Source organism: Athene noctua, chromosome 7 (assembly GCF_965140245.1).
Source record: "Athene noctua chromosome 7, bAthNoc1.hap1.1, whole genome shotgun sequence".
Taxonomy (NCBI): Eukaryota; Metazoa; Chordata; class Aves; order Strigiformes; family Strigidae; genus Athene; species Athene noctua.
The window spans coordinates 21,839,068-21,966,162 of record NC_134043.1 but is presented as its reverse complement, the minus strand read 5'-3'; the positions used below and the strand labels follow the sequence as shown (position 1 = coordinate 21,966,162).

At 38.3% G+C, this 127,095-nt stretch overlaps 1 protein-coding gene across 1 annotated transcript; it reads left to right on the top strand.

The window, feature by feature from the left end:
* Window positions 1–19,863: 19,863 nt before the first annotated feature.
* On the top strand, window positions 19,864–125,736 carry STK39 (serine/threonine kinase 39). Its single transcript, XM_074910490.1, has 17 exons — window positions 19,864–20,056; window positions 42,592–42,704; window positions 47,744–47,852; window positions 49,164–49,305; window positions 51,461–51,516; window positions 56,354–56,463; window positions 56,558–56,659; window positions 56,853–56,986; window positions 60,386–60,434; window positions 60,541–60,606; window positions 82,088–82,210; window positions 82,330–82,362; window positions 84,326–84,393; window positions 103,121–103,173; window positions 105,042–105,110; window positions 120,130–120,194; window positions 124,271–125,736. Exons 1-17 carry the CDS (start codon window positions 19,936–19,938, stop codon window positions 124,343–124,345), a joined length of 1,488 nt encoding a protein of 495 aa, XP_074766591.1. The 5' UTR covers window positions 19,864–19,935; the 3' UTR covers window positions 124,346–125,736.
* The last annotated feature ends 1,359 nt before the right edge of the window (window positions 125,737–127,095 follow it).

Sequence of the window (127,095 nt, the reverse complement as noted above, 5' to 3'; positions counted from 1 at the left end):
GAACCGACACAGGTTCTTTCATTTGCAACCAATTAGAGATGCTGGACTGCCATACTAGTCATACAGTTCATATATAAATATGTACCAAGGACACCTATGTTAATTCATGTGTGCGCTAAAAGCTGTATTTTTCTGATGACAGAAACATCTTGTCATCTTCAATAGATGCAAGATTGAGCCTTATTATCTATGCATTAAAAATCTAATGATTTTTGATTTTGGTGAATACGTATCTGAATAAGAGCTTGAACAATGCCATTTGGGTCAAATGAAAGAAAGCTCCCACCAACTTGAATATTCAAGGTTATTATGTCCTACAATGGCAAACTGCTATTTAAGGAAAATTACTCTTCTTTTTCCCAGCATAAAATAAGCTCATTGATCTCAATCTAGATATATAGCCTGAAAATATATTTGATTGGAAAATCACATAATATTGGGAAATCCTCTATATTCTCTCTTTTGTGGCATTGCAATATTTGATCTATATTCAATGTTTAATATTTTTAACTAGGATCTAAATTCAGCAGGATAAATCCTAATCCAGATACAAAATGGAGCATACTGCTGGGAACAGCTAGTAAAACCACAGAAATGAGAATGGTGCTGTCTAATAGCTGTGGGCGAGTTCTTCTTGTATCTATCCTGTTGAATTAGTTTTCACAATGAGTACCTTCTTCATGGTGCTGAGAAGCCCACATGCACATGGAAGGGGAACTTACACCTTGTTACAAGCAACTAGTTATCCTGAAGGAACAGCATCTTCCACTGTATTTAAGAAGGAGCTTACATTATATGTTTGACTTCACCCATTTATAAAAAATGTAGGGAGGAAATTTTCTATTCTTTTCAGATTCAAGCCTTTGAAATTACTACTTGCCAGGTCTGACCTATGGTCAGCGGCACTACTTGTATTTGGCCGTCCATCTGGAATATCTGTGTTTATCTCAGTCTTTTTCTAGCAAATAATTTTTTGAGCAGAGCAGATACCAAACTGTAGTCTCCCTCCCACCAAATATTGTTTTCATATAGGAGGACATGATGATTTACATCAGGAAGACTGAAGTACATGGGAAATTAAAGATGGATTCGCACAAAATCTTCCTGGGACCTGGCATTTTCTGGACACCTTAGGAACAGAGGGTGACGTATCAGCTAGTTTCCTTCTATTTTGTAGTGTAAGAGGACTGTGTAAGGGACCAAACCATTCTGTACCCCTCTGTTTCCTTTCATGGAAATCAAGACACAATAAACTACCGATTACTTTATGTAATAGACTCATTTTCTAATACAGAAATATTTTCTTGCCAAGACAGAATTTGATTTTTTCACAAATATTATTCTAATTTTATTGATACAAACTCCTACATAACATTAACTTTACACAGTAGGATCAACAGGACAGGGACAGACAGGAGGCTAATTTTGTTTCTTTAGCTGGCTGATGTGCTGCTGTTACTGCTTATCAAGAATTAGTTGGTTTTTTATTTCTTGGTACCATATTGTACAGCTTGGAAAGTCACCATTAGGAAGATTATATATCAAGACATATGGAATGCCTGAAAAATGTAGGGCAAGAAATCAGAAGATTTGAATTCTGTTGCTTAGAGCAGAGTTTTGAAAACAAGGTGGGCAACAGGTGAAAGGGCAGATGATCACAGGCTGGGCTGCTAAGAAGAACTAGTAGCAGAGGTGGCTAAATCATCTTTAGTGAAGTGTACTTTTACATCTCACTGGGAAGTTTCCTGGAGAACTGTACTTCACTAAATTAATAAAAAACCCCCCTATGCAACAAGTAAATAACAGTCCTACACCTTACATGCTTTGTCAGGTAGAGTTTTAGATCACATGGTCTAAAGGAGGAGTTCTTGTATATAATTCTTTACATAGTAATTAACTAGAACTTGGAAATCCACTGCGTAACACGGAATGCTGCTCTTTCTTACCTGAATCTACTCACTGTGAACTCTGTTTTCAGCTACAGTTTGGGCACAAGATGGAGCCTCCAATTCCTGAAAAAATAATTTAAAAATCCTTAAGAAATATGCAGTCAGATACACAGTCTCTTGGTTTTTTGGGGGTTCTTTCAGACAAACCTATTCCTCTATACAGATCAAGCATTGGTTCAAATTGTTGTCTCAAACATGGAGGACAGCATTTTTTGCAGTCTCTCTGTCTACATCGTTATTACTCAACATTTTCTGAACTAGGATGACCTTTTCTAACTGTATTGAGGCATATAAAGTGGATAATCATAGGAGAGGGAGACAGAAAAAATCCATTCTCCTTTAAGGACAGACTGCAGTCCCAGTGATGGATGTATCAGATTAAATTGTCACTACAATTTGATTTTGCCAGGCATCTGCAAAAATTATTTATTTACATAAGGGAGAGCTTCAAGTGTAGAAAGAGGAGGAACAGCTCTCAAAAAAAATCAGCTCTCTTACCATTTTTTTCCTTGTAGATGTTTTCATTCTTCCCTGAAACAGTTAAAATATTTTAATTATTAATGGAACTGCAGAGATTTTCTGTCTCTATAAAGCCACCATAATAAATGACAGTTAATCAGGGCATACATAATTAAGAATCCAGTAGCACCACTTAACTTTTCTAGGCTGGTTGATCACTTTTCACTATGAGGGAAGAGAAAAATTTTCACCTTTTACATTTGAATGATGTTTTCTAGGAAAAGCAAAAGCTCACTTAATCTGTGAATTCATTACCAGAGACATAAGGATTGATCAAAGCATAGAAAAGCAGGACATTTAAGACAGAGTGGAAAAGCATACCACTGTCTCCTTGGCATGTTAGCATGGATCAAATAGGACCAAATCAGTTAAAACTGTCAAAAGCTTGCACAAGCAATCACTTGGGTAATGTTAACTGCCAGGAAAAAAGTGATTTGCAGTATACGATGGCTGCATCCGTTGGCGAACTACCTGCTATAATGTAATGCAAGAAAAATTTATTGAATTTTCCCTCTGTGATTTCAAAGATCATGCATTAAAAAAATCGGCATGTTTTGCATGTAGGAACTCTTGGGGTAAAGTATCCTATTCACTGCACTATAAGAACTGATATTTTGTCAGTATCCAGATAAGACGTCTTACTGATTGTAGATTTGTCTCGAACAGTTTTGCACTGCTATTCCTTTGACATCACTGCTTTAACTGCATAGAGCTGTCATCTGAACATAGAGCTGACAATCACTCTTCAGCTCCAATCTCGGCATTAACTCTGTGAATTTTAGCACTTTCATAGACTGGTTTGGGTTGGAAGGGATCTTCAAGATCATCTAGTTCCAACCCCCTGCCATGGGCAGGGACACCTTCCACTAGCCCAGGTTGCTCACAGCCCCGTCCAACCTGGCCTTGAACACTGCCAGGGAGGGGGCAGCCACAGCTGCTCTGGGCAACCTCTGCCAGGGCCTCACCATCCTCACAGTAAAGAATTTCTTCCTTATATCTCATCTAAATCTCCCCTCTTTCAGTTTAAAACCATTACCCCTCATCCTATCCCTACACTCCCTGATGAAGAGTCCCTCCCCATCTTTTCTGTAGCCCCCTTTAAGTACTGGAAGGCTGCTATAAGGTCTCCCTGGAGCCTTCTCTTCTCCAGGCCGAACACCCCTAATTCTCTCAGCCTGTCCTCACAGGGGAGGTGCTCCAGCCCCTGATTATCTTCATAGCCTCCTCTGGACCTGCTTGTCATTCGTATGATGGGGTCCCACAGTTGGACACAGACCTCCAAGTGGGGTCTCATGAGAGTGAAGTAGAGGGGGTGAATCCCCTCCCTCTACCTGCTGGCCACACTTCTCTTGATGAAGCCCAGGATAAAGTTGGCTTTCTGGGCTGTGAGTGCACACTGATGGCTCACGGTCAGTTTTCCATCCATTACTACTCCCAAGTCCTTCTCCTTAGGGCTGCTCTCAATCCACTCATCACCCAGCCTGGAGAACTCACTGAAGAAAACAAATAATCCATAAAGGTTGTAATACAAGTATGATGGGACTTTTGAACTGCTGGAATAGGGTTAGTAGAATACAAGGAGTGTTAGTGGGTTTTGCAGAAAAAGACCAGGATCAAACACCAAAAAAAAAAAAAAAAGTTGATTCAAAAAGGGATTCTGAAATGCAATCTGAAAGTACTTTGATAGTCAAGAGACTGGGTAGATACTTCTCTTCCTTACATGCAGCTATAGAGGTTTCCTAAAAATGCAGTGCTTATGAAAAGACCTGTGGTATATCTGATCACCAAAGAGACTAAAATTGGATTATAAAATGCAATTTTATGGCAAAGTCGGGGGAGAAGTGGCTACCCTACTGCCTGTTTCTTTCTGTGACTTAGCCACTGTTTCATTGTGCCTCCCTTAATTCCCTCTGTAATTTCAACATCAAAATGTAAAGTTTATATGTAAAATTGCTTTACTGGATACTTTTACTCACAAAATAAAAATATTACATACTTGGAAATTTAATTTAATACGTCAAGTTCATAGAAGCAATTATCTCTCCAGTACCATAGGGAAAAGGTCAGAAAAAATGACAGGGATCAACCCTTACACATCTTGGTTGTCCAGAGGAGTGGAGAAGGAGGGAGGGAACTACCTGCTTGAGTTTCCTGGAGGTCCCTCTTCCATTGCTGTGGAGGTCAGGCAGGTGACAGCCATCTGACTGCCACCTTCAGCCCTCCTCTAAGGAAACAGTTGATTGACTCCCAATGGTTTGATTTTCATTTCAGAGGCAAAATGAGCATTGGTCCTAAAAGTAATCTGGGTCCTTGGATTAGTCTGGGAGAAGAATACCTGAAAAAAACTGTTGTGACATGATAGATTTCAGGTGAGAAGAGCATCTGAAGGCATTTGGATGCCATCTGAACCAAAGATGACTAGACTGAGGTTTGGAAGGGGTAAGAGGCTGGGAAAATACAAATACCTAAGTGGCAATGGGGGAAGGGGTGTTTAGGCAGCAGGAATCAGGTCTCAGGATTTTAATGGAAATTCAATAGCTGGAAGCTTGACTGTCACTGTACAAGATGTAGTGAGGTTAGAAAAGTAGAAGTAGAATGATTAATTGAGTTAGCATTATTCTGTTACCTGGGTGTCGAGTAGGGAAATTACATTACTGCTGAAGAAGGTGCATGTGCATCTTGTATAAGAACCTCACTCTGGTATCACACTTTGATCTGCTGTGATCCTATCTGCCTTCTAAAAATAACTGTATTATGCAGAGCAGTGTCCATCCCGAGGGTTACTTTCTGTTTGCCATCCCAAACAGGACCAGTGATGGTTAGGAACAAAAGAATTGGTTCAGGACATGACATAGAACCTGGGATTCCCTCCACAAATTTCTGGGACATCCCACCCCCAAAAATTGCATTCCAAAACCAAAACGCAGAAAAATGTCAAGAGGCAGGTTTTAGATAATGTTGGTGGAAGTTATAGTAATGATGATTAAAATAAATACATGCCTTCAACTCTACAATTTTGGAAAATCAAGTAATTTCCAAATTCTCTTCTTACCCTCACTCTTTCCGAGACTTGAGTCACAATAATGACGATTGGAACAGAAAGGGAATTCTTTCTTCTTTTGAAATTTTATGGCACTCAATTAAGTTGACATAATGACATTGCAGAGATTACCTGGTTGATTCTAAGATTTGTGGCAAACAATAACTATGTCAAAGCACTTCTTAAAATAAAAGCCATAAGCAAACTGAAAACATACACCATGATGAAAAACTGGGGACATAATTTTCAGAGTTGGTATTTCATTAAAAGTTGCTACTTCATTCTCAGCTCCTATTTCAATAGTTTATCACTTCAAGTGTTCCATGGTCCACACTTTCTGCCTTCTTATAGAGGATGTTATTAAGTCACTTAATAATGAAGTACAGGATATAAATTTCAGCTCCATCATCCCAATTTAATTAGTTGCTTTGCCAAGGGACTATTGGTACAATCAGAGAAAATCACAGCCCTGCTCTGTTCGATAGTGCCAGGCTGGAAGACTTTCCTGCTCGTGGCAGGGCCTGGTGCAGTGCTGACACCCCTGTCTCAAAGAGACTGAACAAGCTGCCTCTAGGCAAGGGTATCCAGTGGCAGCAAAATTCAGTCCCCCCATGTCCTGAGCAGTAGCTACCATGACCATTGGCATATCTCAGCAAACATACTATAGGACAGTGGTAATAGAAGGGCATATTTTTTTTGTGAATCTGTTTTATATTTGCCTCACTTCCCTGTGCCTCAGCTTGCACCTTCGCCACAATGGCAGGAGGAGTGGGGTCTTCTGGAAAGACCAGGTCTCTGTTCTCCAGCTCTCTGGGCTCTGGGGAGTGTTTGAAGACAGGGTAGGCTCTAGACTGGTGTATCTTTTTGAAGGGAAAATCAAAGCATTCAAAATGATTTAAACAAATCATTTTTCATGCCAAATACTGTATTTGAAGAAAAATAAACTGTGAAAGGATTTATCTTCTTGGTATGTCAGCATGATAGTGGTGTGGGTTTTTTTACACTTCCGAAGAGCTGTGCAAAATAACTATTTGATCCTCCAAAGTGAATGTTAGAAGCTGATAGGGTAATTCCAGCAACTTGAAACTTCTCTGAGTGCCTTCACATTAGCAATCCACCTGGTTTCGCCATTCTCTTACAAAGACCTTTGTTTACTGCAGTGTATACCAACCAAATTATGTTGCATGTTCATTACATGTGCACATATACACCAGGGAATAAAGCTGGTGTAAATGAATACACTGACAACTTCCTTGAACAAGTAAATCTTCAGTGATTCTCTCTCCCTCTGTTCTCCCTCCCTGTCCCTTTGAATTCAGACTTTTCTAAGACTTGTTTAAAAGACATGTAAATTTTAGAAGTCCTTTCTGATTAAAGGAAAATGTTTTAGATGGTAGTTCTCAGCACTCAGATTCTGCTGTTATTCTCCAGCTTTTTTTTTTTTTTTTTTTTTTTTTTTTTAAGACAAGGAAAAGACAAGGAAAGATAGCTTAAAAACCTGGTAACATGATGAGACTAGGATAAGGAGTATAAATAAACAAAACAGCAGTGGAGTGAGTACACACTGGGAGAAGCATTACATTGACACACAATTTCTGGCTGCCCTTCCCATCTCACCTGATCATGTTCCAGAGCTAGGAAGAGCCAGATACAGCTGTGAACTGTCTGGATCACCGTGTGTGATAAAAATTTTGAAAAAGTCATTATAATTACAGAAATGACCACTGAATTTTTCAGTTTGATCACCATTAAGCACAATGACATAGTACAAAATGTTAACCTGCATCAGATTCTCTTCAAATTTTACAGCATTTGCGAGGTCCTGCTCCTAAACTTTAGAGCTCTGTTAGATGTGATGGACCCATGTCAACCTTTGACTGTGAGTCCCACAGCGGCCCCTTTGCAAAGCTGAATGCCCAATGGACAAAACTGCGTCAAAACAAGGCCATAGGACTGTCAGGACCCTGAGTACATGAGCAGGCAATGTCCTCTTGCAGAGGTTTCACTGCCTGTGCTCAAGGCCTGCTCCAATACAGTGTGGCTTGGTGACCTGGACCAGCCTGCTGTAAAGAGCTGCGAGACACCTTTGCTGAGGCCTCTGGTCCTCATCTTGGAGACTGCACCTAACATCAAGCCCTTGCCTAAGATGCAGACTTCACCTGTAAAAAGCTTGTGCCTTCCCCATCCTGACACTGCCTTGTACAGGCCTGGGCTTCCTGACTCAACCTTTGACCTGCCCTGTCCCTACAGATATGCCTGGCAGTCATTGGGCTGTCGCTGACACTGGCTGTCATCCCTGGGCCTGTCTCCCTTGCCTGGATGAGGTCCTAACAGCCTACCCCCTGCTCAGAGCAGCCACTGGCCCTGCTGCCTCACTGGCACCTGTGGCTCCTGACTCACCTGCCCTCGTGGGGCAGCCCAGCCCTTGCTGCTCCCTGACAGACACAGCTCATACACAGTCACCTTCCAGAAAGCTCCAAGTCTGGGAATACAGCCAATGCTAAAACCAAACACAGGATGTATTCTCCCTTGCATGCACCTAACTGCATATGCGGTTGCCCCCCCAGTCTGTGATAAATTCCAGAAAGAACCCATAGGAAAAATAAGTGAAGTATATGGAAGAGTAAGGATTGGTATCATAAAGCTATGGTGGGATAGAGACCACATCTTCTATAGAGCACTGATACTGCTGGAGAGAATAAATGAGCACTGGAATACATGGACTTTCTTCAGTCCTGGAACAGAGTCACTAAACCTCAGGCAAAATACAGGTAGGGAGCAACTACTCAGAGTTTAAACCCTTTAAACAAGTTGAGGGAAAACTGTAATTGGGGCCTGTGAGGCACAGATGCCTGACGGCAAGAAGGGAGGCAGAGAAGCTATCAGGGCTGTAGGATGTAGAGAGAGAGCATCTCTGGAACAACAACAGGCACAGTATGGCAAAAATTATCTGTACTGAATTTATTAATTTTAATAGGTACTGAAATTATGTTTTGCTCTTCATAGACTCATCTCTGGAAAGCAGCCTGGGATGAGACTGAGAGGCCAGAGCTGCAGTGGCTGTTCCCTAAAAATGTTCTCCTAAAGGCTGTTTCTGTCCTTGCCAGCTGTCTCTGCTTCAGATCTGCACCCATCTCCAAGCTTGATGCTTCTGCTTCAGAACAGAAGATCTGGTCACCTAAAAACTTATTTTTCCTCTTCATCCCCCCAAAAGTATCAATTAGAATGATAAAAGATTACTTCCTCCCACAATCTTATTTCTGAGAGTATAAGGATATATATAAGCTATAGTCTAACAAAACGTCTCTGACTCTGAACAGACTTTAAGTAGCAGAAGGATGTACACATCTACCCACTAAAAATAATTCAAGCTTCTCCAAATTGCTTAGATAGCTGAACTTAAAAGCAAAGAGTAGGCAAGAGTGGGAATTAAAAATTAACCTACAAATCTAGAAAATGACAGTCCATTTGCCTGTGATTATACAGTGTACCTGGCCCTGTCACTTGGTTGAGTGAGTGGCAGCTGCTTTGAAATCATTTGTCTCCTCCTTGCACTTTGGGGCTGCTGCTAAATGATGTTTAGTGGCATTTTGTGCAGAGAGACTGAAGATTGATGGGGTGGTGGAGTAGGAGACCATGTTGACTCTGCAGTTGGAGGAAGACTGTCTGTCTGCCTGTGGTATTACTCTTCTTCCATTAAGCAAGTGGTTCTAGCCTCCAGGCTAGCCAGCCTGGCAACTTTCAGGGGCACAAGGTTAAAAATACATCAAAACTTGAGAAAACATAGGCTCTTTCTGTTATGAAATCTCTCATTTGAAAGTAACAGTTCTTCGAGTTTGTCTGGCTTGCCTCTGCAAATGATATGAACTTCTAATTCATCAAGAGAGTGGAAATGCCACCTGAACTTTGCTGAGGAATATGAGATCAGTGCTAATACAAATCAATACAGGTTACTTTCCTGATTCATAATGTGTGTGTCAGGTTGCAGTTCCCGTGGCTGAAGGCAGCCTGCATGATATATTTATCTAGTACTTGAATCAGTGCCCAGCTCTGCAGAATATAAGATTTCTGTTTAAAAGTATTAGTGGGTTTTGAACCCTGAGGCTTGTTTAGAGATCTCACATTGTCATTGGGGTGCATAGCTGTTTAAACATGGTTGGATATGTGGGGTCCATCACAGTCAGCAGGGGCAGCTTCTTGTAGGGTCTCATCATTCATACACTGACACTTCACTCGTACTGATGCCAGTGAGCCTTAGATGCTAGTGCTGAGTCTTGCTTCTCTTGTGAGTCACCTTTATGTTCTCTGCAAATATACCTGGCAAATGTTTTTGGTTTTGGGGTTTTTTAATCTGAAATTTTGGTCAGTTGGGGGTAAAAAACATTTAAACTGATTTAAATTCTTTCTGCTTTTGGACTAGTTCATATACCAGTGCCTCACAGAAATTACAGAGTTGGATAAATACTTTGCCAGAATTTCTAAGCATCTTTGAAAGAGGACTAGTACTATCTGCAGTGCAAATGCTAATTTAAGCAAATAAAACCAAAACTGTTTTATTCATATTGCGGGAAAATCTTGTGTAAGCTCAGAGTAGTTATTTACTTTCCAGACCAGAATATAAGGCACTAATTAAAAGTATAAGTCTTTATTATTTGATTCAAGAGATCTGGCAGCCAAGATCTGAATCTAAAAGATAAACATATTTTCTAATTTCTCTCTCTGTTTCTGTACGTATGCTGTTGTTTAATTGTTCAATACAGCATTCATATAGTGAACTCTATTAGAGAATATCAATAAATATGCACACAATTAATGTGAAAAGAAACCTGTTTGTTCATGAAAAATAGTAACATATTACTGCAGCAGAAGAAATGTCTTGCAAATACTATAAATCCTACATATTTTGAGTTTACATATTGCACTGTTTCAAACAGTGAAAAATAGTCTTATATAACTTTAGGAGTACAACAAAGAGACAACGTAACTTGTCCCTTTAAGGGAGAGATGAGGAAAAGCCCTTTACATATTGTCACTCTCTGGGAGTCTTGGGAGAATTAACAAAAAAGAACTCATACTTTATTCCTTGTCTGACAATGCAGCAGAGGAAATACTCATTTCCTTTCCCATTATTAAAGGCTACCATGTTTCTGCCTATTAAAGAAAAACTATCAGATGTAAAAGCAAGTACAAAACCTGTTCAATCTTCCTTAACCATGGTATTAATAGATTCTTGGAATACATTCAGATATCTGTTTGCTAAAAAGCTTGTAGCAGAAAAAGGAGTTCCTGCCCTTCAGTTGAGGTCATGTAAATGACCACAGGAAAGTCCTTAGCTGATTTTAGTGCTTCAACTTTCTTTATGGACAACATTTAAAAATATATGGGTATTTCTAAAATTACCAGGTGATAAATGGAGCCTACTTAGATGGCTTATGACTTTAAAATGTCAGTGATTCTCAGCTGAAATATTACTGCCATTGTTGATATAGAAAATGAATTTATTCTGCTTGTGTTATATTAGAGGCTTTGGTGGTCTTGCCTTAGTTCTGAAGCAAACCATCACTCTTACATCTCATTCTGTACATGTCTGGTATCCCTCCTTTCTGGAAGCTGGGTAAGGTGCCATAGTTTCCTCTCATTGTCTCTGACTGGAGATGACCTTATCTGTGATGACTTACTTCCATTTTTGTGTTTTTTTCAAAGAGGTATTAATTTTTAGGTACTCACCACCTTTGTCATTTGAGGTTTTTTTATTTCTTTATAGGTTTGCACATCCCATCTTTCCTTCTGCCTTCAGATTCTTCCATTATTAGTATTCTAGTTTGGAGGTTTCTATCAAAAACATTCACAGGTTACCAACAATGATTAATTTTTAGAATTGTTAAATTATACTTTGCACTATTAAATAACAGGATAAAGCATCAGTGAAATGGAATCTGACACTGTTTCACTACAAATCTTTTCAGTATGAATGGCATTACTTAAAAATGAATTAAGGGAAAAAGATGACCAACTTTACTGTGACCTGCTCAAACTTGTGCCATGTAAACTGCAACCTAGAATATTTATCTTGCTAAACAAGTCTGACTTTGTCAATAAGCTGCTTAGCTGAAATACTCCTTTCGCATATCTGTTTCAGCAAATTGAGAATATTAAATTATATATTTTTGTCATCAAACAAGTCTATGAAAGATTTTACCCATGCCCTTTTTTTTTTTTTATCAACAGGATGTACTCTTTTGTCTTCACTGAAGTTCTGTCCATGGCATATCACAAGTCTCCACAGTTAATCTATATCATAGAAGATACAATAAGGCCAATATAAAATTTTACTCTTTTGTTTGCTTTTTAAACCCACACATAGCCTATAATTTTTAAGATATTTTTCTCTAACATCTTAAAGATCAGTGCCCTGCTGTCTTTAAAAAAAAAGTTGACATAGGGGTGGGATCTCACTCCAGAATTGGTAAGTGGAGCTGGGCACCTCCTGTCCCAACCTGTGCTAATGGCTTTAACTTTGCAAGCTCTGCTCATTCAAGTCAATCATGTGTTTTTTTTGATCTAATCATTATTTATCTGCCTGCCTTTTGCTTTTGTTTGCTCACAGAAGCAAAGGCTTTAATGACATTTCTTTGGTTTCTGTGTATTAGGTATTTCCCTCATTTGTGCTGCTGTTGTTAGAACCACCTGCGGGTCTTCCTGGACTTCATGCTCTGCCACCTTTCTCTGCTCAGGGCTGTGCTGGTTCTCAGTCTCGTGGAACATCATGGTGTTTTCTACCTCTGCAGATTTCTTCCTGGAGTGGACAACTTCAGTTGTCTCAGCATGTTAGCAAGCTGGCCAAGATTTTTGACTACTGAAAGATTAGGAATTAAGGTTTTATTCATAGTTCCAGCCACAACCCAATCTGCTGTAGGAAACCAGAATAAGTTCATAAAGGTACACAGCTTAGACAAGTTGCGTATTCCTTTACAGTTCTACTTTGCTTTGGTTAAAAGACATCGCGCTCATATATTTCAAATATATGTATAGCGCATTGCTGAAGACTTTGTAATACAGCTTTGTATTAAACTTTTCTAAATAAAGTGTCTGATGTGCATGATGTGTTAAAGAGTTTTTAGATACTATAAGAAATGAGGCGATACTCCAAGAGGATTTTTTTTTTTTTAAACTGACACTGCAGATTCAGATGAAAGCTTTGTTTAAGTATCTTCCTTTTGTCTTTTGCCCTGTTAGATATTCAGTTGTCCCAGAGCTTCCAGCTGCCCCATTCTTCCCATCAAATACTCTTCATGCCTTTTGGTTGTTACCCAGCAATATTCCCCCTAGGACCTACACGTCCCAGAGCGAGCTGTGCCTGCTCCCCTTGCTTGTAGCATCCTCTTTCCATACAGCTCTCTCTGGTGCCACTCAAAGATCACATCCCAGAATTACACCACTTCAGCTGATGCTTTGTGTAACTAGTATGACCTTTATCAGTGAGTAATCACTGGTAAGACAAAGCTGTGCCTGCGCTAGGACTTGTTTACCAACAGAGATAAAACCATATTTTACTGACAGCATTTCCAAATATGTTCTCCTGTATATTGGCAAAATTAGGCTTTTGTATTAGTACAATAAGCACCCTTACATAAGGATAGCAAACAGAACTAGTCAAGGTGTGGTTTCTGCTGCTAGCTTTGTAGGTGCAATCATACTGGCCAGGGTATTGGGTCAGAGCTCTGACTTTGATCACTATTAGCAGAGGACGCATCACAGTTGTACAGCAAAACCTGTTTATACCAGGGTATCTGACTTTCATTGATTCTACTGTTGGTAATGACTGAAACAAAATTAGAAATACTTTCTTGACATGTTATACCTAGTGGTATATACTAAATGCAGGGCTTTTATGGGTACAGCATCTGTGAATAATGATGTCTGCTGGGGGCGTTCTGTTTGTTTTAATGATATGCCAGTAAAACATAAAAATAGGTTGTGCCTAAACTGCCTAATTTCTGTTTCTTGTCTATTAAAAGCAGAGTGTTGATGAGTTTAGGTTTCTGTCATTCGTGGATAAATTAGATTTTTATAGAAATAATAAAACCAGTAAGGGATGCGTTAGAAAATAATGTTGTTTATATTGCTACATTTAAGGGCTCCTTTTCTTCAATTATACAAATGGTGTGAGACCCAAAGCAATTGTTAAAGGCCTTTTAAAAAAGACTAAAATCTAAATATTTGAGTCAACAAATGGGATTTTTTAAATGCTGTGAACATTCAAGAAGATTATTACTGTACATTTTAGCTTTTCTTAGAGATAAGAGAGAAAGTAATTAGAATGTTTAGGAATTTTAAAGCACCTCATTGTTCTGAGGAGATTTTTCTTTAGATTTGAGTTCTATTTTTAATGCCTTAACTGGCACTTTAATCTTCCTAGAGTGGAGATCACTCATTTGCTACCACATTTTTGTTTCAGATATTATTCTATAGCTTGTCTTGGTACCAGGAAGCTTTGTGAGCTTTATTTGATAAATAGGAAGGGATAGCAACTTCTAACCTTTCCCCTTTAGGTAGATCACCATGTTTCAGCACTTTATTAGAGTAGAGGGAATTAGAGCAATAGGCAGTTTTCTGCATCCAAATCTGAAGCTATGCTGACAGTACTTTTGCTCTGCCCTGCGACTCTGGAAATTAATGGTGGGTATGGCAAGCACTCCCAACAAGAGAAACGCTAGAGACTTCTTGATGTGAAGCCCATGTTGCCAGGGCTCTGAGCACATCCACTGGATTTGAAACCTCTTTCCCTACTTCTAGGAGTTCCATTGTCTATACTCAAGAACAGCTCAGACATGGTACCACTCTAACCTTGGATCAGGGTGCTGTGAAAACAGACAAGGTGCAAGAAAGAGCTATGAGAAGCCTTGTCTGGGTCCTCTGCTGTGTTCAAGCTCAGGCCCTTGCCAGTGCTCCTTGCCTGAGCCTACTACGCTGCAGGTAGGAAGCTCAGTCAGCAAGGCAGGATCAGGATCAGCAGGGTGCAAGAGTGGGCACTGCTACAGCGTGCAGCCATGGCCCCTGCTGCCTCGCTGGAACCCGTGGCTCCCAGCTCACCTGCCTTCACAGCAGCCCAGCACCCCTTGCTGCTCCCTGACACGGCTTGCTCAAGCAGGAGCTCTTCATTAAACAGCTATCTTCTTCAAGGATGACCTAGGTTGAGGAGCTCTGCCAGTCCTGTGAAAGCAGAGCAAGCTGCCCTGAGAGATAGGAGCCTGAGTTTTTTATAATGCTCGAGTTGGACTGGGAATCTTGTTGAATTATTCCAGGGGAAATTGAGCCAGCAGCTTTGGACAGTTTGATTTCTCATTTGCAAATCATAATGCTGGAAAGAAAGCATAAAATATGAGCAAGGTTAATTTTGTTTTTAACTGCCATTTTGATTTCCCAGGAAGTGCTACTCATCAGATCCCAGGTTTTCCATCACAAAAAAAAAATTGGAAATTTTAAATGTAATTACAAATTGTTGTTTAATATTTGGGTTTCATATACAGACACACTTGCATTTAGGTTACAAAATTATTTCAGCTTACATCGCCAAAACTAAAAGGAAAACATTTTAAAGTGTTTCAATCTTAAGAATTCAAATACTTTATAAACATTGCTGAATTGAAGTTTGTAACTTTCCAGTAAAGTGTGAACCATTCCTTCCTTGATGCTATAAACAGAAAACAAGGAAGGGGTGATTTACTCAAATGAATAGCATTTTATAATTAAGGTATTTGTTTTGGACTTAGTGCCATTTCATGACCATGTAACAAAGCTAAAACTGTGCTCCTGCTTAAATGGTGGCATATCTCATTCCCCACTATCGGCCACATTTTTCTCATGTCTCTCCTGTTTATCCTATCTTGTTGCAAATACCAGAATGGCTACTGTGTAAATATTCTAAATGCATGCGCAGTTCTGAATTTTGAATGTTTGAAATGTATAATCATTGGTGTACTGTCATGATGTAGGTAATGAGCCACTGGTGCTTCTGGCGCTGGAATGAGCTAGTTGTTTTGAAGCTGGTGACTTTCAAGTTTTGGCTGGTTTGGTAGCAACAGCAAGTTAACTGCAAAATGTGTTCTCTGAAAAACTGGATGGGGTGAAGATTTAACTACCTTAACAGTGGTTCCTACCATGCAATGCTAGCTGTGATGTTGAGGAATTGAGTTCTATCGAGACTGAGGCTGCCTCCTCTCTCCAGCTCTGCAGAGAAGCTCACATAAGCTCCATTATTTTTTTAAGTGACATCTTCAATATGTCTGTCAAGGCCACTCACATTCAGAGTTGTTGAGACAAAGATGTGAGCATTTCCTATATCTGTGGCCTGAAAAATATGATGGTCAAACAAGAAAATACTTAAGAAAAAGGATTGGTGTTCACATGAAAGAGAACAGTACTTAATTCTGTTTCTAATAGAAACAGTCACTAATCACAGTGGCATGTATTGTGGCACTGACTGTACTTACCAGAAAGGCAATGGAAGTTTCTATTGCAAGGCCGGATAACAGCTTGGGGTATGACATATGAGGAAATAATTAAAAAGCTGATTTGATTATATAACAATAAACTCCAGCTTAATGGTTACTGGTTCAACAATCATTAATATCCAGAACACAAAATCTTCCTATCTGAGTTTAAGGAGTAAATTTGCTGAGAGGAACAGCTTGCAAAGGTTTACAAGGAGGGAGGGAAGAAAAGATACAAGGGCATCAAGGCCTTCAACCTAGGAGAAAAAGAAAAGTGGTTTATTTTGTAAGGTCACTATGCTCTGACAGCCATTAACTTCAGTGAGACTTAGTAACAACACAGCTGACAATGGCTTCTGAATTAAAGATTTTCCAGTGTATTAAGATGCTTTTTGTAATGTGAATTGTTAAGAAGATTCTCATGTCTTCTGTGTGAACAGAAACTAATCTAAGCTGCAAGCTTTGATGAAAGCAAGTATTCTAATGACAATAATGAGCATGTTACCTATTTAACTATGCATTCACTAGAGGAGAAAGGGAGGTTGAAAGCATTTAGTCTACTCCCATCAGCACCAGCTGCTGTTGTGTCAGCCTTCATATCTCATGATGTTGTTTAAAGCACAGCCGTCCCTCACCGCTACCAATTTAGAGGCTTTCAAACTTTATGTTCATGACTGCAGAGACCTGTGCTACACCATGTGATGGTCATAACTGCAATATTAGGCCATTTTTGGGAGAGAGGATGGTTTTACTACACTTGTTTCTCTGAGGTAGAAGTAATAGTAGAGAGAATAGTTCTTTCTCACTCTGGTTTAATCTATGCTAGGTTATATGGCTGTTTAGGTTGCATCTGCTGCCTTTATACTCAGAAAAAAAGGAGTGGGTGGATGTTATCCCTTGTGCATACTACTAGTGTATGTACCATTGTTTATGAACCCCCATCCTCATGCTTGTTGTTGACTTTATATAGGTATGTTTATGTTTAAAGCTAATTAATTGCTCTGAAATGCTATTGCAAGGACCAATGTTATTCTTGTCTAAATCCTTCAAACCTAGAAATGAAGTCTGAGTTACTTTGCTCTAAACTCTGCCCCCCTCCCCCCTATCTTCAGAGGGTACTGCTGGGGACTGTTGAAAGATCTGAGCATTGACTAACTCTTCTCCCATGGTGGCCTACAGGTTTTAAATATTGCCAGTTTTGATTGTAGCCTAGCTATGTACAGCCTTTTTTTTCCCTTTGGAATCAATCATTTGGTGACTGGACGCAGTGACCCAGACAGTTTCCTGGAGTCCTGTGTCTTCAAGCACTAGGAAAGGCCAAATCATGTTCGGACAGGAACGTTCTGAATGGTCTTCAATTTAGAGAATTGTGATTTTAAGTGAGCCCTAGCTCCTTCTCTGGAACCTCCAAAATCTGCAGATTGCTGTTCTCTTCAGTGTCTGAAAAGCCTTGTGGGCAAAGGGCTGCCTGGAACGCTCCGAACAGCAGAGCCTTCGGCACTGCAGGGCTCTTCTCCTACGTCCCCAGCAGGGGACCTGCTTTCCAAAGGCAGCTTGGCCTGCCGGCACCTGCCAACCGCTTCAAGGGCTCGCTGTTGCTTTCTTTTCTATTATCTTACCCGACTCTGAGGTTCTGATATGTTTCTTGAGTTGTACCCTGAATGTGCAGAACATTTTCTACAGCTCTCACTGTTTATAAAATTGCTATCCTGCAAAGTTCTTCTTGTAAACGCTGCTCATTTCAACAAAGTGCAGAGTACAGGTATACCCTAGAAATCCCCAAAGTTGCAGGATTAGTGGGACAAACTGGGACAATAACAGAGACAAAAATTACTATAATATAAACCAGCAGTTTAGATAGTGATATGGCAGGAGCATCACAGAAATTCATGGCTTAGGATCTAAACTCACCCACAAATGAGTACAGATGGAGAAGCTGGCTGGTTTCCATCAATAGTGAGTAACCCATTTTTCTGTGCTGATTGATCTGGCCTGTGCTGTTGCAGTCTTATTCATTTTTTTCATGCTATTGCTGGCAGAAAGGTCTTCTCTACTAACAAGTTTGTCTAGTCTTGGTGTTAAGCTTAATATTGAATGACAATTTAATACTTCCTCTTCCAACTCTTGCTGACCTTTAGTTTTGTGGCAGATAATTTCTAATGTGTGTATATGAAAATATTTTAATCACCTGGTTTTTATAAATGAGATTAGGAGGAATCATTAGTTTAACACAAAAATGTGTGGTATTTTTTTCTATTACCAGGAGCCTTTATACTGAGCTTAACTGTTGCATGTGAGAAAATGGAAGTCCAGTGCACAAATGATTCTTTATTTGCAAGTTGCTGATACACCTTCTGACGAAATGTTAAGCAGTAGCAAGGAGTTTATTCTTCCTTCAGCTTTCTCAGTGACATGGCAAAACAGAAGTAACTTGCTTTCCTTCTTGGAATAACTTCGTATTAACTGAAAGTCTTCAATGAATAAGCTACACAAAAAAGTTTAGCTAGTAGAAGAGTGTTATCCTGAACTGAACTAGGACTCAATATAGTACCTAACAGGTTTTGTTATGTGTATCTTCTTGACTTTAAATCACACTTCATCATACTTCCTAACAATTTATGAGATTCAGTTCTACTTTTAATCAGTGATAACTTTGAAAGCTTTCCTGCTGATATATTTTTGTTATGAGTTCTAGGTACCTTAAGTTCCTGCTGAAGTAGAAAGCAACATTTTAAAAACCTATGGAAATCTTTTCTTACCACTCTTCTAGATCTCCATAAATCTTAAAACACAAAGCATTCAAAGTAGGAGTGAGACTGTAGACTGCACAAATTATTTCATAGAAAGAAAAATCCTGCTGTTACACAGACACTGACACTACTAAGAGGGTGGAAAGAAAAAAAAAAATCTGTACTAATATTAACAACAGAGTTTCATCTAACAGATTTTTTTTTTTTTCTAACCTCATCTTGTATAATGGGAAGCAGTAGAGGGGTTGAATTATGATTCTTGTCTTGACTATTTGCTTAGATCACTTGCTTCTGGCTAGCCAAGGGGAACCTTTGTCACCTGTGCAGAGTCCTTTACGGTGGCATGAACCGAGGCAGCGTGCAGGCTGAGCTGCTGCCCCCTGGAAAGGGCCGCTCGCCTCAAGTGAGACTTAACTGCTTCGCAGCCCTCATCACTGATGAAAACAAATGGCTCTTTTCATGTGCTCGAATTTAAACACGTTTAATCGCGCAGTAGCGGCAGCGCTCTCGGCAGTACCGCTTGTACGCTGGAGAGCAGTGCTCCAGAGCCGCCCGTGTGCCGATGTCACCGGCTAACAGGTGGGTTCCAGCGTGCCCGCCATGCGACGCGCCTGCCTTCGGGCCCTCCCCTGGCCGCGCCGCTCAGCGCCGGCGGGGTCCGGCGGGGCGCCCGGGGGGCTGCCGGCAGGGCCGTGGCCCGCACACGCTCAGCCCGCCGCCCTTCACAGGGCCCCGCCGTGCTCCCGGCCGCGGAGCGCGGGAGGGGCGCGGCGGGAAGATGGCCGGAGACGCTGCCAGCCGGCGGGCAGCGAGGCGCTGGGGAAGGCGGCGACCCCCGGGGTTAGCGGGGCCGCCCCCGCCGGAGAGCCCGCGCTCCCCCCTCAGGCGGAGGTGTGCGAGGGGTGCGACCACCGCGCTCTGCCGGCGCCGCGCACCGACGCCGGCCGGGGGCCGCCGGCCCCGACCGCCGCTCTCCCTCTCCCCTTAGCGGTGCGGGGCGAGCGGTCGGGGCCGGCGGCGGCGCCCGCCTCTGCCTCCTCCCCCTCGGTGCCCTGCCTCCTCCCTCCGCCGGGCGGCCGGCTGCGCGGGGAGGGAGGGAGGGCGGGAGGGAGCGCGGCCGAAAGGTGTTGCTGGAAGGGAAGTTTGAAGAAGGTCGTCGGGTGCCTGGGCGCTCCGGCAGCATCATGGCGGAGCAGGGCGAGTCACCGGTCCACGTCCAGCAGCCCCAGCCGGCGCCCGCGCCCGCCGCCCCGGCTGTCGGCTGGCCCATCTGCAGGGACGCCTACGAGCTGCAGGAGGTTATCGGTCAGTGGAGCGGGAGAGCGGGCAGGGCGGCGGAGGGTGCTGTGGGGCGGAGGCAGGGGATGCCGCGGCGGCCGGCCGGCTCCGGGCCTACCGGCGTTCCGCCTCCCGCAGGCTGGGGCTCGCTCACTGCGGCGGATGCGCCCGGCACTGCAGTGGCGCCGCCGCCGGCTGCTGCAAACTTTATCCGCCCGGCGGCGGGCGGGCGGCGCGGCCCCGGGGGGCGGCGGCTCCTTCTAGAACCCGCCGCGCCCCGCCCGGTGCGGCCCGGCCGAGGGTGCTGCCGCCCCGCTTCTCTGCGGTACATCGGCACCCGCTGCGCCGGTGGCTGCCGCCGCCGCCCGAGCCCCGACCTGCTGGTTCACACCGGGACCTCGGCAACTCTGCGAATGCGCGCTCAGTGCTTTGTGTGTGTCTGTGGATGCACACATGTGCGTGCATCCGCTTAGATTACTCTGCATTTTTCCGGTGGTTTCATGGGGGAGGTAAATCTCACCCCTAGATCTGCTACTGTGGTGACTTCCCTTTAATTCTTTTTTTTTTTTCTTAAATATCTGTTTTTAAACCCCCTCCTCTTCTCCCTCACTGTTTAGTCTTGTCCCCATCTCCTTGTTCCCCTTGGCCGAGCAGCCCGTGCCAGTCGGTGGCACATAAGGCCAGCGGGGTATTACAGCTTCGTTTCACCTCAGCCAACCTGCTTTTGTCCCGGTTTGCCGTGCGGGGTTTAACGGGTCTGCCGTCCCCCTCCCCGCGTCCCTGTGGGTAGGGGACTTTCTGGTAGCGCTCTTCAGCGCTTCATTTGCGTGTCCAGCTAATGCAGATCAAAATGTGTTCAGCCTCCATCCCCTATGTTTCGATTGGATTATTGTGAATTTCGCTGTGTGAAAAGGTGACCGTTGACAGTATGGGTGATGGTGGGTCGTCTCCTGACCTAGATGTTGCTTGTTACTAATGAATTACTTTGGAAAAACTTGCTTTTATTTCTATGTAACATTTTAAACTTCCAGCAAATACTGCAGATGGCGAAGACCAGCTCTAAGACTTTGATTGCTATTTCTTATGAATGAGGCCACTTTAATGAAAAAAATCCAGGAGTCTTGCCTGCTCATGCTGTTGGTTATCTTTAGTATTACACACCAACTGCTAACTGGTGTCAGGCTGATGACAACGAGAAATTCATGTTATTGATCTGGGTTGCAAATAGTGTGTACTCAGCTTTGTCATTAAATTTTTTGTTTTCCACAGGCAGAAACAAAATAGTTGAGACAAGTACTTCTCCCTTAAAATGGAATTGCTTTCTGTTGACCCAGGTGGTGCCTTTGTGTTTCTGTTTGTACTTCCTGTGCTGTGGAAAGGGACTGAGGAGGGGATGTGGGTTCATGTGCTCAGGTCCCTGGAGGTGGCTGGCTTGGACCAGACTGGTGCTCAGCATCAAGCGAGTGCTGCCAGTGGGGGCCCTGCCAAGGGCGTGGGTTTACTGGCCAGAGGACTTTGTCTTATTTGGTCTGGGGAATGTATTTAAATTAGCCAAATGGAAGCAATTCTACTAGCATAAACTATATTTTGATGAGGAGTAAATCCCTCTTCTAGAGGTAAAAAGGCCTCAAAAGGCGTTGGATTAATCCTTGTCTAGGGTGTGACATGAGTCATATGAGTTATTTAAATAGTAGTTATTTTCTGTTTCAGTACCTGTAGAATGCCTAGGTGAGAATTTCATTTAGAAACTCCTTTCCACTTAAAAGCTTGTATCTTTTGATATGTAAAATGTCTTTATAAATATTTATATATAAGCATACATTCATTTTACAAGTGCATACTAAACTGGAGTAGCAGATACCTATCTGTAGAGAAACTTTATTACTAGTTACCTACTGGTGCTGTTAAATGTTGATACTATTTATTTAACTAAAGTAAATGCCTAGTGAGGAAATTGAGGTCAGGTTATACTGAATCAGATTCTTGGACACACTGAACTCGTCTGACTTCCAGCTGAGCTTAGGTTGCTTACGGTACTTTCAAACTCACTGAGATTTATTTTGTACCACTTAGGAATTTTGTGCTTAGTTAAATATGTCTTTTTTTTTATTAGCACCTTATATTTGTTGTCTTAATTTATAGAGACCGACTATGAGATTAAATTTAGTCTTGATACTATTAAAAATATCAAAACAAACAAACAAACACACCCTACCTCACTTCCTGAAAAAAAAAAATCCCACCTGTGTAAATTCTGTGCTTTTGACCAAATGTGGACATAATTTTGGAGATGTTGGATGAATGTTGTCGTTTTTAGTGAACCCAGTGAGGGACTCTTAAAGCATCTTTTTTATACCTGAGGGAGGGGAAAATGATACAGTCTGAGCTTGGTTCAGCAGCAATTTTCATCCCTTTGAATTGGCCATACCAGGGTTAATTGCATTGTGAACGTGAGTGGTTACCACTTGCTGAAACAGAGCCCTTCACCTCTGGAAAGCACTATATACCCCTCCCTGAGGAGCTGGATAGCATATTCAGGGAAGGGTTCAGTTTCAACAGCCCTTTACCAGTTAAATGAGAAAAATAACAACATATTGAAGCATCTTTGTGGGCTTTGTAGGAAGAAAGGTACAGAGGGTGAGGTATACCAGAATGGTTGATCACACCACTTTCCAACAGAATAGGCTTTATATTGTATGGTAACTAAAAGATATGGAATGACTGCAGTGGCCTGTTTAGGGGGCATTTGAAGTTTTGGTGGTGATTGTAAAATGAAAATCGTTTAATCATGTGGGCTGTCTTCATCCCATGGGTTTGGCCGGTTGGAGGAGTTCTGCTCTTTTCCTGTGTGAGAATGTGAACTTTCCTGATTGCTCATCTGTGTCTAGCCAAATGCTATGTTGAAAACCAGTCCACATGATACAGATTTCAGCTTTTTTCCCTTCTCTGTCAGTTGCTTCTTTTGTGCTGTTTGGGAGATTCAAGTGCCTGTTAAAATGCTGGCCTTAAGGAGTGCTTCTTTGAGATGTTATTCCATGTTTGCTTTATTTTTAAGGTGGCTAGCCGGTTCTTTGTAAATTCTTGGTGTGTGGTTTCATGATACATTTAATCTGCTCTAACAGGCAGCTGTTGAAAGGATCGCATTGATCTGACAGAGAACTAGTTCTTCTGCTGGGTTACTTTTCTCTTGGATCAGGTTCCTTGTTTGACTTGCTGCATGGCTGTGTGATTGATAGATCTGATGCAAGGGAAGAGGTTCTTCCTATTAGTGCTTATATACAAATCTTTTTGGGAGCAGGAAGAAACCGTTCTGATGGCTATTTGTAAATGTATAGGTTGGAGAGTTGAGAGGAAATTCTTACATCGTTAATTCAGATTGATACAGGCTGTCCATACACGTACCTATTTGGAAGTTAGAAGCGGATTCCTAACTTAGGACAGGAGGATCCAAAGCAACCTTCCGGTAGGAGTTACAGAGATAAGAACTGTAATTGCTAATAAGGGAAAGCCAGATTTAATTTAGTGAAGACCTGGGAGATCTCTGTCTATGATTTTAATGCATTAAGTTAGAATGTGCAGTGGATTTTAATGTATATGCTGGGGTTCTTTTGTAAGATGGCTATGACTTAGATTTTTTTTTTTTTAAAAGCTAATAAAAGCAATACTGTGAGAGATGTTCTTACTCAGTTTGAGTTTATAACCAAGTATTCTGAAATACATTTCTCTGATTTTATGTCACTTACATGTGTGAGGTTTTTTTCCTCCTCAGAAGCAATAGAAATCCTCACAGAACAAACGCTGAAATGGTACTCAACGTAAAAACCTGAAAATTGAGTAGTGTTAAAATTGTATTTGTACCTTTCAAATTGTAACGAGCCCCCTGCATCACATGGATGAGACAAAACAGCATTAGATCTAGGGTTTGTTTTTTATTTGTGGTTTGGTTTGTGTTTTGGGTTTTATTTTATTTTATTTTTTTTTTTTTTAAAAAAAGGTTTCTTAAATTGATATGAACAAGTGCCTTTGCCTTGTTTTTGGAAAACTACATTGGAGTTGATGCTCTTCTGCTAGATGTAACTTAATGTTTGTCAGACTGTGTTGATAATTGTGGAAGGAAGATTTTGTTACATAGAAGCAGGGGAGTAGGCTGGATGCTAACTTTCATTATAAAATTATATTTTCATGTCTCCTCCTGCAACTGACTGGGAAAATTAATTTGGCTAGAAAACAGCCAGAATTAATTGGAAAATAAAGGGTTACTGCTACATGATGGATTATCAATATTGGCTGCAACTCATTAAAAAAGTTACCTTAGTTGAACTGAGGCTTTCATCTAGTTTTGCCTTTCTAACTTTGAGCTCAAAAATATCTTGTGGCTTGTTGGCTCATAAGGCACAGTGTTGCTAAGTCAAATGTGTTTGGATTTTGGGTAGAACAGGTTATCATTCCAGACTGTTCTGCTGATTTTATAGCTCTTACTGTAAGCAGCCTGTGAGGCACTCTGGTGTTAATGGCTCTGGGGTCTTTGTTGGTGTTTCTGTGGAATGTTATTTACTCTCCCCACTCCCCCCCCCCCCCCCCCCCCTTTCCGCATGTGTATTGCTAATGGCTCTTTGTCTCGCAGAGAATGAGACTCTCCTACATTCGTTGCAATCAGAGATCTTTGACTCTGTAGGGAGGTCTCTGATTATGATGCTCATGAACTGATGTTCAAGTTTGTAAGCATGGTGTATGTTGATTTGAAAAGCCTCTCTGTAGTTAGAGGTAATATTACATTTCTGTGTTGTTCTGTTAAGCGGACGCTTGTGTCTCATTCACACTTTGCAAATTTTCTTACCCCTGTACTTAATAAGGAGTACTTCTTCTGAGTGGAAAAAACAGGCAAGGGCTTTCTTTTGCAGTAGTTTTTATATATATGCTGCAAATTAGATCAAACTGTGTGCTCAGTGAAATACCACACCATAGCAACTAAAGCTATGGTAAACTTTGATATTTGCTCTTGCAGAGATTTATTTCTAATAGCCCTGAAATTCTTACATAAGCTGCATAATTTGATAAGTAATATTTAACACTACTGAAGATCTTTATACTAAAACTTTGTGTAAAAGAAAAATGTGCCTGTCTTAATTATGCTCCAAAGCAAATTCTATTCCTTACCAATAAATCTTAAAAGTTACCACAGCAGCCTAAGCATATTGTAGATGCACATATTAAATATAGCCTTCATAGCATTAATCATAACTTAATACAACTGTAGCTTGACAGGAAGAGTTTATTAATTTGCAAATTAAAATTTTACATTTTGGGAAATAATTGGTCAAGATTTTCTGTCAGTTAATTTGAAGAAACTGTAGAAATGTTAAATCCCCATTTAGTATTTTAAAGAGTGGCTTTTAACTGAACTGTCAGAGTAAAGATTGTCATAGTGCAGTTTAGAACACTTTCAGTGCTGTGCTGTTAATGAGACTGTGCAGAGCTCATAGTTCTTAATTATTTGCCTTGTCTCCACATGATAGAAATAGTGTTGGGGAAGGGAGCTCTGTCGGCTTTTTTGAACGAAAATGAACTTTCTGCATTAGAAATACCCAGACTGGAGACAAGGCTGTAGTTTTCATTGCTTCAAAGAGGTTAGGCTTTGTTAGTGATTCAGTGATCAAATTTGTTATATAATTTAGTGACTTTTAAAAAGAATTTAACTTATGCAACTGAAATTCAGACTTGTCAGGAAGAAAATTATTTATTTTACAAGAACATAAATGGTGTGAAAATAGCAAAAAAAAAAAAAAAAGGCATAACTTGCTTTGGGTTTCCCACAATTGCAAGTAACCAGTAAATAAAACTTGTTTTAAAGTGAATTTGTTAAATGGAAGGGTAAAGGAGCACATAATCAATGCATCCGGCAGTTGGCTGGTGTTATGTAATGATAATTTACAGAAAATATGCTATGTTTTCTTGTTCTTGGAATCCACCTACCTCCTCTATGTTTGTCTGTCCTGTCTCTATGCTTTCTCTCTTCCCCCCCATCCAAGTTCTTCCTATAGATAAGGTCCAAAGCCTCTGAGACCTGGAAGGTCTTGGCTCCATAGGAGTTGCTTGAGTGATAGAAGAGAAGCAGTTCTACTGGTGAGCATGTGGAAAATTGAAGGGGTTGCATGATTTTGATTTTCACTTAGACTTAAAACAGCAAGGCTTTGCATCTTCAAAGGGGAGCCATTGCTTGTAACCAGCATTGAACTTTGATAGCAGGGGCCAAGTTCAGACCTGGAAGAGCAATTTTAGGTCAGGTCATGTCTTGCTTTGAAACAATATTAAAACTGTTGTTGGTTTTTTGTGTTTTTTTTGTTTTTTTTTTTTTCTTTCAGTGAAGAATCACTTTCTCTTAGGTCAGAGACTGTTTTTTTTTTTTTTTTTTTTTTTTTTTTTTTTTTTTTTTTTTTTTTTTCCCAGAATCTGCTTGTCAAATGGAACTTCTCTTAAATGGAAACAAAACCACATCTGTTCTGACCGGCTTAAGGGGAAAAAGCAGTGAGCTCTCCTTGCAAAGGAGATGTGGGTGGCTCATGTAGCGGCTACATGTGTAGGCCATACTTAATTTTTGTGTGACCCTTTTGATTCTCTCTTTCTTCCCTCTTCCCACCTTCCAAAATAATTCAAAACTGTAAGGCAGCAGTATATAGAATCTGGTTTTATCTCCAGTAATAATAGCAATTATTGGTGTTTAAAGAATGGACCTTAGAAATCAAATTAAGTTAGTTACTCTCATTAACTTCTGGGGTTTGCTGAAGTCACTGGGATACTGTTGAGCCGCAGCAGCAGAGGAGCAATCTGCTTGCAGAACTTGGAAGGTAAGTATGTCACTAGGAAATTTACTGGTGTCCAAAATTAAAGGCGAGACTTTTTCTGAATTTCCCTCCCCCCTCCTCCAAAGGAAATCGCACTCGACAGAAGTTGATACTGCTTACCCTGTGTAAATAAATAATTAGCTTTTTTTGAATGAGTGGATTTTTCCTTATTTCTGCCTTTTGCACCGCAGCCTTGCTGGTAGGATGAAATCCTGACAGCTCTGTTAGATTTCACTGTTTCTTGCTAAACTGGAAGGTCTCTGGGTGTGCATAAGGGTAGCAGCTTGTGGATGTGAGAACCTTACCATCCAGCAGTGGCAGAATGAAACAATGCTGGGGTGAAATCCTTGAGAGAAGAATTTGCTTTAACACTTTTCTTTTTCCTTCTTGTACCAGTCTCTATATGCACTGTACTAGGTTCTCTGTGGTTGTGTGATGAGTCCATCACTGAAGCAACCAGTACATGTTGAACGCTTATCTCCTGCCTTCTTTTGTGGGGTTTGGTTGCTGTCCTCCCTTGCCTACCCTCACGTGTGGTGGCGATGCAGCTCTTTCATCTCTTTGTCACTTGCTTCCTCCTACACTGTGCTTCTGGCTGGAGACCATGCTGTGGTATTTAACATGTGTCTGGGGGACGAAGAGTGCTAGACTAAGAAGATACGAAACCCCACCCCCTCCCTGGGATAGTAAACGTAGTAATGAGAAAAAACAGGGAGAGTATACTGGGAGAAACAAACAATCATGTGGTACCTGACAGTGCAGGAGGAACCTCATTTTTCCTGAAACTTGTAAAGTCAGTTACTTTATGGGAGTTGGTTGCCTTTCAGGAGAGGTGTATAGGTTGGGGGATGTCAGTAAAGGGGAAGCAGCTTAATCTTCATGGAGAAGAATGCATGCTTCCTGGCATTTAGGTAGACTTCAGTTGACTGGTGACTGTTTTGTGGAAAGTTTCCATGGCAGTGCTGAGATGCTGACAATGCTGATGAAGGTGGTGGGTTTTTTAGGAGTCCCTCTGAAAAATTCCCAGGTGCAATTTTCCAGGGCTGCTTGTGACAGTCCTGCAGTTTGCTCTTGAGAGAAGCTCAGTGAAAAGTTTGAACAGTGTTCTTCATTTGTTAGCTGAAGTATTAAGTGTGTGGCATTGGTGAAGTTAATAATTCCAGTCCTTTGCCCCCTCGGTGTTTGACTAGATATGTGACTTTACTCAACAGTTTGAGCCCCCAGTATGATAAATTAGGTGTCTCCATTAATCCTTTGTCTTTATGATTAACAATTTCTGAATCATTTTATTAGCTTTATTATTCCTGTGGATGTCTAACTGCCTCTGAGGTATTCTGATCAGAAGTAAAATACAGGTGAAATTTGAGGATGTCCTATAAGGCTGATGTAATGATTATGTTACATAGCTTTTAAGCTGAGCTATGCTAACACACTTAAAGATAAATGAGGATGAGAAGCAGATGGAAAATTGGCAGCTTTTCTGTGTTCCTAGTCATACTTTCAGAAGCAGTGTGAATTTACAGATCTTGAAGGTCAAGGTCAATGTTGAATGTCTGAGGGTTTGCTTAATAGGAACAAATAATTGTTATAGATGTAAGCAAACTATGTGCCATGTATATCTGCTTCAGGGTAGTGGCACAAAAATAGTTAATTTAACAGACTAGAAAAATATTGTGTATTTACCTGTTGATCATGGTTTCTGTCCTGTAGGGGTAATATGGACAAGGTCATAAGCTTGAGCTATTGCTTTAGACTTCCGAGAGGAAACATTCATGTTCAGAAGGATCACAGTTTCATTGTAAAGTTGCTTATTCCTTCTCACTTATTTGCTTTGAAGACATTTTATTACAGGGACTAAATTTTAACATAATTTATTCCTGTTAGTGTCTTATGCTTCCAGCTTCTGAGCCACTTCAGATTAATAATAGGAATGTCATTAAATTACATTAGAATCACCTGATGAACATTTAATGGTATGATAGCATTTGTATTGCTCCAACTCTTCCAACTGTTTCATGACAAACAGGATGAGAAATAGGTAAGTTGTTTTCATGTAGTGTCTGACCACGATGGACTCACATTCTAGCAGGCACATTCTGATGGGGTGAACTAGCTGAAGATGCTTTGTAGCTCAGCACTGTGGTATTAATTTGAGATCTTCATAACAGTTTAGTAGCAATACTGCCTTTATTTTGGTAGATTGCTGTTCTTCATTCTCGGAAGAGGATGATGCACTATGTGGTGAAATCTGGAAGACTTGGAAAATATTGCATTCATGGTATTAGAATTGTTCCAAGTGTTTACTTTCAAACTAAATGAGAAACAATAAAATATGCCAGCTAAATCAACACCAGCATTTGTTTATAGTGCTACTTCAAAAATGAACAGTAATTCTCTTTTGACAGTTTTTTTCTAGGCAGAAAATCTGGTTCAGCATAGTAAGTCTTCAATTTACCCTGCTTTTATAAGGCAGAGTTAAGAGTGGAGATCTGTGGAGTTCAGATGGCACTCTGGTGAGGTAACTTTTGGTCCCACAGTGAATACCAGATATCAAGTACTCATGTAGTTATGGAGAGCCATTTCCAGTGTGAGTTTTGCTTTCCAGATGTCAAGATTTGTAGGCATATTGAATAATGGTTTCTGTATTGATGATGAAGCAACAGGGAGAATGAAATGATCAAAATCCATGTTCCTTTTCTGAAAATATTTTAACTAAAAATTATATCTTGCAGTTTATCTTAGGGGGAAAAATGTTGGGCCATGTAACATAATAGAGTGTTTAAGATTGTAGTAGAACATATGATAGGAAAAGGGTTTTGGTTTTATTTTGCTTTTTATTAGGAAGAACTGGTTCTGTATTAGAAGAGTGGTAGAGAAATAAGTTTCCTTACATCTGTGAACTTTGAATGAAAAGCTTTGTTTCTGAGGCAGTGTGATGCACCTATATTTGGTATGGTAAGATGGCATTGCTATTGTACAATATGATTAAAATTAACTGCTTTTTTCTATATGAAAAATTAATTTATTTTTTATTTTTTTCCATATAGATCTTTGTAGTGTAGACAGCTGTATCTCAAAATAGCTGTTTCTTCCAGATAGGTTATTCAGAGTATGTTACTCTAGGGCTTTTCTTTATGGCGTTCTGAAAGCTCTCAGCTGAATGAGGTGTGGACAGACAGGTAAGAAGGAGATGAGAAACCGCAGAAATTTTAGCCCTGTTGGTCATGTCTCAGCTTGGACAAACTAAACCTGTTCAGGGAGTCTTTCTTAACAGAGATTTTCCTCAGCTTTGTACTTCAGGTGTGAGCCTGCAAAACTTCAGCATGTCCATGGCCACAGAGGTGATTAAGGGACTAGAGCAACTTTCTTTTGAGGCTGAGAGCTGGGACTATGCAGTATGGAGAAAAGAAGGCTCAGGGGGGGTCATATCAATATGTAGAAATAAACAATGGGAGGGGGTGAAGAAAAGGGAGACAGACTCTTCTCAGTAGTGCCCACAGACAAGATGAGGCAATAGACACAAATTAAAAACAATGAATCTCAGTCTCAACACAGGAAAACTTTCACTGTGAGGGTGATCAAACACTACAGCAGGCTGCCTGGGGAGATTGTAGAGGTCTCTATCTGTGGACATACTCAAAACCTGTTTAGGCAACCTGCTTAGCTGACCCTGTTGGAGCAGGGGGATTGGACTAGGTGATTGCTAGAAGACACTTTCAGCCTAGATGATTCTATGATTCCACGGTTTGAAACAAGTTTTGGTGGTATCTTTGTGTGAAACAGCAGAAAAATACCTGATTGGGGCTTTGCTCTTTTAAATAGCATCTTAAATTTAGGAAGCAACTCTGACAAAAGTGTCCCTGCTAACAGAAAGGTAGATTTGGAGAATATTTGTAGATTAAAAATTGGTTCCCCATTGGAATTTCATTAGTATCTTAGTTGTGTCTATGTCTGTAAGTTTCTGGTGAAACAGGAGCAGATAATGGGAGTGAATCAGTTAATGTTGAGACCTCTACAATGTATTTGGGTTTGGAGCTTTAGTTCGAACAAGTTACACACTAGTTACTTGGACCAAGCATCCTTGCTGTCCTTGTTTTTTGAAAATAGCCAAAGGCTGGCCTGAGCCATTACATCTTTCAAGGGTTAGAGCATGTTTCTGCTGGAGCAGAACTTCCAGTTCAAGTTTCTCCAAAAGGAGTTTATTTTGTACACACAAGAGCCACTCTGTAAAGCAAACTAAAGCTCTGTGAGGAGGATCAAGGAGAGGGTATTAACTTCAAAACAGCCCTGTTTGATCTAAACCAAAATGCAAATGTACAGGCAACCAGAATATTAAGTGAAGGTTGGTGGTCTTTTTTGAATTTCTCTCTAACTTAAATTAATTAATTCTCTGTCCGCTATTTCTCTTTTTTCTACTCTCTTAAAATTATCAATTTCTCTTGTGTCTAATGAGAGGCTTTGCCCATGAGTAAGAACTGCATCCTGGTACATGTATTTCTAAATTGCTTTGTTGGTCTTTTTAGTACTTGAAGTATTACTGTTAAGATTTTCCTGTGAAACTTGTGTTGACTCTGCACTCTAGAATAAAGCTAGACGTTTGAAACAACAAATTTGGTGCAACGTTTTTAAGGGAAGAATGATGTCAGCTTTCCCTTTCCCTTCTAGATAAGGTTCTTTGACTTAAACTGAGATTTATTGCCCGATGTTTTTTTGTTGTGCAGCTGAATGAATAAGGAAGTTTATTTTAGCAGCCTTTTAAATGAATGTAGAAAAAAAAAAGCTACTCTTTGTGGTGTATGTGTCTGAGTGAAGTGTTTATCCTTCTTTAGATCTGTGAAGAAAAAATGAAATGCCCCTGCTGGTATGCTGTCTGGAGGGCTAATTAGGTAGAGGAGCCTCTCTAATGTTTCTTGTAGAAACCCCCTCATTGACAATAAGCCCTGGAGATTTGAAGTCCATGATTAAAAAAAAAAAAAAAGTGTTTTTAAAAAGTATACTGTAAGCAGTGATATGAAAAATACACGTTTTGGATTTTTACACTTTTGGTAAGAACAAATTTATTCTCCCAAAATGTGAGCAAAATTTACTTAATTTTGTCAAACCCTGTAGAAACGGAAACTGTCAAGACCCCTTACACATACTTCAAGTTTGGTTTTATTTCTGTATAACACTGTAGGAATGACAAGAAAAAGTTTAAATTAAAAAAAAAAAGTGAGACCTCATCATTTGACCTAACCACAGCATATTAAACCAGCAAGAAACTATCTCTGTTTTACACAGATGTTCTTTTGTATGGCTTTTGGTTCCATGAATTTGATTGCAAGTTTTTGGTACAACTGTAACTAAAAAAAATCCAAATAAAGAGGTTTATGTTACTGCCTGAGAATCTGACCTACATTGTGAGGATGAATGGATAATAACACGACAGACAAAATCCATTTCAGTGTTTGTAATAAATTCTTAAACCAAGTTGTATCCTTCACTTCAACTCTTTTTCATGCCTTTTGTTGGAAAAGTGCAGAATGAATAGGGATTTGTTGGATTCATTCACGTCGAGTACAGTGCATCCACATTTCTCCTTATCAAACGACGGCCCCAGTGTGATTGTACAACAGGAGCTGACTCCTGCCTGCAGTGTGCCAGCCGGGTGGCTGTGCAGCACAGCTGTGCTGCCGACGATGCCGCAAGAGCAGCGGAAGCGTGGGTGAAAAAGCCTGCTGCAAGTTCTTTGCTGCTACTTTTTCTGTTTCTTCTTCCTTAACAAATTTGCAGTGTGAGTGAAGTTGGCTTCTTTTTCATTTAACAGGAAGCAAGGGCAGATCTGATTACAAAACTAATGTTAACTGGAGGACTCAGGCACCTCAAAGCTTTTCTTGCCCCTCTTCTGTCTTGTGAGTTAGTTTAACAGATAATACCTCTTACACATGTGCTGTTATTACCTGTGGCTCAGTTCTTTGTTTTGATCTTCTCAGGAGTCCTTTCAGAGAACCTTTATAGATGTTCCACAGTCTTGTCAGCATATTCTTTTACATAATCTAACCTAATGACAACCTAACAGTGTGGATCTTCCCTTTTTTCCCCTAGGTGCTGGACTCAAATGGATTTATTAAGTTAGTTATTTTTCATCATGCCCAAATAAAAGTATTGCTTTAAATCTTTTTAAGTAATGAACTGTTATGTGTAATGGTACTCATTGTTCAATAGCACACATATCTTCTAGACCATAAGTTTGGTGAGTTCCCAAGTTACGTTTATATACTGATACGAAATGGAGGCGTTTTATGTGTTTGTTAGGTGAGTATAGCTAAGCAACCTGTGTTCTCTGACCTGATACGTGCTATTTCTTGGTGCGTTGTATTCCCAATTTCTGTTCTGCAACTTTTGTAAATTATAGTATATTAATATTGAAACAGAATATAATAGTTTATTTTCCCCTTACGCGTAACACTTTTTTTTCACTTCGTTTCTTTTTAATAATGGCAGTTCATGTGGAAGGTAATGTGATTGAGAGGAGAGAACATTCTTATATGAATAGAACTTGAATTTTCACTGTGAAGTTCAGTTTCATACTCTTTAGTTTGTTAAGCTCTTACAGTATAGTATTTTATATTATTTCATAATCACAACCTTAAAAAAAAATGATAGTGAAGGGAGTATAAGTGGACTAGGTATATAAAATAATGATAAGATATGCCCCAAGCAGACCTGAAAGCAGTGGGACTTGTGAAGATGCAAGTTCTGTAAACCGAAACAGAGATACTTTGTTTGCATTTCACATTTGACGTATTGTAGGTTTTAAGTAGCATATTTTGCAAGAGTTTTGATGTGGTTTTGGGTCAGAACTGAATGGTTTTAGCTTGTTTACTTGTTTGTTTATTTTCATCTGTATTTACTGAGTCTGCGTGTTGGTTTTTCCTCTCCATACCCTTCTTTTTTAGACACATGAACAGGATGATTTTGCAGCGTGTGAGAAGTAAATTCTGCACCAGAGAATAACGTTTATTTAGTCAGAAAACTCTGTTAATCACGCTGCCAGTTGTCACCCAACACTAAGGGGACAGGCAGGATCTTTGCCAGAATGATGATGGCATTGAAACATAGTTACTATTAAAGCTTTATTTTCTTAACAAGATAATATGATTAGTATAGCACAGAACTTATTAGAATGGCACAGGATTTCTACAAGCAGAATCAGTATAGTACAATTTATAAGTAGTGTAGTACAGAATTTATAAGACTTAACTTAGGATCTAGGTGATTACAAATCATAACTTATGATTTCTAATCACCTGTGATACAGAATTTAAAATACAGCCTAACTTATTATTCTAATCACTTAGACCCTGTGCAGATTGGGTCAAATCTTAGTACATGGTTTGCTGTATCAGTATAACAATAATAATCTAGACTCAAAAATTATATGAAAGCATAGAAGTCACTCAATCCTCGGAGGAAGCAGATGGTGGTGGTGGTGGTATCCCTGGCCACTGGAGGTCATGGATATAGCTGTCCAGCATCAGCTCCCGTCCAGGTTCCCCACTCAGGACTTGTAACTGCTTGGCTTTATGGACAGTCCTGTGTGCTGTTATGCTTCTGCGTTCTGTGGTGGGGTTATCACCACCACGGGCTTGGCTGGGTGCCAGGGACCTTGAAGGCTGGTAAGGAAGGGAGTAATCAGCCTGGCACCCAGGAATGTTGAGGCCAGTAGGGAGGGGAAGAAGAAATCTGTGGGATTTGTCTACTTGGTTCACAGGATGTTCAGGGCCTGATAATAAGGGGAAAGGGAAAAAATATGTGACCTGCTCAGTTACAAAGAATGGCTGCTTGCCTTATAAAATAGTGTTATTTATGCTAACCCCATTATGAGGGGTTGGGAGCAGGGAATACTTGTTACACCAGTCTTACTCTGACACCTTCACAAGCCAAATATCAGTTCTGATGACTGCAAATTCTGAAGTAGTGGTGATTGTGGTTTTTTTTTTTTTATATAAACATTTTTCACTTATAAAACTTCTTATGATGTTATTTGAGATGTGGAGAAGAGCAAAAGGAATTTAATCTTGGGTAGTATTTATAATACAGGGTTTGCCTAGCCAGTCTAATTTGAGTTGCTATAGTTCCCTTTCAACTTCTTTATTTAGACAACTCATCTATTTTAAATGACAAGTCAGGGAGAAGATAACACCTGCTGAAAGTGGACTGCTTTTGTTGAGGTTTTCTTTACCTGCCGTGGTGCTGACATTTCCTTGGCATGGATTACTAATGAATGGGGAGATACTCTCATACCAGATCTGGAAATGTACCAGGCTCCCTGTGAGCTCTGTGACTAGCATCTGACAGAACTCAAGGCCATAGAGTATTTTGTTAAAAGATAATTTTGGTGATGACACAGATGGGCATTAAACTGCCTGGATGTTTGGCAGCACTCCACTTTCCTTTGCAACACTTTCTTTCAGTGTCAAGTACCAAGGTGTGTTTGGAGTGTGTGCAGCTTCCTATTTGAAGACAGGCAGAAGTGGAAGCATCGTGTTGGCTGTCTGTTTCTGCTGTACTTCTAAAAGTTGATCCTCAACTTCATTAGCACTTACTTTACCCAAAAGACTTGAATTCCTTTGCAGGTACCCTCTTAAAAGAGCAAGAATGGGTTTTGATGTGCCTTATCTTATTTTTGTGATTGATAGGGCTAAAAGTTTTCCAGTGTTGAAATGTGGGTCTGTCAGGTAGGTTGCTAACCATGTCTTCTCTTGTGTTGTTGTCACTTTAAACACAAATCATGATAGCAAAGGGGAGAAAAAACATGTTCTGCACCAAATACATTATATTGGATTGGAAAACTGTTAAGGGAGCTGGCATACTGACTGACTTACAGTAGCTTCAAAGACAAGACTCTGTGCAATATGTGATATACTGTATGGGGTAACAGGATGTATTTCTCTAGTAATGAGGCATGACTTTATTTCTACTGAGCTTCAACAGAATGTGTGATCTTGATCCACCTATAAGGCTTGGTGTGTTGTTTTTTTTTTTTTTCTCCCATGTGCCTAACAAATGCAGTGGCAATATTTTTGGTGGTTCATTTATTTTACCTGTTTCAATAGAGTTGCACTAAATAAAGCCTCTCTGCCAAAAAAAAAAATAAATCTCGAGGCAGTCCTGAGGTAGAAGAAGGTAATGTGCATAGTCTCTGGTTTTCTTTCTTCCGTTTTCAAACTGTACTTATTGCCAGGTTTACTTGAATGCCCCCAACATAGTTAATGGTCACCCTTGGACTTTCCTCTCTGATCTTAGTGTGTTGGTGGCATTGTACCAAGCTGACAAGTGCTGAGCTCTGTGTGGTCCTAGGCAAAAGTCTCTTTACCAAGAAAGTGTCTGAAAGCAAAAAGCTATCACTTAGGCTGATGCTTGATTTCAAAGCTGAACATAGTCACTATTAAATAAACCTATATCTAATCTACATATATCCTGTTTCACTTTCTAGCTGCAATTTTTTTAATGCCTTTGTCAGTCAGAGTAGAGCTCTTTCAAAATTATTTTAACCATGGCTGGTTATAGCTGATTATTCTTCAGATAAGACAGATATTTCAGAAGAGTTCCAGCAATATAGTGTGTCTGAGCTCATCAGTGGAGGGAAGACTTCCACATTTTCCAGATCATTTGTATAGGTTCTCCACTTTCTTGTGCAGTATTGATTTGTCTTATTTTCTGAATAATTAGTTTGTGATTGATAGTTATTTGCTGTATTCTGATGCTAGAAGCCTCTGTGTTCAAGAAAGCAGATTCCTGTTCTCATGTGCTTTTGTCAGAAGAATTTCTTTATTCTGTTCTGCAGCTTTGACAGGGTGTTGTATCATAGTACTGCATAGCAAACCTCAAAATATTTCCTGTAATTTATCTAGTTGAAACATCTTATATAATCAGTCCTTTTACTATTTTAGTGAGTGTGGTGAGAAATAGAATAGTTCAAGAAGCCTAGTCATGCCCTCCTTCCCCTGTGTGGAGTGGGTTGGTGTTTTTTTTTTTTTTGTTGTTTTTTTTTTGTTTTTTTTTTGGTTGGTTTTTTTGTTTGGTTTTTTTTTTTGTATGTGGGGTTTTATTGCTGATTGTGAATCCCCCTGCCTTTTTTTTTTTCTGAATGGAGAATATGATATCTGGTTAATGCTCAGGCTTGCTCTGTCTTAGCATTTGTGCAGGTTGGCTTAATGCTTGTGTAGAAATTCCCTTGTAGATTTTCTATAATGCATAATAATTTTGACATGAATTTGTGATGATCCCACTTTAGTGGGATCACAGAAGTCTTTGTAGACCTTTATCATCTTGGAAAGTTTTTTCAGGATTATTTATGCAACGTGGTTTTGAAAAGTAGTGTGGGATAAACTAGACCTTAGAGACTTTGTGGAACAGTAGCTTACACAAAAAGGTAAATACAACAATTGAATAACCTGGTGATTCTGTAGCCTTAATGGTGATGTTTTAAAAAGTCCAACTGCACAATCAATTAATTCTATGTAGTTCCATGAAGAATTCATGAGATGAGTTGTTGAATGTTGAAAATGTAGAAGTAGCAGTTCTATGTATGGGCACAGATTTCATAGAACACTTAGTGTATTTTAAGTGAATTATGTCATAAGTCTAATGGCTAGGATAAGCAAACTGGTATCCAAGTAAGTTAAAAGGGGAGAGATTTCATCCCAGCATGAATTAAGAACACAAAATGGGCAGGAATTGTTAGTAAATTGTGTTTATGTGATTATGGTGGAGTTCTTAAGAACAGAAGCATTTATGTCATGTGAAGATGTAGATAGAAATCACGAGTTCATCTTTGAAGAAGTTTCAGAAAGACTTAGTTTATTATGGTGGTCTACATGAGCTTTAATGAGCTGATTTTTAATCAATGGCAGTAATATGGAAGAAAATGAGTAATACTGAAAGATCTCTAGAATATAGTTGGGTAAAAGCTAGAAAACAAAAGTTGCAAGTTCTTTGTTCTGTTTCTTAACCAAAAGTATTGCTTTTCCACCAACAGAACTGATTCTTGCAAGACTGGAGCAACTAGTTCTGCATGGTGCTGCCATAGAATGTGTTGAAGTACTGATCAGTTCATAACACATGTAGTAATACTGGAAATATACTATACAATATTGCATGTAATATACAACACGGCTTTCAAAGCTTGTATATAAGCCCAGATGCTTTGTATGTTACATAAAACCACCCACATTTTTGAGTGGAAACCTAAGCTAGATTGCATTTGTCAGGCATGGTTTGCATGCACAAGTGCATTCTGGTCTATGCAGAAGGAATCCTGCAGTTACACTGCATATGAGCTGTATTTAAGAATTACTTAGGGGACTCTGTTCTTCAGAAATGGACTGTCTTGAGAGATTAAGTAAAAATACTTTTGTAACTGCTTCATCAATTTTCATAGATTTTATCCTATTTAGTACTGGTTTCTTTTATAGACAGAGTTTAGTCTTGGATTTGAGGCTGACTTCAAATTTTTCTGCACTAACCAGCTACATTGAATAGGAGGTTTCTGTATGTCAGGGAAGCAGAAGAGATGTGTAAAAATGGAGATGGTATAGGTTGTTATGTGAGAGTTTGTATAGATTCTGAGATAAGGTATTTAGTGTTCTCTAATTACAATTGCTGTCTAACCCTGTGGATACCTAGCCAACGAGAAAATTTGCCATTAATAGCAAATTACAGCCTTCTCTTCAGAGATTACATAGAACAACCATAGCACTGCCCAGGAAGGTGTCTCTGGGTAGTATCTGAAAGGAAATCTTTGAGAGGTTTGTGTTGGAATACTGTAGAGTAACACTGAGGTACTAAAAAAAGACTTGGTAAATCATCATTACAGGGTAATGAGGTTACTGACTTCTGTTTTTGAGAAGAAAATTGTAAGGAATAGTTCTAGATATATGTTGAATAGAGTTACTGTACAGTGATGAGTGGAAAGTGTCAGAACTTTATACCTAATGGGGAATAAATGAAGTATCATGTGCTTATTTGAGGAAGGACATGTGCATGTGCAATGTGCAAGTGATATGGTCCAGCCATCTCACCCCACTGTCTGTCTTTTTGAGACTTGACTAGTGGAGGGTAGATAAAACTAAAATGATAAGGTCAGTTGTTGATCACACTTGTTCAAAAATCCTTCTCTGCCAGCTGGAGACAAGTTCTGTGTGGATTAAATTCCTGTTTAAAAAAGAAAAAAAGAAAAAAGATAAAAAATACCTTTATGTTAGATTTAGAACAACTTGAATAAACTTAGTCAGATAATAATCTTGGATGAGTACTAGTGTTTGTGGGGCTTTCATATGCATTCTATGAAGCATGTATAAAGTGAAATGCAGAAAACCGCTTTTAGGTTATATCCTTTCAGAAGTAGTGAAGTGTGGCCATATGTAATAGATCTTGAAGATTTCTACTGCATGAATCCAGATAGTTAAAAGCAATTCTAATGGCTCTGCTACACTGAGTGCAGGACTGTAGGGAGTGCACGGTTCATAGCATGAAGGAACAGATTGGCTGTAAGGATATGCTTACACTAGATAGGATGGCAGCAAAAATGTGAGGACAAGATGAAACTCTCTGACTTTGTTGTTGCTTGTTGTGAAATGGGAGTAGAAGGCATCTTGATGTGGACTGAAATGGTATTATTTCACTGCTAACTTTTGAATTTGGTAAAGAGAACTTGGATGTAGCAGGAGAATGACTTTTCCAGAAGTGGAAAAACCCCATTGTTCTTAGAGTTGGGTTTTTTGAGTCTGACCTCTGGTAATCCTTTGTTTTGTTCTTCTGCAGGAGGTGCCTGGATGTAAAGTCTTCATGGTTTATCCAGCCTGAGTTTTCATGATACTAGATCAGTTTTCTAAATAGAGACTGGATGCTGAAACCAGTCTGTGCTTTGGCTGTGGTGTAGTTAGTATGTTTTCCACTGTGAGGGTTTTGGAAGACTTCTAAGGCTCATCATACATGAAGAACTCATGCTTTCTGACAAGGAGTGGTTGACTTTAATCTATTCTATGCAATCTTTTTCTGTGACCCTAATTTGTTACGGTAAATGGTTGTCTGATGATTTTGTTTAACTGTATGATAGTGTGTTACTCCTGTAGTCTGTTTTCTTGATCAAAATGCTTATTGGGTAGTCCTGTTTGTAACAGCTACTCCTCTGGAACATTTTGCATTTCTACTTGTTAGTAGACTGGAGAAGGACGTCTGTTTATTGACATAAAAGCAGTCTTCTGACCAGATGGAAATGCTGCAGATTTTCCTCATCTTTATCCTCAGTTGTTCACCTTGTGCCTTAAGGCAGAGGAGGAGAGGGGAATATCTTTTAAGAGGAAGGAGGCATATAGTCACTTAAGTGCCTGGCTTCTACTTCAGTACTTGAAGCTGCTTTTTCAAACTAGTTTTATAGGTCCCACTGAGAATATAGACTGCACAGGTAGAAAGCTTTTTGCATTGTCAGTGCGTGATATTCTTGTGGTGAAGAATATCCCATTGCAACTCATCTCTGTCTGAGGAGAAAACACGGAGAAATGCACCGAAAGGCTTTTCATATAAGTAAGCTTCAAACTCTAGTTTATGTCCTAAAACCTGTTACCTTATCCTTTCAGTAGGCAAGAGAGGAACAGATCTTCAACTTGTGGATAAGGATAGTTTAGGATTAATTTTGCAGTTAAGAATTTTTAAATAGTAGTAAGCACATAGTCTTTGGTTTGGCGTCTCACAGAACTTAATCATAATGGGCTGGGGTCAGGTATGTGACAGGTCCTTTTTTGTAATCTAATTTTTTCAAAATGTTTTGAAGTGTTACTTGCTGTCATTTTACTTTAACTTGAGGAAGCAGTCAGGATTTCATCCTGTCACTGGCTGAATAATTTTTCTACGTGTTTTTTCAGTTTGTCCTTTATATGGCCTTTGTATATATAAATCTAATTTGAAAGTGAAGATCTGGTTGTTTCCTACAAGTAGTTAAAACTACTGGCATAGATGAAAAAAAATATATCAAGGAAAATCTTGGTCTTTGTTCCTGTATCATTAATAGCTAAAAGTTTGGTTTCTTCCCCTTGCCTTGAACTACAGTTGTGTAGCCAGAGGATTTGTGTCTTGGATGTCTACTGAATGAGAACGTCATTAAAGTGATATAGAAGAGTCTTACTTGAGCTGAATTGTGCTGATGTGGTGGTTCCTTGGGGTGTCTTATTTAATTTTCAAAATCTCTCTTAATTCTTTTATTACTTACATTATTGGAATTTTTAAAGGCTTTGTTCTGTAAGCAGACAGAACAGGACACGTCAATATTTGTCTGTGACCGCATCCTGCAAAAACATGACTAGTTGGTCCTGTTCTGATTTTTTTTTTTTAAGATGAGCTCAGAATTTTGTAATGAGGTTCATACACTGAGTTAAAAAGCTTTGTGATTTGAGTGAAAACGTCATGTGAACAAACAATACATGAAAATAGCTAAGCAAATAGCAATTAAACATTGACAATAACTTTCAGTCATGAGGTATTGTCGGTGCTGTTTTCAGATGTGCAGAGGGAAAAAGCTCTCAATTGTTCTTAAGTCGGCTGGTAACTGAATCCACATTTGTAGAGCTTGACAACAAAAGGCTTTTTGTTCACAATTTGTATTCATGTAGGACATGCCAATTACTGGGCATAAATAGAACATAGTGTATGAACAGGCCTGTATAATATGTTGCTCAATTTGTGACTTACCAGAAATCCATAATTTATATTAAAATATTTAGAATTACAGGTGAAAGCTACTAGTTGGGGGATTTTAGATTTCTGCATGAATGACCATGATGTAATTACTTTGAGGAAGTACAGACTGCTGTATTTGATGTGGCAGCAAGATGTGCAACCTGGGGAAAACTATGAATATTACTTGCAATCATTTCATTTAGTAAGGCAGTACTGACTGGGACAAACCAAGTGGGTGCTTGATAAAAGAAGCAACGAGACATTTTACTCCTGCTGTTTGCAAATAAAGCATACTAAAGAAAATTATTCTAATGCTTTCCCTGAAATTTGTTCAATTCCACCAAGAACTGCATGTGCTCTGCTTGTCAAATAAGCATGACTGACTTTCTGTGCAGGGCCATTCAGCAACGTGCATCTTCTTACTGTTGGTGTGATACTTGTGCCTCCCATGCTCTTTACAAGAATGAGCATGCTTTTTGTAGGAATGTACCCTAATCACGATGAGTGAGCAGGAATGCAGGTGAAACTGTAGGAGATTTGGCATGTACAACTTCACTGCTATTTTTCTGTTCATTGCAATGTGGGAACAAAAACCTGGTTAAACAGGGACTGACCTGAAAGAACAGAAGGAAATAACAATAGATAAAGCACACACTCTCTGCCCTTCCACGTAATGTTTTAAATTGTGTTAACTGTGCAAGTCAAGTTCTTGATTAAAACAAATGTGTCCAAAGGCAAAAGTGTAATGGTTTCCAAACTAAGAAATGCAGTGAGGTGACGGGTGTGACTTGGTAAATGAGCACATCATTTTAAGCTGTCATCTTGGGAAATTTTTGTGGAGTATGCAACAAAAACTTGGAGGTTGTTCTCCATTTGAGAAAGCATTGAAAAAGGATGAAAACCCAGCAGATTTTAAGTTCTTTGTCAGTTTGGGATTCTTATGTTGGTCACTGGTTTAAATTACTATATTGAGACTATGTTCCTTTTCTGACCCTTTTTCAGGTAGCGGTGCTACAGCAGTTGTCCAGGCAGCGCTATGCAAACCCAGGCAAGAACGTGTAGCAATAAAGAGGATCAACTTAGAAAAATGCCAAACCAGTATGGATGAATTACTTGTAAGTAAATCATAGTGGAACATTTTACATGGAGACTATCTTGTCTTTTGATTTTGGTTTTTGCTTGGTCCAAGAGTAAGGGTAGAATTTTATGCAGGGTAAATAGCAAGAAAAGGATTTGAAAATAATCTGAAAGAAGTATGCCCTTCCCCTAAAAATATATTTTGCTAATGTATATTTTCTAATGCCACAAAATCAAGAAGTGCAATGTTAAATCTTGTTGAGAACTGTGGGAAGAACCTTACCCCTTGATTTCTGGATACTTGATTTGGAAGAGATTGCTGTCTGGTTGTCTGTCTTTTCCTAATGCCGAGGAAAGATACATTTTCCTTTGGTTAAACATCGATTAAAAATATAATGGTAAAATTTACTAGGTCTCCTTAAAACGTCTAAAGCACCAAAACATGGCAAAAACTAATCGTTGGATCACTTTGTAATAACTTTTGAGGGGAAAAGTAGGAATGGCTACACTGCCATCTACACAAGGAAGCTCTTGTTAAAGCTAATAACACTCGATTTATCTGATAGGCCATAACAAGCCATTTGAGGAATGCTGTTTGGGTCATTGATCAGAGGAGGAATGGACTTGTAAGAGGCCCTTTGCAAAAGGGACTTGAAGAGTTTTTCCTCTGCACTGGTTACGGCAATCCAGACAAAGTTGCAAAGAACTGTTAAAAAAACCCAACCAACCTGTTGCTTGCTAATGCTCCTAGTCAGGTGCTTATAAGACTAATGCATATTTATATATAGGCAGCGTAATAAGAGTTGAAGGACACAAAACCATTCTAAAAGTGAGAACACTCTCTTCTGTTCCACAGGTTATACTACTGCCTAGAGACTGTGGGCTTTTTCTAATGCAGAAATTCCTGCCTCTGAAGGAAATGGTCTCCTCAGCAGGGAATTGCCAGTGCAAAAGATATCTTGAATTTGATACAGAGGGTATGGTCCATCCAGTTTCTTCAGATAAAATGGCTTTTTTACAGTGGAGGACCCAAAATGCTCTTCCCCTGGTGATTGATAGCATTTGCCTTCAGTTTATATAACAGCTTGTATGGGACATGGTTGTGTTTTTTAAAAGAGGATTGTGGTAGTGGAAGCTACCTCTGAGGTAGTGAGACTTCTGTCAACTAAAAACTCTAAAGATAAATTCTGAAGTGTGTTTAGAAAGAGAACAGCCCAAGGTGAGATGCTGTGCATGATGTATTAACATCTACAGCCCATGAAGTATGTTTCTATAAAACTGAAAATACTAATAATTGTAATAGAAAATGGTCAAAATTTGATCTTTTATGATTAGAATTTGAACTAATAATGGGAAATAAGAATTTAAAAGTTACAACTAAAACCAGACAAAACTGCCCAAAATGTGCAAGAGATATTCAGGTGGTCTAAAGAAATGATTGCAGTTAGTTACCAGCTTGTGCAAGTGCTTGAGTATCTTTACTGCTGACATGTCTCTGTCTGCCAAATGAGGCAATAGGTCTTGAATTTTTGGCCCCATATTGCTTGCTTTCGTTATAAAGACAACTGTCCAGACCATCTTTTTTATTTTTTTAACATTAGTCAATTTCTGCTTTTCTGTGTTGAGATTTTGTGTTTCTTTTATTTGTTGATCTGTTTTGATCTGAACATAAATTCTGGCTTTCTGAGTTTCTCATTAGAAGGGTTAAAAAAAAATCGCCACGTATGATTCCTTTTATTTTTAAATGTGCATACACAAGTGCATACATACACATACATAATTAATGCTTTTTATTTTTCTTTGAGGGGAAGTATACTTACACTGAATCAGTTCTAATGGATTCTAAATTTTTTTTTAAAAAATAGAGATGTTATTCTGGAAAAGGGCATTGCTGACTTTCAAAACTTGTTACAACTGTACTAACATTTTTATTTCAGTTGATAATACTTAGAATGCTCTTGCATTTTGGGTTTTTTTACACTGTTTTTGAGTCTGCTCAGTTTTCAGTTACTTATTTTTCTGATCAAACAACTTCCATTGCCATAGCGATGTTCTAAAACTGCCCTCTGAACATGCTGTTTTGTAAAATCCTGCTGCTGAGTGCTTACGGGTGGTGTGCAAAGTCAGTCTTCACAAACTCTCAGCTGTGTGGCCTTCAGAGGAGTGGAAAATGCAGCAAGCCTAGTGCCTAGTGCCCACATAAGCAGATTTAGGATTTGGGCCAGTGTCAATTAAAATAGTGGCAGTGTGGGAGGGAGTTTAAATAATACTAAGGTTACACAAACTGCCAAACTCCTGAAATTCAATACTCTGTTTCCTGCAGTGTCCTGCGTTCTCACTATTGTAAGCTAAATGTAACTTAACCCCAGAGCCAAGGAAAAAGTTCCTGTCCTTAGCATTGTCCTGACTGGGTACCTTCCCCCCTCCCTTTACTTCCATTTTTTTAAAACAAGCAAAAACCTCAACACTACAAACTGAAGAATATAGATTTTCTAAACTGTTAGCATTTCTGCTCTGGGACAGCCTTTTGAGGCAGGCTTTCTGGAGCAGCCCGTCACGTGTTATGCCCAACCCCTCACACAGCTTTATCCTGGGTGTCCATGGAGGAGGCCCTGAGGAAGCACCCACAGAGCTGCGCACCTGCCTGGTCACTGGGAGCTGGACCCAGCCTTGTGGGTGCTGCAGCTGGGCACTGAAAGGAGCCATCTCACAGTTGCTTATTAACTGCGTCACTCACCTGCCCTTAGGCAGACACAACATTTTTGTGCAGCTGCTCAGTAAAACTGGATCAGCAATAACCTGGCCGAAAAGAAGTTAGCTTTTAACCTGGACATACTTCCTGATGCAGTGCACAAGCACTAACACAAGGGAGGGAGAAGCAGAGGCATGAGGCAGAGACTTTAAATTTAAAGTGCTGTTACAGCTTTGGTGCTGTTGAATGTCTGAAGTGATGTGAAACTGCAGAAGGTTCCAGGGCATTCTCCTGGATGCCCTGCTGCAAGCTTTTCCTCTGACAGTGTATTTTAAGTGAATGCTTTTCTCTCTCACCTGTGCATATCAATAGTCTCAGCCAAATAACTGAAGTTTGTGGAGACTTACCATTCTCTGTGTGATAGGGGCTCTCCAGAACTGCAAGTCTGAAATTAATACTTACCTCACTAAAATTAAAGTTCTTATCTCTCATGGGGTGCTTCCTGTTTGTTTATTTTTGGTTTACAAAGACTCTTTTTGGAAGAAGTCACCAAAGCTGGTGACACAAGGTGCCTTTGGCCATGGTTACTGCGATAGCTCAATTTTTGCCAACGTGTTGGTGCAGGCAGACAAAGCGTTCAAAGCACTTTTCAGTTAAAGATAGTGAAGCCTACTACAGTCAGTTACATTTCTGCACTATTAATGTGTGAGTACAATAGATGAGGTGTATTTTTGCCCAGTAGTGGCAGGTAGACTTTTTGAGCCATTGTTATGTTATCAGCATAGGAAAACAATAAAACAATATAAGAAATAGTAATCAGGAGTTGGGAGAATTACAGTAAAGATTTGGTATGGTTATCTGAATTAAGAACCTGAGGCAGTAATCTGACTTGCGTTTAAGATGACATGTCTTCTGGGAAAGTGAAATATGCCCCACATATCTTTCTTCTGTTTCCTACCTAATGTCTCCCGAGGAGGGGGAAAATCTATTTTCAAAATTGCTGAGTTATTCAGGCTCATTGCACAACTATTCAGGTGTTCATCCTTCTGTGGTTCAAGGCTCAGAAGTTGTCTAGGGAGGAGGGCTTTTGACAAGAGGACTAGCTGAAATATGTGTCAAACTACGTCTTGACTTAATAGTCACCAACAGGCATTATGACATTAAATCACAGTCTTTAATGCACATAATTAACTTTTTATTAGAAAGTGGCTGTGATCTCAAGTGCATTGCAAATAACAGCCTCAAAAAACCCTCCTCTTTCAGACACTTACTGAATTAAAGTTGAAAGATGAAAATGGCATCAGTGTCAGCTTTAATCAGTATAAGTGGGACTGCCATAGTGCCTGCCTTGTGCCAGTGCTGGTGAGTCAGCTTGTAACACAGATCCAACTGAAAGCAGTTGCTTTTCAGGGAGGGAGGGGAGGTGGAAGAGTTTGTTTTTTAGCTGTATTGTCTCCCTGACAGGCTCACCCTGCAGGAGCATGTCATCTAGCACCGGATGGATCAGGGCTGGAGGTGGAGAAGTAGGCTTGTGGGAGTTTAAGTTGGTGTGAGACCGAACCCTCTGGTGCAAAGGAAGCCTAAATGCTTCTATGTAAAGGATTGGCAGGATAGCTGCAAGCAGAGAGCTGAGAAAGGTGTTACACAACAGTTCTGTGAAAGAGTGAACAGAAAAAGGACTCTTCTTGGAATAACAGATACAAGGCAGTCATTCTTAATGTGTACAGCTGCGGCATGTCATAGATGGTGTTACTTGGTAGTGCCACATTGTGCATCTGTTGGTGACTGTGTGGTCCTCTAGTCAATTGTTTCCTCTGACCTTTGGTCTGTAACACTGCTTTTTCCTCTTCCACTTCTGTTTTATTGTGTGGCTCTGGTGTCTACCCGTCCATCCCACAGTAGCAGAGCCAGCGGTGCTGTGTCTTTTGTCCAACAGCTTCCTTCCTCCTTTCCCACCTTGCTCCTGCTCTAATTTTTTCATATCTCTTTTGAATAGGAAAGGCAGTAGGTTTTGATCTTTCCTTGTGGTTTTTTGTCCAGCCTCTACCTGTACCTTCAGCTCTTGGAGACTGGAGACTGCTCATTCTTTACTACTCACTCTGAATTTGGGAGTTTAACAGTAATTTCTTTGCTGCTGTCAGAAGAAAATTGATGTAGTTAAGCCAGTATCTCCTGGTCAAATATCCCTTGTGTTCTTAGCAATAATGTTTTGTCTTGCATGCAGATCTATAGGTAAATGGAAATGTTTTTGTGCTTTGATGCATATTCTGTGCATACTTCAGTTTTGTTGTGGTATTTCACTTTGCAAATCCAGCATTCTTTTTACTCTCTTTCAAGCAGAACTGATAGCTGGTTGTGTTATGCTGGGCTTTGTATTTCTTACAGAAAGAAATTCAAGCAATGAGTCAATGCAATCACCCCAATGTGGTGACCTATTACACATCTTTTGTGGTGAAGGATGAACTTTGGCTGGTTATGAAGCTGTTAAGTGGGGGTAAGTTACTGGTTTTACTTGTTTAGCTGCAAGGAAATCTTATGATATATTTCTAATGTACCTTCTTTGAGTAAATTGACCTAAACCAATTAAGATGGGGGGAGAGAGACACTACATAGGAGGAACCTTGAGACATAGGTGTGTTTATAGCAGGAATGTGCAAGCATAAAAAGTTTGTCTATGTATATTGATAGTACAAACTAGATATTACCAATATAAATTCTGTTTAACTATAATTTTTTATTCTGAATCAATATATTAAAATTCTTTATTAAGGCTGTGTAGGGAAGACTGATGAGAATTAAGTCCATTCTGTGTGGCCTTTTTTTGAGTTTCCGTAGTATCCACTCTCCTTTTTGTAAAAACACATACATTTCTGATTTCATAATGAGTGTTTCTCATTCCTTATTCAAGGAAGATTATTCCTAGGACAGGCATTATACATGGTGAATCCTTCTTATTGCCTAAACTGACTAAACACTCGCTATAGTTTTTATGGTGATGGTTAATGATATAAAAATCTTATTTGGTTCTGTGAGAGGAAAAGGGACTGACCTGAATGTGCTTGTAGCTTAGAAAATGAGGCTTCAAAATAAGACGTGGTGGTCCTGGTTGCTACATGATATTCTTCAAGGTTAGTCTTCATGGTAGCAGACTACTGCACCATCATGCTAGAAAGCAAGGACGGGAAATGCTCATAAAAACAGTTGTTATGTCACATTTGGTTGAATTGTTCAGTTCAATCAAAAGCAAGCATAGACCCTGAGAGAAACCGGTGATTCATGACAGGAATTTACTGTGAGCTGTTGAAAAATGGTTATATAAAAACAAAATGTTGGGATTACATTCCTCGGAATTTATAACAACTGTAGTTCAGTGTTAAACTGGGTGTCACTAGGAATGTTTTCATCACTTGCAGAGAATCTCTCAGTCTTGCAGCTGCATGTTTACTCTGTCATGAACACATGAACCATAATCTAAGCTAGATAACAAACCAAAACCTTTGCTGTACATATCTGTTTAAATGTGGGATACTCCTGGATTTTTAATAAATGGTAGTTTAGCAAGCTGTTAGCTTTCTAATGGATCCAGTGTTAACAGTATTCTTGACAAAAACCAGTGCTTTGTTTCTCATGTGAATGAGGTGGCAGTGTGCTTTATTTTGAGAGCTAGTTAGATGAGGTCTTTACACATACATGCAAAGATTTAAATTTCAGTAGCGTAGAAAGAATGAAGAAATAAAACTTTCTCAAGAATCTGGTACAGTAATGCTTTATATGTGCTTTTTTCTTTCCTGAATCTGCATTATAGGTTCAATGCTTGATATAATAAAGTATATTGTCAACAGAGGAGAGCACAAAAATGGTGTCCTTGAAGAACCCATAATAGCAACAATTCTTAAAGAAGTTTTGGAGGGTTTAGACTATCTACACAGGAATGGGCAAATTCACAGGTAGGAGCATAATACACTGTGAAGAGCATCTTCAAAGTTGTGTGTATAATTTGTTGGTACTGGTTGCTGCAGTTGCTTGGCTAAACAAATTTATATTGCCTCTTCCATGTACTGTAAATGCGATCAGTAATTATCAAATTATAATGCTCAGGCAGATGCTGTAACTTTGTCTGCAGTTTGTCACTAATACTTGATACTTGCCTGGTCTTTATTGTCTCTTTCATAATTAGGGTAAGTCTGTGCTGCACCAAGTATGCCAGAACTGTGGTCTATACTCCTGTGCCTGCTGGTCCTCCAAATATCGAATCTGAGTCTGGTCTATGACTTAGTTATTGTGTTGCACAGTAAACCTGTAATCTTGGGCACTCAGGCACTCCTGTATAAATGTGAAATTTAATTCTCCTTGGTAATCAGTAATGTCTATTACAACTCTACAGACCTTTCTTTATGACCACAAGGGAAGCTGGGATTGGTACTGTGGAACTGCGTCTTGGTGTATATGTATCTCGTGATTGTTGTCTTCCATATAATCTTTCTCCACTGACTTCCTCAGTGTAAACTGTGCAAACCCCCTGGGGTCTATACATACCTGCTGTAGCAACTCAAAGGTTGCTTGCACTGTTTGGATGTTGGAAGTGCTCTCTACTCAGGGCTCCCTAATTAATTTTACTGAGGTGAATTTGCCTTTTAAAGGAAGGTGCCTACAACAGGCTGTCTGTCTGTTTCGAGCATTAACCTTTTATAAGATAATTTTTTTAAACCAAACCCAGATTTGTGGCAGACAGAACTCTGAGAATGGGGGTAGTGCAGATGTAGCACAATAACTGTTCCTTATGTGTACTTCTTATGTGTCATCTTCTAAATGAGTTGCCTCTGATACAAATCAAGAACTATATCCTACTTTTGCAGAGAGGAAATTGAGATAAATGGAGAAATAAAGAACAATTATCTTGACTTTCTGGTCTGGAATGCCAAAGACTTACCTCAAACCTTAATTCATTTCTATTAAGCTGATATTGTTGTGGAAGGAACATTCATTAACTTTTAAGAATAACAGGACCCTTTGAGGATGGATTTGGCAATTCCCCTTGCCTATTCTTGAAGGACCTTAAAAAAGATAAAAAGAGATATCTCTGTTACATCTGAGATTTCTTCTTTTTCATAACATACAGTTTGTAAACTGTGCAGTACCACAGAAGACCTGTTCAAGACAATAGTGTGTTTCTTTTCCCATGTGTGTTGTAGGTGAAAGCTGTGCTAGCTCAGGGGATGCTGTGTCAGGTGGTATTTGCCAGTTAGAGAGGTTTCCACTTGTTCAGGGATTTTGTTCTGTTGTTTCAGTGCATTCTTGTTTATGTATAAGGAAACAGGTTATGTTAACTTTCAGTAGCAATGTGTTAGTTATTTTCTGTAAATCTTGGAAAGATTGTTTAGCTCAAATGCTTAAAGTTTGTGATATATTCTCTATGAAAGATTTATCCTATACATTAAGAGTGGGATGCACATTTCCATTAAAAAAAACCCCAAACCAAAACAGCCAGGAAGGTTTCTTCTTAACATTATGTGTGAATAGTGTGTTAAACGGATATAGTTGACTGTTAGGCATACGCTAAATTTTTGACAGATTCAGTGTCAAGTAACTTTTCATCGTGGTACCCTATAGCAAACCGTGATTGCTATTCCTAAGCTTTAATAGCTTCATTGGGTAGAAATCTACAGTATATTTACCTTTCTTGAAGATGGGTCTCTGCTCTGAGGAGATTAAAGAGAACTTTTTTTCAACTTCTTCATTAATGGTGCCGTTGGATGTGAGCATTAATTCCTGCTTTAAAGCTCTGAAAGCTCTCAGTTTGTGAGATAATATTTATAAAAGGTGGTAAAACAGACATTGGACCTAAATATTTCTGTTCTCAAAAATCTATCCCTGAATTCTGCACATTTTATGCCAAAGCTGAATTTGGGTCTTTTTATATGAGAGAGTTTGTGTTCTGCAAGTGTTTTATTGTAAATCAGTTACATTTTATACTTTAGTTCCTGTTTCTGTCTTTTAAACGTTAAAATGCTATCTTGTGAAACTAATTAGTATGCAATATTTATTTGTTTACATAAAATGTGCACATATGTACTTTCATACTAACCTCTTTGTGCATTCTAGAGATTTGAAGGCTGGCAACATTCTTCTGGGTGAAGATGGCTCTGTACAAATAGCAGGTAATGGCAGTCGTAGAGTAATGGCTAAATAAATGAAAAAAGTAATTGCATCTGCATTAGGAGCAACAGATACAAGTTTTTCTGTTGGCTTTTAACTGTTCCTTTTGGAATGCTGTAGCTGCAAGTTACCTAGTTTCAGATTTCAGGACTCTTGGTTAATGATCCACGAGTTAGAAATTATTCAGTATTTCTCTATGTCCCATCAAATATATAAGGAAACTTTTTAGTGTCCTCTCAGTGTTTCCTTTTCAATCACCCATGTACCTTAAACAGCTTGCAAATGGTAGCAACTCATATTTCTGTTCAAGATTATTTAATTTATTTCTGCAAGTAACTAATAGTTCTTGGTGATTCAAAAATCTGTATGTGCTGCCCTTCATGAGGACCTTGGGTATAACTTAACTAGTCACTGAGATGCATGAGATACATCTCACTGAGAATTATTTTTGGCATTTCTGCCATTTGTCTTGCAATGGTATTTGTTGGAAACAGTTTAACATCTTAAATACTCTCTGAATGTATCTATATGTTTCCTGAGTGGTAGTGTGTAAGAATCAAATTATTTGGTCTTTGTAAGAGCTTAAGTACTGAACAAGACATCATATACCATCTCTCAAGATAGTATCAAGTATCTGGAAAATAGAGTGAGCAGGTGGAGATACCTCCCCCCACCTCCCAGCATACTTCCAGGCCTTTCAGTTTATAGCTGGTGGTCAAGTGATGAAAGCTTTGTGTTTAGTAGCCCTCAGTAATAAAAATGGCTATAGCCAGAAGTTCTTTTTTATATAAACAATGCTTTCAGAGTACTGTTTAGATGTATATTTTGAAGGCTTTAATATGCCAGTGTCTGAAGTCTGTGAAACTGGATGGGAGTAGACTGGCTGGCAGGTGAACCATCTAGTAATTGGAGCAATTCTGTTTTGACTTCAAGACTTTTTAAATAGATAGTCAATTTTACAGACTTGAATTTTAATAAGATACTTAATATTTATTTATTCACTTGATTATACCCTACAGTTGTCTTCATTTTGTATAGGGCTTGAGGTACCTACTGAGATTCTAGGTCTGTGTTGTTCAAATATTTTTTAGATCTTTTTATATTGTAAAGGAGTAGATGTCTAGCCAACCAACTTAATTAAAAATACTAATAAATAAAAAGTTGAAAAATAAATCTCATGAACCATCTGAAATAAATCTGTTGACTTTAGATTATTACTTTCACACGTAATCAAATCTATTCTGCCAGTAATCAGGTAACATTCAAACAACACCCTTAATTATGTTTTTCTAGGTCAACTCCAGGGCTTGATTTCTTGACCTTTTCCTCCTTTTTGCTGTAGGCATCTTAGTGAGTAAGGCTTTGATTGTGCTGCTAGGTTATTCAGTGCATGTGGGACTGAGGAAGTTCAGTGGCTGAATAGATATGTGGAAAGTGTCTTTCCATGATACATTATTTCAATACCAGGTTATTTCTGATCTTCAGGTGAAAAGTACAGCAGTGTCAAACGTTGGTGTGTGTCTGTTCTGGTTGGACAGCTGAACATTGCATATTAACAAGAGTTTATTTTGAATGTCAGAGAGGCTGGAATTCATCCTTTTTACATCTTTTTGCCTTGACACAGTAAAATCTCCTTTCATCTTTGGAGAACAGATAACTGATCATTTTGCTTCTTTTCATTTGTTAGAAGAGATTCCTTTGACTCCTTGGTCTTCTGCACCCCAAGCTTCTATAATGAAAAGATGTATCCATAGCACACACTGCTAATATATATCAGGTGTAATATTTGAGGACACAATTGTCCATTAGCATTTCTGGGTTCTAAGGGGCTGTGGCTCACAAATGAGCCAGTGTTTCTCTGAGAAAAGATTTTGTGCAGATATAGAAGAGTGTAGTTTCTTCAAAGAATTAGGATAGCTCTACAAAGAGCTCTGATTATGGACCTTGGAGGTTCTGCACAGAGAATCTGCTCAGTCTTTGGTGGGAAAGAGGAAAATACATATCTCTTTTGTATTGGAAAGTGTAAGTGGAAACTTATTTTTAACAGAGCAGGAAACTTTGGACTTACAAATATGGTCTTAAATAGTCACTGCTGTTCCTCAGCTCCAAACATTCTTAAAACTATTAGGATTGTAACATCTGGGGCTTTGGACAAACATGATGATTGGTACTTCATCAGAGTTTCAGCCTTCTATGTCTGAATTGATTGGCGAAGGTCAAAATATCAAAGAAACCAGTAAAGGAACAGATATGTGAGATAAGGCAGGTAGCATATTGCAAAGAGCAGTCATACAGAAATTGGTGGAAGTGTTGAATGTTGGGCTGTATGATGCATTTAGTCCATACAAGAAATGACAGTTTAAATAAAAGTTTCAGGAAAAGAACATGCATTGAGGAGTCTAGGCAGAAGATCTGGCTCTTTGGTTTTGTGCATAGGTGGCTGTGTGAACTTACCTGTTGCACCAGTGGTTCTCGGCGTGTTCACTTCTGTGGTAATCCATACCCACAGAAATGTTTGGAGAAGATCTGGTTAAAAATGGGCAGAGCTTATGTCAAGCCACATGGAGGAGAAAGCTTTATCAGGGACAGTTGTTTGGCAGCCCAAGATTTCCTTGGCTAGCCCCATTCTCACAGGAGCTTGCTGCTTTATTTCTTTTTCAGTCTTAACTGTAGCCCTACACATGGCCTTGACCGAGCCTTAGGCTAAAGTCTACAGCCACTGTCAAGGTAAGAAAAGTAGGGAAGAAATGTTTTTGCAGCCTGTGCCTTTCCTTAGTTGGGGTCCTTGCAGCCCAGCTCCCTTGGAGGCCATAGACTTTGTCCCAGCCCTATGCCTGACACTAACTTGGGATGTTGGCCTTGGCTCAGTCTTGGCCAAGTGCCCAGCCTTGGATGAGGTAAAAAATATGTTAGGGAATAAGTGATTTGTAGGCTGTGTTTATTTGGGCAGCTATTTTTCCTTTAATTTCAGAATGCTTTATTAATACAGTTAAATCTGGGCTTTTGATTAAATAATTCTTTTCTTTGGTATTAGCTATGACTTTTAGTGCCTAACACTGTTGAATTGTTCAGCTTTTTCCTTGGAAAGCATTTCCCTTTCCTCTTTATCTAACTTGTTCTCAAGAATACTTGTCTCCTCTGTGATAGAAAGCTTGCCACTGTAGGTCGTGTCTTTTCTTAACTAGTATTTGTAAAACCTACATCTGGGATAGGAAATTAATGTCTTGTTTTTATTGAGTGGCTATCAAAGTGCTCTTTCTGTCTGTAAACATACAACAGTGTCTGACTAGTATTATAATGAAATGTTCATGTGCCTTAATTAAATACTTACCACATCTCTCTTAGTGAGGTGTTGCCATATTTCATTCTGAAGCTTTGGCAAGAAGAGATTTTACTTAGTTTTTTGATTTTTTTTTTTTTTTTTTTCATTGTCCTCCCTCACCCATTTATATTTGTTGCTTGTTGTCCTTTTAAAAATTAAATGTTATGCTAATAGGGAAAAATAGCAGTAGGGGAGCAAAGGTTAAGTCTGGGTTTTATCTCTGTATCTCAGTTCCTGAAAGGAACTGTAAACAATTGTCCAATACAAACTATTTATCTTTGATACAGAAAGGACTTAAGTTATTTTCCATATCTTTCTTTTATTTATGCATTTATTTAATTATTTTTCATTTCTGCCTATTCAGCCTCTCCTTATATGCAATAGTTCCTCTTCAGAAAACTCACTAATACCAGCATTGATTTTTAGGACATTAAAAACTTAGAAGCAGGTGTGTCTGAGGCTGTTCATGCTTTTCAGAAATGCAAACAAACCCTCTCTATTCTATAACTTAGAGATTAGGGGGGGGGGGGGGGGAAGGTTTTTTATTAATCAGGCAAGCTGCAGGGAAAATTAAAGAATATTGCTTGAAGCTTGATTCTTACTTGTCTACTGTATTTCTGTGTATTTTAGTGACATAGAAGAGGTCCAGAATTTGAGTCTGTCATGCTTAAGTTGTTTAGTGGAAAGTAATGGTAAAACTACATCTTCTGTAGTTACCGATATTTTTTTTTTTCCCCCAACGTTAACATCGGGATACGATAGGAAAACAATAGGAAAATAAAAATTGCAGTAGGTCTGTAGTAAACCACTTGATTTTAATATACCTGGATTGTAAATAGCACAGTCTAAAATACTCTTTATTCAAAATTACAGTATTTCTCCATATGTTGGTAATCTGTTGTTCTTTCTTCCATTTATCCCATACCTCTCCTATACAGCTGTCAGTGACATAGTAACAGGTTAACAGAACACTGTTTTTTTGCTACTCTGTAATTTGGAAAAAACTATTCATGGCAGGGTCTACTATTAAATATATATTGTTGGTCACTTTGCTGATTATCTTTGATTTGTCCAGTATCCGTAAGTATTTAAATTGTATATTGTATTCCCTTGTTCAAATTACATTCATATTTAGTAGCTATACATGTGGAAGTAGCTCCTTATCTTTGAACAACAGTAGATGCAAACCTTTCAAACCTTGGCTCAGAGGGCATGTTTGAAAACCTTAAGTGACAGACATACTGGAGTCCTTTGTAACCTTGTTCAGGAAGACACATACCAAGGAGTTAAACTTCAGGGTGTCCTAGTGCAGATGTCCAAGATAAAACTATACTATCTATTCCATAGCATTTCAAGAACAGTGTGTCATGAAGCAGAGGTAAGCTCTGCAATGGGGAGTTTCTATAAGTAGAGTTTTATGAACTGATTTAATTTCTAAAATGTAAAACTTCTGCTTTGTTATTGGTAGTTTAACAGATTTTGCCTTTTTTTTTTTTTTTTTTTCCCCTTCTTCCCAGATTTTGGTGTTAGTGCATTTTTAGCAACAGGAGGTGATGTTACTCGTAACAAAGTAAGGAAAACATTTGTTGGTACTCCATGTTGGATGGCCCCTGAAGTAATGGAGCAGGTATTCCTAATGTTAATAAAGTAATATTTTCCGTCTTTGATTTTTGGAACTTCAGGCATCACCACCTTGTTTTTCCTTTCTGGTTCTATTCCAGGTGCGAGGTTATGACTTCAAGGCCGATATGTGGAGTTTTGGGATAACAGCCATTGAGTTAGCAACTGGAGCAGCACCTTATCACAAATACCCTCCTATGAAAGTAACAATCTCTTTATATTACTTAATGCTATTAACTATATTATTAATGCTGCTAGATAGTTAGCATGACTTCAGTTTCAATAGCAACTCAAGATACCTAAATATATTTATTCTGTGGAATATTTACTCTCTTTAATTTCTACATGTTTTGAACTGATTTTGCTTACACTACCTCTTTTTTGGGTTTACTGCAGGTGCTAATGCTGACGCTTCAAAATGACCCTCCTACTTTAGAGACAGGTGTAGAGGACAAGGAGATGATGAAAAAGTATGGCAAATCCTTTAGAAAACTAATTTCATTATGCCTTCAAAAAGATCCTTCCAAAAGGTAGGTCATTATTGCTATGTGCAGTGAAATTGATTTTTTAAAATACACAGACTGCTTAAAGTTCTGCTGTTTAAACATGATTTTTAGGTGTATGATTTGAATTTTGTAAATAGCAGCTTTCTGTCATCTTCATCTGGGGAGAAGAAATTGCTGCTTAATTGTCACAGAAGTTTTGTTCTTCAGGGTTGTTAACCTAATTTATTTATACTTAAAAATACTGTTGAATTAAACTCTGATCAAACAAAAGGCCTTGCTTTACATCTTAATTTCTCATCTGAGGCAAGTTACAAATCTTGATATTGTGCATAAGTCTAACAAGACTTTTCAGATTGATCAGACAGAACTGTTGGTAACCAAATATATCAGTATCTTGGCCTTTAAAATAAATTAAAAATACATAAATAATTTTGTGTTAATCTTTCTCATTTTGTGACATAAGCTTACCTTTAACTTGGATATTTCCAGAGAAAATTACTTATTAGGTATTTATTTTTTACTCTAAAGTTAGGTGCTCCAAGCTTGTTCAGAGTTTTCCTCATACTTACGAAGGCAATTGAATGTCATAGTATCTTTGTAGTTTGTTCTTTCTTGCTATGTTTTGTGAATGGGATAGCCAAGGTGATGAAAATGGTTAACATCTTTTTCAAGACTATTGCTGAGCTCCCAAGTTCAGAACGATTAATTTATTTATCCTTTATTCATTTTTATGCAGACCCATTTTTGTAGGTTTCTTTTTCTGAAGAGTTGGAGAAAGCGCATTCTAATTGACATTGTTTCTTAAGGGTACTTAATATATCACTTTTTTAAAGAGTTTCAGATCTGATATTTCTAGGAAAAAAGATTGTTCTGAGAGAGCAATCCTGGTTGAGTGCTGTGTGGGTCTTTTATGGTGTGTACTTTTCACTGATGTTACGCTAGCTCATGTCCAGGATAGGACATGTTGTAGGGAGTCAAGTCAAAAAAGTGACAGCAGCAATACTAGAGAAAAGTATAATTATGAAAAAAGATTATGTGGCAACATCTTTATTCTTGAAGTCTTTCAAATTCTTTTTTTTTCACTGAAGGATCACTTGCATGCTGTTTTCAGATTCCCAAACCCCTTATAGTTGAAGGTCTTGGTAGCAAGTCCTGATGCTTTCTTTAAGCTTAGTACTGCAGTACAGCTGCTTACAGATAAAAATGCAATGTGTTCTGGATAATCAGTCTTCTTTTTAGTTTCCAGTGTCAATTTTCAAGGCAAGATTAAATTGATGTGAAAACATGAGAAGTGAATAATTAAAATGGTTTTCCTTCTCTCCTTGAATACATAATGCCATTACCCGATCTGTAGTTATGACATCCATGTTGAAACATTAGTGTTTAGACAAATTATCTAATTTATTGCACTGATATTCAAACATGTGCAATATCTTCATGCTCAGAATTGCCTTAAATTGAATAATTAGACCAGCAGATAGGTGATTAGATCTGTGGGCCGGTTACTCGAACTGAGGTGCAGGTGTCCGTATGTTGTGGGGTCATCACTATTTTTTTATGTGTCTCCCAAGCCAGGATTTAATTTTGCACAGAGATGCCTCCATAGTTATCATGTCAGTTGGGGGAGAAGTGCCTGCTCTTTGTGGCAAATTTTTGGACTGGCATTGCACTGTTGTTGTCTCAGACCGTGATGTTTTTCTTTTGGGAATCTGTGTGTGGGTGTTTCTCTTTCTCCCCAGTGTCAAGGATGCTGCTTACAGCCCGCAACTGCAATTCACTGCCACAGCCTGTGTGGAAAACAGGCCCAGAAAACATGTCCAGACCAGTTCAGAAGTGTCTGGCATAATTAATGGTAGAGGAATGGAGAACACTAGTTTGGATAAAACTTTACTAATAATGTAGCTTTTAACTGTGCATATCCCTGTTATGAGATGTGATGGTACTGGATCACTGAAACTTGTCTTAAAGTTAAGAGGTAATTTGAGGTAGAAATTTAAAGCTTTGACACAGAAATTAATTCTATTTATTTATTTATTTATTTTAAAATGTTCCCCTTCCTTTTTGCTCATCCAAGGTTTATGTGTGAACTACTGTTAAGCCTAGTGGCGTCTACAGTACCACTAATAATAACTCCTTTATTGTAGAGCTTGGTGCTATGGAGGGGAAGAAAAATAAGTGCTCTGTGGAATTACTGTCTGTGTCTAAATTGGATGCTTTTTGTTGATGTCAGGAGTTGTTTCATTATTTCTAGTGGGAGTGAACTGATACGTGCATACACACTACTTACTACTCCTCTTTTCTTCACTTACTCTTCAAATGTGTCCTCAGAGAAATGAACTAGTTTGGATTTGGGTTGGGTTTTTTTTTTAGATTGAAATTTTCCAAATTGAAGCTTTCCACTGTCTTATCTAGTTTGTGCTATATTCAATCTCTTGCTTTAATTCAGATGGAAAACTATAGCAGATGTTGCTTCTGTTCATGTAGAAATGCTGAATCTTGGAGATATGGCTTCCATAAATTTAGCCATGTCAGAATTAGTCTTGGATAGTGGTATGGGCTCATAATGGAAAGGATGAAAAGAACCTGGAGGATTTTATTTCATCCCAGGAGATGCCTTGCCTTTTTTCCAGAGTCTGCTTCAGTACCAGAGTCTGGCTTTGGCTAGATAAGTAGCTTTTTAGATCCCTAAAGCTAGGGGAGACAAACCTGCTGTTGGAATCACTTCAGTAGCTGTGAGATTGTGATTGTCTGTTGAAAACATCAAAAATAGAAACTTGATGATGATCAGAAGAAGGAGACTTGAACAGAACTGCAAGTAAAAGTGAAATGTCTAGGTTTTGACCTCACAACTGTTGCTTTGATTTTTATTTGTCCATTTGGTTGCAAGATGCTCCTGATGACTCTGTTTTTGGTTTATGCGTCATGTTAATAGTGTCACTATAATCTCTTGTGAACACCTGCTGACATCAGTGAAGTAAAAGAATGCCGGTAGCAGGTATTGATGCTACTGTTTGGAAACTGTAATTATTCTTTTATTGCTGTGGAGCAAAGTTCAGTTGCATTGATAGAGTCACTTGGGAAAGAACATGATACCTGACTCTTTTTGCTGTTTATTTTAAGGGTAAAATGCATTTGTGTTGAAAGAAAAAGGGGGGGAGGGAAATTGGCAACTTAGAGACTGATTTTTTTCTTTTTTTTTTTTTTTTTTTTTTTTTTTGTATTTTTGCTGTAGAGAGGCTTAATTTTTTCATGTGTGGTAAGTGAGTACGTGTGAATTAATTCCGTAGCTATTATCATTCATTCCCCATTCATACAGTACTAATTCAAAAAGTATTAGAGACGTACCATTTAACTAACGTCTTGTACTGTATTCACTGAGAGGGGATCTTTGTTTTCTGTTCTAATTTATTATTGATCTTTCAGGCCCACAGCAGCAGAACTTTTAAAATGCAAATTTTTCCAGAAAGCCAAGGTAAAACGTTTAACCCTATGAGTAAATTTTGCTCTGCCTTAAAATCTACATGAAATTTCTTCTTTCCTTGTATTGATTTTTAACTTACCAAACGTTGGTTTTGCAGAATAGAGAATACCTGATTGAAAAGCTTCTCACTAGAACGCCTAATATAGCACAAAGAGCAAAAAAGGTGAGTGTATTCCGATCTTTTTCCTGACTGGCATGCAAGAGAAAGCAGGGACTGTTCAGTTGCCTTATATTTTAGCTGGCTGTCTAAGCCACTCTCTTATGCAGCCCTTCAAAGACAGTGACTGTTGAATAAATGGTTTCTGAAGCCTGTCTTTCTCCAGGAAGCCCTGGGGCATTTTGACTTCCTTTCTGGTTTTGCCAAAATGATATATGGTATTTGTCATCATACATAATACAGTTTTTTCCCACTCCTTTTTTAGAAAGCTACAGGTGAAATGGTTGTGCCAATAAAAAGTGACCTGCGAGCATATAGGCTCATAAACCGCAAGATTCATATCTTCATTGATCACCTCGAGAAAAGGTGAAGATGCTATAAATGGTATTTATTGAGGACTATCCGGTTCTCTGGATTATTTCAAATGTGATGTCCAAATGTATGGAAGTTGGGTTCAAACTGCAAGAGTGCTGCCGAGTTATTCAGACCAGTGGAGCCTTATCCCACAGGTGATAAACCCACAGCTGTGGCCTATGCTCGTGTTTCTGTGGTGTCTTTGGCACTTGGGTAATGAGCTTACCAGGTGATGTGCGGCAGAACTAAAAAAAAATAATAATTCTTAATAGGCTTAACAGGCAAGCATTTTAAAACTTAAGTATGAAGCAAGTTATTGTTCACAAGAGCTAGTAAACAGAAATGAATGTAGACTCCTGCTTATTGTGTGTGAGAAATCGTGTAACTCCCTTTCTGTGGTGACTTAACTCACCATGTCTCTTGAATATGAGGAACCTGCTTGGAGATTGCTGAGCCTCTGCAGGTGTCAGGGTAGTGTGCTGTGCCCAGCTTTCTGAAAGCAGGCTTTCTAGGAGGATGTTTTGGGGAACATGCTTGAGGAAAGGAATTGTTTCAGCCTTTAGTAGCACATCAGTTAGACTTCAGTTACCTGGACTGGCACTTGTAAGATTTTCTGTTGTCTTTGTGAGTATCTGTTTGGCTGCTGAAATGTTCCTACAGCTGGTGACTTTATACTTGGAAGAGACTGTCCACAAGATCTGAATTCTTTAAGTTCCTTCTAATCTTCTTTTAGATGGAAGTAATTTGGGAAATCGGTGGCAATGATAGGGCTTTGGGAGGGGTTGGAGTAAAAAGCTGAAATGAAAGGGCTTGTAGAAGGGGTAGTGTGCTGAGCAGGTTAGCAGCATCTGCAAGGTGCAGAGGAAAGGTAGGAGTCATTCAGTTATTTGGCCATGTGGTGGCAGCAATGCCCACATAAAAAAAATATCCAATGCAGGGCGGAGACTTAGTCGTTTGTTTTCCGTTTCACATCTTGGGCCATAGAGGAGTAATTTAGACATGTTCCAGTACCAGCTCGGTTCTGAGAAAGCAGGTGCCTCATGAGATTAGGCTCCCAGCTGTGTCCTCGGGTCAGCTTTAGGTACTGCATGTTAACTCATATATACATGTACATATACTTATTTCTTTAATAATTTAGCATCTGGAATTGCAAAATAAATTCAGGGTAGCCTTCTATACACCATCAAAAATAGTTTTCTGAATGACTTTTTAGACAATTCTTTATAATTTGGAAGATGAGTGATACTTAACAAATCTAAAGCTGTACAGTGCTAGAGACAATAGGCCTTTTAATTACAGCATAAATGGAAAAAATAATGAGGCTTTAGCTAGTGAAGATGCTAAATTATTTATCTTTTAAAAGGACACAATATTAAAATTCATTAGGGATTTAAAATTTAATTCGCTTGTTACAACTTTGCATGTAGCTGTTGTTTTAAGATACCATAAAATATAAATGTATTTTAATATTAAAACTGGGTTTTCATTTAAAAAAGCTTGTGTGAGTAGAGTTTGGTTGCTCAAACACGAACATATAAAATGTCTAAGAGGTCACTCTTGGAAGAAGTAACTCCTGTAATGGAAAAAAAGAATGTCACTAGAGCAACAGATGGGAAGGAGCTGGTGTCATCACTGCTTAAATTATCTTCTGGAGCACTTGGTGTGAAATGCCTATAACTAATGATCTGTAACACCGCTGCTAGCACAGATGTCCAATCTGTCCTGCAGTAATTTAATTTTTCTTGCATATACCACATGTATAATTACTGTGCCTTGTTGCTCAAAGCTCTAGCCTTAGTTTAGTTTTAACTTTAAATTATTTTCTCTTTACATAGTGTTCTCATGTTTTGCTTCTGCCTTTATAGCTTATACCTGGCAGCTATTTTGACTAAATATGAGTTCAGGTCTGTTTGTGAAATCCTGAAAGCAGGTTCACCTGGTCGTGTATGTGTGAGGAAAACGTTTGATCCTGTGAAGTTGTGTCCTGTTTTAAAACCCAATTTGATAATTAAACAACACACCTACATTGTGTGTTTAAAATACTGTTTAACATCAGATTTACAAACTACATCTTTGCATGTGTTTTCACTGTCCCAGTGTTTCTTTATTTGTTTTCAATTCTACTAATCTGAAATTATGCCCTTCTTCTTGACCCTACCCTAGTAGTTAAAGATAACCTGAAACACTTCTGGAATTGACTTGCCCAGTAGGAACAGGTCTTGCCTCTTCCTGTGCAGAACCTGCTTAAATATATACTGGTACTGATCCGCAGTAATCAGCGTTACACCATGCAACTTCTTCCTGGCAATTCTGGGTTTCATTAATGTGACCTCTCATTTGTGAGAGTATTTCTGGTGTCAGGAAGAACTGGAAAAAAAGCTGTGGTGAATGGTCCAAGCTCAGTGTGGCATGGTAAGCAGGGATGTGCTCTGAGACTGTACTTTTGTCATTGATAGAAATGTGGAAGCCCTTTTGCAGCCTCTGCCTTGTTAGGTGGTATGATGGTAGAGCAGCCTGCCCTGTTCTGCTTGGATGAGGTCTGTGTACACCCGTGTTATACAAGAGCTTAGCAAGAGTTTAGATACGCTACTTATTAACACTTGTCGAAGTAGTTTTAATTTTGAACTGAATGCTAAGTCATTTCGTTTGTGATTAGAATTGCTATATTGGAATAGAGGAAATTGGAAACAGCTTCCAGTTCCACAGTCAGTTTTGCAATCTTGTCACATGAAAAAATTAATTATAACTGTAAGTATTCTGTATGCCCAAAGGCCCTGGGTCAATTTTGTGGTTTTATAATCCTGTTTTCTTTAATTTTGAAAATCTCCTGCATGACTGCCACTTCTACGAAGTGAACAGGGAAAAACACATATCTGCATTTAATTTTATTGCTGTCTGAAGTGCTGCTTGTAAAAAAAAGAAAAAAAAATAAATCTGAGTAATAATTGGGCTTGAATTCTATTTTTGGGAAGGTGGTATTGCTCTCCACTGTTAATAGAAGCTCTTTAGAGCTTAGAGTTGTAAGTTACTGGGAAAAACCTGTGACAGTGTAAAGAGATGATTAATGAGAGTGATACCAGTTTTTATTAAGCCTTTAGTAAAAATTCCCTTACTGATGGGTTGGAATTCTACCTCTGTAGTACAGCTAATTTAGGGAAACCATCATGTTACCCTATAGAAGAAATTAACAATCCCCTGCATTTACTGAGGAAAATATCATTAGATCCTAAATTTCTTGGACACCTCTAACAGCGGCCCTCAGCAAGACATACATATGTAACATTTCCTTGTTTCAATAATGGATTTAATCTGATAAAAATACACCTCACCAGTGATGGATATTAATGCAGCTGGACTCCAGACCTTCTGAAAAGCAGAGAGCAACATTAGTTTGAGCTCAGACCATTTATAAAAATGTATATTCGTTGCTATGATTCTTTACATTTTAAGAAATGTTTATTTCATTATGGTGATGTATAAAGAGGAGGGACAGATGCTATACTGGAACACTTTCTGGAAAACAGCAGCTGAACTATTAAGTATGTATTTGGCAAGACTTTGTGTGTGGGAGGCCCCTCTATTGCAGAGGATTAATTGTTCAGTTTATCTAGAACACTGCTACAAATGAAAAAAATAGTGCAACTGTTTTTATACTGCTGGATACTACTAGAAAAAATAAAGGAGAAATTGGCATTCAGACCATGTTGGGTCTTTTGTTTATTTTCAAGAGGTTGTTCCAAGTAAAAATTAATGAAAACACTTTTTCCATAAAATGTAAATTTGACAAAAATTCACATAATCAGAAAGTAGCACCTGCATTACAGGGTAATAGAAGTGCAAGGTGTTTTAAGGGGCAGAAACATGCAGTTGCATCAGCTTTGTTTTAACATTTCAGATAAAGAAAAAGATTGCCGTCAGCATTTCTGCCAGGTGTACTTAAGTGCAGTACCATAAGATACAAGGAACTTCATTGTCACTTCAGCCCTCTCAAATGGAGCTAATCTAGTACAGAATAGATGAGCTTTAAAACAAACTATGGAATAGTTGACTCAGTTGAGTGTCTCTTGTACTTTGGATGGCCATAAGCATCTCTACAGTAACTTTTATTACTTGTTTTGGCAGGGTTTAAAAGTTCACACATGATTCATCTTGATCATTAAAAAATAATGCTTTCCATACTGGATAGTGCTTTCCAGTTCATGGGCTATCGTGGTTCAATTTCAGAATTCATTAGTGCAGCGAATGAGTCACTGTCTCGTGTAACAGCATTGATCTGCTCATTAGCTAATGTTGTTTTCGTGACCTGTTGACTTGTTCAGAAATGTCTAGAGCATGGACTAACACGAGGTTGGTGTATAATGAAACAACTTTTCTGATTAGACCGGTAGCTTTAAATATTTGGCATTAGTCTAAGCTCTCGAAACTTTCAGTACTGGGGGATGATTTCATTACTGTGAAATACAAGTGTAGTGTATTCTTAAAGGTGCTGTTGAAGGAGTCCTGGTTAAAGACTCAAGACAGGATAAAGGAAGTCCAGGCATGCATGATGCTGGTGGTAGATTCTTTGATCAGCAAGTAAGTCTTGTAACTAACCAGAAGATAATTCTATTTCATTGTTCTGGTTTTTAATGTTTTAGTTTTCTGTCTCCTGATGAGAATGTGCAGGAAGGTGCTGGTTTTACCTGTTTGCCTTCTGAGAAGTGAAGCCTCAAACACTTCACTTGCATGACACCCAAACCCAGATTGCCTCTCTTGGATTTGAAACGGTGTTCTAAGTGAAAGGGACTCAGTGGAATTAGTTGTTATTAAATCTGTTCCCGGTCTATAGGCCAAATCAGTATTTTATCAGTGCTGGCAGCCACAGCTAGCTTGCTAGGGTCACCTCAGTGTCACAGCGTTTCCTTTGTGGTCTCTTTAGCAAGGTGGTAAAAGAAGCCTTTCTGCTTGTCTTAGTTCATAAAAGTAATGAGGAGTTCTGGGAGGATGTGGAAGTGTGTGTTACTTGTGATTATGTACATTTTTTGAAAGTTTGTCAAGAAGATAATGCGGGGAGACAAATTGCAAAGAGGATTTGGTAAATGCAAGGTGCCTCAGAAGCAGTGTTGCCATCTGTTATCATTTGCTGAAAGACTAATGGAATAGCTATGTTGGCAAGTTTTGCTTTTGCATGGAGAAGTTAAATCTTTAGACAGAAGGGAAGAAAAAAAAAAAAAAAAAAAAAGCCTGGGCCCAACACTCTGCAGAAAGTGAAAAGTAAGTAAGTTTTCCTAGTTAGGCCTTGTAAAGCTTTTGGATGTACAACACAAAAAAAAGTCACTTGCCATTTGTTTTGGCACTTGCCCTCCCCTCCCGCACTTGTGCTTGATACTGGTGATATTCTTGAAGTTTGTTGGGAGAACTGCAAGGGAAATACAGGTCAAGCAGGTCTGCTTGAGATTCTGCTGCCTTGTGGCATTATGGGGAAATTAATTTAGCTGAGAAATGCTTTTGGCTCAAGAAATTAAAATTTTCTGGCTTTATGAAAACTCTGAGGTAGATTAAGGCTTCCTGTTTAAATAGGAAGATGGAGTGGAATAGTAATAGTTGGCATGCAGAGTCTGGTTTTTGTTTAGCACTGAAAAGCAGCTTCACAAGATTATTCAAACTATGTATCTGCAGGCAAACGTAAAGTTGTATAGCATATGAAGTGAAAGGGGAAAAACATCAACAGGATGACAAATGTGTGCATCACAGCTGTGCTGTGTGGGTCTTAGACAGCAGAGGGCAGCTGAATCTAACGCACAGTGCAGCGGGCAGGGTTCAGTCCTTCCTGAACGGTAAAGTCACCCAGGATGGGAGAGCATTGCTTACTTAGGAGCAGCTCTAGGTCAGTGATTTTAAATGTTATGGCCTGATTGAATGCATGCTGTTTCTTGATATCTAACTAACATATCAGCACTGGGGTTTTACAAAAACGGATTTAATGAAAATTTCAGATTTCTGTTTGTTATTTTCATAGTTCATATGTAACTTTTTTGAGAACTGCACTCAAATTTTCATTTTGATTGCATTTATTTTAAAATGTTTTGTATACGCTTAGGTCTCTAAAATCTGTGTGAAATTAAGGATGTATATTACAGTAATTTTTCTTATGTGCATGAATAGATGGAAACCTTGTAGAAAATAGAAAAGGGAAGAAATAAGAATTTCACCTTGAAATGGTATTTTCAAGGCTTTGAGATTGAAAGTAAGTCGAAATCATAGTAAATTCTTCTTTGAATTCTGCAGTAGTAGACTATTTTCCTAAATAATCTTCAATTAACCATATTGCTGGCTGTGAAATGATAGAATCATAGACTGGTTTGGGTTGGAAGGGACCTTCAAGATCATCTAGTTCCAACCCCCTGCCATGGGCAGGGACACCTTCCACTAGCCCAGGTTGCTCAAAGCCCCGTCCAACCTGGCCTTGAACACTGCCAGGGAGGGGGCAGCCACAGCTTCTCTGGGCAACCTGTGCCTGGGCCTCACCACCCTCACAGTAAAGAATTTCTTCCTCATATCTCATCTAAATCTTCCCTCTTTCAGTTTAAAACCATTACCTCTTCCTATCCCTACACTCCCTGATAAAGGGTCCCTCCCATCTTTCATGTAGCCCCCTTTAAGCGGCCTGGAAGGCCGCTCCCTGGAGCCTTCTCTTCTCCAGGCTGAACACCCCCAACTCTCTCAGCCTGTCCTCACAGGGGAGGTGCTCCAGCCCTCTGATCATCTTTGTGGCCTCCTCTGGACCTGCTTGAGCAGGTCCACGTCCTTATGTTGGGAGCCCCAGAACTGGACACAGAGCTCCATATGGGGTCTTGTGAGAGCAGAGTAGAGGGGGAGAATCCCCTCCCTTGACCTGCTGGCCACACTTCTCTCTTGATGCAGCCCCGAATACACACCTTACAGTAAGTCTTCTATTACTGGGTAATGAAAGCTCTACATGAGTCTATATTTGCCTTCTTTCTTTTCCCTTCTGGTCATTTTAAGTAAACAGCTTGGATGATAGAAAAGGATGGTGGATCTGGAAGATGCTAATTATAAAAGGAGCATCCAGTGATCCCTCAAACAGAAAGACTTTTAGTAGTGATTCACCATTGCGAATCTTAGCAGCCTGGGAAGATAAAGATCCAAATCTTTAGAGCTCCAGGTTATCTTTCTTCTTCATCTTTCAGAGTATCAAGTTACTTTGCCAATTTTATGTATTTCTGATTGGCTTCCTTTGATTCCTGCAGGTACCTTCTTGGCCTTAGCACCTTAATTTAATTGGGGGCAGAGGGGGCCAGGCAGGGAAGAGAAAGAAAAAAGCCTCTCTCTGTGTGTCATGCCTGATAGCCCATTTGAGATTCCTTGGTTTTGAGGTGAAGTGTGGCTTTTGAGAAACAGTGCAACTCCTCTGCACAATTAATTGAAAACATTTTCCTCAGCACAGGTACACATTCATGCCTGAAAGAACTATTGTTAAAATGTGAATTAAAGAATTATTTGCATTTAATAACATTCAGTAATAAAGTTTATGTAGTGGAACTAATAAATGCAGAGATAATATCTGAAAACCAAAAATCATAGTGAATTAGTAAACGCACATTTGCCATGTTACTGGGATTTCTGCAAAACACTGCAGTTTCTCAAATCAAAATCAGGTTTAAACTTTGGGCCAGAGATATATAAAATTAGGAGTGCAGGGAATTACCTGCACTTGTTTACAAGTTATTTATGTGGTGACAAAATAATGTCTCTAGTTTGAGTTGCTGCATTTTGCTGTCTCTAAGCAGCATTATCCCAGGAAGAGAAGACTCGATGAAAGAGTGAAAGGAGGTGGGGAGTTGGCACACTGAACATCTGTACCCATTTTTCAGCATTTCCTCTAGAGATGGAGAAATGTTTCCCTCTTCCCCTCTCCCTTCAGCTTTTAATAGCTTTGTTTTCCTCCCACTGATCACTCATGCCATTCCATTCCTAAACTGAGTGTAGGCAAGATTTCACGGCAGTCTTCTGAATTGATGGCCCTGCCCTCAGATGTCACACTTATCACATGAGCATGATACTGTTTGTGTTTGTCTGGCTATTAAAGCAAACCAGCATCATAAATACTTAAAGCAAATGGTCTTTTGTTTTATTTTTTTTTTTAAACAGATTTCTGTTTTTTGTTGACTTGTGCTGTGTTATCCCTTAAAATAGGGTGCTCTTCAAGAACCTGTAAAGAGAGCTGAAGAAGTCCTATTCAGTTCAGAATTACCAGTCTCCTTTATGCAGTACTCTTTCATGAAAGAAAACATAATGATCTTGCATATCTTTACTTTAAATTGTCAGTGTAATTTATTCCAATAGTGAGTAGAAGTGGTAATTTAAACAAGAATGGTGAAGATTCCTGTATTTCCAGTTCTTGTCTGACTTTGGTGCCTCTTCAGTTTTTGCAATACTTTGTGCTGCATTAAGGAAGAAACATGTATTTGCAAGTTTGTATCAGTGACTCAGATTTTCTATATTGACTTATTTCGTTGAAGGTAATTATAAATGTCCTATAAACATGACATTGCACACTTCAGAACAAAGAATAAATAAACTGCTTTGGAAGGATGTGCTGGATAGCTGTGAATGTTTATTTTAATTCTAACAGGTGCAGTTTAAATTTTTGAAGAAAAATATGATTTATGAAAGATTGAACTCGATGTAAATGAAATATTTTTGGCTGTTATTCTAATGCAAAATTTTAAACGGGATAATGGTTTCTCTTAGTGTTGCCATGTTTTGCAGGCACCAGTTGCATTTGACCTGGAATTGAAGAATTCAGTTGCAGTTGCCTAGGAGTTGAAGGATTTGATGTTCCTAGATCTTTCTAGTGGGATAACATATATATGCAAGAATATTCTCTGCTCTTGTTTTTACTGACTCAGGACATACCACCTGAAGTGCTAATGACACCTCATCTCCTCCCACAGAAGGGGTCACCTTGGAATAGTGAAATTCAAACCCTTCAGACTGAGACTTTAGGGCATGGGAGATGCCTACACCAAATAATGTATTTGCCTCCTAAGTGCTTCCCTGTGTTCTTCACACAAAAATTTCTGTTGTTTCACATAGGGAATATACATACCAGAAATGTCTAAAGACATTTTTCATTAACTGCAAAGCCGTAAATCATTTGCGTCCTTTCAGTCAGCAATTTGGACAAAACCTAAGCATGCTTGTACAGTGTAGAGAAGCAATAGCAATTAATTTGATGTGGAATATGAAAGGTAACTTTTGCAAAATTTCAGGGTTCAGCCTTATCTGTTCTTTTCTACATACATGAATTTTTTCCCCCTGGAAAGCTTCTGTGTCATGTAGTTGTGGACAGTGAAGTAGAGGACTTGAATCTCTTCATACCACAAAAGGTGTAATGCAACAAACCTCCTCAGTTCTTGCAAAGGGAAGGGGCTTATGGTGTCCTGAGTGATGACTTGCACATCTCCATTTTTATTCTGAGAAGGGAGTTTAAGATTAGTGTCTGGTCCTGAAAGGCCAGTTGCAGTTATCCCAGAACTAGTTTCTATGCCAGATTAAATTCTTGCTGTCAAAGCAGTGTCTTAGGTTTGCCTGCACTTTTAAAAGAAAAAAGCCCAACCAACCAAAAAAACCCCAACCAAAACCAAACCAAAAAACGCCGTCTGAACAAAAAAAAGTTACCAAAAAAGCCCAAACCTGCCCTGTTCCTGAATATGAAACAGTTAAAGTTCTGTCTAACTTCTTTTCCATGTAGGAGGAAAAACAGGGAAAGACTAAAAGGAAGGGTTTTTTTCCCATTATTATATTTGCAATATGCAGAGTGGCTTAAGAGAAAGGGATGCTAACACCAAATTATTGTGATATCTTGACACATTTTGGTCCTATAAAGCAGAAATGTCAAGGTGTTATTTTAGAAAGGTAGTGACACATCTCATTAATAACAATAGTCTACATAAGTCATGGTGAGAAAAAACAAGGTCCCCAATTGCATAAAGCACATCTGAGTTGCAGAATTTTTGTGGCTTGCATCAGAATAAAAATGAGACTTTGCATTGTAATGAACTCAGGGGAATTTAAGAATAGCCAGCAGCAAGGGGATTAAAAATTTCACATAACCTGTGAGACTGGGCCGGATGGGAACTACCCGCCTCTTGAGGAAGTGCCTCAGCTCTTGAACAAAATGTGTATACATGTGAGAATTCATGCTCTGTCTTGGACTTCAGATTTTTATTTTTTTTCAAAAAGGCGATTACAGTGTAGGTGTTGTTATGCAGAAAGACTGATGTTCTTTCTGCATATATGATGTTTATGCAGAAAGACTGATGTATATATATATTGTGGAAAGTGACTTCTCCATGGTTTGCTTTTTACCTCAAGTGTTAAGCTGCGATTAAATGTGTAACTGTTTTAAGCAAAAGGCTTGTGCCATGATTGGATAAGTGTGATAATATGCTGATTTCCTTCGTTGCATTGGAATGCAAATAAATGCATAGGGGTGGTGACTGAAATTTGCTTTTGTATTTTAGGAAACATTCAGGAAAGGTTTGCAAGATGGTTAAAGGTAAAAATTATACAATCTGATTGCTCTACAGGCTTAAGATCTGTGTGGAAAAAAACTGGTCTGGGTTTTTTTTTTTGAGAGAGAAAAGTAGAGCAAAATGTGCTAAAACTAGAACTGTGTTCAATAACATCCTATTTCTCATTATTGTTCTTCATATAAAATAACTGGCATGGTAACTGGCATTGTAAATGCATCTCATGAAGTTATATGAGAAGTGAAGATTTTGGAACTTCTGATTAAGAACAAAAAGAGGAGGACAAAAAAGGGGAGGATGTTTGGCATCTGGAAAACCTCACCTTATCAATTACCAAGTGATATTGGCACATTAAAGAGTAATACAGCATATCTGTTCTATAAGAACTTCTGGGATCTGTGTAACAGGGGTGTCCTGTCTCCTGTAACAACCGTTACCACAGTCTTAGGGAAAGGTAAAGATATATAGCATCAGTTGACTGGTCTTTCTTTTCTGCCTAAAAGTCAAATCTGGGACAGACTGCAGAAAACAAAAAAGGTGAGGTGTTTAAATAACCACCTTGTCATTCCTGCTCTCTGGGGCACGTGGGATTGTGTATATCTTAAATACTGTACTAGCAGATATAGCTGAAGGTCATCAGTGGTAAAATAAAAGACAATTTTATCTCTAGAAAAAGCTAAGCTAGTTGATTTGTTGGACTGCAGTATTTTCAGAAGGATGTGTGTTTAAAAAAAGAAAGAAAAAAAAATTGCCTTCTGTAAATATGCAAATGCAAAATATGGAGAACAGTGCTGACTGTTCTTTAGTTAGAAATTAATAGGGAGCAGTGTCAGGGTTCCACAAAGACTTTTGCAGATTTGTTTTAAATGGGTGGGGTCTATACATTTGCCTCTCTTCAGGAATTTAGGAACAAATTAGAACCCAAATGTAAGTTACCTATATATGGAGGGCAGCAAGTCACCTACTATATTACTGAAATGTTTAATGCCTGTTAATGCCATCAATTTTGCTTACACAAATGCATCTTATTTATCATAGTTTCAGGTCACCATACTCTTTTGTGGAGCAGAGTTAAAAATTTATTAAATCTACCCAGGACTTCGTCCCAAATATTCAGTTGCCAGAGACTTTAATAGGAATAGCTTAAATAATTGAGATAGTGGGAAAATCAAGATTATGAGTTCAGTCATCTTCTTGTATAATGAGGAAAAAGACAGTAGATGCATAATGTTACTCTTACTGAAAGAATGGATTTTTAATGTGGTCTAGATCATATGCTGTACCCTGTATGAACTGCAGTGATGTTTATGCCTGTATGCACTGGTATCCCACAGTGTGTCCTTTCTGTTTTTTTAGACTTTGACACTGAAATAAAATACTAAATCTGTAAGTGAGCCCAATTCTTTGCTGTTTTGAGTAGTTGTGAATAAGGAAGTAGAAAGATCTTAATATTCAGAAAATGCTCATTCCCTTCTTTGTCACCCTACAAAAATAAACTTGTAAAGAGATTGCAGAAGCAAACGAATCAGTGATGAATAATAGATTTTTCTTTCCCCAGTCTCTAACATCTACATATAGCAAGCACGTCAGTGCCTAGAAGACAACAATTTATTTTGCTTCCTTATGCTGTAGCCTGCTTTTTATCAAGCTTTGGGAAATGTGGACAGCTTCTGTATTCTGATACTGGAGTTCTCTGTGTCAGGCTGATTTGGGCTAACTTTTGATAGACAGGATTTACAGTTGCCCTGTTCATGTGGTTAAGCACACATTCACCTGGAAACCTGATGCATGCTATTGTTGGCTGGGAATGTTAAATTATCTGTATCCTACTTTAGAAGGGTGAGGACAAATAGTTCTGTCAGCAGCTTAACTTATTCTCAAATCTTTGTGATTCTGGTATATAGTGGAATAAGCTTGAACCAGCAGCAACATATACAACAATAATAATGCGATGCTTAATATTTTTGTGGCAGTCATGATTTTTTCACTGACTAAATTGTCCAAGCATTCTCCATTGTAGCTGGTGTTCATAATGTCTTTCTTCCACAGCTGTGGTAATGTTGGCACTGTTTTGTTAAGTTTTTCCTCCTACAACTGCTTTTCATTGTAGATTACAATATTCTAAACTGGTTTTATGTTGGGTGCAGTTTAAATGCTAGATGTTCAAATTAATTTTTATTCCCTGCTCTTCTGAATTATGTGAAATATGTTTTCTAATATGTGTTAATTTGTCTTTGTAAGACTGAAGGCTTTCATTGTTTATTAGCTAAAGTTATGATTCAGTTTACCTATTTTGGAAGGAGGATTTAGTTTTTTAAAACAATAACATGAAAATTAGAATTGAGCATGTCTTGTTTCCCTTTCCTTCTGAAATATTTACTGAGAGAGATATAATCCTAGCATAAAGAACTATGAATGTTGTGTACTTTGACTAAAGCTGATGGAGAAATTGCATTTGTACAACTACTGCATGCAGTGTAACAGAACTTCCTCCTTATTTTTTGTAGAGACATGAGAAATTTAAGTTCCATGCTCCGTCTCAGATTTTATTTGTGGCCTTGGATAATTTACTTCATTTGTCCACTGCTTTATTTCCTTCTGTAAAATGGGAGGCCTGTAGCAGGATATCAGGAGAAATATAAGCATGTTCTCAACTGCTGTAATGCTGTAATCATTGGGGTGAAATGCAAGCATGCTGCCTTTTGATATCAGTCTTCTAGTAGTATCTCAAATGATAACCAGGAATGAAATCCAAATACTTACAATATTCCAAATACAAACCCCTATTTTAAGTCTTGCTAGAATCAGTGTTAACACAATTGTCCTTACCTTCCATTTGCCTTTTCTTCTCAGTTCATCTGGCACTTCAGAAATTAATTTTGGTCCTAGGCTAGTATCACTCAAGACAAGCATTCTTATTCTAGTTTGTAAGAAGACTAGTGAAAGGTCATTTAGCATTTGGTTGGAACAAGTCAGTCTGGAGCAAACTGGATCTGAATGAGAATATGGAATTCAAACTACCTGTAGCACCAATTGCTAATGTCATTTGAGGATAAGCATCCGTTCTCATGTTGCTGGACTTTCCTGCCAATTTCAGGACTGTCACATGAGAGATTGGGAAGTTGGACTGAAGTCCGCTGACAATTTTAGGCTTGCATATGGAGGTCTGCAGCTATGTCTTCTCTCCAGCAGGCTGATTCATGAATTTGCAATCAGTATGTCATTATGATAGAAACCATGGATGCAGTTGCCAAATAATGTTTACTGTCTTAAAAATCCCCCATAGAAAGAAAAGGAGGACATAGAAAGAAGACACTTTGTTTATATGTAATCAACAGGAGTTTGAGATAGCATGAATCAGGAAGAACATAGTGCATTCTTTGAAGGACAGTTCATATGTGGCTGTTGTGGTTTAATCCCAGCCAGTAACTAAGCCCCACACAGCTCCTCACTCACTCTCCTCGAGTGGAATGGGGAAGAGAACCTGAAGGTAAAAGTGAGAAAACTTGTGGTTTGAGATACAGTTTAATAGAGAAAGCAAAAGCTGTATACACAAGCAAAGCAAAACGAGGAATTCATTCACCATTTCCCATTGGCAGACAGGTGTTCAGCTATCTTCAGGAAAGCAGGACTCCATCATGCATAATGGTTACTTGGGAAGACAATGCCATCACTCCCTTCCCTCTTCTTCCCCAGCTTTATATGCTGAGCATGATGTCATATGGTATGGAATATCCCTTTGGTCAGTTGGGGTCAGCTGTCCTGGCTGTGTCCCCTCCCAACTTCTTGGGCACCCCAAGCCTGCTCGCTGGTGGGGTGGTATGAGGACCAGAAAAGGCTTTGACTCTTAAGCACTGCTCAGCATTAATGAAAGCATCCCTTTGTTATCAATGCTGTTTCCAGCACAAATCCAAAAGCATGTGAAGGAAATTAACTGTATCCCAGCCAAAACCAGAACAGAGGGAAATGCTATACTTGATTGAAAAATAAAATGAGAGGTTTATCATTCTCTCAAGGGTAAAGTGTCATTGAATCTCATTGGAAGTTGATAAATAGGGCAGGAAGTCTGGTCTGTCTTTGTTTCTTCATCGTTGTATGACGTCCTTTGTGAACTATACAGTACTCATTCCTAAGTTATGTTTTCAAGTCTCCAAGATAAGCATGGCTTGAATTTACTTCCTTCTTGTCTTCAGGTAATTCTTTTCCTTCCCAGGGTAATACTATAAGTTGGGGTGAACAGTCTGTCTTGCATACACTTGACATTGTTTATTCACATTAGTTTTCTTTAGCACTTTATTTTGAGGGTAGAAAACCTCTTAATGTCCGTATTTATGAAGTTTATCTTCAACTAGGTTTCAAAAAACACTTCTGTTGAGCAGAACTGGGAGTCAAACTCTGTCGGAAATACAAGAGATCCTTTAAGTGGGACTTGAGATGCCCTCTGAGGTGTTCATCATGTTGCAATGTCTCTCTGAATTTGCTGTTTGAAAATGTCTTAATGTTATTTCTGTCTGTGTGATCTCTTCTGATGTGCTGCTGTTTCTATTAGTTTTTTTCCATGGGTTCTTGCAGTGACCTAGTGAGGGTGAGATTATTGGCAAAGCGCAGATGAGTACTTTGTGCAGTGGTGAATACAGATTTCTATAACCTTCTGTCAGTAGCCATCTAGTTTATTTTTTAGCTAACAGTTGAGTGTTATGTAGGCCATCAAGTCCCCATGAACTCTCCTCATCATTTCTATGTAGTGATTTTTTTTTGCTGGCCCATTGCAGCATTTTCATTAACTTTTACAAGTTGCAGCATTTCAAAGACTAGCTTAAGCTGCCCACCACCAGAGGAAAGAATTTGTGAGCTTTGCCATAGAGGACTACAGTTTGATGGGAGAAAATGGGATAATCATTTCCCTCCTTCTCTCCTGATGGGCAGACCATGATGTTTTTGCTACAAACACTTGACACCTGAGACACAGATTCCTGTTGTATTGGGTAATGTGAGTGTTTAACAGGCTCCAGTTCAGTACATGTATGTATATAACTATTCTTCAGCAAAATACTTCTGTGTATTGCACACCTGTTCTTGTAAATTGAAAGGCAACAATCAACACAGTAAAATATGTGAGACTGTCATGTAGAGAAATGCATTTGTAACCAAAAAATTCTAGCACCAGTGAGGCTCAGTGATTGCTTATCTCTGTGCCTGCCTTTCCTTTTTTTCTTTTCATCTCCTCACAGGCCTGTTATAATGGCCATTAGTGTAGTTGCTGGAAAAGGCTTTTCCTGTGTTGAAGCTTGTTTAGGCCTGTAAGGACAAAAGGGATATAGAACTTTACCATACTCTGCGATGAACGCTTCAAGAGTAATCCAAAAGGTTGGAAAGACCTGATTGTGGTGAAGTGAAAAATCTTCTGAGGATTTTAGTATAGCAACTTGGTATACCTTTATAAAAATGTGCTCACTATAATTCTGTGATATTTTGTGAGACGCGGAAAGAAAGGTTAGAGCAAAAGGTAAATTTTGCGTCCTAGCAAACTAGGACTGAGGGTAGCACAAAGTTTTGGTGGCCAAAGACAAGTGTTTAAAAAGAATCTGTTTCTTTCAGGGACAGAATTGCTTTGGTTTTATCCTGTGGCTATTAAACAGTCTTAGGACTTTTATTTAGATAAAGCAAACATAATATGAAAAGAGGATTACTAGAAATTGTGAAAATACACAAAGTGCTGAAGAGTTGCCTTCACCCTTACTTTTTCTTTTCGAAGCAAAAATACAACTGGTCAATGCTAGAGCTTATTGGTTGGATTGATTGTGACCAATCTTAATTTCTTACAGATGATCATAGTTTAATAAACTGTATGAAGATTGAATTGAATGCTGACCCCTACAACTGATTCATGTCTAATACAGTGCTACTGTAGTCTCCAAACTCTGCAATTGTCGTTGTAATGCTTAAATGCTTCTCCTAGATGCATTCCTTCTGAAAGTACAAATAATATGTTGATATGAGAAAATACCAAATTAGTTTTTCCTGAGGTAAAATTGTACTTTTTAGTTGAATATTTGATACCAATGAAGTGTGTATCCACGCTGTAAAATGTTTCTTTAAGGCTACTGTTTCTGTTTCAGAACATAAAATAACAACATTATGCTATTCATGTGTTTTTTTTCCCATGATGAAAAAAGCTATTTATGTGAGAAAATAACATTTAAAAAAAAATACCAAAAGCAGGTAGTATGACTTCAGTGTGCTTTCCTGCCCCGCTCCCCCCATAATGTCTGCTGATGTGCAATGTTAATTGTATAAATTAATTCATGATGAAAAAGCTGCAAAGTTACTTAGGAAAAGGTGGTTTTTTTAATACTGAAAAGCCAACAATATGTTTATAGTACATGTAGGAAGGGAAGAAAAATTACTAAGTCTAATACTGAAAGCCTAGTATCTGGGCTGAATAAAACAAGGAGGAATGGCAAAAGATTGTGTGACAGATTGAAAGAACTTCAATGAGCATGCTTATGGAAGGGAATGGAGACATATGTATGCTGTGTCTGGATATACTTGCTTCCTGTTTATATTTATGTCTGTATCACTTTTGGGGAAATTACAATGATTTCTTACCACAGATGATTGGGGCAAATACTGAAAATTATATTTCAGCTCCTCCTCTTGTGCAAGCTCTAGCACTTGTACTATCTTATGATCAGTTAAATCAAAAAGTTGATTTGGCTGCAAGCTGTGTTCCATGTTAATTTTTCAGTTGGGTCATCTGCACAGCTGTAGGAGCACAAATGAAAGCTTGAGGAGACTTGGTGTGACAGATTGTGCACTCCAGTCATGATGCTGCATTGTAAGGGTTTTGGAGTACGTGATTTTGAGGGTCCTGAGGGATTGCTGCTGCCAAAACAAGATGATCCAGCTTCCCTTTCTCTGCCCCTTTTGTTTCTGCTTCTTTGTTTACAGTCTTTGCTATTTTACCTCAAGATGGGCTGCTTAAAAATCTTGAAAAAAAAGCTTGATGAGGAAAGAAAAACATAAAAAGGACTAGTTTTTCTTCTAGGCTAGTGGGTTGAATCTGCTCACTGTACCACCAGGTAGGTCCTGGGGCAGCCCTGATGGATGTCTCAGGATTGTCTCTTCCCATGGTAGCAAACTAGTAGGTTGTCTCAGTTGTCTTATCTTAGCCCTTTAAAGTGGTTCTCTGTGCCAAATTCAAAGCCTAAAAAGCTTTAGTTGTACAATGTAGGTATTATTTCTTTACTTCTTCTGGTGTGTTTTTATTAATGTGAGTTGAATACAGTAAAATGCTAGCTGTCTCCTAGACATGTGTTATTACTTATATGCATTTTAAGGAATGTGCTCTGAAAAATAGAGAAGATCTGAAGAGAAGCAGCACTATACTAGTACCAAGTCTGTTATGATAAATTACAACAGAAATATGCTAATATATTTCCATCCACTATGTGATATTAGAGTTATATAGATTTATGATGAATGAAGAGACAATTAATTTATTTTTACATGTGGTACACCACTTTTGCTCTGTCCTGCACCTACATGCCCTTCCTATGTGACTGAGTCTTTGTGGCTTTAACCAGAACCAAGCCTGAGCAAAGTCACTGTTAATCAAACATTGTACAAATTCATTTGCTAAGTAATGCAAGTGTTAAGCACACCCATCAATAAAAAAAATCATAGACAACAACTTCACATTTTTGAAGGTTGAACAGTTTGGATGCTTTTGCTCTATCTGCAATAATGATTTCCTTCCTGTGAATATGTGTACTGGTGGGAATCAGTCTGATTGAAACAGAGTGTAAGTCTGAACTTTTGTTTTTCTGCCTTCAGACACCTTTCAAGAAAATAATTTAATTTAACAAGTATTTTATTTTTCAGTAACTTATTTTCTTTTCCTTGAGCCATTTGTTTATTGCTTATTAAAAGGCAATCTGTTAAAAAATTTGAAATGCACTCCATCAGTAACGTTTTTTTTCCGTAACTGCCAGCATCATTAAGCTCCATTTAAATCATTCTAGTTAGAATAAGTCTTCAGAACAACTGAAGGTGGATGCAGAAGAGATTTTGATTAGTGTACGATGTAGTGTGCGAATGTGACTGTAAGCCATCCTATTCTGTTTGAAAAGCTGGCTTCTGGTTGTGGTTGATGTCCTCTCATAGGTTTGTGTATAGCTGTTGGGAGGATGCTTGTGCTGTTAAACAAAAGCATATGTCAGGGCTGTTCATTGAAGGATAATAAATTATATCCACAAGCACTGGGCAAATTGCCTGCTAGATTACCTTGTATCTGTGCTAATTCCTGATGATGTAGACCTTACGAGCTCGCTGATTGTGCCTGAGCTGGTAGCAGTTTAGTAAGAAATTGCTGTGCTACTGCTTCTGTTGTCTTTTGCTTGGTCCTCCCTCCCAAACACACATAAGCTTCTTGTACCAAGCTTTGAGACAGAGCTAAAATTGGTACATTAGGAGCGTGATATGGGAAACAGGGAAAATAGTGTAGAATTTATCCCTCAAGTGATGGTGTTCCCCTGGTGTCCTGCATAGGTTTCCCCTCTTCTCAGTTACAATGGAGTACAAAATACAGAGAAACTAAGTAGGGCACTCTTACTTTTTTTTTTTTTTTTTTCCCCCTGCACAACCAAGTAAGGGAACAATATCATAAGGACTGAAGAAGGTACAGAAATGTGCTGAGGTTCTAGAGACTTCACCCTTTCCTCTAGTTTAGTCTTACATGTGCAAAAGGGAAGGGAGAGGGGCAGATGGGGAGTGAAGGGAGAAAGAGGTAAACAATGCAGACAGAGACCAGGATATCTGCTTGTGTATGCACAGGGTTTTGAAAGTAGACTCCTAAGTTCATACTTGCTCTTGCTGTTGTGGTGTCAGACCAGCCAGCTCCAAATTTTGTTTGGTCCAAATCTAGTAGAGAAACAGCTTAAGTGCCCAGCTCTCTATGAAATGCCATTTTGGAAAAATTGTATTGATATCTACATCACAGAATTTTCTAGAAGCTCATGAGCTCAGACTTCTAGTGTCCTATACTGTTTTCAAGCCACACATATTTTGCTGAAGTACTACCTGATGGGATTTGGAAGCAGCTGGAATCTGTCACATGCTGCATCTCTCATCACATTATGTTTTGCAACAGCAGAAGGGGTTTGGAGCAAGGTTAATACGAGTTTAGTCTATGTAATTTTCATTAAGTTGGAAAAACTAATTTTTTTAGTCAGAAATCAGACTTTTTTTAGTTGGGGCGTTTGGGTTTTTTGTTGTTTGTTTTTTTTTTAATATCTCCCTGTTTTGTGAGGTAGCTGTGGTGGTACAGTGGGTTTTGATCACTGCCATAAACCATCAGGATGGTAGAACCAAGTTAATCAGTGCTCAGTATACTTCAGTGTGAGACACCAACAGACCGGAATCTGAAACCAAAGTTGAACCAGGCTGTGTATGTTACTGTGGACACTGACAAACAAGATAGAACAATTTTGAGCTAAGATGATCTAGTTCATAATTTTTTTACAAAGTTACTTTTATTAGATATCTTCTCCAGCGGTTCTTGGCCTGAAACTGCTTTTCTGCCAAGTTAGTTCCCTGTTTTGTATGCTCTGAACACTTAATGCTTTGTTCCTTTCATTCTCTTACCAATGTACAGGCTGTTTTTCTGAATAACTTTTTTCTTTTTTTATAATTCAAAAGGATATGCTTTAAGCTTTACAAACTTAGAGTGCTGGGGAGCTTACCTGTACAAGCATTTGAAGTTGTGCAGTGGGAACTGTATATTGGTTCAGTAATGTGAAATAATTAGATAAATCGATTCTAATCTAAACACCAGTGGGTGTGCTGCTTATTGTGCTGTGCTTCCAGCCATCTCATGGGTCTCATAAAGGGATACCAAGGTGTGGGAAGAGTTATTAGATGTTCTTTTGTTTTGCTCATATAGACTAAACATGGTCTAGGGGAGAACAAGACCATTGTCAGGCTCTGAAAAAGAGCAAGATGTGATTGGAAGAGTATTAGATTTTCAGATATAGCTGCTGGATACACCTATTAAGCCTTGTTAGACTGTTTGATCTACAGGAGTTTGCCCAACTAGTTTGGCGTGGTGCATGCTGGCCTACCTTCTCAGTCTGCGTACAGCTGCTTTTTTTTTTTTTTTTTTTTAAATAAGTATTACTTTTAAAGTATCTTTAATGCCTTTATACATTTTAAAGCTTTTTAGCAGAGCAATTAAATTTTTAAGACTTGTGTCCCAAGAACAACCTTGTCTGTGTAAATTCTGCTTTCTTGAATGGCTTCCTTTCATTTCAAGGGTTAGTTCATAGTAAGTGGTTGTCATCTACTTGAGCTTGTCCCTAAGCAGTTGTAAAATATATCCAAACCTCCTTTTCCTATATGAATTTTGCATAGCTTAGCTATTCCCACTGGCTCAAAGATGACCCCTGAGGTCAGATACTATTCCAGTATGCCAGTGACTCCTCCAGCAAACTAATGAAAACATATATAATAAAAATAATGGAGAATTACTGATTAACCAGCACACTGATAAAGGCTGAAGATGTCTGTGTAACAGTGAACACTTAACATTTTGGTAGGTCAGACGAGTACCAGGTTCCAGTGGTCACCTCCATAAAACAGAAGATGGGGATTGGGAATGGAGTGATGATGAAATGGATGAGAAGAGTGAGGAAGGCAAAGCTGCTGTTTCTCAGGAAAAGGTGACTTTTTTTGTGCCAAGACATTTACACTCTGCAAGATATTATGTTGTAATGTTAATTATTAGTATTTCTGGATCTTTAATACGCATAGCTCATATCTCACTGCATTTGTTTTCCAGTCACGAAGAGTAAAAGAGGAGGAGAACCCAGAGGTAAAAATCTCTTTTATCTTTTTTTTTTTTTTTCTTCCAAGTGTTTGAGTGAAGGGATTTATTTTTTATTTCTGTTGTTAAAATGTGAATTGAGGTGGGAGTGCTGTTCTGCAGCCTTGTATGGCGAGTACTTGTGAGGATAGAGCTGTATGCAGTTGGGCCTGTAACAATTAACTTGAGCACATAGTGGATAAATGGATAGGAAATTTAAAGTCATGTTATGTTCGTGGTCAGGAGAATTGGTTAAGATAGGTAATTTGGCTGTTTTTAATGAATCTTCATAACTGGATCACTATAATTGCTGTCTAATTGTCAGAGTGATGATGGCTGTTTTGGAGTAGCCAGATCTCCAAGTAATTTTTCATTCTCAGGATTTGTATCATGACATATAGCTTATAATTAAAAAGTCATCCCATATACCGTAAAATAGTTCAGTACCATGGCATAGTAGATTAATTCAGAGGAATAAAATACCATATTGAGTTTCATGGCCCTGTGCTGAGAGTGTGGGAAGCATTGCTGCTATAAATAATTGCTTAATAGGATTACTGGCTTACAGCCAAAATGCTCTTTTAAAAATGTCTGCTCCTTGGGTGGGTGACCCTTGCCGCTTCACCTGCAATTTTAGATTCTCTGATTTTTCACTGGTGTCGTAGAAATCTTCTAAAAGACTAACAGCTTTCTGCCAGGTTTGGTCCTGTTAGCTCCTGTGATGACCCCAGTCTTTCCATTGCAGAGCTAGTTTACATAGCACTTCAGCATCTGAGGTGTCTTATGTAAGCTGAATATTAAAAAAAGGACTTTTACCAGACAGTCTTTTTATGTCTTAGAAATTGAGAGCTCTGCAGTTTGTAACTCAGTTATACAGGTAACTCATAATAAAAGAGTTTAGTTTATGAAAGAGAAAAAAGTCCCTGCTTGAAGTCTTCTGTTAATTTTTGTTTTCCTAAATGCTCCAGAAGATGCCTTAGAACTGAGACTAATGCAGCTTGTCACTGTTGGTGTGCACCTGTTTGTCTTTGGGCTGCACATTTCTATACACTGAAATAACAGGTCTGTAGAAGATGCAGAAATAACAGTAGTAGTATATATGAATAAAAGGAACTTAAGTAGAAGAAGAATCTACTTCCCTTTTAGTGATTAAATAATTTTTGAAATATTCATTAGCTTTTGTTTAAAATACACAGGTAATAAAATACAGATCTTGTGTAACACCTCAGGGTTTGGTTTTTTTTAAAGTAGCTTTGATGTGAAAAACTGTTGAAAAACAATCAAGTAAGATTTGTGATGCAAGTCTTTATTTTGGGAGGACATGACTTTAACCTTTGAACAGGCTTCTGAGAGTGGTGACAATGTGCCAAGCTGGGTATGAAATCACAGTAGCGTAGAGGACTCTGAGGTACTACTCTGTATGTAGGATACGCTTTTGCTTGGGACTTCATATAAATGTTAGTTGAGGGCTGGGGAGGGTATCATAGTATGGAGGAGGAGTGATAGTGTGAAAGATATCCCTGTTCTTGATTTTACTTTGTGAAGGACATTCTCTGAGTTGTGATGCCGCTTTGATATACTACTAGTTCTTTTCAGATGGGTAGATGCAAGACTTGCTTAACAACCAAAACTGTTACACAAAAATAATGTGAGTAGTAGCTTGGTATTCTCACTGTGTGCATATTATTTAATAGTTTATTGGAGTTTTGATGCAAGGTGGATTAAAAGCTCTTACACTCAGTGCGTTAATGCAGGCCTTATCATTTGTATCTCTGTAATTGAAATACAGCACTTCTTCTGGTATCAGCTATATTTTAGAATGTGTTACTGAAAGCATTTAGAAGGTTTTTGAAAGCTAAAAGGATGTGTAAAATAATCTGTGCTAACTTGGAACTGTTAGCATGGCAAGTATTTAGGGAGTTTTTTTTTCCTTGGCATTCTTTGTAAGACTTTTTGCTTTTTTCTTTAACAGTCTCAGCCTGCCGTTAGTGACGAGTATAGTGAAGTTCCATGTGCAGTGAATCTTGTTTTAAGATTAAGGTAAGAGATTTTTAGTTGGCTGTATTATTCTTGATCTCCCTCATTACTTTCATAATATTAACATAAAATAAGTGTTAACCTCTTTAATCTCCCAGTATGACCAGTATGAATAGTGTTTCTGTGACTAATTGCTGTCTTTTAATTGCTTACTGAAATAGCGTAAAATGAAAAGCAGAATATGAATGTAGCTTCAGGCTAAGTGTACCCTTCATTAAGTATTTTCTTTCTTTTTTCCTTGCAATGCAAGATCACAGTGAGAGATTTTTAATGAGTTTCTTTCACACTTCAGCAGTCAGCCTCTGACAGAAATAAACCATAGCTGTATTACAAGTTGCCTACCCAAAACGTTTTTTTCACTGGCAAGTTTGATCAGCCACTGTGGAGAAGTGACAGATATTTTAGAAAATAGATACAAATATGTTGTCTGGTTTAAATTTATACATAGTTAAAATGAGTCAGATTACCTTTAATTAAAATCAGTTTATAACTAAGTTTCGAACTGTTTAATTATGCAGTCTAGTTCTTGGATTAAAGTATTTTTTCATAAGAATCTTTGATAACTTTTTATGGATTTGCAGCCATTTTCCTTAAATTGCTAACTTAGTTAAAAAACTTACTACCACTCATTTTGAAATTTGTTTACATCTAGTTCGTATTGACAGGATATCTGTGAGAAGCTGTGAACTCTTAATTATTGCTATGGGGAAAAGTTAAATGTTAGGGGTTTTTTATGCTAATGAAAAGATAAAAAGGTCAAATAGAGAAATGTTTATAGAATTACAAGCAGTATGTTAGAAACAAATAGCAGGTTTATGCATAACACAAGTAGCTTTAAAACAGTGACATCAGAAACTGTTAATAATCAGGAAAAAAAATTACACAGAATGAATGCCAAGTTCCAAAATCCATTATCTTCTCTTTTCTCTGACTACTTTTTTAGTGACAGGTGCAAAAAAATTGCGTGGCTGCCAAAGATTGTTTACTGAAGGGAGGAGCAATAAATTTTACTGAGCGGAGAGAAAAGACTTAGAGATTATTTGGAATTGGTTTAGTTGTCCCATTTACATAGCTGCCCAGTTATGCTATCAATATTCTTTTTCATCTCTCTGCTGACAGACAGGTAGATGAAACCATTTACAAAACAGACCAATTTATACTGCTATGTGGATGTACTAGTGAGGTGCTTTGGATATTTTTAAATTACAATGAAACCTGTAGAGTGATTAGCTTCTATCCAGTTACTTGCAGTGTTGGCATATCTACAGGGCAAACATTTTAGTTCTGCAAGTGCAGTGAAATGTCAGGGATTATGCTTTCAGTTTTCTGCAGCTCTGAAACCAGAAGTGAAGGAAGATTGATCCTAGGAGACTTGAGTTTCTAAACTCCTATTTGCATGATGAACTTTTATTCTTGTCAAGGATCCTCTTATTTTTGGGTGAAAAAATTCCCTACCCTCCCTAAAAGCAAGTCTGTAGTAACTAGATTAATGTGTTACAATTATGAAGGTTTAGATGGTTATTGGTAGAGAGAGAAGAAACAAGAATTTCAATTTTAGGAACCAGAAGTTTTCCCTTAAACAAAACAAAATAGTCTTGAACAGCAGATACACTCTGGGGCCTGGGAACACCGTTGGCGGTGCCTTGGAAAATAACAAAAATCTGGTGCATAATTTTTCAGAGTGAATTTTGTTAATTTAAGATGACCTACTTTCAAGGGAAGAATGCTCTGTGGTGCAAACTCCTCGCCCCACGTGAGTTCTGCCTGGGTCTTGCCTCAGTGGTAGGAGGTGGGCTGTTACGCATCTTTGCACTGTGTGTCTGAGTTTCCTTCTGATGGAAACCTGAGTATGTGAGTAGGGTCAGAGCTAGCACATAATCAGTGTGCGTGTGTATGGTTGGGGGAATGTAGGAGTGCAGGGTATACCAAGCAGCAGTCTTCTCCTTTAGATGGGGCTTTGCGAAGTGCATATCTGAGAAAGAGGGCTACAAGCTCCCTATACCTCTGCCCAGTGGTGTAGATTCAGAGTTAGTACTTAAGTATTTCTTTGTATTTGCAACTTTAAAGGTAAGAGTTACTTTGTTTATGGAACATTCACAGAAATTCAGAGCAGCCACTGGCTGGCTCCTATGTATGTTGTGTTTAGCAAGGTACCTCTGATGGCATTTTGAGTAGTTGTGCTTCCTCTTCACTGTTGACCCCAGGAGGGGAACAGCTGAGGCTGTTGTGAGCATTGGCAGGGCTGTGCAGTCTGCAGAATACTTGTCAAAAATTATATTCAAATGTCTTGTTCTTCAGTAAATTATTAGAAAACTTACTTGGGGAAAGGAGCTGATGGTTATTTGTTAATTTTTAACAAAATTATTATGGTGCTTCTATTATTGGATTACCTGTGGGGAGTTAGCACAGCTCGTTTGCCTGTCAGTGTCAAGTATCTCAGTATATTCTGTTAAAAGCTTTTCATCTTTGACCTTACTGTAGGCACATTAATAGTGGCAGTGAGTGGTTGCACCTGAGAGTAGAGGACTCCTGTATTCTGCGTCTTTGTGTCTAGGTCTAGCTGTAGTGAGTAAATTCAGAAAAGCCAGCTCTGTAGAAATAGCAACTATGGTATAGTGCTGCCTTATGGGCATGGGATTAGGAGTCTTCCTCCCCAGCCCCAAAGAGTCTTGGTACTTGAACCTCACCACTCTGCTAAACAAAGGCCAGAGTAGGTTTGAGGCTGGCATCACAGTGAAGTATTGACAAGTTTGTACTGCACCTGGTAATGTGACAAGCTACAGAGATGCTGTTTTGGGGAAGACAGTAATTTTCATACTATTAAAGTGTTAGTGCTTCAACTGTTGCTGTAATCTGTTTTATGCTAATTCAACTGTTCTTTCTGCTTTGTTAGCAGAAGGGCAGTTGTATGGGGATCCTTCATAAAAGTCTGAAGAACAGATTTCCTGTGTCATAGGATGTAAACCTGGAGGCCCTCAGTCACTCATGGTCAGTCCTGGGTTACAGAAGCAGCTGCCCTCTGCATTCCAGCCATACACAGCTGTTCTTAGGCTGGGATCATTGCCGGGTGAATGAGCTTACATTTAGGGTAGCTGTATGTGGAGAAACATGCTCTGGCCCCTAACTACTCTCTTCTGTTGTAATTAACTTACTGACTAAATGATTTTTGAGCATCTGAAAGTAAAAATACTGTTAGTTTTGGCATTTGTAGTGAATAAAAGCAGTGCAGATGACTTGTTTTGTGTCACGCAGCATTCCCTTGGGATTGTAAAGTAGTAAACAGCTAATATCCTCACAGGGATTTCTGAATTTATTTACCTCCACTGCAGATTTTAAACTATTCTGTTGATATCTTTTGGTGAATTGATCATTAAGTCATATAGCTGATAGAGACTTAAGCCCATCAGAGGATTTTTATGGGATTTGTTAAAATGAACCATAAGTTGTGAACCATATTATTACGGAGCAAGTTAGCTACAGTATGAGGATAGAAACAATTTCCTCTGATGCTTCATCTACTACTATTATATAGCTTTTAAAGTATGGCTTGATACTCAGATAAACATTGTGAACATTAGATGCCAGACTTGAAAATTCAAAGCTCAGTATATCATGCAAAATGTTGGAAGCTTTTTCTTTTAAAATAGTTCACTTGAGGCAATCAAATTATATAAACTGCAGTAGCTTGATGAGTTCAGAACATACTAGATTTTAGATGCAGAGAATTACTGTTTAAAAAAAAAGTTCAGTACTGATATGGGTAAAAATGTAAATACTGGCAAAATACAAGAGAAATGAATTGACTGATGGGGAAGATGAGAAGGAAAGGGAAGTAAACACATCAACAGAAGGCTTGGTAAGGTCTCATTTTTCATTGTTTTCCTCTTGCTTCCCCAGAAGAAGGACCCGGGGTAAGGGGACAGCAGAAGGTGAGCATCTCAGATGGGAAAGACCCTTTCCTGTGTGATGCAGTCTGGCTGGGCTGGGATCTGAGGGGAGAAGGCATTTCCTCAGGGTCCTCATCAAGAAGGGATGGTGGAGGGAAAACTTAGATGGCACTTGCGGTATTGCTGAATCTTTGGCTGGGGAAATACTTTGGTTGCAGAGAGTTTGTCATGGAAGTTGATTTAGAGCCTGATGGCAGAAACAACTTAAGAGGTTTGGGAGTCTGGGCTGAAAGGTTTGAAGAGTAGTGTCTGGACGTATGGACAGGGCAAAACCTAGAGAGGTGGGCAATCTTCAACAGGAATGCAGGGGAAGGAAAAACACAGAAGAAAGTAAGTGCCTCTCTGGCTTCCCCCTTCCCCCCCCCCCCCCCCCCCTTTTACAGTGAGGCTATGGTACACCAAAACCCATCAAATTTTAGATGTTTGTTTTCCATTTTTTTCCTAGTAGTATGTTCCAAAAAAGTTTAATAGTACCCATAAAAATTAAAAATTACCTTCCCAAAGGAGGAATCCTAGTAGAAGAATCATGCATTTCAGTAATTCTTTTACTGGTTGGTCAGGTTCTGTTATTTTTCCCAAGCGGAACAGGGCTGGATTCATTCAGTAATTGAGTAGGGAATGCAAAATTAACATCAGCCTCACTTTAGTGGAAATGCCTTGTTGTGGATAAGAAGCACAACTCACATTCTGAAATAATCTTTCGAAGAATCCCATGGCAGTCTTTATACAAGTGCTGGTATTTAACTCTGTTAGTCTGGATGGTTTCCAACTTGAGGATCTCATTTTTCTGTCCTTAACTTGTACTTAATACCTTTTTGTTTTAGTAGTTTTCCCAGTGGGACTAACTTGTAAAAATATTCTCTACTGTCAGAGTTACTTCTTTAGTTGGAGACAGCAATTTCCAATTTATTTTGCACTGTTGTGTCTTGGAGTATGTTGTCCCAGAAGTGAAATTAGCATCAGAGTGTTCTAGGTAATTCCATGCGAAGCTTTTGAAAGGCTCTAGTATTAAATACTTGATCATTAGTATTTTAAAACTCAAATTTAATTAAGAGATTTTGCTTGATTTTTGCAATGAACTGAAAATAGTGGTTCTCAGTTGTTGCTTGATCTGTTGCCATGGTGTGTAACTATGACCCAGACTTTGAGCAGTTGTTATGTTGAAATGCTGATGCTTCTGTATCCTCAGCCTCACAGAGGAATTTGAGAGGGAGGAGGAATACATCTGTAATCCAGATTTTCTCCTATGAGGCTGTGCATACCATGTGTCTTGGCAGTGGACCTTGCCAGGAACTCTGCAAAGAGAGTTTTAAGGCAATTGTCTATGATTTAGTCCTCTGATGGGACTGTTCATACCACTGGGGAAAGGGGGTGGGGAGGAATTGTCACCTTTGATTTGAAATTTCCAGTTCAACCACCAAACTGTTAAAGTTACAGATTTAGGAAGGACACTGTCAGAGAGTTTGACTATTTAGATTAATAACAGAGACATTTCATGTTAAATTAGGAGACTTGTTAATGGTTAATAGTTAAGAATTGCAAATTATCTGAAGCAATCTAAGATGGTTAAATTAGCTCCTATGACAGGAAGATAATTTACTGATGGTAATTTGAAATGTCCCAGGACTTAATTTAATACAGTTCCTGTGCACTAGATGAATTAAGCCTGTTGAAGAACAAAAGGGGCAAATGGAAAATTTTTACTTGATGCACTGGCAAGTGTGATGTTTCTGTTATATTACTGCGTATCTTATTTAAAATAGCACTTAGAGAAAATGCTAAGGCAGAATTGTATGTAATAGCACTGCGATAGTGTTACTTACAGGTAAACATACATGCGTGTCTGCATTTATTACAAAAAAATTTCTTCAGCTAATATAGCTGTTTTATCACATTTTGAAACTGTGTGTCATTTGATCCTTTGAGGAATATGTATGTTCTGGGGAGCTGGACAGACAGATACAATTCAGAATGACGAGTCCAAGGAGTAGCTAGTAGCAGGCAGTTGCCTATGCCACACTACAACAGGAGAGTTGTTAGGATGCAAGTAAAATGTGATTTCCTCTGCGTGCCAGGACATAGACAGTAAGCTATCACTCCCTAGTCTGAGCTGAAGCTTAAGTGCTCATCTGCCTGCTTTCATGTAGGCCTGTTTTTTTGACCTCTTTCTTACAAAGTTCATTACATGTAAAGTTAGAGAAAAAACGTACTTGGCTGGAGGTACCTAGTAGAGCTGCTCCTAATGTTGTTAATATTTGAGGCTTAGATTTTTAGGAGAAAAAACCCTCCCCTTATAAACAAGCAAACCCCAAAATGTGTTCTCGATAGAGGTGGAATGAGTTTAATAATTGGCTCAGTACTGTAACCCAGAGTTCTCAGTTATCTTTTTTCTTTTCATTCCAGTTTTTTTTATCTTAAAATACTCTTATCATTCCAGTCCTTTTCTAAGTGGGGCTGATATATATCCTTCACCAAGGACAGGTATTTCTCATCATTTTTGCCATATAGAGTGGCTTCTCTTCTGCAGTGTATTTAATGACAAAATCCACAAACAAACTCCCAGCTGTGTGGTGGATTTACAACTGGAAAGTAACAGAACTTCTCTATAGGCTGGGAATTGATCCAGTAACAACCATCATAAACAAAGCCATTTGTAGAATACTTGCAATAAATGTACCTGTGATTACAGTATTGAGCACTGTCCTATATTTTATTTTGCCATCACATCTAAAGCTTTGCCCTGGGAATTGTGGAGGTGTGGGGACATGGTTACTGAACTAAATTTTATTTTCACAGCATGGAGACTTCATTTAAATAACCTTGTTTAATCAGGATTATATCATGATTGGAATCAGTAAGCAGGAATCCTTGATTAAACTATTGATTTTAATCCTGCTTTCCGTTTGTACCTCTATATTATTTTCTTCAAAGCTTGCTCTTTAAAAATGGTAAATTATGCATTTCATGTTCACTACTTAAGGATATTTTTATGCCTTGCTGTATTTTTACTGAAAATAAAACATTTAAAAATTTATTTTAATTATGATTTCAATAATCCTGTATGCAATTGCTATATCATCACTTATTCAAAAGAGAGCTGGTATATTTGTTTATCAAAAGAACTTTTGTATGTAGAATTGATAATTATTGAGCCAAGGAATCAATATATTATTTCTGCTTATTAAATTCTGGTTATCAAGAAGATTTGCATGTCTAAATATTTAGATGACAAGGAATTAGGCATTTAACCTGCACAGCTGTGGTTGTAAATTATGCAGGCAATTACATTGGGGGATGTTGATGATACTGAAATCTTAAAATCACTAGAGCTTTTTTATTCCATTCTGACTTTTTATTGTATTATTTACAAAAGAAAGAGGGGCAGAAAACAACAAACAAACCCAAACACCACCCTCAACCACCTTTATGTTAAAGGAAATAATTTAAAGCTTGATTGACCTCAGTGTTAAAAGTAATTTTATTTGCATTATTAATGGCATGTATGTTAATGGTGAACTCTAATATGGCTTACATTTTGGTAATTCAAAATATAATTCTAATCAGATATTTTTCTAATAGTTTTAAAGACATTGCATTTACCTTGAGAAGCCACACTGTTTCATCTTCATCCATCTGCTGTAGAGTTGCCTGTGAATGTTGTGACATAGCACATGTGGCAGGGTTGAAACCATTTTAAATAATTTTGTGTTGGCTGCTTGTTCCCACTCAGTGTTCTGATTCTCTGTCTTTCCACTTTGCGCTGGTAGGTGTGTTTCTGAGACTGTAGCAGGTCACTATAAAGCATTCGGGTGTTGGTTGGTTTATGATGTCTGGTATTTTTGTGGGGAAGGCAAAATTTTAACTGAACGCATTTCATTGATCCTGTTTTGCTGCACAAAACAATTGTCACTGCTGCTGTAGTGGGGCCAGTGAATGGCCACAAGAGGTGCACTGAAACACAGTGGGGACAAGAACTTAACATAGGAGCAGGCTTTGCTCGTGAAGCCTATTTATTGTAAAGCTACTTTTGAGAAAGCTTGGCCAACGGCAGAAAAACTAGATTAAACCTTTGAAGATTTTAAAACAAAGCTTATACTTTTTTTGCTGTTCTTACCACTCTTCTTGATTAGCTAGTTGGGCTCCATGATTTTAGATGGATGATGGGCGTATGTTTTGCTGGGTAAAAAACTGGCTGGATGGCCGGGCCCAAAGAGTTGTGGTGAACAGAGTGGTGTTCCCCAGGGGTTGGTTTTGGGGCCACTCCTGTTTAACATCGTTATTGATGATCTAGACGAGGGGATCGAGGGCACCCTCAGTAAGTTTGCAGATGACACCCGGTTGGGTGGGAGTGTTGATCTGCTTGAGGGTAGGGAGGCTCTGCAGAGAGACCTGGACAGGCTGGAGCCATGGGCTGAGGCCAACTGTAGGAGTTTCAATGAGGCCAAATGCCGGGGGCTGCCCTTGGGCCACAACAACCCTCAGCAGCGCTACAGGCTTGGGGAGGAGTGGCTGGAGAGCTGCCAGTCAGAGAGGGACCTGGGGGGGTTGACTGACAGCCGGCTGAACAGGAGCCAGCAGTGTGCCCAGGTGGCCAAGAAGGCCAATGGCATCCTGGCTTGTGTCAGCAATAGCCTTGCCAGCAGGGACAGGGAAGGGATCTTACCCCTGTACTCGGCACTGGGGAGGCTGCACCTCGATTCCTGTGTTCAGTTTTGGGCCCCTCACTACAAAAAGGACATTGAATGACTCGAGCGTGTCCAGAGAAGGGCAACGAAGCTGGTGCAGGGTCTGGAGCACAGGTCGTACAAGGAGCGGCTGAGGGAACTGGGGGTGTTTAGTCTGGAGAAGAGGAGGCTGAGGGGAGTCCTCATCGCCCTCTACAGCTACCTGAAAGGAGGGTGCAGAGAGCTGGGGATGCGTCTCTTTAACCAAGTACCAAGCGATAGAACAAGAGGTAATGGCCTCAAGTTGTGCCAGGGAAGGTTTAGACTGGATACAAGGAATCATTTTTTTCCAGAATGTGTTGTTAGGCGTTGGAATGAGCTGACCAGGGCAGTGGTGGAGTCCCCATCCCTGGAGGTGTTTAAGAGTCGGGTTGACATAACACTTAGGGATATGGTGTAGTTGAGAACTGTCATTGTTAGGTTAGTGGCTGGACTAGGTGATCTTCAAGTCTTCCAACCTAGATGATTCTGTGATTGTCAGAATTTTATGGCAACTCAGATGTCTTTCTGGTTTACTTACAAGTCTCCTTTGGTTGTGGTTGTAATGTACTAACAGATCATCAGAAGTGAAAAACTGAGCCAATGGCACTGAAAGTGTGCACACATCCAGGGAGTTTTTGATTCAACTTATTTAAAATATTGTTTGGTATGGATAAGGCAAAAGGTTTCTCGGAGCCTTTCCTCAAAGCCTGTTTTGTGCACCGGGAACTTACATGTCTCTGTTAAAGAAAATACATATTCCTGTAGAACTTGCTGCAAGTCTTTTGTCTTGATTTCGTAATTGAAATCACTTTTCTAGAGCGCTCTTCTGAAGTACCCCTAGCCTCCTGGCAATGATCTATCTGCCATCATACTTTCTGATTTAAAGAACTGAAATTTTACTTCAAGAAGTGTGGCCATTTTACAGCACTGTATTTGGGGAATTTTTCACTGGACTAACAGTTTATGATCTCTCTTCTTCTGCACCAGGCATGCAGAGGCATACAAAGTAAGCCTTCACGTGTTTAATCTTTAGATGCTCTGGTATCTCTTACAGTCAGGCAGATGCTGTATCGCTTCAGTCATGCTGCTAATACAGGTTTGACTTCCTTGAACTGTGCGCTGATCGGTAATGTTTGGTGTCAAGAAATACAGACATGTTTCAGAAATATACTTGGAGGGGATAAGTTAAACTATTGGCAAATCCAAGCAAGGCAACTGTAATCACGGTGTGCTGTAATGTTTAACAAAGTGATCAAATTATGTGCATGGCAGTTGTTGTCTTTGTTATTGAAATGTTCCTACTGAATACTTCAGGGTCATTGTTTTTTAACATTATTGGTGTTGTCTGTACTTAACTCCACTTCTTTCTAGGAACAAGTCAGTTTTAGATCACTTCTGGTTTTGACCAAGCATTGAGATTCTATCACATTAACAAGTTCTCAGTATCACTGTGTACTGCTCTTCATTGTATTTCAAGTAATTGTTAAAAATTTTGATTCTTTTCACAACTTGAATCTTTACCACTGCTTTTTAAAAAAAACTTTTGTTGTCATTCAGGAATAATTTTAGGGAAAAAAAACTTATGATTAGTATTGCCCTCCCTGCAGCAACAAAACTGATAGCTCTTTGCCTAAGTTGTTTCCACCTGCTGATACATGAGAGCAGGTAGGAAGTGTGAGCCTCAGAAAAGATGATCAAGTGAATACTGCTTTTCACTGCCTATTCAGAGAAATGCATCCCTGAGAATTGAGGTAGGAAAAATACTGTTTGTTCCAGAGTTTGCTGTTTGACTTACCTGGGAATGAATATAACAAGGAAAAAAAATGGAAGGGCTTATAACATTCTTTTGATTTAGCTTCTGGCATCAGCAGTGGCAGAAAGACAGAAAACGCTATTTAAAGGCACATTTAGGTATATATATATCTGAAACGTCTCTAGTTCTAACACTTCTATGTCAAGGAGTGAAGACTTGGGCTGTAAACCAGAGGATGGAGAAGAAGGACTTAGTGTTCATATTTCACTTCTAAAATGATAAACACAGTTTTGCAGACTTGCCTAGTGGTACTTGTGTGTATCAGCTAGTTTTCTTGTGTTTCTTCTATTGCACAACTTGTGCATTTTCTTAGTTTTACTATCATATCCCATCCATTTTTACTGCATTGAAAACACTCTAATTTCTTTTAAGTCTTAAGCAACTTGAGACAGTTCAGCGATGGATAGAACTGTTGTAAAGTCCTTTCCTGCTGGAGGAGCTGTCAGCTACCCTGGAGTGTTCTCAGCTGATCTAATTGTGACCATAACAATTCACTTGGTGGCTGCTTTTTGTAATGTACATTTTCCTTTACTGTACAGTAGGTGGCATACACATGGTAAATCTTTTAACAGGTAACTGCTGTCGCATTCCAACAGTTTTAACAGCCAGATGACAGTGTTACATTGTGACAATTGGCTGTTTCTTAGTCCTGAAAGCATCATTTGGCTATTTTGCCATTAGTATTACTGCTGCTGCTTGAAGTATAGTGATTAACAAGTGTATTGCATCATTTTAGGGATCTGCTCTTTACCTAAGAACATGTAAAGATTAAATGATAGTGGCAGTGTTTTGTATATTTAACTTTTTAGTCTGATAACTTGATCGTGAATCATCATACGTTAAACATGTTTCCTTCTTTCAGTAATGTATATTGAGGGGGATAAGTTGTAAACCCATGAAGTTTTTGCAGAACTACTGAATAAATCTTAAGGTTTTAACAGATTTCAGAGAACTGTGTATTTTAGGACTACATTTTACTAATATAGAGAATTTTAGTCTCACTCTACTTGGTGGCAATGTGGAAGCAGAGCAGACTTCAAACTGTTTTCCTCCTACCAGAAGCTCACAGAAATGTCCTTCCATTTAATCTAGAATTCAACTGAAGTCACTAAAAATAAGTTGAGAAGAACCATCTCTGTCCACAGTGCTGAACAGACACGATCTACTTTTGATAGTATGATAGCATGTAAGAGAGGAGCCTGGATATTGATTAGTAAATGACAACTGAGCATGGAATTGTTAAAGAGAAAGGGATTTACATGAACATGTGGTCAGTCCTCAGGAGGCTAATGCTTCCTTACAGTAAATGCTCTCCTCTGTTGTGTTTATGTGATCCTACAGGAGCTTTAAAGTTTTAATTCACAAAATTGCTTTAATAAACAGACTTCCTCTTATTACTGTTTTGGTTCTGCTGCATGCAAGGTACCATGATTTCAATGGAAAAAAACCCCAAACAATCAATGGGAGGGGGCACGGAAACGCAGCTGTTATTTTTGTAAGGGTAGGAGAGGGTTCTTGCTTTCCCTGCCCTAGCTGAATGGAAAAATTCCCACAGCTGAACCATATGAAGATTGTAAGGCAAGAAAAGTAAAGGGATAGAAGATGTAGATGCCAGACCAAATCTCGAATTTGGGACCAATGGATACATTCACCTTCAAAGATTCTGCTCCCACATCCTCTCTGTAATACTGAAAATAAAGAGCCAATTTGCATTTCACTGTTTTGTGTATATTAACTGTGATCTGTAAATACAGTTGAAACAAAGTTTTAATTAATCAAAACTGAGATTAGAAACAGGTACTACATAAGTACAGCTGTTTAATAGACAATACTTAAAAAGGGATACTGCAGCACTTGATCAGGATTTTTATTGAATCAGGCTCTATAGCTTGCCACAAAGTAAATTCTGCTGTAATTAAAAAATCCCCAACCCCTAAACCAAAAAAACCCAACAAAACTCACAACCCAAAACCCCCCCAGTAAATTATTGCCCACTGAGAAATTAAACTTGCAGTTGTTTTAATGGAGTGGTGCTGCCTCCATCTCTTTCATTGCTACTATGACAGCTTTTCTCCATTTTCTCTATACAGGGCATTGACTGAAAATTACATTTGTGGAATAAACTAACACTATAAAAGCTAGGTCACAAAGGGAACCATGTTTAACTTGTGCATTATGTCTTAAGCATGTGAGAGTGAGAAATGGGTGCCGAGTTGTTGAGAGAAGGAAGATGCCCTTTTGAATTTGGTGTGGCCAAATAACACTTGTCTCTCCAGCATTTGAATAGCAAGGAAAAGAATGTAAGCAAAATTTATTTAAAAAAACCCTACAAACTCTAATCTTCTGTGTTTTCCCCTCAATTATATTTCTTGCATTGTACACACAAAGATCTTGCCCCAGAGATGTAGAATGAACCCTGGATGAATACCGCTCTAGGGTGTACAACCTACCTATCACTCTGATTAGTCTACTCCATTTTGATGTGAACTACTGCTTTCTCTGCAGCCTAAATGAGCAAGTCATTTAAATGCTTTTGTGGTTTTAATTACACAAGCAACTGCAAATACCATACTGCTTGCCCTTGCTTAAGCTATGCTTTCCTTTTTTTTTTTTTTTTTTTTTTCCCATTCTAACGTAGTTTGCCTCTGTGGTAGTTTGAATGCCATTCAGTTTATGAAAGAGAGTAGCATCTGTGGAGACCTAAATTTTGTACAAGTATGATAAGTGCGATGTTTATTTTCAGCATGTGTATTTTGTTAAAGCACTCTGACTTAGACTTGGACAGTGTCACTGGTTCCTGACGGTGGCGGAAATTCTGTCTGGAGGGAATAGGGCTTGTAGGAGTTTGGGGAGGGGAAAGGCTGGTTGGTGAAGGGTGCCTTGTGGCACCATGTGTTGTGGTGCCATTCATAATAAAGTTTCCACAGTTTTAGCTGAAGACTAATTTATTTCTGGTTCCAGAGAAGAATATGTATTCTGCTGTTGTCACTTCCACTAGCCAGAGTTGTTAGGGTTTCACAAGACAAGCCATGGACACACTTCTCAATTTTGATGCACACTTGATGCAGATTTTTTAACATGTAGATCAGCTCTGTTTTTGAGTCACAACTAGTCATGATCTGAAAAGAGGTTGGAAAAAATAAGTGCTCTTCTGATTTTCTTCTGAGAGTGCTTTCTTGCTTATGATTTGGTTATTTGGACCATGGCCCTCCTCCATGCTGCCTTCCCATGTGGGCAAACCAAGGTCCCTTGCTTGGGCAGACCTTGTGTTTTGTTGATCTTAACAAAGCATAGCGTTTGGTGGGGGCTTTTTGGGGGGGGGATGTGTGGGGAGTGTGTGTGTGTTTTGATTTTGTTTTGTTTTTTAATGTTTACACTTTCTTCCTGACTGGTGATATCCTCCATGTTCAACTGGAGCTCAGGAAAACGAGGACATATAAATACATCTTCCTTCTTACACCTATATATATATATCTATATAGATAAAAGATACATAGAGATGGATGGATATAGATAAAGATCTCTTCTTTCATATATATAGAATATATATATATTTACTTTTAATCATACAGAAATATGGAAAAATAAGTGAAAGAGAAGGTAGAATGTGCCCCAGGCCAGAGCTTCAGCATCTCTGTAACAGCAGTCTGTTAAAATAGGTTCAGTAGCGAGGAAATGGGCTAATAGTGAATAGTTGGTACTGTACAAGAGATCTGTCTTTTGCTGCTTCCACTCATTAGTCCATAGAAATGGTAGAGAGTATTCCTATGCCTTGTTAGGACTGGATAACCATAATACAGAAAAATGTTATACTAAGGAAAAGCTAGCATCCAAGATCAGTAACATTGGTGGAGAGCAATGTACTTTTATATATGCAAGTGGGCAAGAACAAAGATGATGAGAGCTAAGATTTTTGGATTGCTTTTCCATTGGAGGGATAGGAAAGGATGATTAAACAGTTGAATTTAAAAGTAGCATTTGATTAAGAAAATAAATTTTTATGGAAGGGGATGTATTTGTGAAATGGCAGTGGAAGTAAGCGAACATTGATTGGAAGCATGGATGTCTACACTCCTGGAGTAGTCTAGACAGTGCTTGCTGTCTACATGACATAGTAATGGAACAGGTGGTGCCTGTGATTTATGGTTTCTAACTCCATCTGAAAGAAAATGAAAAAAATCAGGGAATCTTGTTTCTTATGTAATTAATCCAAAGCCATAAATGATGCCGTTTCCATGTGATGTACATGTAGTCTGTACTGTTTCACAAGTCAGCTTTGTTGATTACCATTCTGTTATCACATGTGTTCTTGGATACTCGGCTCTGTATATCAGTGTTTGTAAACCATGCATGATTATTGAGTAGCTGAAGTCTACAGAGACAAAATCTGTGTGTTCTTACACATTTGCATACACTCTTCTTTTGGTTTACCTTATTTGAGAATTTTTTTCTTATTTTGGGAAGGAAGAATATACAGTTACTTAGCTATGGTAAGGTGCATCTCATCCAGGAATACACTCTTCCTAAGGGCTATATGGAAGATGCTGAAGCTTGTGGGAAATAGAAGCTGATGTTTTAGGTAACTCTGCATAAGAGGTGGTACATAAATTTGTGAAAAACAAAAAAGGCACTAGTGAAAAAGAATGAAATTCTGCTGCTTGATACATAATAAAGCTATCCTAACATGATTTAGACCTTAAATTTAATTCCAAGACATCTAATTTTCTTGAATCTCACTTACGTGATAGACATTCTGCATTTAAGGACAAAAGAAATGACATTTAATGTCTCCAATTTACAGTTGCATCATTACACAAACATGATTACCTATTTTAATTCAACAATGTAGATCTTTTGTCAAGCATGTGGAACATAGCTAATTGACTATAGCAAGAATTACGCTATCATTAGGTAATTATTTGGAAGGCTTTGTCTTTAAATGGGAATGCTCGAAATCTCTTTCATGTTTCAGGATTTCTTCGGTAGAACCATGTCAATTTGAACAGCTGCATAATGTGTTTATTCTCTAATCCTGATTTTTGTAAATATCTGCATTGTTCTGCAAATAGTTTGCAAAATATGCTTTCATAAAGTGTAAAGTTTTAAATTCTGAAACTACTTTGCATGAAAGATGTCTGTGAAAGCATCTTAGCGTAACATGCTTTGGTGTCACCCTTGTTCAAAGCAGTCCTGAGGAATTCCTCCTGTTGGAGGTGACTGCATAATGAAAGACAGCCTGCAGGAAATTAATAAACTGCATTGGTCTACAAAAGTATTTAAAATTTACTGCTTTTTGAAAGAGATGGGATGTTTTTATCCATGATAATCAAGGTATATTAGTCTGTAATGGCAAAGAGCAAGAAGCAAATAAGAGGCTTTATAAGAGATGGCAAAAAGGTCTGAGTTTGCATTGTAAAATAGAAATAACTTTTTACAAATGCATTAGAGGAACTAAGGACCATTAAGAAAGGATGAAGAAGATAAAATTATTAATCACAAAGATACTAAGTGCCTTTTTTCAAATCCTATTTCTATTTAGCAGAAATAAAGTCTGTGTGTGCTGCTGCATGATAAGAGTGTAATGAATGCAAGTAAAAAGGAATTTCAGTGGAATAAATGAAACTCTGTTTGGAAACTGCCTACAAATAAATCAACAAATCCAAACAGTTGTCACTAAAGTGTATCAAGGGAACTGACAAACTATTTGCAGTAACAGTGACACTAACTAGAACCAGAGAAGTGTCTGAAGACTGGAGAAGAGCACAAGCAGCTTTTAGGGCAGAACTTGAGTGCATCTTCTATTTGATGGAATATGTAATGGCATAAATAATTTATGGAAATCAGTAGATGTCTGGAAGGTAATGGAACCATAAGCAAAAGCACTTAAAGGCTTCTAGCAAATTAATCTTGCCAAACTTCCTTTCTTTTGCTTTCCTGAAGAGTAGTGTACCATTAAAGAGAAAGCAGCAGCATCCTAAGTTCAAAACAGTTCAGAGTGTAACAGTTCCAGATAGCAAAGTTGGATGGCTGAGTCCATATCAACCTTCCTTGAATTTTCACCTTCACTTAAATTGATTTGACTCATTAACTTTCTATTTGGGACATTCTGCAATTTGGAGGCAAAGTAAATTACACCCCATTTATATCCTGCTTGAGAAAGAGTCTGTTTCAGGGGCAGCTGGTCTTTCACATGGCTGTATCAGTCTGTTAGCTGGTAATTTTAATGAAAGTTCATAATTACTGCCTTTTTATATGGTAGATGTTCTTCTTATGGTAGGTCTGTGGAAAGACATCATCTGAGAGCCTGAAGTTACTTTATTACTAGATAACTGTAAGAGTGCAGTAATTCTACAGAATTACTTCTGAGCTGATTTTAGTGTTTGACTGTGGAAAAAGATAGGCAGGCTGGAGCAATTCAGTATAGCTGCTAATGAGAAGCAAAACTTTCTGGTTTACCTCTGCAAAAGTGTGAGATAAAGTTTTTATTCCCTTGATTTGCTGCTTCAAAAGTGTGTGCAGGAAATGAGTATCTAAGACTGAGATGCATCCCACATTCTGTCAAAACATAACTTATTTAAGAAGAACACTAAATTTCTGTGCAACTTCCCATTTTTGGAAAGCCGCAGCTTTAACAAGCTTATTAGATACAATAAATTTCAGCAAAGTGAAGCAGATTGTCGAAAGGGAACTCGGAGATGGGTCATATGTTGTTGGGTTTTTTTTTTAAAAAAGGTTTGTTTTTCTTTTTTAAGCAGAAAGACATCCAGGTTTTTCTGGGAAGGGGGAAAAAAGGAAAGAACTGCTATTCATACTAATTCTCTGTTGAATAAAAATAGACAGTTCAATATTCCATATAATGGCAGCAGATTTCTACAAAAGTAGTAAATAAGCCTCATAAATCTGTACCTGGCTAGCTACATTATCTGCAGCTTTGTATTAGTGATCTTAAACTCCCATGTTTCTTTATTTAAAATAGAATTTTGGGAATCTCAAACTCCTTGAGCTTTGAAGCATTCAGCATATTCAGTAAATGAGTACTTTTCATTTTAAGCACTGAGTGTGGCATGCGTATTTTTCAGGGTTTGCTATCTTGCTTTTTTGTGTGTTGCCAATCATTTTGGTTTTTGAGTTCCTGCACATTGTTGTGTTTTGACTATGTAATATTTTTATAAGTGTTTAGCAGGTGATAATAGCTGTAAGTCAGCTGAGTATGCCTGCCTGTTGGATTTAGTTTTTCCACAGGAAGACTTCATGTCCTGGTACGCTGAAATATGAGCTTGCATACAGTTTCCTTGCTGAGGAGCAGAATAATGGACTACAAAACACGTTCAGTTGCTATTGGCTTTTCAAGTGGATTGAGCTATTCATTGGAAAAGGAGTGTGCTACAGCAATTAAGTTCATCCCTATGCTCAGTTGGCTTGCCATTTCCAAAAATGAGATGGATGTCTGTTTTGCGAAGGGGTTAATGTTTTATGATGGTAGAAATTAGTAACTAAAACTGAAGCTGGAAATGTGCAAGGAAGAGGTTTGATGCACAGTATGGGACTGTAAAGGAATTCTTTAACATAGGTATTCAGTCCCTTATGACTGTGTTGTACACTGAACTAGGTAAAGCATTCCTCATGGCAAACAGAAAGGCAGAAAACCTCTGACTTTCACACTCTGCTGCTTATTTTTTGTGCATATACAACCTCGCTGCTGAGACAGTGGTGGTCAGTGAAAGAAGTTATGCATTTCAAAACAGCTTTATAAACACAGTGCATCAAACATTGCTTTTCAGCACGTAATGTTTGCTAGATACTTTGTCTTTTAAATGAACATATCTGTGTACATGTGATCTCAGATAAGGAGCTTTAAGTCTAAGTGAAAATCTTGTTACTCTTGGAGGAGAAGGGATAATACATATGATTCAGACTATGTTGAACTAGTAGTCAGTATGGAAGAGTGTCTTTTGAAGATGAAAAGGAATGGAAGAGTGTCTTTTGAAGATGAAAAGGAAAATATTTTTCAGAGGACCTTATTTTATCCTTTAGGTTACAAAAGGCATTTTTCAGCTTAAGCATATATTTCTGTTGGTTTTCCCCAAAATACTGCCATGAAAATGCAGTGGAGTCTCTTCAGTCTCAGTGCTTTGGGAGAGCAGTGTTTTTCAAGTTGAGGAAAACAAAATGCAGTTGTCAGTGCCAGAGGTATTCTTTGGGTGTAGGAACTGAACACTTCTGTTCTTCATTACATTTTAATGTATACACTGAATGTTTTTCAGGAACTCCAGGAAAGAACTTAATGACATACGGTTTGAGTTTACTCCAGGCAGAGGTAAGGCTCCTTCCACTGAATTATTCACTTATTGCTCAAAAAATATTTCAGAAATTGATTACTGCTTAGGGTTAACACCAACTACTTCTCTGGAATGTTTCCTACTATGCAGAACTTTATATTGAACTTCACTTGAACAAGAATAGCAGATGTTTGTAAATTATAGTGACAAGGTTCTATAATATATAGTGTATGTTAGAAGTCTTGATCCACAGTATGCTTTATCAATTTTATGTCTTACTGAAGTGATCTATGTGGTATATAAGATCTTGCATAGCAATATTTACAGCTTTGTAATTTCCATTTTCCCATTTGGAAAACATTATAGGAAACAGAATATAGTAGCCATAAAAGCGTTTGTGGTGATGGTGGTAATATTTGTTTCTTTCCCCTTTGTAATAAAAGAAGTTGTGTTAACAAGTAGGAAATGCACACCATTTTTCAAATGCTGTCTTCAACTGAAAGCTGAGTTACACTTCTAGCTTTGTTATCATTACTGGAAAGAAATTCTGGCATCGAAACTTTAAACTCTACCGCATGCTCGTAGAACTGTATTGGCTGTCCAGTGCTAAGAGTTGTAAGAACTTGTAAAGTTAATTCTATTTGAGGAAATGGGATAAAATGCACAGGAGGCTGATATGTTGAATAAGAACGTATCATCCTTGTTAAATAGCAACCCTTTGAACTATGAACACATTTCATATTTCTCAGATGTCAGTATTCACTATATTTAGAATAGCCTTCAAAGAGCTTCCACCTAAAAATGATTCCAGATTGGGAGTGTCTCTTTCCATGTAAATTATAGTATCTTTCATGTGCAGTAGTACTGTTTATGGTTATACTGTCTGTTGTCTTACCTGCATTTCTCATTGATTTTGGCAATGGGTAATAATGAAAGAGATCTCTTACTTAATTGGGCACAGAGCATCCTGGTTTAGTCACTTGTCAAAAGAATTGCTTGAATACTCTCTAAGCAGTTACATAAGCCATTTGAGAATTTTTACTTGGTCAAAAGATAGAGGATATGCCATACCGGGACTGTTAGTAGTAGTTGGTCACTGAGGCAGCCAGAAGGTGGCTATGATTCCCATCTTCAGAGCTCTCCAGAAATTGCAACTAGCTCAGCTATATTGTTTTCACCTGTGTGTGTTTCTTGAGGAAACGATGCAACTTAGTGTAACTGCCTCAAAGCATGCGCTCCATGCAGATATTTGGTTTTGAGGCCATATTACTGTTGAGAGTTAGCTGGAATTTAGGCTTGTTCCTGCTGTTTTCCTCCTACTTACCTCTAAGCCTTCTAAAGCCTTTATGCAGAACCAAGTAGCAATTAACCCACTCAGGTACAGCAACTGATGGAAAATTGGTCCAGAGCTCTGAATTTCCTGGGCCACAGTACTTAAAAGCTATTTTAAGCCTAAAGCTCAAAGTATTGACTGTTCATGTAACTCCTTTGCCCCACTGGTAACAAACAAGAAAGCCCATATAGCATGTCTTTGTCTAGACAATGGAGGGGATAAAGAAAACAGTGAAAACCACAATAAACCAGTTTGTCATGGTTATGAAGATACTGAACTTGTAAATTGGGTAATGGTATGTAGTTAGATAATCAAGGAGAAATGCTAGTGGCCAGGAAAGGTCTGTAGGGGGTTTGCAATGAATCAAATCATCACTTTATGCAATTTGCTATGCAGAGGCTGATAAGATAATTATCTTTTTTTCCTCCTAATTAAAGATATTTTTGAATTCAAGCCTGCCTCCATGGGTGTTTTGGAATTAAAATATATTTTTTTGTTAAATTGCATTGGATGACTGATACTTTTTGTGGTTTTTGTGGGCTCTCATACTTATTCATTTCACCTTTTGGACAGACACAGCAGATGGCGTTTCTCAGGAGCTGTTCTCTGCAGGCCTGGTTGATGGCCATGATGTAGTTATAGGTAAATTACATTTTTGTTTGCAATTATGCTCTTGTGACAAGTTTGTGTTAAATGGATGTGAAAAATGTTTTCTCTAATGCTGATTTTCACAAAATCCTTTTTGTTCTAATTTTGCTCTCATGTGTGCATAGTTCAATCAACTAGCCAATTTTGATACCAGTCCAAGGATTGCTTTTGGAAGTCAGAACTCTTCAGTGGTTTGAGAGGCATGATATAATGTAGATCTCCTGAAGGATTATTTACAATTCGATGATTCATCATTTTTGTGCTATTTTTTTTTGTTTAACAATAAAATGATTTTGCAGTAGGATTTTGCAAAGTATGCTTTGGCAGCTCTGAAATTAGTAAGTATTCTGCTTGGGTTCATGGTACTAGAAGCGAGCCATAGTTTAGGATCTATGGAAATTGCACCTGGAGATTATTTCTGTGGTTAAAAAAACCAAACAAAACCAACAAAAAAAACCCCAAACAAATATTTCTGGCTTCTGAGAGGAAATATATTTCTCTATTTTTCTATTCTGTGCTTCAGTAATTTTTAAACTTTTAAAAAAATGAAGTTCAGTGCCTAAGAAAGATGTTTAATTTGAAAGTGCTTATTTCCCCACAGATCCTCCTTTTCTTCTGGTTGCTCAAGTCCAGTAGATACACAGTTACCAAAATCACAGGAAAGGCTAGTAGATGCTAAATGTGTGAGAACTGAATCGAAGAATACTAGCAAATCAGCCTTTGTGTTGCAGTCAAACAAGTTAATGTCAATTGGTTCAGATATCGTTACCAAACTCAGTGGTATGGAGAGTGTTTTACAAATCTTTAAATTCATGTGACTTGCCTGGAAGATTAACTAAATACATTCTCAGTGCATTTGCAGGGTAGCTGAAGTGTTTCAGAGAGAAGCCAATACTTTTTTCTTTTGTATGTTCAGAATACAGGTTTTTTCTAGCTGATCTAAGAAACAAAAGCCTTACCTATGCTTTTATTTTAATTTCTAAAGAAGTATCTAGGTGAGGTTTGCAGATGGTCCATACTAGCATGCACTCTCCTTGTATAGCCAATTCTGTTGTGCTGTTGTTATAAGGGTTTGGGTGAGAGAGGTAGCTTGGACTTAGTTTGTTGCCAGTATGAAAAATGTTACTGCCATACTGCTGATGATATTTTTGTTAGAATTTTCATTGTCACAAGATACCTTACTTTAGAAATAATGTCTTTTTTTTTTTTTTTTTTTTTTTTTGGCTAAGAGAAGAACTGTTATCTGTTGGTTATTCCACCTGCCTGGCACTCTTTGTTGCACAGAAGCAGTGGAAATCCTGCTAGGACCCAGTGAGACCCCTTTTCTGTTCCTTGCTCCTCCCTTCTCCCTTTGCTGCAAAGCTCTCTTCTAGTGCAAAATGTCAGTACTTCTATGGCAATGGCACCATGAATGGGATTAATTATCTTTCAGAGGGAGTGATGGGGGAAGGGCAAATGAAGACAGATACCTCTCATGGCTTTAGTGATAGGACTTTGGTCCCTGGAGAAGCACAAGTATTTAAATAAATAAGGTTTTCCTTACCAGGCTTGATTAGATATACAGTCTAGTTAATAGTAAAAGTTTATTTCCTTGCTTAGTTCCTGCTTTGAATTGCACCAGACTTTGATTTTTAGCACTATGGTGATGTCCCTTCTGTTCTTTCCTGTGTATCTTTTTATTGTGTTATTAAAAAAAAGTAAGGAAATAAATTTTCTTGTATGTAATGAAAGCATTCAACTTAAATGAGGTTTCATTAATTATAATCAGTGTAGGTGTTAATTTTTCTGTAATGTTGTAATGTACGTCAAGTTCCACAGGCACAAATTCTTGCATGACGCCGCACTATAACTTTCACTTCTGTCTGCTTCACCTGTGAAGTTGTTCAAGTTTTCAAGTTACCTTCCTAAAAAATTACTTTAGATTTCATGCTTTACTGAAAGACAAGTTTTGCTGAATGTGATTTTACTTTTAATTTAAAAAAAAACCCAAAGTTGGACTTAAGTTGGAATACGTTTGTGATTTGCTTTGGGAAAACGGGCTAAATGTTGTATGAGCACGGAATAAAACAACTTACATGCAGGCAGATTATTTCACATTTCAGAATTTCACTCTGGCAGTGCAGTCCTAAGAAATATTTCATTTCCCTTAGTTTAAAGCAGTAGGTCATATAAGAGACCAGATGGTGCTGAAAATAGAAATCTGCTTACAAAATTAATTTTCTGTGTAAAATGATTTTGCCACCTTGTTCACTCAAAAGGTTTAAAATCTTCCTATATAGGAAGAGGGGGAATAGTATAGAAGAGCATGGTTAACCTTCTTCATCAGAAGAACTGATTCCATTAGCTTCCAGATTGAAAGCAGCTGATAAATTACCTTTCACTTTTCAGCTGAAGCATGCAGAAATTCAGCCTCCATAACATGAATGAAAATGAAGTTCTGAGATAGTCTCATAAAAGTTGTTCCCGTAGTTTCTTTTAATGGATGTTGGAACATGCAGAGGCTGGGAAAAAAAAGAAGGAGGAAAATACCTGTGCTTACTTTGAACTTGACAATTTGTTGGCTTAACAGCTGATTTTCTGAAAGTTCACTTGAATAGGAGTCAGCAAAAACTGTTGTGGAAAGGGAGCTGAAGCGGTTAGTGGGGACCAGCTGACATGGAAGTTCTATAGAATTTGCTGCTAAGCATCAACACGCTTCACCTTTTGAGGCTTGCCGGATTTGCTTCACTTAACGCAGGCTTCTCAGGAAGACGTCCATTCTCATAAGCAATAAGTTCAGCTACCTGTTCTGCAGAGAAGCAAAAATCCCATCTTGCATGTTCAATTCTGGCTGAAATTGACTGGTTTCTGTTCATATTAACAGTAGCATTGTTTTGCAGGAGGTCCCCAGATCAAGGGAGTCAGTGCAGAGAGTTTCATCTAAAAGCAGACTAGAGTTTGCGTTTGCAGAGGGGAATGAGTCTTGGAGCCTATATGTAGCCATTGGTATCTATCTGGTAAGGTATTTTTATGCAGTACTGAAATAGCGATGTCAAATCATATGAAAGGTGTGGAATATTTTCAAAATACATCTTGAGCTGAAATATATCTCTGTGTGTATATGCAATATATGTATATTAGCTAGTAAATATTCATTTAGTAATGCTTTATTATAGTTTTGATGCCATAAAGGAAACTCAAATCATATCAACAGTCAGTTATGTTGAAAATCACACAGTTGCAATGATATGTCATTGGTGTATACAGTGTGCATATAATTTCAGCGAAGACTTAGGCTATAGTTAATCTTCTAGAGGCTTTCTTAAATTTAAGAACCTAAAGGTGTATTTGCAGTTATGAAATTGCAGTATATATTAAAAAAAACACCTTTCCTTCCTGAATACTGCTTAAATAAAAGCCTTGATATCCATGCCATCAAGAAATGTGCAGTTACCCTTCACTTTATTAATGTACCTTTATTTTAGGTTATTTTTGTCAAAAAATATCTGTGAATATCTTGAGCGTCTTGGAAAACATAGCTTCGCTTTTAAATATACCAGACATTAACTACTAATAAATGCATACATGACTTTGGTGTTGGAGCCAGATCCAGGTATCCACTTAGTAACCAGCTTTTAGTCAGTCAAAACAAAAGCTTCCTGCTGAAATGCCTAATGTGTTTAGAAGAACCAGCTGAAAACCCAATAGATCGTATTTTGAAATGAGATCATATTTTGAAAGTAGCAAGCTGTTTCATCAACATAGGGAATGTTTTCTTAGAAATATGAATATATAATAGTTTGACTACGAGTTTTGGGGTTGTGGATTATTTGGGGGGGGCTGGGGGGGGCACGTAATAGGGTTTTTATGTGGTGCAGTTATTGTGATAAGTAGACTCAACTTTTTTCTAGAAGAAAAAAGTCATGGCTGTGGATGGGTTATTTGGCCACGAGTGCAGAGAACGTGTGTCTGACCATATCTAGGATGACATTATTTCAAGGAATGTTAAACAGTAAGTAATATATACAGATCTCAATCAATCACAGTATTAAAGCATTTGAAATTGAAACAGCTGACTGTCTTATGGTACCATGTCTGCTGATGTCGAAGGTACTTTCATACTAAAATGGAAAGATGAAACAGCAGAACCAACTAACCAGTTTGTTGGTATACTGTCTGTAAAATTTTAACTCACAGTGGCACTGATAATCCAGTTCATAGAAAAGTCACAGAGTTACACAGTGAATATCCTTTTGCTTTTTTTGGTTTGGCTCTGCGTTTGCTTATACCTAGTTCATGATGCTGTCTTGTAAGACTAATCATCTTTGAAATGGAATGAAGTGATGGCTTTTGTTCAGCTAATTCTGGCTTATCTTCCTGTAATCAGAAAATGGGATAGTGCTGCACGAGTAGAAAACATACTGCATTAATTTATGTCCTCAAAGAGCAGTAATGTTGCTATGTGTAGGTGACTTGGATAGCACTACCATTTAAAAGCAGCATTGGTTTGTTATTTAGTATCAGTAATGTTTTGAGATTCACTGATCTTTGTAACCTTTGAGGGAATTTATTAGAAGTTTTGTTTTTTCATGTGTCTGTTTATTCTTGTGGTTCAAACTGAGTAAAATATCTGAATTTTTTATATGTTCCAAAGCTCAGTGTACCCATAAACTTTGTAATGAGAAAATCCCTTTAAATACCCCAACAATTAATTTCAAATTATAGACTAAATACTTTGTGTTTGCTTTTTAATGTATTATCCAGAAAGGAAACTTATAGATTTAATGAAAACCTGATTGTATTTTAATGCATTTTGTAGAAACTCTTGTGCCTTCAGTTTGTGCATATAACTTCTTATCTCTCTAGCAAGATATGCACATGTATTACAGATAGGAGAATATCTCTAAAATCCCCAGGGTTTAACTAAGGACTTAAATATTTCAACACATCTGGCTCATTTAGAGCTAATGCACTGAAGGGTGACTCATAATGACTAGACTGCTGGGATTTTTGGAAGCTTGAGGTACACCCGCAGGTAATCAAGCTTTGCATCTAATTGCACCTTCAAAGTTATTTTATCTATATGTGTTGTACATAAAAGGTGCACTTGAGAAAGCATGTTGTGTGAAACTGGCTGGGTTCATGCAAGTTCCCACCTTGCTGACTTTTCAGTGTGGTAGGAACTTAGAGGTTCAAGGTGAAAAAAACAATATTGTGTTAGGTGGATAACACCACTGTTACAGTTACTGCTGTAATCATGTTTGTGGCAGAACTATAAATATGTGATGTAAGAAATTCTCCAAGTGTGCAAATTATTTTCCACACGTACTCATGTATCACAGTAAATGTGATAATATTATAGCCATGATCAAGTAAATAATTTTTAGTTACTTTAAGAGAAACAAAAGGTAAATTGACAGTTGCCTTGAAAGAAAGTTCCTTTTTTTAGTATGCAGCCCGCCATTTCCTACTTAACTGTGTAAATGAGGAATAAATCCGTCTGTTTATTAGTGGGTTTAGTCAGGGTTTCACCTGATACAGGAGGTGATAAACTCTTAGGCTTGAAGTGTATTCCCTGTTCTCATACGTCTGAATTGTGTTTTGAGGTCTTTTCTTTCTAGTTAAATAAATAAATAAATAAAAGATAACTGTGAATTTGAATCAGAAATTGCAAAGACAGCAATGTAAGTAATGTTTCTCTTCTCAGTAGTAATTTAGTTGCTGTTATTTGTTTCCTTGGCATTCACTTCTCTGCAAGTGGTTAGTATGTCAAAATAAGGATTTATCGAGGTTCTTCAAACTGGAGGTAGTCTATTTCAGAACCTAACTCCTGCACATCAGGGAGTCTTTTCTAAATATATTTTTCCTTGTTTCAAGTTTCAGATATAAGGTATTGAAGTAGTCTGGCTGCTATTTCATCTTCTTAATAGTTTTGTCAGAACAATATCTATAATTCATAGCAGAACTCAGGACAGGAGAAGTTGTGAAGATCTGATGGGGAGAGGAGATTAGAAAGTAATAATATGCATAACAGAATGTGACCTGCCTTATTTCTGCATAGACCTACATTTCAACTTTAATGCGCCATGATGAAGGTATTTGTTAGAGCTGTCTTCAATATATTGATGACTATCAAACTGTTGTCAAAACCTTTGTCTGAAAGCTAGCACTTCCTTTTTACATTCAGACACTGGCAAATGATTTTTTCAACCTTGTACTCTGACTCATTCTTTTGTATAGAGAATTTATGAGCACAATTTACTGTAATATCCCAGGCTTGTTAAATATTCCTACTAGCAATGTTGGGCAGCAGTTCTAAATTTTTATTTTAAATGTTCATTTGAGACTAGACTGAGGTTTAGAATGCTCATGATTATCAAAATGCTTTTCTCAAAATGAAAAGGAAATTGTGAAATCTGTATATACTCCTCCCTCATCTTCCTGGATAATCTACCCCATTAGACACACGAAGAATCAAGGTCTGAAATAGATATGCATTTAAGTAGCCAAATATATTATACCTACCTTTTTATAGCACTTTGTTTTAATTGTGCAGTGGTTTGCCTGAGTGTTCTTCACATACTTTGGGGGGGGGGGGGCGCAGAAAAAAATCAATCTGAAATATGAACCTTCTATTTTTTCATAAGTTTCTGGTAAAAAGGTACAATTTGCCAATTATATTAATATTTTAATTTAATCCATAAAACCAGTTATCATCATTTCAGTCTTTTTTCTTCCCCCCCCCTCCCTCCCTCCCCCCCCCAGTTGTAGAATGTAGAACATTACCTTGGGATCAGATATCCATACTAAATAGTTGAGAATTTGGGAGTTTAATAATGTGTTATTGGAACTGAGATAGGTAGACTTATAGCACTAACTTATTTCATGTTCCATTTTGATACAGTGCTTCTGTTTCATAAAATATACTGCTTCTATTGGGTGAGAATTTTTCCATTATTTACCTACAGAAAAATGAAATCTTATATATTACTTTATCAGTTCTCGGTTTTCCAGTTTTTGTCAGTGACCCCTTGGTATTAATACCCAAAATACCCCAACTTAATGGATCTTAAGATATTTGAGGTCTACTGTTATTCCATAAACTCTTTAATTTTTTCAGTTTGAGCAAGGATAAATATTTTATTTGTCTGTCAATCAGGGATGTTGACCCTTTTGTCTCTTCCATGTCTTTGCCTGTTCTACTCTTGAATAACATGGCATAACTGGTTAGTTTTTAAAACTTTGGACCCACTTTCCTCCCCCCACCTCCTTTTTTGGAACAAGATACCCTGATGCCAAACTACTATTTCATGTCCTCAAAAATGTCTCAAAAGATGTGAACTAGCCTCAACATTGGTTTTCTGTATAGAATAAATTAATTAATACCCACGTTAAATCAGCACAGATTTTGGTACTCACCAGAGGTCATACAACCTGTGCCTATGAGTATTCTGTGCATAATTTGAAGTATTTCTTGCCTCCTTTCTACTGTGTCTGTATGTTGGGCCATTCTTTGGGAGCTAAGGATGGTTTTACTTACTGCAGTTCTTCCTCATGCTTGGTACTTCATACACACATGAAGCAGCATATATTCCTGGGTTTATCATGCTTACAGTATTGCTCAGAACTCATATGAACCACAAGGCTCAAGTGCTTTTAATAATTACTTTAAGCTATGGGAATTGCACTGTGAAATTGTAGTCCTGTTCGTAAGGGTGCTGTAGACCTTTTTCAGTCTCCCAGTGTTCCTTTCAAGGCAGAACTGCTTTGGCCTTATGTTGTCCTGTAGCTGTCCTCTTTAATCTGTGTTTTCTGATTGTGAGGCTGCAAATCAAGCTGTTAGATATTAAAGTATCAAATGTTGAAATGGAGATAGTTGCGACTGTCTTTATCTACATCTACTGATTCAGCAACGTACTTTGAGAATTCAGACAAATTTGTGAGCCTTAATCTTTCTTTGATAAATTCCTAATGACAACCTCTTCATAAATAATACATTTCTGAATGTTTTTAATGTTTCTGCCTTATCTGTGTCCAATAGCTTCCTCAGAAGAGAAGCCAGGCTTGCTGTTAATCTTTCTATTTTCTTTTATTTCTTGCTTATAAGAATCATGTCTAGCTCTTGCAGTCCTCTAGCAATATACACTTGTTAGTTAGCTGTCACGTATCTCAAAATACTTTAATATTTCCCTTACCACTGTTCTCAAGCAACATAAACAAAAGGGATTTTATGATTAGCATTCTGAATGGGTGAACTAATGAAATCATGCTACACTTAAAAGACCTTTTTGACCTCTCTTTGAAAAGCCTTTCAGGCAGACCGTTTGTGCGCTATTAGATAATATTAGACAATAGTAAGAAAACCAGAGATCTGGAAGAATTGTTACCAAAAACTCTAAAGATTGATTGCTTTGATTGCTTGCATAATGTATTATGATCCAGTGCTAGCTAGCTTTTAAAACTTAGTTTTGATTTTGTTACAAACTTGCAAATGCATGAAAACCACTGTGTAGTATGAAATATAAATGAATGTATATATTGCAATGAACCTCTCGCAGTGTGTGAAACTGCCTCAAGAGCATGCATAATAAATTCAGCCCTTTGGAGGAAAGCCCTACTAGCAAATGAATTTTTGGGAGTGATAATTCCATCGAAAAGTATCCTGTGTCACTCAGGCATCCTCCTTCCTAAGACCCATGCATGAGAATACAGCATTAATCCTCAAATCACCAGACTCCCAAGGCACTTAATTATGTAGAACTCTAAGTATCACATGAAGGTGGCAAAACAGCTGCCTAGAGTTGAGGAAGAGGTAGTATTTGAAACAATCAGCAGGAAAGCCAATAAATCTGTGGAGCTTTGAGTTTGGTGTCTCTAACAGCAACACTGTTGATGAAGTAGATAGCAGTTGAAGGTGGCTATTTCTCATAGACCAAGTTTTGGTCTACATAAAAATTATTTCACTTTTCACTTATTACAAATATTTTTCATTCTCTCCGAACTTAGAATTTTTCAGTTGGTTGTGTTTTTTTTTTTTGGTTTTTGTTTTTTTTTTTTGTTTTTTTTTTTGGTGACAGTAATTTTGTGTCTGAATAACGTTTTCCCTTTCCTCATATCTGAATTTCAGGATTACAATATGCAATAGCTTTGCAAACTGTTGAACCTAAGCATACTGTCAGAGGCTTCCCATCCATTCTTTTCAAAATGGAAAAGCAGATGAATCATTATTCTTTTGAGAGCACCCCAGAAATAAAATCTCAAGCTTTAGATTCTACTTGTGTCTCTGTTTATGCCAGATGGTTCTGGCTCAGTTGGCTGGGTTGTTATTGTACTGGAAATAGTTCTACTGTACTTCATATAGCTTTATTTACTGTCTCATTAATTTTAACTTTTCCAGAAGTTTTCCCTCTTCAGAAGCCATTAGGGTTAGGTTTCATGCTGTGTTAAGAATTCTAAATCACCAGGCAGAGTCCTGTCACATTACAGGAGCAAAACAGCTATTTAAGACTGCCCAAAGTATGGTTATTATATTTATTTGTGATCTTGAAAATGGCCTTTATTTTTCTGTTACCTCAGGTTATATTGATCACTTACTTAAAAAATTACAACTGATGTGGTTGGCCAAAATTGTCATAGAGCAAAAAGTGATTTGTAGTATATGCTTCATAAATATGCGTGCTAGAGGACTGTGGTTACATGGGGTTTTTTATTTATTACATCTGCAATTAGCAACCTATGTTGTGTATATTTGTATGCTGGGTTTGACCTTTTATCCTATTGCGTGTTCTGCAAGTGCAGACACTTACTTTCAGTGGCGCAACCATTTGTCACTGAGCAAAACCTGCAGAAGAACCTGGAATGATTTGTAGTACATAGGCTGATTATATGTCCTTCAGAACATTTCTGAAAAAAAGCAGAATGGCACCTCATTTATTGTTGTAAACAACAAAAAGCCTATTGTGCTAACTGTTGCTAACATTTGAAGAGGACTTTTGCTCCAAGGCATGATTTGAAGTATACTCTATTTACTTGAGGTTACTGCTGGCAAAGGTTTTTCCATCACCACTTAATTTTTTCTTGTAGTTATCTTGGTCATGTTTCTTCTTCTGACTTTTATAGGAGTATGGCCATAATTTCCTGAGAAAACACTCTGCAAAATAAAGTTGAGTCTAGTGTATCCAGGCCTTGTAGAAACAGTGAATTCCCAGCAGGATTTGAAATTGTCAATTAGTGCTGCTTCCAGGCAAACTATCTACTGTGAATTCCAGAAGTACAACATCGTAGGCATGACTTCAGAGTACTTCAAAGAAAAATGGCTTTGTCAATAGGAACTGTAGTATACTTAACTTGGAGATAAAGTGTAAAGTAGAATCCAGAGACGTATATTTTACAATGCTCTCCACTTTTCGAAATAATTTAAGTATCAGTGGAGAGAACAATTCCCATCTCTCTAGAAACTCCTAATGTGAAACTCCTTTTCACCTGAGGGAGAATGTCAGTGTATTAAATTTACTTTGTACGCTGACTTGCTTGGGAGCATGAGAGAGGGAGACATGGTGAGAGTGGAATGGTTATTTTCCTCCGTAGTTTGTGCTGATGTGGTTGCGTTCATCTGCATTTAGAAATTTTAGGCTTATTTTTCTTTTTTTAAGCTTATTTTTCTATTTAGGATTATTAAAACTTTGTATATGAACTGGACTAGGATGGTTAGTGAGTTTCAACCTAGTAAATCATTTTCCTTGATGAAAAGTCCAAATTTAGTACCTGGGGGAAACACTCATCAGTAAAGTCTAATAGCAGTTCCACTTAAAATAATTGTTTTTCTTTCTTGCCTGCTGCAATCAGTAATTCTGAATAGGGCTGAACAGTAGCAGCAACTGCTTGTGTGTGAGAACATTGTTTAGTGTTGTGAGCATATGTCTGGCATGAATTTCTTGGTGTCTTTCAGAAGACTGCTTACTTAGTGGTCCAAACTGTGTAGGTTTAGTAAATTTTTAGAAGTATATTCCTAAGAGTGGCAAGTCAGTTATATTTAATGCAACTGATACTTTAAATGCAATTAAATTAAGCTAGGATGAGTATTCCAATTTTGAGGATGTCTTTACTGTAATTAAGACATGATCCCCAGACTTTCTGGAGAAATAACGGGAAGGCACTGCAGGCTGGCTTTCCGAAAGTACTTTCAACTGCTTGCATGGCTTCTGCTGCCTGTGCTGCTGGCTCTATTGCTAAAAGAAATTAACTAAACTAAAGAGGCCATGGATACCTGCAGTTCATGGGTTATTGCTGGTTTTCCTAGGTGACTGTATCAGGCTCCAAAAGATTCCAGTTACCCGTTGACCCCAGATCTTCAAGGTGTTTAGGTGCAGAGCGATGTACTTCTGAGGTCCTAGAACCCTTGGCTTACACTAAGGTGAACAGGGTGATTTTCCCATCTCTGAGAAAAGAAGAACCGTTTTAAGTAGTTTCCTGAAATTCAGAGTTAGGTATCCAAATTCAGACAGCTGGCTTTAATTGTTGGCTTTGAAGCCTAAATAAGGACAAGACCTAGCAAAACAAAAGCAAGGAGTTAGAAAAATAAAATAGATACCAGGAGGACTGTATGGTTTTGCTAGGTAATTACACTCACAAATTTGGTTCTAGTTGATGTTAATTACTTATGCTTTCAGACGTTGCAGAAAGAGCAGGCCTTTGAGGGATTCACATTTACAGTGCCTTGATTTAATGGGATTAATGACATTATTTTTACAAAATCATTTTTATTGCCATTCTGTAAAGACCAGAAAATGTAAAATACAGAATACCAAAAGTCACAGGTGAAATGCTGGTTTTACTTGAAAAATGCTGAATGTGTATAATTGAAATGGAAAAGATCTTTCTGTAGGAAACTTCAGGTGTGACTATTGTTTCTGTAAACTTGTATTCTAATGTTATAGACTCTTTGCAGGTCTGCCTTCTCATTTTCAAGCGCAGCCTGAAAACATCTGGCATTATTCCCTTAAATCTTCCTAATCTTTTTGTTTGATTGAACATATCCTACTCCAGTTATAGCCTATCAGAGAAGGAAAAATAAAGAATATTTCATATAAAGAATATATAAAGAAATAAAGAATATTTCATATTCTGGCTTCAGGTGTTTCTCTAGCATTTTGTATGTTAAAGCTTTTGCCTTGTGTTCCTGTTAAAAGTAAAGACAAGAGAACAAATAAAACTGGCTCTGTAGCCTTTCAGTGAGCACCGTTCTTTGAAAAGCAGTTTACTTGAAGAAGGATATCCATCTAAAATATAAGTCCTATCTGTTATGGTGTTTAATTAACAACAAAAAAAGGTAATTAAAATTAACTATTTACATATATTGCTAGTTTGTATTTTGCTATTTTTGCTTTGAAAATATTAATTTCTTCCCTGTTAAAGAATCAGCAGGAAGGTTAGGGTTTTTTAAGACATTGATATCACTTGTGCAGTCCTCAGTGCTGCTTTCCACTGTATTTAAACACTTGCTGATAATGGGCTGCTGTTTGCATGTGCATTCAGGCAAAATAGCCAAGCAGCATGCTAACTTGCCTGAGTTGTTCTACAGCTGCTCAACATTAAATGAAAGGCTGCCCCTCACGAAGTCGAGTGTGCATTTGAAGTTCATCTGATTGTAACATTTTGTAAAAGGTGAATGTAAAAATCTTTGGATTGAAGACCCAACTCTCATCTGGTTTTGTAGCACTGTGTCTCCATTTCAGTGAAGCCAGCCAACACTAGCTGGAGAATTTGCCTTTTTTTTTTTTTTTTTTTTTTTTTTCTTTTTTTTTTTTTAAAAAAAAAAAAGTTTTACGGGGATTTGGATAAGCCAGAGCTGCTCTTGAGTACATGATCCTATTTTATAGATTTTTAACACATAAAAATTGAAGCTATTCTATCCTGGCTTTAGGAGCTATGAGACTGAACACTCCTCTTTTGCCTGCTTATGAGGTTCTAAGTATTAATTGTAAGGAAAGGCATTATCTGTATTTGCATGTATTTTATCAGGTAGGAGGTATTGGATTAAAATTGACTTACTGATTGTGGAAGTAGAGTTGTGCGATTAAAATAATAACTGTTTTTAATGACTAGAATAAAGAAGATTATGAATAATGAAGCTTTAAAGACGTAAATACTTTCTGTTGTAGTGCCTGTAGTTGAGTTCATTTAACTGTGAAGGTTAATTTTTTTATTCCCAATAATTGTTCTCTACAAAATGTATCTTGTGCTTGCTTTTAAGGTTTGTTTTTAGTTTCAAGCACCCTTTCATCCCCAGTCAAATTTGTTACAAGTGTATAAACAATCCTTACCTTTAACAGTGGTAGCTTAGCCTAATTGTTTACTTCTCTAAATTCCTTTGACAAATACTATACTTTTTCTGTGAGGCCAATTTCTGTTACTACACAGTGAATCTTATATGATCAGTCATGGTAGGAGTGAAAATTTTATCATTGTGATGTTAGATGGAGGAAGTAGGAACCTGAGTTTGTAGCAATAGGGCATTCAACATGCAAATGTTTGCTGTGTATCTTCCACCCTATGAATTCTGTGGAAAGTATTACTTATGGACAACATCGGGTTTCTTGCTTCTCTGCTTTACGGTACTTACCTATTCAGTGAACTAAGAAAAGTCTGCCACTTAATACCTGTTTATTTCCTTTTAAAAATCTGGTCTAAACAACTCTGCCAAGTATGGAGTCTTTATCTCATGCTGAGGTCCTGTTGATGACGTCTTGTTCCCAGAAGTCAGTCTTGAACGAAGGCCCTCATTGATTTGGTCTGAGTTAGCTCAGGATCTATGGCTGTACAAAGCTGGGGAGCAAGTTTAGTAAACATACAAAACTGAAAGCAGTGAATTTTCTGGTCAAGATTAATAGTAGCAATATTGTAAAAGACTAGACCAATTAAAATTGTGACTTAGGTGTTTTGATAGAAAAAAAGGATTTATTATTTTCCTGCCCCCTCCTGTTTGCAGGCAGTAAATTATTCCCTTCCTGCTACTACTGTTATGGCATACTGCTTCCTTTTCTGGACACTTGGGCTCTGTAGATCTAGTTAAGCTGTTTGTTGCTGTTACATCACAAATCTCAGTCATACTTACTGAGAGAGTAGTTTAAAGATCAGCTCCTTTTATATCACTCTCCTATTTTTGTTCATTTTTCTTTTGTTAGTGAGCTGTAACAGATCACCAAGAGTTTGTGTGGGTACTAATGCCAGCCCAAAAAAAGGTCAGAAGCGCACACATAAAGCCAGGAGTGTAGGGAGAGGCGCTCGGAAGACCTCACGATGTACGGGAAGAATAGGGAACCAATCAAACATACCAAAGAAGAATGTTACCAAAACACAGCCATGCTTAAGGTGGATCCCTTTAAGGAGCATATATAAAGCAATTGCGCAGCTAATAAGTTGAACAAGTAGCAACCATCGTATTGGTGTCTGTGCTTTTGTTCCCGCGAAGGTTTTAACCTCTTGCAAGGGTTAGCTGTGATCTGAACGCCACATTTCTGTGGCTTAGCAGATAGAAAAAGACAGCTAATGCCTTACCACAACACCAGGAGAAAGAGAAGTTAGAGGGGACAGTGAGCTCAGCCTTCCCCTAGAAACTTGTGCTGATGGTGGTCCTGACTGTCATGATGTATATCATGTTTCTACTATGACCGCCATCAGCTTACCTTTGGCAGCGTGATTCTCCCATTTTCCTTGCACTTGCATTTGTGTGATTGTTAATTGTTTATGGAATAGACTAAACTGAAAATCAGTAGTTACTTTCTTCTGTCATTTGGTTTTCAGGCAGATTTTTTTCCCCTAAATCAGGTCACATAGCATCAGTGACTGCAAAAGAAAGGAGGCAGAATTTATGGCAGCCCAACTGCCCTCTGACTTTCAAACGACAGCGAGTCATTAAATGATTCAAGTAGTAATTTACAGACCTGTATGTGTGTAGAAGATTCAACATGAGGTTTGATGTCATGTGGAATGCAATTTTCTGTAAATCGTATTTTTTTCATACTTTATTTTACAGTTGCTGCTAACTTACAGAAGATAGTAGATGATCCAAAGGCCTTGAAAACATTGACTTTTAAGTTGGTAAGTATAAGCATGAAGGGAAGAAACAAACTAATTATCACAGCATTCACACAGAGTCTGGATTTTTCTCTCATTTACAGCTATTTTGCTGAATAAATGTGTTGACGGATAAGATGATTGAAATTGCCATGTGTGAGAGAAAAAACCCTAAATCCTGTTTTGACAAGACATTAGAGATATGTACAGTCACACAGCTCCATAACTGTGCAAGGGGAAGGAGGTTCATTCACAGGAGTTCTGAGGAAGCCTGAAGTTTAGGTGAGAAACTGCAGGGAGAAAACCTTTAGGAAGAGTTGCAGAAACAAGTAAAGCAGAGAAAACTGTAGTTGTTAGGTTAACTCTCGTCCACTCCCATCAGCTCTGCCCTGGCTGAAGTGTCCTCTGATAATGGACATTTTGTTCCAATCTCATTTTTTCCAACACCTGCCACCATTTTTCTTGCATGTAGGTCTCCCTGTCGACTGCTTGCTTCTCTGTAGTTCTTCTTTTCAACCTTCTTTCAATTGACCATCCACACTTGCAAGTTGATCATGCTCCCACTGTATTCCATTACTGTTTCTCCCTCCCCATCACTTTCTGTCTTCTGTATGTACAACATCAGAGCCTGGTTTTGGGCCTGGGACTGTTTTCTGTGCTGCATTCTGTGCCCTGGATCATGAGTCCTAATTTTGGTCAATATTGATGCTATCATGACAGTTCTAATTTAATATTAATAAATCTACATTGCAAACACTTAATTCAGAATTGGTGTGCTCTGTTTGTTTTTATTTCTTGCTAAAATGAAGTTGAAAAATTTACATACCTAAAGCTATTGAATGATTAGCTATGTAAATACCAAACTCTTACCAATTAGCTTTCAACACCCCTTGCTGAGAGTGACTCAGCTGTGTATGAAAGACTAGACTGAATGTCTGTTAGATACGCAGGTCTCCAGAATCACAGCTTTGTTTATAAAAGCAGCTGCTTCAGATGGGCTGTAGAGAGCCATTTTTAGAGAGTAAGTGACCTATTTTGTGATAATGTATTAATTCAGAATTGTTCTTCCCATGTCACATGTTAAATATAGATTTGAATACTTTAACTGGACAAATAATTTGGACTCATTTTTCCTCTGAAGTCCAGTAAAATCAGCAGACTTACACGTTTCTTTTGAGAAGGGGTTGGGGTGAGGGAATAAGGACATCTGACTCAAATTGTTCTGTTTCTGTGGCCCATACTGTCTAAATATAGCTTAAAGGCAAATGCTTCTCTTTTTGCAGCTGATCTGTGCTCTTGCTGCCTAAACATCTGACTTAGCTTTCTTGTGTAGTCAGTGTCATCTCACCAAGAGCATTTAGATACATAGATACTTCAGAGACTCTGTAGAAGTCTGGGTTTCTAGTTCACACACATAAAATATAGGCTTGAGATTCCAAAATGTTATATCCCATGGTATCCAGTTAATGTTTATATACGTTGAAAACAAATTCCCTTGAAAATTTAGATTGGGATATTTCTGTGGTTCAGTTGGATTTCTTGCTGGGGTGCAGTCAGTGTCACATTCCAGTGAGTGAGTGCTGTTATAAACCTGCTGCCTGCCATAATGAGAATTAACAGACAATCCAAAATCAGTGTGTTTCTTCCTTTTCAAGGTAGGCTCTGTTGGCTAGGTAACAATTCCTGAGGTTAATTTTTAACCTATGTTTCTTCCTGACATTTTTAACCTACGTTTCCTGCATTAGTTCCCTACTTCCCAGGAAAAGAACATAACCACAAGAAGTATCCAAATTTATTCTTATCCTTGGATTAATTTTATATATGTCCTGTTTTGGCCTGTTTCTGTATTGTGTAGTGGAGTTGCTAAATTAATTGTTGCCTAGGAGAACTCTGTCATTTGTTTGTATGCCCTACTGAGTCTTTGTTACCTCTTAGCAAGGTCTCACTGAATTTGAGAGCACTTGTATATGACTTGATCAAAACACATTTTGTTGGTAAATATTTCACAGGGTTTCAAAGTCTACATGTAGCTAATCCTATATCCATTCAGAGAATTTAATTGAAAAGTGCTCTTTAGTCTAGGATTAGTTACTGTTTGTGGACAAGGAATCTGGTTAGTATTTCGCTGCTTGCACGTTGTTTTTACTGGTATATTTCTATTCAAACAGAAAGTATTTTGATCTCGGGGGAAAAAAAGAACAACTTCTGTCTTAACTGGTTTTGCCTTTAAATTGCCAAAATAGTAAAGAAAGTTATTAAAGTGAGGTTCCTGGATGAATCTGTTTTTAAGGTTGGATCTCCTCCTTGCATGTTTTTTTAACAGTGCATCTTTGATCTTACAATGATGTCATTCTGTATTAAACCTCCCTTAGCTGTCTTGGCTAACACAGAATGACTTCCCTGCAGGATTCAGCTGTCCACACTTTAGGAAGGAGGCTGCTTTAATACACAAGTAATCTTGGCAACACTCAAGGAAACAAAATTATTGCATGGCATAATTTGCATTTTATGTAAGGATTTTTCATGTGAAAAAGGGAGGAAAAAACATTAGTGTGAAAGAATGCATTCAATCACTAAACAGTGAATTGCAAATACTAAGAGCTGAGCTTTTATGTTGCAGTTTGTGTATAGTAGTGGCACTTATGCACAAAATATAAGCTAATAGGTTCCAGGTATTAAATATTAGAGAATATTTATTGATAATGAAGGCATTTAAAATTTTGTATGTATCTAGATATGTTACTTAGCATGGCTTTGAGGAGACTGATAGCTAGCTAGAATGTAGAATAGTAGTAGCTCTTTTTATCATGGTATTTTAAGTGCAAAATTCAAACTCCATTTATTCAGTAAATTCCCAATCCAGAAACCATTGTGATATCTTAATAGTAACCAATGGTGATGAGCTCAGACCTTTAACTTGCTGTTTCACTGGCATAAGACCTGTGAAATACTCTCTGAAGAGAGAACTTATGTTCTCTGTGATCAAAGTAAATTTGAAGGAGTAGCCTGATGTAATGCTTCCACAAGTATAAAGGGATTTTATTTTTGGTCATGAAAACTCAATGGATAATGTCACTCAGTACACCTTGTGTGCACAGTCTGAGAGCTCTTTTCCTTCTATTGCACATACATGAATCAGTGCTACTAAAGGGTTCAACTGCTACTAAGGCATAAAAGGATCAAGAGCATTTTTATAGGGTGAACCAATTGTTCTGACAAGTTTTTGGGGGGATATGCCAAAGAGTCTGAAGGCATCTGTCATAAGTAATTTTCCATTACACATTGTTCATACAATTGTATTATTATTATTTTGATCTACCACACAGGCGAAGAATGCATAAAAAACTTTTATTTAAAATGTAGTCAATTCTGTCATACAGAAGAAAATTTTGTATTTAAAAATCAAAATATAAAAATATTTTGCCTACAGCATGTGTAATTTTTTTAAAGCAGATTTAAGGTAACAGTTCAGTCCTGAGCAAGGTGGTTTTATATTCTTGCTGTTATTTGTGAAAAATGAACTGATCACTTGTGCCAGTTTGTACTGTGACAGACTTTACTGAAGAATCTCAACTATACAATTTTAAGTACTAGATTGTACTGACAGAAAGGACCTGTCCTTTTGCAAGTATTAGTGTTTACTCTTCATAGACTGCTCTAATCTCTTGTTTAAAAATTCAGTGGATTGGTATTCCAAGCAGACTTGATAGCTGGACTCATGAGACATTTGGTGTCTATGGCACAGCAGTAAAAGGTGGATTCTATACATGTAAGTTATTTGCTCTTCATGAGTGAAATCAGTATGCTCACCTGAAAAAGCAAATTTGGCTCTAATCTGGAAAGTTTGGCTTAAAGAATTTGGGTCTTTAAGTGTTCATTTCCTAGTATTTTTTTCATAATTTTTTAATACTGATTAGAAGACTTTGCTACAATTAAGGATGCAGTTGGCTGACACTGACAGAGGATACACCAAGCAGTCTGGAAGCTTTCCTTCAAGTAAGGTGTTTGCTGACTAGGCAATACAGGGAAAAATTTGTAGCCTGCCTGTCAAATCCTCCTTTGTAGCATGATATACTAAACATTTCTGTTTGTACTTGCAGGCCTCTGGCTGTGATGGCACTGAGATTCCTGATGAAGTGAAACTGATTGGATTTGCTCAGTTAAGTGTCAGCTGATGTCTGTCCCTTGACCCCAAGCCGAATTGTGAGATTGCAAAGAGGCCAGCTTAAATGCAAAGGAAAATTAATGCACCACACACTGAGTTCTGCTTCATTCTCTAGCAATTCACAAAGTCAGAACAAGCAAAGCCCACAGCTATACCACTGCTGCTAACATTCAAAATGCTACTAAATGTCTCTTAGCAGTTGATTTGGATTCCCCCTAAGTGAAAAGCCTGTGGAAATGCACTCAGGTGGCTGTATTTATTGGTTACAAAAGGAATTTTCTATCAAGCTTACTTCTTTCATAAACTTCGAGTGATACAATTTTACCTGTACTTGTGGTTGATAATACTGCTTCTGTTCTATTTAGAAATTAACATAAATATAAAAGTTAAGAATTATTAGCCAAACTTGAATTCTAGTTTTAAAACTGACTGTGAATTTTATTTTTCATATATTTATGCATTACACATCCTAGTAATAAGAAAATTATTTGACGATTATGTGCTATTTGCAGTTAATCTCCCATTATTTAAAAAAGTTTCAGGTATATCTTTGAAGTATTTGGTAACTTCTAGGGGTTTTTTTTGAAATTAGTTAATTAGGCATTAGCAAGCTTTTGTTGGTTGTGTGTCTAAAAACCAGTCCACAAACTGATTGTCAAGGGAGTGGGAGGTGCCTTGCAGACATTGTTTTAAGAATGTGCCTGAGGCTGCTTAAATAAATAATCTCCATTTTCTGGAAGTACCATACATTTGGTACAATATATATGAATATATATAGTTATCTGAGCAAGGAGGAGATATACAGTAGCAAAAGTGTTAAGAGTATTGACTATGCTTTATTGGGTAGTCTATGAGCTAGAACTACTTTGAACTGTGGTCGTTAAGGTAGACTGCTTACTGTGTCCATCTCTGATCCAACTTATCCTTAATGATAGAAACCAGTTTCATACAAGTGATAAAAACTTGAAGAACGGAACTGAACCTTACTTGAAGTTCTGCAAAATACCAAGGTGGAATGAAAATAATAGGGCTTTGTGCAATGATCAAGTAAAACTGTGTTACAAAGAAAACACTTCTGACCCAAGTAGTCTTATGCTTAACCTGTGACATAGATGTTATGGAGCTAGCGAAGCTTAGAAAGGCTTTCAAATTTGGAGATGTGTTTCTCAGAGGTTATAATTTAAACTACTTCCTAGATAATCCTAGATAAGCGGCAGCTCTTTAATGTACCGAAAATGGCAAATATATATTATTAAGAGAAGTTATTTATAATGCCTTGTCATAATTGTTGAGGTGTTCTAGAGCCATTTGCATATGACTCAATGTAATCCCATCCCATCCTACTGTTTACATGATGATTACTCCAAGATGACTGCAAAGGTTAAAAAAAATAAAAGTGTATTGCACAAATATGTTTGTATGTTGAATTTCCATGGTCTGTGTATATTTCGATGGTTGTGTGGCAGGGTGGTGTTATAAATGTCTGCTGCCTTTATTTAGTTTACAAGCAGCACCTGGGGGAGGAGAAGCGGAGAAAACACGGTGTACTTGCTCGTGGAAGAGGGTTGCTCTTGACTGCTTGCTTTCCAGTGCTTTGTAGAAGCCATTTTTAAGACTCCTGAGGGGTTTGTACTTCAGGAAATCATTTGGTTATTTGGGGGGGGACCTGTATGCCTGTGGGGTGCTGGTTTGTATGGAGAAGATGGTAAGAGGGGCCCAGGGCAGGGCTGGGGCTGGCACCTGCTGCCCCAGCCCAGCTGCAGGGCCGGTGGCCGCAGCTGAGGCTCATCGGGGCAGTTCAGGTGCTCCTCGGCAGGTGGTGCTCTCAGGGCCATTCCTGTGGGGACCTGCGCAGCCCAGGGCCGGGGCTTCGGCAGGGCACAGGGTCTGGGCGCTGCGCTGTGGGGTGCAAGGGCCTTGTTCTGTGGTGGCGCCAGGCCTGGCCTGGCCTGCAGCCAGCTGAAGGCAGCAAACAGAAACGGTAAGTGTGCCTTTCCTCAGTGACAAAAATGGCGTGCCTTTCCTTAGCTCTGGGGGTCTGTGCAGGTGTGGCATTATTGATAGTCTGCTCGGTATCTCTTCCACATCAGTAGTATTTTAGCTTGGTGCCCTGTAATCTGCCATTTATCTCTTGCCTTACTTTGGTTGATGCTTTGCTTTGCTCAGCTTGTGCACGCTTTGTGCCCGTCTCCCCTGGGCCAGCCGGAGGAGGAGATGGGCAGGGGACCTGTGACAGCCATGGGGCGAAGGCTGTGCCACTGGGCTCGCACCCATCTGTGGCCAGGGAGTGTCTGCCTCGGCTGTGCTGGGTGAGGGCACTGCTTTGTGCCTGATCTGGGGGAAGGCTGCAATTTGGCAGCTAATTATTCATTAGCAACCTTTGTGTGGGAGTAAGAGTAAATTAAAAGGGAGCTTAAATGTACATCTACCAGTGGAACAGTTGATAACCTGCAGTGCTGTGATGGGGTGGCTGAGCAGGATCCGAAGGGGTTAAGAGCATTGCTGTTAGATTATTTTTATGTACATTAATGGATGCTTCTCCAAACGTTGCACCAGTACTGACTAATCCACCTTCAAAGTAGTTAGCTGGTTAGCTTTCAGGCAAAGAAGTGAACGTTCAGGGAAGCTTGCTTTCACAGATCTATAAAGAAGTGGGAATATATAATTGGATGAAAATTGTGTTCTACTCACTATACGCCTCCCTGAAGGCTGGGGAAAAGGTGTTGGGATATGAGTAGCAACTGTCAAAAGTGCTCATCT

Coding starts and splice junctions, on each gene's coding strand:
- STK39 (XM_074910490.1), top strand. CDS start 19,936: ATGGCGGAGCAGGGCGAGTCACCGGTCCACGTCCAGCAGCCCCAGCCG. Junction 47,853..49,163: donor TATGAAGCTGTTAAGTGGGG/GTAAGTTACTGG, acceptor TCTGCATTATAG/GTTCAATGCTTGATATAATA. Junction 120,195..124,270: donor AAACATTGACTTTTAAGTTG/GTAAGTATAAGC, acceptor TTGTACTTGCAG/GCCTCTGGCTGTGATGGCAC.